The sequence below is a fragment of the Brachycentrus maculatus genome, unplaced genomic scaffold (genome assembly GCF_059751285.1).
Source record: "Brachycentrus maculatus isolate JH-2025_06_01 unplaced genomic scaffold, ASM5975128v1 h1tg000017l, whole genome shotgun sequence".
Lineage (NCBI taxonomy): Eukaryota > Metazoa > Arthropoda > Insecta > Trichoptera > Brachycentridae > Brachycentrus > Brachycentrus maculatus.
In genome coordinates, this window is record NW_028280771.1 from 152,899 (window position 1) to 278,600 (window position 125,702).

Here is a 125,702-nt window from a genome sequence, read left to right on the forward strand (position 1 = left end):
CCGATCAGAAGAAAGATGGACAAAAGCACAAGCCAATCCAAGCTAACAATCGTTATAAAATGCTAACTGACGTGCCAGACGGTAAAATTCCGTGTAATTCCATGTAGTGCACAAACGCCCTTATACTATTTCACCAGTAAAATTACATGTCATTAATATTATTTTTCATATAAAAGATTTTTCTGTTACTGAAAATAATTATTTCTCATCGACGCACCTAACTAGCCAACAATTTGATCTTTAATTTGAAAACAAAATAATAATTGGAAAGCTTTGTATACTATGAGTACACTTTTCACCAAGAGTTGCCGGTAAATCTCTCAGTAGTACTTATTGAATATAAATTTCACTTTATTTTTTATAATCTATCTTATCTTATCTGTGTTTTACCTTAACCTATTTTTTTTACCAATGTGAATTCACATTCATAGGGCATGTCGATATTTGCTCATAAAATTAAGTTTTTTTTAAATACATTGACAATTAAGAGTACACTAGAAACGATAATTCATATATATTTAATATATTAATTAATTGACACATTTTTCTTACAAAAAATTGAACACATTATCGAACAACAAAGGGATCTATCTAAGAACACAGTAATTCAACAGTAAAGTAAAGTTGACCATGATCATTTCATAGATTTAGACCTGGCTATGGTTTTCCAAAATCATATAAATGAATACAGTAAAACCTCGATACAACTGACCTCTATTTAATGAACTTTGGATATAACAAACAAAAATCCGGTCAAATGTAAAAAAACTAAAAACATCCTGTTAATTCTAATACATGCTTAGTTAATACAATTCTTAATACATGCTTATATTCAAGTGTCGCCGCATGTAAACAATTTTTAACGTCCATGGTAATCACAAACAAACTTTGTTTCCTTTTTCAAAGCAGGATTACCAAAAACAAGCGCATCGATATCAAACAGCAATGTTACTTCATGATGATTGTCCTAAGAGAATAAATAGAATTTAGATTGTGTTTCATTCTGTTTATTTATATTCAAATACAGTGTAAATATTTTTTTTTTAAAGTTTTTTGGTTTATTTTAAACCTATTTTTACATGTCTGGCTTTCAGCTTCATCGGACACCCTCTTCCCCTTATTAGTCCGTTATATGGAGGTTTTACTGTATTCCAAAAAATATTTATATCTGGTTGTTCAAGAACGACCCATGTCTTATCTCAATGCATATGATGGTGCCCAGAGACGGTTATTCAACTAATAATCAAGTGATCTCGCAATAAAAAAAAATTAACATTATTTGTGGTACGTCAACAACTATCTTGCCATTTAAGATGTCATTTATTTCTTTAAAATAATGACAAAACTGTACCGACATCTACAATGGCAAGAATTGTATTTTCTATTTGTTAAAGTATGCTAAAGACGTCTATATAAATTACAATATACTCGGGAGTATCACATAGAGGTTTCTGTAGAAGTTTCTAGTTCATTAGAGTGTCCATTTTGAATCAATCCGTTTTGGTCTTGCTGGTTATTTTGGCGATCTCGGGATCCCCACGCCAAACTGAGACAGTGCCTCATTGACTGGTCCAAAGGAGGAATCAGGTGACGGGGAATAAGAAACGTTGACAGGTTGAACAGATCGATGAATACTTTGTAGCGGTCACTGAAAGAACACAGTAAATTGGCATTATTTGTGCCGTGACTTTGCATGACCAATTTGACAGTTTATCAGTTGGAAAGACGTTATCAAATGAAATAATTACCACAAAAGAAATTCAAACATATTTCTTTATCGAACTATAGCATCAATAAACATTGCATAGGCAGGTGTCATGGCGTAGTTGGGTAGACGCTCAACTGCGAAACTAGCGTTGCGAGTTTAATTCCCGCCAATTGCAAAGTGAATTCAAGAAAGATTAATTTTCAGTTGGTTTGGGTGTTTATGATGATTTTTTTACATTTACCTTCCCTATCCTTATTATCCTACATGCAGACAACCCTCTTAAAGTAGGGGTTTTGAGGGTTAATCCTTAAAAAAAATGGTTACTTTGCTTCCATTTGCAAAGAATTTTTAAACCAGGTGGTTATCAACACATATTTTTTAGAAAGTTTTTTTTTTGGAAATTTTATAATTTTAAGAAATGGGTATTTATTTATTGTGAACAAAAGTTATGTTAAACGTAAACTTACTGTGTGTATTATTTTATAGTTAAATCTCCACTAGTGACTTAATGTACATACCTCAGAGTGGACCGTAAATATTGATATCCTGAAGAACCACCCGTTCCTAATTGTTGAGACCCAATCATCCTCTGTACCATTATAACGTGGTTATCTAGAAAAAATATTTCTGTATAATCCTCACATTCAGTTCTATTTAACTGGCTAGTAAATAGAACTGAATTTGATACATGATATATATTGAAAGTGCTTTAAGTGAGACACCTACAACAGACTTACAATATAACTGGTTTTTTTATCCGAAGGAAGATAGAGGTCTGATCATTAGAGGGCTTACTACCTGCCATTTGGCTAGGTAAAGTGATACCTTTGAACTCTTGGGAAATATTTACCATTTTTCCCACTAAAGAACATCTATTTAATTATGGCTGCTACATATTTCTTTAATAGCTGCTAGAAATACACAATGAAACACGTCATGTTAATTGTGTGTTTCCTCCTGAAAACATCAGGATTAACGTGGCATGAGTGTTTTTAGACCTTATCTACACCCACAACCCTTATACACACCTGCATATGGCACAGCATAAGATTAACTACTTCATATCTAAATCGTTGTCTAGGAATTTAAAACCATGAGAAATTACGAAAGTGTCGAGGTTCTTAGGTATCCCCTCACATTAATATACGTCTCATAAAATACAATAAACATAAAACACAAAGTGAAACATTTGTGTGTGACCCGGTCATGAGGGGTTAATGATGTGTTACCTTAATAATTTATTTGTTTCCATACTTGTATTTTTATACTTACATCTCCATTTTGTGATGAGTGAATCAATGTCCATCAAAAGCATCAATATTTGATGAGGCTGGGAAAATCTTGGTTCATCTCTGTAGAATGTTATCATTATAGCACCTTGGAGAGCCTGGTGAGTGAATCTGCAATAGAAAATGTATTTTATGGAGATTCTCTACAAGTTTTGTTGCGGTAATGAAAGTAAAGTATTTTCTTTTTACACAATTTTGAAATGACACATTACAAAAAAAAATAAAGAGAAAAAATTATTCAGTAATTTAGAATATCATACATCCCTCGCAGTACAAGGTGCAGATGGGTATACAGAAGGAGAGTTGGAGAATTATTTTTGTACTCTTTGATTTTGTATTTTTTAAGTAAAATTAAGACACTACAGTGATCGACAACATTCAGGGACCTGACAGGGCAGTAGAGGAAGATAATAAAATATATAAAAACCTTCTTTCCCCGCGGGACACTAAAGCTTCATGCGCTTCCGGCTCAAAAATAGATCTGTATACTTCCTTTCTATTCTCCACATCTAACATTATGTTCTTTGTAACTTCAGTTGATTCACCCTGTAACAACAAAAAATCAGATGATTGGATTTAAATTAAGATGAATCCTCACCTCAACTATTTTAAGTAAAGTGAAATAAAGTTTTTCAACAAGTTTTAGAGTTTTTTTTTCTATTTTTGGTTATCAGTGGGAACACGGACAATAGAGGAAAGACTTTAATCATTGTCATATTGTTAATTTTGGGTTTGTGTTTATGAATTTATTTTGTTTCAAAATGCTGTGTTTGATTACTTTTGAATTTAATAAATTTTAGAATTTCCATGTTATTGTTGTTGCAGTGTGATTGTTATCTTTTAAATGCTTAGCAAACTCTGAAGAAAAAAAAACATTATTATTATTCACATTAAATAAATAAAAACAAGAAACATCTGCTTCATCATCTTCATCCTTCAAAGCCCCAAGGACACAACTCTAATATTTAGACTTACCGTATGAAATATGTTTTTCATACAGTGTTTGAAAATGATGTGGAATGCATCGAAACATGTGTCACAATAGATTTTTAGGAAATATTAATATTAATCATGTGAAATTTAAATAAAAAATACCATTCATTCATTCAGGTTTTATATTATCCTCATAACTTACCTGCGCTAGTTCAACCTGGTCCGAAATCAACTTGTCAACAGCCGTCTTGAACTTCCCCCAAAAGTCAAATCCATCATTCTCCAATCCTGGAGTTCTCTCCAGCCACTTCTGCACCAGTGTGATCAGGGAGGGCTCCTTCTCCGACCTTTCTATGGAGCTCATGGCTTCTGGATCTCGGCCGAACACATTGGAGTAACGCTGGTTATATTTGACACGGTGTTCGTGCTTTACTCCTATCTGAAAATATCAGAACAGAGAATAAGACAGTATTGGCTGCAGTCAAGACTGTGGGCATAATCTTTTGACATCTCAATGTAGTTGAAGAAGAATATGGAAGTCTAGGTATTTATAGAGCTAATGACGTAGGCTGGTTAACACGTTGACTCCCGACTACGAGATAACTCGTAGATTGCGTTATTTGCTAGGACGTCGAAATCAAGGTATCGTACTGTATTTACTTACCGTATCGCTTACTCCTTTCAACAACGTCATTTATCAAAAAACTTGATTTTTCAGGAGAACGTTTTTAAAGTTTAAGAATATAGTAAAATGTATTGAAAATAAATATCAAGCCACTTATTGAACTTTTTACTGTGCAACGGATCTTTTTAGGTAAAACCTGAATGTTTTTTTCTCCATTTCAAAAATATTTAGTATTTTTACAATACCTTTTTTTCAAAATGCAAAAACAACACTTTCTGCCCTGTAGCGGGTAAATACTAAGTTAAAAGTATGCCGCTTTTGCTAGGATGTAGTACGTTTTCTGGTCATCCGAAAACATGCACAATTAAAAATTGACAATTTTTGATTTATGACGTTGTTGAAAGGAGTGAGCTATGATGAAGATAATGCAGCTATGATGAAGATGATCAGTGCTAATATGGATAGATAACTTCTAGGTAGAGAAAAAAAATCAATGCTGGCTTACATGAACAAAAAATTTATTAATAAATGAACAGAAAATATAATTATAAAAAATTATTCATTTCAAGAAGTAAAAGAATATTTTTAAGGTTGGCTTTTTAGACCAGAATTCTGAAAATTGCCATGGCAGTCAATATGTTAAGTGATACTGATAACACATATGTAACATTCACCATTCTACTCATGATTAACAACCACACTACTCAAATTTTGGGAGTCATACAAATATGATCAATCTTGTGACGTTCCATGATTGAGTTTACAACATCCATCTATGATTAGATTTAGAAAGCTTTCATTAAGTAGAGACCCTTTTATTAGTATGCATGATCTGAACCCGGATTATTTTACACACTGGGAGATGCCTGAAAACATGATGTTAAATTTTAACCGCCCGACACATACGAACATACGTGATACGCGCGGTTTTTCTTCACCATTCCGGGCTAACCCGTATGGCCTACGCGCACGAGAAAAAAGATCTGTTCCAAAAATATTTTATGCGTACCGGATACACTAACAAATTTTCATCAGGTTTCATACCTGACAATATTTTGTGACAACAAACGTTGTGATTTTTTGGTTGTTTATAAAAAATATGCCATAAAATAACCCGAAGGTAGGGTGGTAAAAGCAGTTTATCTTTGACCGGTTATCTTATTCGCAACCTTTTGATAACTCCTAAATAACCTCTATATTCTTCTACATAGATGTAGATATTAATATCTCAACGTAGACGTTGAGATATTGATATAAATCACTCCAAAGTGGACAAAACCCAGATTTGAGAACAAGTATTTGAACACACCCATTTGCGTGTGTTGTGAATAATTTACGCAGGCTGAAAAAAGAGAAACCAATTTCCAGAATGAAACAGAACTAACTAACTAACTAACCATCATACTGCTTCCCCGCAGGGGTAGAGAGAGAGAATAGAACTACACCACTCTGTCCTTGCAAACATTCTTTTCCTCTTCCACGTTCATGCATCTCCTCATACATACCCGCCTATTGTTTTAACTCCTATCCTGACCACTTTCACGTATTTGGCATACTTGATCTTGCCAAGTTTTCTCAGTCTTCCTCTGCTCCTTTTTCCAATTACATTCGCCTCATAAATTTGTTTTACCATAATTTCTTCACTCATTTGTTCTACATGTTCAAACCATCTCAATACACATTACTTAATTTTATCGATAATGCTTGTCTCAGTTATGCATTCCTTCCTTATTTCACAATTCGAACATCTATCATACATCGTTTTGTCACACATTCTTCTGAGAGATCGCATTTCGACTGCATTCGGTCTACTTTCATCCTTCTTTTGCCAACTCCATGTTTCACTTCCATACATTAGGGTCGGAACCAGGACTCCGTTGTGTACTGCCAGTTTAGCTTTCGCTGATAGATTTTTATTTGCTATAACTGATTTCAGTGCACCATTCACTTTGTTCCCAGCATTCACTCTTCTTTCTATGTCTTTATCAATCTTTCCATCCCTAGAAAACATACTACCCAAATAAATGAAATCATTTACCTGCTCCAAAATCTCTCCATTTACCAATATTTCACACTCAGATCTACATTCATCTCTTTTAAAAACCATAATTTTGGATTTGCAGAATGAAACAGCATGTATGAAAAATCTCATCAAGTGCTCTCTATGATAATAATAATAATAATAAACCCTTATCCGCACCTCAATGGTGCATAGGGCACTGCGTCATATAAACGCAGTGTTATCTTGATTGTTTACACATGAAGGAAAGGTGATCAGCCCTCCGCTTCAGGTACCAGTCCAGGGTAATATTGAATAAATATGACAGTGAAAAAATCACTTATATTTATTTTACCCCCCTTGGGAATCGAACCCGGGACCTCCAGAACGGTAGCCGGTAGCCGGTAGCGTGCTGACCATTACACTACGCAGGCGGACAAAATAAGATGATAAGATATCAATATAATGTTGATGTATAGCTCGTAAGCGATGTAAATCCAGCATTTGTGAATAAAGATTAGGATATGTTCAAAATGTTATAAATGCATAAAAAAAAACTTTCTCCAGTTGGCTAGGAGGTATGCAGATACCCCCTCTGCTGAGAATGACAACATTCTCAAAAACAACGACCTTCAATAATACATTTTAGCATGACACAAGCATTCGCTGATATAATTATCACGCAAGTAAAAAAATTATCACATATTATAAAAAGAAACATGCTATTGTGTATGGGTACATTGTGCCACTGTTTTATAAACAAATCTGTTGATCGGACTATCCCCAAATGTATCTGACGTAATACGTGATAATGTATTTATGTTTGAATCTAACAAATCGCTCACTCCTTTCAAGAACGTCATAAATCAAAAAACTTGATTTTCCAGGAGAACGTTTTTAATGTTTAAAAATATAACACAATGTATTAAAAATAAACATCAAGCCACTTATTGAACTTTTTACTGTGCAACAGATCTTTTTAGGTAAAACCTGAAGGTTTTTTCTCCATTTGAAAAATATTCAATATATTCAACAAAATAATTAAACAATACCTTTTCTTCAAAATGCAAAAACAACATTTTCTGCCTTGTAGCTGGTTAATATTAAATTTAAAATATGCCTCTTTTGCTGGGATAAAGTACATTTTCTGAGCATTTCGAAAACATGCACAACTGAAAATTGACGATTTTTGATTTATGACGTTCTTGAAAGGAGTGAGCGAAATGTGTTTTATTATTATCTCAATGTCCACAACTGCTATAGAAATATTTTATTCCAAGTAGTACGTTTATCTCAAAACTTAAACATTTCCATGTTTTCTAACTTGAACATATCGCTCACTCTTTTCAAGAACGTCATAAATCAAAAAACCTGATTTTTCAGGAGAACGTTTTTAAAGTTTAAAAATATAACGCAATTTATTAAAAATAAATATCAAGCGACTTATTGAACTTTTTACTGTGCAACAGATCTTTTTAGGTAAAACCTGAAGGTTTTTTCGCCATTTGAAAAATATTACGTTTATTTTTAAAAAAAATTAAACAATACCTTTTCTTTAAAATGCAAAAACAACATTTTCTGCCCTGTAGTGGGTAAATATTAAGTTAAAAATATGCCGCTTTTTCTGGGATATAGTACATTTTCTGGGCATTCTGAAATCATACACAACTGAAAATTGACGATTTTTGATTTATGACGTTCTTGAAAGGAGTGAGCGATATGTAAATAGTGCAGATTCTGGAATCATCTTTAAACGGAATCTTCTTGAAATGTATTTCTATTTAAATTTAATCAATGTGTTATATTATTATCTCAATATGAACAACTGCTGTAGCAATATTTGATTCCATTTTAAGTAGTACGTTTATCTCAAAACTTAACCATTCCTATGTTTTCTAACTTGAACATATTGAAATAGTGCAGATTCTGGAATCTTCTTTAAATGTGATCTTCTTGAAATGTATTTCTATTTAAATTTAATCAATGTGTTATAGTATTATCTCAATGTGAATAACTGCTTTAGCAATATTTTATTCCATTTTAAGTAGTACATTTATCTCAAAACTTAAACATTTCCATGTTTTCTAACTTGAACATATTTAAATAGTGCAGATTCTGAATCTTCTTTCAATGGGAACTTCTTGAAATGCATTTCTATTTAATTCAATCAATGTGTTATATTATTATCTCAATGTGAACAACTGCTATATCTCATTGATTCCATTTTAAGTAGTACGTTTATCTCAAAACTTAAACATTTATATGTTTTCTAACTTGAACATATTTAAATAGTGCAGATTATGAATTTTCTTTCAATGTGATAATGTAAATAAATTAGAATTTACTTTATTTTCCATCAAGCGGAACTGCAAACTTTGGAATCCCGATGCTGGACACAAGTACTCCCGGAAGTCCATGAAGTCTAGCGGGGTCATTGTTTCCAGAATCATCACTTGGTCCACCAACAGCTGAAAATAAAAATGTACATTTGTTCTATTTAGACATTTATTTAGATTGAAATTGAAGTAATCAGATGACGTACACAAGTCGCTGATATAACAGACAGTATTAAAAAATTTAATTGGCAGTTGGCAAATCATGTTCTAAACGATTATATATATATATATATATATATATATATATATATATATATATATATATATATATATATATATATATATATATATATATATATATATATATATATATATATAAAAAATTTAAGTATTAAAAAATTTAATTGGCAGTTGGCAAATCATGTTCTAAACGATTTATATATATATATATATATATATATATATATATATATATATATATATATATATATAATATATATATATATATATATAAATCGTTTAGAACATGATTTGCCAACTGCCAATTAAATTTTTTAATACTGTATGTATATATATATATATATATATATATATATATATATATATATATATATATATATATATATATATATATATATATATATATATATATAAAGAAACAGTGTACAAGTTATTGGGTTTTGATAAGGATAGGGGTGGGGGTAATGGTGTTTTAAGGAGGGGTAAGAGCAAAGAAGGGGATAACTGTGTTTAGGTTGGGTTGGATTTTATGGGAAAAATATTAAATGTGAGATGTGAGTGGATCAAAAAACAAAGTCTTTTTATTTCTCAAAATAATATAACTTTTTTTTTATTCTTTAGGGAGTTTATTGAAGTGTTTAAGAAGTAAGTTTTTAAAATAATAAATATTATTTTAAAAACTGCTTTCTACGGCGATTACTAAATACCAATTGTCACCTTTAGTAAGAATGTGAAGGCCAGTATGAAACTGAATCCATTTTGAAATAATTCGGAGGCCATAGCGGTATTAGTCCTTGGTTTAGTGCTCAACGCTTCAGTAGCTTTCATCACTTAAGTAACGTAATTGACCAGAAATAGATCAAATATTTTGGTGGAAAGAAATTACAGTAGAACCCGAACAAGATTTTTGAGAAAAACGTTTGTAGGAATACATTTTTAAAAATAAGCAAAGGCTGAAGAACGCGTTTATTATTACATAAACTTATTAAATAGTATACTCGTAAATAACCGAATTTTGATTTTAAATTATTGAACAGCCAATAAAGTATACAGTACTGTACCCGTGTTGCTACTGAAGTACTGTAATATGTATAATATTAGATTGAAATGTAAAAATTTGCAAATAATGTACATCTACCTTACAATAGGGGTGGGAAAAGTTTTTTGCTGTCGGGCCACATTATAAAAAAAAGACCGCGGGTCACTCACTCTAAATACATTTTTATCTTGAAGTTTTTTTAAATATTCTTTATATATAGTTGTATTGTTCGCCTCCGGTGGTACTGTCAATAAATGTATCTAATTAGATCAGTGGTCGGGGAACTTTTTTAACCATTACGCAAAATATTTTTGCGTAAGTTGATATTACCCCTTCCCTCCATTTTAAAAAGAAGACAATCAATATATTTTTTAAATAAAACTTATTTATTGAAATAATTTACACGAAAAAAGGTATGTAATAGACAAACAAAATAAAATTCTCAAATTGAATCAAACGAAAGTTCAGGTTTTCAGGTTTCCTTTTCAGTTTTTGAGAAATGATGTTGCTTCATGTTTCATACAAGTACATTTGAAATCGGAACTTTTTGATGTAAGAGCAATTTGAATAGTCTTCAGCGTTTAATCTATTTCTGAATTGTTTAAGTTTGTAAAAATACTAACAAGTTTATGAAATAGCAAACTAGAAAAATTTCCTTATTGCCGCAATTTTTTTACCCCATTTGGGGTAATTTACCCCGGTTTCCCGACCGCTGCATTAGATGTAGACAACTGCATTGGAATCTGAGAAAATGCTGTATTGTGATAGAAATTTTAATTGTAATGTATTTTATAAAACACCCCTGCCTTAAAGAAACCACGTTTCTTTTGGGATATTACTTATTAACAGATATTTCGCTCTGTGTAAGGATGGGTTTGACGACCACTGATTTAAAATCTCGTTTTAATACGTACATTATAAGTATATTGTTTATATTTTAAAATTAAGATAAAAATGAACAAAAATAGTTTTTATATTATAAAATTAAGATAAAAATTAACAAAAATATTTTCCGAGTGCCATGACGTCAAATTAACATACGAGTTAGTTCGAAAACAGCCGTGGTTTATCACGGAATTAATTGTTTTGAAAAATATGTTTATATTAGATAAGTGTGTTATGTAGATAAGTGTGTGTGCGCAATTTCACAAAATGGACCATTATAAAATATATTTCATTATATTTTAGTATAATATCGAATAAAACACACACATCATTTTTGATCGATATTTTTTTTATCTGATATTCGAAACTTTTTACCGATCTACCATAAGTTTTGCAACCTAATTCGGTTATATAAGCCAAAGAGCTTAATTTTCACATTACGAAGATTTTTTTAAATAAATTTATTAGTTACTTTAGAAACTTATCATTTCCTAATATGTACAAGGATTTATATAATATTTAGTTTATATGTCTTTAAAATGATAGTGAATATGTATAGTTCATAATAAATTAGTAAAATTAATCCCTAAACACAATACAAAAGATACAACAATACAATAGATACAACTACCGCTATGTTGAACAATATCTCATTGATCTGTTCCATGTGTCTGAAGTTTTCCGAAGCGGCATTCTTCTACACCTTTAGCAATAGTATTCTTGCATATTTTCGATTTTAAATAAATAATAATAAAACCCTTATCCGCACCCCAATGGTGCATAGGGCACTGCGTCATATAAACGCAGTGTTATCTTGATCGTTTACACATGAAGAAAAGGTGATCAGCCCTCCGCTTCAGGTACCAGTCCAGGGTAATATTGAATAAATATGACAGTGAAAAAATCACTTATATTTATTTTACCCCCCTTGGGAATCGAACCCGGGACCTCCAGAACGGTAGCCGAGCGTGCTGACCATTACACTACGGAGGCGGACAATTTCGATTTTAATGTATTTTAATGTATACACTTTAAATTTAAAGTTTGTAATGTGTAGTTTAATTGTAAATAAATTGAATTGAATGGATTCAACATCTTATATCAATCAAGATTTACATTACAACGATTAACATTTTTTCTTGAGAGTCAAATCTGTGTACAAGTTTAGGACCCATGGTCCAGGGTATTGGTAAATACATTTTACAGGAAAAAATCACAATTAATTTTGGCGTGATTAGCTTTAAGTGATCCAATTCGAATACCGAATTCGTCGATTAATTGAAGCGATTAGCTTTGAGCTATCGAATTCAATAACCAAATTTTCATCAATTGGCATGGTTAGTTTTATGTGATCGAATTCAAATGGCGAATTTGTGCACTGATTGGTGCGATTATCTTCAAGTGATCGAATTAAAAAACGAATTTTCACTAATTTACGTGATTTGTTTTAAGTGATCGAATTCAAAAACCAAATTTGTGCAACAATTTGCGTGATTAGCTTTAAGTGATCGAATTCAAATGCCGAGTTTGTTCACTTAATGACGTGATAAGCTTTAAGTGATCGAATTCAAACCATTAGTAACGACTTTTACTAATGAGGTCTTAATTATTTTTTAGTTCGATCGTCATGTCAAGTCTAAATAAATTTTTCAACACATTTTACGCTATTAAATTACAAACCAGTGATAACTTATTACAAACCAGTGAAATCTGAATTTGTCTTTCCACGTGTCATACGACGTCTAATGATAACGTGCTAGTAATGAATGGTTTAGTTATGCGGAGTGGCGCCATGGCGGATGCGGTTTGAAATAATAATTATGTAGAACAAATTTATCTGGATTTATGTTACATACGGAATTTCGCATTTCACCGCATAGTTACAAAATCTCTAGAAAAGCTCTCACCTGTGGTCAGTATTGAACTCCTATATAATAAACTACCTACTTATATATATATATATACATATATTACGACCTTTCCAAGGCATGTTTATACTGCCTTGGAAAGGACGTATATATATATATATATAAATATATATATATATATATATATATATATATATATATATATATATATATATATATATATATATATATATATATATATATATATATATATATATATATATATATATATATATATATATATATATATATATATATATATATATATATATATATATATATATATATATATATATATATATATATATATATATATATATATATATATATATATATATATATATATATATATATATACATATATATATATATACATATATATATATATACATATAAATATATATATATATATATATATATATATATATATAAATATATATATATATATATATATATATATATATATATATATATATATATATATATTTATATATATATATATATATATATATATATATATATATATATATATATATATATATATATATATATAATAAAAAACTAAATAAGTATTGCAACTACGGCTATATCCTTTTGCCAGATTATGAAATACAGTATTTTAGACATGCTGTGGAATTAACTTAGAAAATGATTTTTTTTAAGATATACCCCTTTGCCTTTACACTACCGATATTTATATATATATATAAACATAACATTTAAGACATAAAAAAGAGGATAACGCTAGCCAAGCAAACTTTTATGAAAAAGTACAGCTTCCTATCAAACAAACATTTAAAAATTGAAGTGAGAAAAGGATTCATAAAGGCTTTTGTTTGGAGTGTTTTGTTGTATGGGTGTGAAACCGGGACCATCAAGAAGTACGAAAAAGACCGGCTTGAAGCATTTGAGATGTGGGTTTGGAGGAAGATGACCAAAACATCATGGGTCGTAAGGAAGTCCAACGAAAAGGTGTTGCAGGACGTAAAAGAATGAAGAGAGCTTATAAATCATATTTTGAAGAGGAAGGCCAAGCTAATAGGGCACTCAATTAGACATAGGACCTTTCTTAGCAACATCTTCGAAGGAAGAATCTTGGGAAAACGAACAAGAGGCCGCCCAAGAACTTCATACTTCCAGGATTTGAAGCGGCTCATGGACGTCTCCTCCTATTCGCAGCTCAAGAGGATGGCGACTGACAGAGACAAGTGGCTGACACAACAAGGCGCTGCCTTTAGAAGATGATGATGATGATATATATATATATATATATATATATATATATATATATATATATATATATATATATATATATATTATATATATATATATAAATATATATATATATATATATATATATATATATATATATATATATATATATATATATATATATATATATTTATATATATATATATATATATATATATATATATATATATATATATATATATATATATATATATATATATATATATATATATATATATATATATATATATATATATATATATATATATGGTTAGCCAACACACCTTCTTCTCTAACAAAAGTAGATGTAGAGAAAATCTTTTTTTTTCTGAATATTTTAATTTTCTTCGTATAATTGGAGCTCTTCTGTTTGAATATATAAATAAATAATATAAAATATATCGGGTTGTGGTCCCGTGGTTAGTGCCGAGGACTCTTGAGTCAGAGTTTCTGGGTTCGATTCCAATCTACCACAATTTGATACCTCTTTTTAATAATGAGAATCTTAGACTCACAAAAGTAGTATGAAATTGAAGTATTTTTGTAAATTATAAAAACACAAACATTGTTTTAAAAAAAACAGCAAATTTATCTTAGTAATGTCTACAGATGATTTTGATATGGAAATCCTATACAAAATGAAATAATGTTCAAAAACATGACAATTTCATTAAAAAATACACAGCAATGGGTCAGCGTCTAAATGAATTTCGAGAAGCTGAATGTAAAATAGAATGTACGTAAAATCCTTAAAAGATGCCTTTCAACTTGCACCCTTTACTATTTAAGAAAATGTTTTTAAGAAAAAAAAAGTGTGTGACATGTTTTTTGTCATTATTATTATTGGCACACTCTGTATAACACCTACTACTCGCTAGAAACGGAAGCCCTACTATCTACTAACTACGAGTACTTTCTACTACAAGGTCCGGTAGTAATTTGACACCTTCCTGAAACATTAATTCAAAACTTTTTCATACATCGTTGACGTTGCGTGGCACGTGGAAGAACGAATTCAGATATTACTAGTTTGTAATTTAATAAATGATAAATGGAGCTTATAAATAGCGAAAAATGCGTTGAAAAACGAGTCAAAATTAGACTTGGCGATCGAACTTAAAAACCGAATCAAATAACGACTTCTTTAATTAAAGTCGAATAAGTCTGTTTTTTTTCATTTGAACATTCTAAGCTAATTTGGTTGCGAAATACGTACAAATTTCTAGCTTCAATATATTTGGCAATTCGACATCAAAATCTTAAGATGTAAAGAAATATAAACTATGTTGTATATCATATCAAAAGCTCGTCAACTTTGTGGTATGGTAATATATTCTCTCCGTATCAATCATAGTTCATTTTGTGTAATAAAAACCACTACGTTACCGAATCAAATAACGACTTCTTTAATTAAAGTCGAATAAGTCTGTTTTTTTTCATTTGAACATTCTAAGCAAATTTGGTTGCGAATTACGTACAAATTTCTAGCTTCAATATATTTGGCAATTCGACATCAAAATCTTAAGATGTAAAGAAATATAAACTATGTTGTATACCATATTGAAAGCTTGTCAACTTTGTGGTATGGTAATATATTCTCTCCGTATCAATCATAGTTCACTTTTTGTAATAAATACAACTTAAAAATTAGTATAACAATCATTGTTACTGTATTACTATCGTTAGTGGTATTATACAAAGTAAACAATGATAAGGAAAGTGAATTATAGACTGTCCGCTTCCATAATGTAGTGCTTAACATGTTTGTTTACCGCGCTTGATTTCCCGGGTTCGATTCCCAGGGAGGTCAAAATAAATTAATGTAAGTGATTTATCACCCCAATATTCCTTTTATATTATCCATTACCCTGTACTGGTACACAGAGCTAATCACCATTCCTTCATGTTTTTAACGATCAAGATAACACTGCTTCTATCCGATCCAGAACTCTATGCTCTATTGGCTGCGGATAAGGGTTAGGGAGAGCGAAAGTGAGAGAGAAATATAAACTAAGAAAAATTATGAAATTTTCGCAATGTTTAAACAATATTGTATACAACAAAAACAAATATACTTCACCAAATACAAGGGCATCGAAACATAGCATACCTATATCATAAAATAGGATCTAAAAATTGCATATAAAATTAGAAAATCGTCAAAAACCCATTATTTTTATTTCTAAAGTTATGGCTCGATGAATATCATTAACTTCAAAAAGAAAAATCATCGATTTTAAAGAATATTACATTTAATTCTTTAATTTTTAAGTGTAATTCTGGATATAGTTTTATAAATTTATCATTCGTGAGACAAGAGTTTTTCTTATGAAATTGTAAAAGGATTACGTCGTAGTTGTTCTGTTTATTGGTAAGGATAATTCCTACCCTAAGTTTGCAGTAAACCTAAAGGATTATACAAAGTCAGGCAGCAGGGCGAGAAATTAGCGAAGTTTACATTATTGTGGGTACAATGTACATTGCCTACAAACATAAAGTACTCCCCCTAACGTAAAGGGTGCAAGAAGAAATTGTCCACAACGTAATCCATTACTCAATAACTTTGTAGGATGATAAAAATGTACACAACTCGCTCACTCCTTTCAAGAACGTCTTAATCAAAAAACTTGATTTCTCGGGAGAACGTTTTTAAAGATTTAAAATATAATGCAATGTATTAAAAATAAATATTAAGCCACTTATTGAAATTTTTACTGTGCAACAGATCTTTTTAGGTAAAACCTGAAGGTTTTTTCCCCAATTGAAAATTATTAAGTATATTTAAAAAAATAATTAAACAATACCTTTTGTTCAAAATGGAAAAACAACATTTTCTGTACTGTAGCGGGTAAATATTAAGTAAAAAATATCTCTCTTTTGCTGGGATTTAGTACATTTTTTGGGCATTCTGAAAACATGCACAACTGAATATTGACGATTTTTGATTTATGACGTTCTTGAAAGGAGTGAGCGAACTGTGCAAAGAGCACTGCATCAAATGGACGCAATATTTGTTTGGTCGTTTATCACATGAAGGCAAGGTCCTGCGTTTCAGGTAATATTAAATAATTAAAATCGGAGTCACATATTTGTTTTCACGCCCTGGCGAACCCGGGAGCTCTATAGGCATAAGCCCATAGAGGTCATAAGCCAATAATAATAGAATTTATATTTTCAATTAATTTTATTGGTGTAAAATACAAAATCTTACCTTCAAAATAAGCACAATTCTATTAAGTCTCTTGAGTACTTCCATTGTATGGCTCTCGTCCAAGACTTCCACATCAAACAGGTCTCTGATGGAGTCCAATTCGAATATAATTTGTTTGAACCATAACTCGTACGCTGGAAGAAAGAAGAAGATAACTATCCAACTTGAGATGAGCAGAGAGGATATGTATGTATGCCTAGTTGTATGGATGTGTTTTGCCTAGAATTTTCACTCATGAATTACATGAAATTATAGTAACTTTAAACATAAAGAGTAAATCCACTCACGAGTAGGCATAGGCTATGAAACTTAAAAAGTTGAAGCCTGAGTAGGGTCATGATAAGCGGTGTTGCATAAGCCGTAGCTAGATTTCAGAGTCACTTGGACGTTAGGTAATAAAAAATAAAATTAAAAAATATGAATGTGAAGGAAGCTAAGAGTGTGTGTCATGACAGAGGAGTGTGACGTTCCATCATCTCTGACTACCCCAGCAGGGAGACAGCGTGATGGTAGTAGTAGTAGTGTAAGAGTGTAAAAAGTGCTATGGGTGTAGTGTTGAATGCTGATATCATGATTGCTCTCACGAAAAGACATTCGGGTAAAAGTAATTCGGGTAAAGGCGGAAACTTCTTCACTTCACTTAGAATTCTTATCTGCACCCCAATGGTCCATAGGGCACTGCATCATTTAAAAGCAGTGGTTATATTGATAGTTAACAAATGAAGGAAATGTTAGCAGCCCTTCGCTCCACTATTACTATTGATTATTGTACTATTGGTCTGGGGTAATATTGATTAAATATTAGAATGAAAAATCACTTATTTATTTGACCCCCCGGGACCTCCAGAACGGTAGCCGAGCGTGCTGACCATTACACTGCGGAGGCGGACAAAAGACAGAAACTAGTAAGCAAAAACTGACTACAAAGAATTGATTACACTGGCCAAAAAAATTAAAAAAAAAATGGTGCCGGAAATTTAACAACTGATGGTTAATGTTTTCAATGTGCTGACTCTTTTTTTCAAAAATGCCACCAGATTTTGTCTATCAGCTCTAGTTTTTGAGATACAGGTTTATTGATTTTTGTTCTGATACAAGCTAAAAATAAAGAATAAATATATATTTAACGCCTAAAATAGAAATTTCCTACTCAAATTCTAATTTAACTATCAAAATATATACCTGGAATCATACCTGAATCAACCTGACCAATAAATACTGGATTAACAGAAATTGACCATCAAGAGATGTCATGATTCAAGGAAAAAAAACGTAATTAACGAAGCTTTGGTTACGAGAGAAAAATATTACTTTCGCCTTTGCATATTATGTTGAGGCTGATGAAGAAATTTATGAATGCTTTAAATCGGAATGGAAAGTAATTTCCTGAGATTAGCACGGAAAAACTAAAAGCTGGTATATTTAATGGTCCTCAAAAAACGCGTTGAAGAACCACAATTTACCACATCAATGAACGAGGCTGAATCTCGGTGTTCATTGGTTCAAGTAGTACAATATTTTCTTGGGAATCATGAAACAAAGAATAAATTAGTGAAAATTATGCTTTCAAAATTCTCGGTTGTAACATGAGCATAAAAGTTCACACCTCCACAGCCACCTAAATCGCTTTCCAGAAAACTTGGGTGATTTTAGTGAAGAGCAGGGGTTAAAGATTTCATCAGGACTAAATGATAAACTATGGAAGATCGATATCAAGGATGATGGGATATCCATATGATGGCCGACTACCGTTGGAGCCTTCAGCAAAACTAGCCTACTAAACTCCATGCTAGGAAGTCATAAAAACGGATTTTTTAGTGATAAGTGACTAACGTATGTAAATTTTGCAATAAATACTTAAAATGTATGTTTTCCTGTTAATAAATACTTTTATCCGTGTATTTTTTTAAATCCGCCTTGTCCGCCTCCGTAGTGTAATGGTCAGCACGCTCGGCTACCGTTCTGGAGGTCCCGGGTTCGATTCCCAAGGGGGGTAAAATAAATATAAGTGATTTTTTCACTCTAATATTTATTCAATATTACCCTGGACTGGTACCTGAAGCGGAGGGCTGATCACCTTTCCTTCATGTGTGAACGATCAAGACAACACTGCGTTTATATGACGCAGTGCCCTATGCACCATTGGGGTGCGGATAAGGGTTTATTATTATTTTAAATCTAGTAATAGTTATAACATATAGCATATCTCAAAAAATAGATAAACAAATTCTGAGGGCTATTTTGGATTTTGCAGGAAATCGCGGGCAGCATAATATGTGTTAGCCTGTGTAATATACAGTAAAAGTTGGGAATTGTTATATTTTCACCTTGATGTGTGACTATGAAGAGATGCTCGTCGTGCACTGGCCTGTTTGATCTTGCAGACAGCATCCTCTGCGCGTTCAGGACCCTGTCTAGCTGCAGGTACTCTGCGTACAGCATCCCCTTCTCTTTCCCACCCTCACACCCAGTGATAATCCTTTCATCCCTAAAACAAAAGTCATTTTAGATAAATAAATATTTTTTTATTGGCTTTCTATTAGACAAATATACGACAAAACAATGTATGATAGATGTTCGAATGGTTATAAAAGTAAAGAATGCAAGCCGGGGCTTGATAAGCCGGGCCCGATAAGGCGGGGCATTATCGATAAAATTAGCAATTTCAAGTATTAACCCTTTGTCTGCCTCCGTAGTGTAATGGTCAGCACGCTCGGCTACCGTTCTTTAGGTCCCGGGTTCAATTTCCAGGGGTTTTCAAATAAATATAAGTGATTTTCCACTGTAATATTTATTCAATATTACCCTGGACTGGTACCTGAAGCGGAGGGCTGATCACCTTTCCTTCATGTGTAAAAACGATCAAGATAACACTGCGTTATATGACGCAGTGCCCTATGCACCATTTGGGTGCGGATAAGGGTTTTATTATTATTATTATTTTTAACCCTTAATGACTAAACATTCGTCTGGCGGACTACGCAATTAAAAACGTGCAACTTCATCAAAAGTATTTATTAAAAATAGGAACCAGTTACATGGCACTTAAGTTTGCTTTATTGGGAATGTCTTCGGATTTTTCTCCTACTAAATGTACGCCTATATTACTTATGTAATATGTAACGCTAGACTAGTGGTGTATGTTTATCAGCATGTATGCTAGTTCGGGTCGATGACCGGTCAACGGAAGCCTGACACCACTCGTGCTGCCTACAGTCGTGTCAAGGGTAGTTCCTGGCGTAATACTTTCCGCAAATACTACTACAACACATAGTTTACTCTAAAAACGGAATCAATAGGGTCACTGTAGACGAGAGTAGACAATGTCGGAATAGTGTGACCAAAAAGGTATAGCGATATATTTAAAAAATACATAAAAACATCAATATTTTATTAAAATTAAACACTTGAATATACCACTTTAATGAGTTTTATTTTTATTTACGACTAGTTTCGAAAACGACAGATGTTTTCATCTTCTGGTACAAATTAATTCTGGTATTGTTTTAATTTGTACCAGAAGATGAAAACAGCTGTCGTTTTCGAAACTAGTCGTAAATAAAAATAAAACTCATTAAAGCGGTATATTCAAGTGTTTAATTTTAATAAAATAATCATATCATTCCACAAAGTTAATGCAGAATCAATAAATAATATAAAACATTAATACTCCAATGAATCTTTTTGCGGTGGAATTTATTTAATGTGACACCTGAGCTAGTCGACTTTTACAAATTTCAGCGATATTAGGTATAGCTACTCTTATATTCGATAAATCTACTCTTACTTTTGGAGGTCCTTATCGACAAGTTACATTTCCAATATTGCACTAAAAAATCCTTTACATGCAAATCTGTTCTATTTACTTGTATCCTATCGAAATCTTAATTAAAATTGCGACAAATCCTGTGTTAAACCAATATGAAATCATTAAATCGCACCAAAACATAACAATTTTACAAGCTAGAATTCCTGATTACTTTAAATCATTTATAATAGAAATGTAACGTTTCGGTGAGGACTTCCACATTTCTTTTATCCAAATTGCTAAGCTTTTCGCGTTTCTTTGCTTTAATGCTGGGTAAGGCCCAGTATTCGTCAAGTCGCAACTTATTTTTTTCTAAATCCTGGTAACATTTTACGTAATTGATTTTATCCTTAAAACACCGTTTTTGCACTGAAAAAATAAGTTTTATTCGAAATAATTATATGGTTTTGGAAAAAAAAGAGTTAGTGAAAGTTTTTAAAAAGTCTTTTTACTCGTATATTCTAAAAAATAAGAAAATATCCAAAATAACATACATTTAAAAATCGGACGTGAACACCTTTCCGGTGGTCTCCAGTGCAATGAATTCTGTATTACCGAATATCCCCTTAACTCTAATGTAAACATACAATTAGTGAAATTTTGTTGCCCAGTTTAATAGTGATTTTTTTTTGCCCAGTTTAATAGTGAATTTTGTTGCCCAGTTTAATAGTGAATTTGTGAATTTTGCTGCCCAGTTTAATAGTGAATACTTTTTTTAAGAACACAAAGTTTTCTAACAAACAAAATACATTGTAATAACAATAAATAAAGGATATAAGAGGAGATAGAGATGGAAACAAAAAATCAACAAAAATAATAATCATTAACTGACATTATGGAATATACAAAATATTCGATCTGCATTAATTAAATCATATTAAAATGTGGACAGTAAACATGTTTGTTACCTCAAATGTAACTATGAATTAAAATACGCAGTACTTCGAAAATAACATTTATTTAGAGATTTTCATATCTTTCAAAGCCTTTCAGGTCCCATTTAACATATTTTTTCAACGTTTTCAACAATACACAAATATATTTTTTTATTGATTTCATTTAAACATGGAAAAAAATTAATAATTGTGAAACATAAAGATGTAGTAATTTTATTAAAATACGGTTTAAATTTTAAAATATAGCGATTAACATAAAACCCGGTAACGGGTCAAATAGCGGAAGTTTTCAAGGAACGGGGCAGATTTAGCAGAAAAAAATGAAAATTTAAGTAGGATGAAAGAGGACTTTGTACAAATTGGTTTTCAATTTTCATAATTTTTCAAGACTTTCAAAATCATTAAAAACCACGTCAAGTGAGAGGAAAAAAATTTACGTCTCTATTTTCACCTTTCAAGATTTTTCATATAAAATTGGTCGCAACTCACTTATAAATTAAATTCATAGCTATAAATATCTGATATTTTCTGGGACGTCCGGATATCACTGTGTTATTGTTTATAGGTGAATGTCCCGACATGCACATGGCACATATCGATCACTCCTTTCAAGAACGTCATAAATCAAAATACTTGATTTTTCAGGAGAACGTTTTTAAAGTTTAAAAATATAATAAAATGTTTTAAAAATAAATATCAAGCCACTTACTGAACTTTTTACTGTGCAACAGATCATTTTAGGTAAAACCCGAAGTTTTTCTCCATTTGAAAAATATTTAGTATATTTAAAAAAATAATAAAACAATACCTTTCCTTCAAAATGCAAAAACAACACTTTCTGTAGCGGGTATATATTAAGTTAAAAATATACCTTTTTTGCTGGGATATAGAACATTTTTTTGAGGTTCCGAAAATATACACAACTGAAAATATACGATTTTTGATTTATGACGTTCTTGAAAGGAGTGAGCGATATGTCAATCCTATACTGACGCCATAACAATGTCGTCTGATATCATTACACCTACTAAATTCATAGATTTTGGACTAAAAACGTGACATTTTATAGGACGTCTGGATGTCACTGTCTATTGACATGGTATATTTAATATTGTCACATTGCTAACATCTCCCGACGTGGACTCGAAAGGGGTTTCAATCATACACTGACGTCATTATGTCGTCTGATATAATTACACCTACCAAAATGAGGTTTTCGTATGTTTTTTCAAACAACTATCACTAAATGAAAAAAACCCTCATTTCGACATTTAATAACGTATGTAATTTTTTTCAAGTGTTTCTTCTTCTTTTTAATGGCTTTTCACCCTTTTTGAGTGTTCTAGCTAGTGTCGAGTTTTTTTTTAGTATTTAATATAGTTACATTGTTTAGTATTTAATATAGTTACATTGTTTTACACGATTTAATATAATTTCTATACATTTCTGTATTAAGATACAATTTTATAATTTTAGTTGCGCTGAGCCTCTCCAAAAAAGAGAGTTTTTTCTTATGAGATGTAGATACCAGAAATTTGGTCAATTCGTGGATAACTTCAAAAGATGGATCATTTTTCCGACGCTGTATATGTACGTATGCTAATAAAATGATGGGAAAAGTTGTGGAATGCTATGGACAATACTTGGAATATAACATATGTAAGGTTCTGTATTTTTTTACAAAAAATACCCAATTGATTTTTAAAATCTGCGTAATCTTATTTGTACCTAATATGAGAGAAATAAATTGCAGAATAATATTCATATCAAATAATATAATTCTTTTGCAAATGGATAATATATTCTCGTAGAATTATTATTTACTTAGTAATTATTCATTTGATGGAACTGCACATTCTCACTTGACACAGTAACTAATGAATTAAATAATTGCGATATTATTAATTATCAATTAATTCAAATAGATTTATATTATCCACTGACACTTCGTGATGGAATTGCATTTTTAATTTATTATTAGATTAAAACCAATATTTTTAGCTTTTCCACTTTTTTATTTGACCAGCGACCGGGTTTCGTCGTTACCGATCTGTCGTTACCAGTCTGATGATGTCGGTAACGACGAAACCCGGTCGCTGGTCAAATAAAAAAGTGGAAAAGCTAAAAATATTGGTTTTAATCTAATAATAAATTATCAATTAATTCGTTTGAAAATAAATGAAGATGATTTATTTATTTACATAATATATTTATATATATATATATATATATATATATATATATATATATATATATATATATATATATATATATATATATATATATATATATATATATTTATATATTTATATATATATATATATATATATATATATATATATATATATATATATATATATATATATATATATATATATATATATATATATATATATATATATATATATATATATATATATATATATATATATATATATATATATATATATATATATATACATATACATATATGTATATTATTTACCACGGTTAGCATAAAATTTATAATGCTAACGATTGAAATTGCAAAACTACGTTCATATGTTAGTTAATACTTAAAACATAATTTATGCAAATGATGACATAAAGTCATTGGATGATACATTTTGTATAAATTGAATTACGCATTTATATATCGCCAATTAATAATAAATAAACACGTTTATTAAGTATTATGGTGAATACTAATAAATTGTTATTTATTGATTTGGCGTTTAATTTGTAGAACTCCATTTTAATTTATGTATTAAATGTTAAATCAAACACTGATTTTTTGAGTCTACTAATTTTAATGTTGAAAAAAAACACTTAAAAATCAATTTTGTGACAATTGTTTCGCCTAACTATGGCATTTTCAAACGAATGTCAAGTATAAGTTTGAAAATACCATAACTTGACGAAATGTTTGTCACAAAATAGATTTTTATGTGTTTTTTTAACAATAAAATACAACTTGGTAGACTCAAAAAATAAGTGTTTGATTTCATATTTAATACACAAACTAATAAATTGGATGTCCCACTTGTGACAAATACTGTTACATACTTTAAAACTTTTTTTTTACATATTTAGATAAAACTTGAAACACATGTTTATATATTTGAATGGCTTTTTAAAGCTTCGTGAAGGGTGGTTTCTTCTGTTCGTGTCATGTCAGGTCCCCTGATGTCGACTATCACATAAGAGTCACAGAATATATTATAATATATATACAGGTATAAATATACAAACAAAATATAAAGCAAAAAAAAAATATTGTTTTTTTACAAAGTAGATGAAATAACTTTAAAATAAAAACCAAATTAAATTCGCGAGGTTATAAGAAAGTATTTTTTATATTTATTGCAGGTATTTCTATTTATTTCAAATTAGTTAAAATAAAACAAATGAACATCTGATAATGATTTTGTTTTACGAAAACATAATTACATATAATTAATTTATATGTGAAGGATAAAAGAGACGTTTTGTGTGTTTGTTTACTCAATATGTAATTTTAATGTAAATTTATTTGATGCCAATGTAATATTACAAACTATCATGATAATTTTTAATATTAGAATAATCGTGATTACATTAGAATAACCCGTATGTAACATGTATGTAACGTTATAAATGACATGTAGTTAGCGCACTGCGCAACTGTGACATTCTGGATAGATTACTAAAATAACGTAACTAAATGTCGTATCTGCGTTTGCATAAAGTTTACAAAAAACAGGAGAGCTTTTGTTATGTTTGCTGTTATTATTAAATTCGTCTATTTTTAAATAAACGCTTAAAGTTTAAACGTTATTTTTTTTAATTTGTCGATATTTGATTTAATTAATACTTTTAAAAAAAAATACCAACTAACTTAAGTACTATCACGCCGCTTACCGTAGGGGTAAGCTGAGAGAGCAATCTGTCTCTGTAAACAATATTTTCTTCTTTCACATCATCTCTTCACATGCATCTACCTATTTTACATGGGCATAATGCCTATGTATACTTTATTTAAATGTATTAATTTCAATTTAAATTTAATTAAAAAAATTAATGGAACAATTATTTCGGGAAATAACTGCGACAAGCTCAATCTGGTTTTCAAGGAGATCAGAGTTTATCAAATGTTATTAAAAACGTTTTATTAAATACGATAATTATAATTAAAGAACAATCTTAATTAAGAAACTGATGATATGTAAGTTCATATATACCGCATATGCGCAAGTTCCCGACAAAAAAAGAAAAACTAAGAAATCGAAATATGGCGATGATTCCTATCAACGGCATTTGATCGAAAATTTTAATTTAAATAACTATTGCCACTTCGAAATAGGAAGACTTTTTACCTATTACTTATACCTATTGGAAACAGTACATATGAGTTCACAACAGCCATCTATGTTGGATTGAGAAAGCTTTTATTTTTCAGATATCTTTTTAGTCGGATGAGTGCAATTATAAGCTTTGTTTAATAAATATTATCTTAGCATAGTATTTACATATTTCTTAGTATTTTATATATTAAATGCATTATTGAATAAGTTAGGAAAATATATTATTGGCTCACGATCATATTGCATTAAAATATTACAGTTTCTTATAAAGTTGCACTTAAATAATGCACATTAATTTACTTAAAAGGGCATAAATGTAACGAATTAAAAAAATACTTAGTCGAGATGTGACAACAAACTGAATTAAATACAATTGAAAATAAAAGAATACAGATCAATTTTCATTTTTAATTGCACTTTGTAAGCTATTGGCATTTCCCGAGTGAAATATGAATTAAAAATAGATACATTGTGACATCTCAACATAGATGAAGAGGAATATTGAAGTCACGGTATTTACACATAAACCGTCTTAAGATTTATGATTTTGGAACTTCTACATATATATGTAGAAGTTCCAAAATTTTTAACAATGAGGTATTCAATTATAGGTAGGAAAGTGAATGTTCTTATTTTTTTTTATTTTAACCCTTATCCGCAACCAATGTTGCATAGGGCACTGCATCGTAGTGACGCAGTGTTATCATAATCATTAATTGCATGTAGGGAAGGTGTATAAATTGATCACTTAAAACTTAAAACAACTTAAAACCAGCCTAGCACAGGTCGTAAGCTCTATAATACCCAGACATCTATATTCTTCTTCATCTATGTTGTCAAAATGTAAAAATAAGTGGAAACCCCAGATTTTTCAACAAGGATTTTGATACACTCAAAATGTAAGTAAAAATAGATAGATATCACCACAAAGTGACTGCCGAAACAATTAATGTTTTTTTTTATTGAATTTTCATACCGTGACATTTTCAGCTACGGAATCATGAAAGCCATTGTGCCAATTTATTGTGTTAAGATAATAAAACAAATAAAATAAAATCAACTTAATATCCACTTTGTCCAGTCGTTGGTATGCATTGAAGTTTTATTCACAACATTTTGAGTGTGTCCAAATACTTGTTCACAAAATCTGGATTATCTCCAATTACAGGAGTTATTTTCACATTATTTTTTGATATCTAATAAAAGATGAAGAATAATATGGAAGTCTGGGCATTTACGGGGCTGACGACCGTCATAGGCTGGTTTTAGTGATCACTTTACACACGTGTAACATTCACCAATTCTACCATTATTGACAACCACACTACTCAAATTCTTGGAAGTTCTACATAAATATGAACCAAACATTTTTCTTGAATCACTAGAATTTCACTAGAGACATCTATTGATGAGATGTCAAAAAATAATATGAAGTTTTATTAATTTATTTTTCTTTAATTATTTATTAAAAGCTTTCACTTTTGAAGCACAGCGCGCCAATGTATGTAAGCGATCCCTGCGATCAGTTCGGTTCATTGACTACGAGAGAAGTATCACCGGTTCGATACCCGACACCTCCTCGTTTCTAGCCACGGTTACAGAACCCCTGTGCACAACGCAACGTGACAATCAATAAACAAGATATTAAATACTTATGTTTATCATACATGCGTAGAGCATGACTTCTTTCAAAAGTTTTAAAAGATGACAATTTTTGCACATTCCTTACGTACATACTTTATATTAACAACATTTTGAGTGTGTCCAAATACTAGTTCACAAAATCTGGATTATCTCCATTAACAGGAGTTATCTTCATATTATTTTTTGACATCTCATCAAAGATGAAGAAGAATATGGAAGTCTGGAAAAAATGTGGTTGTCAATAATGGGTAGAATTGTTGAAAGTTACACGTGTGTAAAGTGATCACTTAAACCAGCCTATGACAGTCGTCAGCCCCGTAAATGCCCAGGCTTCCATATTCTTCTCCATCTTTTATGAGATGTAAAAAAATAATACTTTTTTTAAATTCAAAAGGATCAGTTCTTCCTGTCTATCTTAGCGCTAGAATTGGGGTTAATTTGTCGGCTGTAGCCTATAGAAATATTTCAAATTCAGCATATATTTTATCTCAAAAGATTGATGGAAAATATTTTATTTTTTATTTATTATTACATACATAAGTTACATTTATAATATTCCCGGAGAGTTATCTCCATTACTAACTTTGGTATTAAGGTTAACAAAGTTTAAAAAATATTATAATTTATATTTGAAGCAATAACGTTGTGATTCCATTTTATAATTAAAATATAACACTGTTAAAATCACTATAAATATTTTATTATACCTTAATTATAATGTCTATTGGTTTCGAAGCTAACCGGTAGACAATATAATTAAGTTATAATAAAATATTTAAAGTGATTTAAAACAATGTTATATTTTTTTAAGTACATAAATAAACAAACACTGGTCAAAATGTAAAATATAAAACAATGATGGGTATATTAAATACGCATATGAAAAAACATAAAGTAAGAAGCATGTTTAAAGGGAACAAATGAGAAAATATAACTAACCACTAACACAAATCGCCCACTCCTTTCAATAACGTCATATATAAAAGAAAAATTGATTTTTCAGAAGATCGTTTTAAAAGTTTAAAAATATAATAACATGTATTAAAAATAAATATCATGCCACTTATTGAACTTTTTACTGTGCAACGGATCTTTTTAGGTAAAACCTGAATGTTTATTTTTCCATTTGAAAAATATTTTGTGTATTTAAAAAAAATAATTAAACAATACCTTTTCTTCAAAATGCAAAAACAAGACTTTCTGCCCTGTAGCAGGTAAATATTAGGTTAAAAATATCCCGCTTTTGCTGGGATATAGTACATTTTCTGGGCATTCCGAAAACAACTTAAAATTGACGATTTATCCTATATGTTGTTGAAAGGAGTGAGCGAAACATCTTTCCATAAAGCATTTGTTCAGTTCATTCATTTTGGATCCCTGACAGACATTTGCCATAAAGGCAGTTTACATGAAGAAGAAAAAAACTATTTCGCAATACAAATTAATAATCCTGTATTTTCTCGGAATATCTTTTTTTAATATAAAATAATTTATATGGTATTAGATTTTCCGATCCGATTTTTGTGAAAATCTTTAATATATATATATATATATATATATATATATATATATATATATATATATATATATATATATATATATATATATATATATATATATATATATATATATATATATATATATATATATATATATATATATATATATATATATATATATATATATATATGTATATATATATATATATATATATATATACATATATATATATATATATACATATACATATATGGTGATTGTTTGATTTAAAATGCAAAATAATATTTTTGTTTCTTATTAAATTGACGAGACTTTTTTACGAATATAAAAATGAATTATTAAAATAAGAAATGAAATACTGAGAAAACAATATCATGCTAGCCCTATCCGATAATCAAATGTGTCAGGTTGTGGTCCCGTGGTTAGTGTCGCGGACTTTTGAGTCAGAGTTTCTCGGTTCGAACCCACTCTACCACGATTTGATACCTATTTCTAATAATGAGCCGCTTCATATATAGTATGAAATTGAAATATTTATGTAAATAATAAAAACATACATATTTTTCCTTTTTTGAAATACATATATAATAATTTTTAATCGTCATAAACGGAAAATCGTATTTCACTTTTTTTTTAATTACATACTTTAAAATTTATTTGAATTGAAATTAGAATTTCTAATACCACGACTTTTTTTATTATATGATTTTTTTAATCAAAATGGTTATTTGGAAAAACGCGTTAGGTATACGAATGTAATAAGGACTTAAATTAAGGATAAATTCTAATAAAAAATAAATAATAACTAACAGAACAAATATTTCTATGTTTTTCTCACGGGTTTTAGACACAATGTATGTACATATTTTTACTTTATTCATGACGATTCAAAGCGATAATTTTTATTCAAAACTCACCTCATTGGGCACGCCATACTATAGTCCAAATTAGAAAAATCAAATTTTAAATATCTCTCGCCTTCCCGAATTCGAGCACTTTTCACGCGAGCGTGGACGAACTACCGAACTGGTGGCCGTACGCGATAATGGTCCTTAGTAACACGAGTAATTTATACGTCTGGAGAAGCCTTATGCATGCCCGCGTACGTTCAGCAGTTGATCCTAAGTTGGACTGAATGTAAAATATACGTATTTATATCCACACTAGCTATTAGCGGGATTCGATTTTCTAATCTACATGCCAGAGCTTCTCAACATTTTTTTATATTTTTTTATTTGCAGTGCCACCTAGAGTTTCGTGACCCTCACGTATCTAATTTATTTTTTAAATAGAGAAATAGCTGTGTTTTTATTATAAACACAAATATTTCAATCTCATACTATTTCTGTGAGCCTAAGCGGCTCATTATTAGAAATAGGTATCAGATTGTGGTAGAGTGGGTTCAAACCGAGAAACTCTAACTTTAGAATCCGCGATAGTAACCACGGGACCACAACTTTTACATTAGTTCAGCCTTCTTATTGTGTCCAGTATTGAACAAAGACCTCCCTCTTGGACATCCACAGTTCTATACAGACTCTCTTCCAGTGCAGGCCGATCTCTTCCGCAATGTCATCGGACCATCTTGTCTGGGGCCTACCGACGCTTCTGCATCCTGTTTTAGGCCTCCAGTCAAGCATCATCAATTTAAGTCGGGAAAATTAATGGAAATTTATGATCCTGACACCAATCAACGATAAAAATCTTTCTTAGCTGCAGTACATCCTTCATGACAAGCGCCGGCGCCGTGGCGGAGTTGAGAAGACGCTCGACTGATAAATTAGAGCCCTAGGTTTGATTCCCGCCAATTGCAAAATAAATTCAAGAAACATTTGTTTTCAATTGGTCTGGGTGTTTGTGATGTATTTTTCACATCTACCTTTCCTATCATTAATGTCTTACCTGCAGACAAGTCTTTAAAAAACAGAGGTTTTGCGGGTTATTCCTTACAAAATATATGTATGGAATTAACAAAGGTGTGTTGAGATGGTTTGGTAAAACAAATTTATAAAGCGAATGTAATTGGAAAAAGGAGCAGAGGAAGACCGAAAAAACTAAGCACGATCAGGTATGCCAAATATGTATGTAAAGTGGTCAGGTTAGGAGTCGAAACAATTGGCGGGAATGTATGAGGAGATGCATGAACGTCGAAGAGGCGAAGAATGTTTGCAAAGACAGAGTGGGGAAGCGATTAACTAAACATGTTTTTTTTTTCGAAATCATGGAAAATAAAATTATTATTTTTCAATTTTCTCGTAATTTTTTTTTTAAACTCAAGTTTTAACTCTTTGGTCTTGTTTTGGCTGATTGAATTTTCTGAAAGTTTTGTTGATATTACTGTTTTAAAATTGTTTTTGATATCATCTAATCATAGAATACCAAACAAAAACTGATTTTCTCTTCGTAACTACGCCTTTCTATGAGTACTGCAACTACCATCACGCGGTTTCCCTTCAGGGCAGGCAGAGAGGATGGAACGCTACACTCGTCGTAATTATGACCTCTCGTTGGCGAATTTCAAATTCACAAAAATAGTTTCATTGTCATAAAACTAAATGTAAATTCAAGCTTTGTGTTTCGAGTTTGATCAAGTTATCTAGAAGTTTCAAGAATTTCGGTAGTGTGGTTGTCAATTATGGGTAGAATAGATGAATGTTACACGTGTGTGAAGTGATCACTTAAACCAGCCTATTAAAGTCGTAAGCCGTGTAAATGTCCAGACTTTCATATTCTTCTTCATCTATAATGAGATGTCAAAAAATAATATAAAAAAATTGTTAATTAATTTTGTACTAATGTAGATTTCATCACCATTGAAATGATATTTTCAGGATTATAGTAAATAATCTAATTGATGAGATGTCAAAAAATATATATTTAGTTGAATTAATGTCACACCATCATTTAATTATTGAAATATTGAGAATACCCGTCTAAGTATCTTTGTAACTATCATCGGTTTCGCTCAAATGAATAATTATAAATAAAACAAACATGATATTATTAATTTGTATTAAATTAAACATTTTCATGAAAATTGATAACGTAGAAATTATCACAAATATTTTGTACCAAATATATGTATGTACTTCGACATATGAATAGCAAAGCAATTACAATATTTTTAATCAGCACTATCTGTCAAAATTTCAACCAACATACGAATGGAATCTCACATCAGTTCATATGCAACTTTAAATCCTATTTTAGTTTTTTTTTAAATACAAAAATTAATTAAAAAAATCCATGTGAACAAACCCAGATTAGTAAACCCTGTAGTATTTGGACACACTCAAATGTTTTGAATAAAATTATTGGTAAATTATATGCTTTATAAAAAATACAAATAATTTTTCAGGCGTTTCACAAGTATGTAAATGAATCCTGTTAGGATCTTGCATACATCCAAATGAAGGTTCTCTGCTAAACAAAGCTTTCCAAATCCACTCATAGATGACTCTAGTGAACTCATACTTACGTCGTCATGATTACATCAATGATATATGTAGGAGTTCTAAAAATGCGATCTCTCAGAAGAATGTGCGACAAAACGATGTATGATAGATGTACGAATAGTGAAATAAGGAAGGAATGCAAAGCTGAGATAAGCAGTATCGATAAAATTAAGAAATGTGTGTTGAGATGGTTTGGACATGTAGAACGAATGAGTGATGAAAGAACGGTAAAACAAATTTATGAGGCGAATGTAAGTGGAAAAAAGAGCAGAGGAAGACCGAGAAAAACATGGCACGATCAGGTATGCCAAATACTTGAAAGTGGTCAGGTTAGGAGTCGTAACAATCGGCGAGTATGTATGAGGAGATGCATGAATGTGGAAGAGGCGAAGAATGTTTGCAAAGACAGAGTGGTGTGGCGTTCTATTCTCTGTGCCTACCCCTGCGGGGAAGCGACGAGATGGTTAGTTAGTTAGTTTTTCATACTATTTCTGTGAGCCTGATAGATTATTATAGAAACATTTTTTTAAATAGGTTTCAAATTGTGGTAGAGTGGGTTCGAACTGAGAAACTCTGACTTAAGAGTCCGCGACACTAACCACGGGACCACAACCCGACACTCATATTCATATTCATCTATGTTGAGATGTCAAAATGCAAAAATATATATTAATGCTAAAAATATATATTAAGATTTTAACAGATAGATGGCAGCACTGAAATTACATAGTAGGTATGTGAAAATGCGGAACAAAATCTAGCGAATAAAACAATATACTCTCAACGAAGTTTTAATGGATACTACTATATGAAACATTTATTTTTTATAATTAAAATAAACTTTGTTTTAAAATCACCATAAATATTTTATTATTATATCATCCGGTTTCGAAGCTAACCGCTTCTTAATCGAGACCGATTAATACTAAAACACTATCTACTTAACAAAATTCAAAATATTTTGACGGTTAGGCAAAGGAGCTAACCAAAGTTAGCTTCAAAACCGGTAAAGCTCCTTTGCCTAACCGTCAAAATATTTTTTAATTTTGTTAAGTAGATAATGTTTTAGCATTAATCAGTCTTGATAAAGAAGCGGTCAGGTTTGAAATCGTTAGACATTATAATTAAGTTATAATAAAATATTTATAGTAAATTTAAAACATTTTAGTTATGAATTGGAAAAATCACAAAGTTTTTTTATAGTAGATTTATCCAGTAACTGGGTATTTCGGATCTATTGTAATGTAGACAAGGAAGCAGATTTTTAACACGCCGTTTTTGGTCGCCGTGATCTTCGATCTAAATTTTCCGTAAATCATCTTCGAAGGAAACTCGTTGTTGTCCAACATGTAGTTACTTATAAGTGAGAAATTTCCCTGTAAAATATCAAGTATAATTTACGTTACTGTATTTTTTTAAATGTGTTAAAAGTGAAAATGTTCGATGGCTTTACGACCCTAACGGACCCAAACCAGATGACCAGGCAATTTGACCCAGAGGAAAATAAGCCTTCGAATTAACTTAAATTACTTATTTAAAATAAAACTTAATCAAAATTAAACATCCAATTATCTTTAAGGCAGGCCTGGCCAACCACGGGCCGTATCTATGGCCCAAAAATTTCTTAAGGGCCGGATAAAGACAGTAATATTTAAAAAAAAATTACAATGCATTGATTTTTAAGTATTATAAATAATTTGAATGGAGAGGTAATTATTAAGTACAATCAGGGTAATTATGAAGAAAAAAAAACATTACTAGAACCAGATGTAAGAAGAAAATAATTATCGAACCAACAAGAAATATATCTGTATAGTTATAAACCCTTTTTTCAATGTTAACAATCAAAATTATTAATCAGGACACATAAAACAAACAATTTTACCAATTTTATTTCAAACAAAACCAATTTATCAATGGCAACTCACTGCGAGATTTGAGTTTTTTTTCACCAGAATATATGCATTTCAACTTTTAACAGAAACTTGATTGTTTTTTAAAATATAAATTAAAACACGAATCGCTCACTCTTTTCAACAACGTCAAATATCAAAAAACTTGATTTTTCAGGAGACCGTTTTTAAAGTTTTAGAATATAATAAAATGTATTAAAAATAAATATCAAGCCACGTATTGAATTTTTTACAGTGCAACACACCTTTTTAGGTAAAACCTGAATGTTTTTTCTCCATTTGAAAAATATTTGGTTTATTTTTAAAAAAATTATATAAAATACCTTTTCTTCAAAATGCAAAAACAACACTTTCTGCCCTGTAGCGGGTAAATGTTAAGTTAAAAATATGCCGCTTTTGCTGGGATATAGTACATTTTCTGGGCATTCTGAAAACATGCATAACTGAAAATAAACGATTTTTAATTTTTGATTTATGACATTTTTGAAAGGAGTGAGCGAAATATATTCTAAATGACCCGATAGTTTTTTTTTATTTTAATACGTCATATTATACAAGATGGCGGGCCGCACGTAGGGGCTGGCCGTGGGTTGGCCACCCTTGTTTTAAGGTATCGCTTCATTTATTGTTATTATTAATTTCGTACTTACACCTTTAATAGGGCACTCAGTAGGCCTTTCCCACGATGTCAAAAGATTGGCAAAAATATTTCTGACCCATTTTACAATAATGACGCAAAATTTTTCCTCGTATATTACAAAGTTCGGTTTGTATCCGCCGTCACCCCACTTTGCCGAATTCAAATGCACCTGAAACAATATACATACGATTTTTTTCAAACTATTTAAAGGCATTGATAAAGAAATTAGAGTTCTCCATAATGCATATTAATGTATCCCCTTGACATTCCGTATTAAATATATAAATATCTATGTATGTACAGACAAATTATAAATAAAACACTTGTTATTAACCACATGAGTATCATATTGTTAAAAACTAGTTTCGGAAGCTACAGATGCTTCCTAAACTAGTCAAAAGATTTTTTTAACTGAAAAAAGAGATTTATACTTGTTTTTATTATTTACAAAAATACTTTAATTGTATACTATTTCTGTGAACCTAAGCGGTTTCATTATTATAAATAGGGATCAAATTGTGGTAGAGTAGGTTCGAACCGAGAAACTCTGATTTAAGAATCCGAATCCGCGACACTAACCACGGAACCACAACCTGACACCCCTTCGCTTCAGGTACCAATCCAGGGTAATATTGAATAAATATTAGAGTGAAAAAAAACACTTATATTTATCTGACCCCCCTGGGAATCGAACCCGGGATCTCCAGTACGGTGATCATTACACTACGGAGGCAGATTAGATACTCAAACAATGTGGTAATATTACAGATAGCAACATGTCATTCCGCAAAGTTAATGCCAAATCAATAAATAACACAATTTTAAAGGTGTCCCAATTTGATGTGAAACATCTTTCGTTCCTCTTTATATAAAAGAAGATGGAAGTCTGATCATCCCAGAGCTTACAACCTGGCATATTTGGCTGGCTTAAGTGATCATTTTGCACATTTCGCTCACTCCTTTCACAACGTCATATATCAAAAATCGTCAATTTTCAGTTGTGCATGTTTTCGGAATGCCCAGAAAATGTACTATATCCCAGCAAAGGAGGCATATTTTTAACTTAATATTTACCCGCTACAGGGAAGAAAGTGTTGTTTTTGCATTTTGAAGAAATGATATTGTTTAACTATTTTTTGAACTTACTCAATATTTTTCAAATGGAGAGAAAACATTCAGGTTTTACCTAAAAAGATCTGTTGCACACTAAAAAGTTAATAAGTGGCTTGATATTTATTTTTAATATTGTATATTGTATTATATTTTTAAACTTTAAAAACGCTCTCCTGAAAAATCAAGTTTTTTGATTTATGACGTTCTTGAAAGGAGTGAGCGACTTGTGTAAAGTTCTCGATTCTGATCATTACTGAATTATTACATATCATATATTATTTCGAGAAATAAAAATACTTTGTGTTCTGATCCACTCACATTAGTTCACTCAATAGTATTTTTCGTTCACTCACATTAGTTCACTCAATGAGTATTTTCTGATCCACTCACATTAGTACACTCAATAAGTATTTTTATTTCTCGAAATGATATATCAATATGATCCACAAAGTTAATGCTTTCAATATTCAAAACATATTACATATCATATTATTTTTTGACATCTCATCAAATATGAAGAAGAATATGGAAGTCTGGGCATTTACGGGGCTGACTTATTTTTCATTTAATATGAAAATAACTCCTGTAATTGGAGATAATCCAGTTTTGTGAACAAGTATTTGGACAGACTTAAAATGTTGTATTGCATATCAAGTTAAGATACCTATAATATTGATTTACCTTCTCATCCTTCAATAATTCAGTGCCTGATATAACAAATAATTTTTATATTTTCATCAATTTCGGCACTTGTGTGAAAATCTATCCACTTTTTAATTAAGTTTTACTATTGTCTATAAGAAATAATAAATGATTAATTAATAAAAATAAGAAACAGCTCCTACCCCCTCTTCAACCTTCAACGTCCCAAGGACACAACCATAAAATTTAGATTAAACTTCACATACGGTGTTTGAAAACGATGCGGAATGCATCGAAACACGTGTCACAATAGATTATTTAAAAAAATGTGGTATTTACTAAGTAAAACTTAAATTAAAAATTATTAATACTGTTTTGTTGTAATGTTGACTTTATTTCGTTTTCATTTAGGATTTAGTTTTTGGTAAGGGAATGTTATTAATTATGAGTATTTTAATGTTTTTAATGTTTTAAAATTTAATATACCCTGATGACGACAAGGTTATTGTCGAAACCGGTAGGTTAAAGTGTACTAATAAGAAAAAAGTGGTTAAAACAAAATTGTTTAATTTTATAAAGTTCATAAAACGTGCCACAAAGTATCTTCGAAAAACATTCAAGATTTTTTTTATGGTACTTCAAGTCTTGAACGTGGTAAAATAGGCTTCAAACCATGAACATCATACGATAGTACCACATAACCAGACTCCAAAGTATGTCAACAGTACATATTATATAATGATATTTTTATATGACGATCTACAAGGGCTTAGATTTACGATCCACAAATTGCATATTAATTACCATGACGTCATCATCCAGGTCGAAATCAGTATACATCTGTACATTGAAAGACACGTGTGTTCTGTTCAATTTTTTTGGCTGAATGTTGACAAAGGAAGGAAATTGTTCCTCATCTTCACACTTTTCGGTATTTTGGATAACAAATTCCGCTGGGCCCTGTAAAAAATGGAAATACACATACAAATAGTAGTAAACTGAAATAATAATAAAAAAGTATTGCTTGAAAAATTTAAACATGTAACCCGGATTTTTTACAAACCTGAAACCTGGTATCCAATTATTGTGAAGCTTATACTTTGATCAATTATTTTATTACGACCATTTTGAGTGCGTCCAATAACTTATTCACAAATCAGGGTTTTTCCACTATGGAGTTTTTTTACATTTTTCACGTCTCAACATAGATAAAGAAAAATACCCAGACTCACATATTCTTCGTCATCTATATGGAAATATCAAAAATATATTTTTTTAAACTCCTCAATGGAGAAACACAGATTTTTAAACAAGTTTTGGACACACTCAAAATGACTTGTGAATGACTGGTCAAATTTTATGATACATAAATAAATGGAAATCATGTTTTCAGGCGTTTCCCAGTATTTAAAATAATAATCCGACGTTAATCTTGCATACAGTCCAATAAAAGGGTCTCAGCTAAATAAAAGCTTTCTTCATCCAACATAGGTGGCTGTTGTGAACTCGTATCGCTCACTCATTTCAACAACGTTATATTTTAAAAATCGACAATTTTCAGTTGTGCATGTTTTCGGAATGTCCAGAAAATGTACTATATCCCAGCAAAAGCGGCATATTTTTAACTTAATATTTACCCGCTACAAGGCAGTAAGTGTTGTATTTGAATTTTGAAGAAAAAGTATTGTTTTTCTTTTTTTTTAAATACTAAATATTTTTCAAATGGATAATAAACATTCAGGTTTTACCTACAAAGATCTGTTGCATAGTAAAAAGTTCAATAAGTGGCTTGATATTTATCTTTAATACATTTGATTATATTTTAAAACTTTAAAAACGATCTCCTGAAAAATCAAGTATTTTGAAATATGACGTTGTTGAAAGGAGTGAGCGATATGTACTGTGTCATGAATTTGAAATTTTTCTAAAAATTTGAGTATTGTGGTTGTCAATCATGGGTAGAATGGTAAAAATTCAATCAACCAGCCTGTGATAACCCTGTAAATATTTTATTATCGTATTTTATTTCTTCTATTTTTTTTTCAATCTCAAAAGTAAAAATCAAAATTTTCGCAATCCTTACCAGAAGAAGCATACTTGAATCTATTGACGAGCTTTTATCCATGTACACTAGAAATAATATTACGATGTTGAGTTTGAACCATTTTTTTAGTATGACTGCCATCGAAACTGTTATATGTAATATGAAATACCAGTGCAGGGTGCATATATTTATATATGTTCAATGCACAATTGTTAAAAACTACCTTTGTGTCTGATCGATCAAGATAAACATACATACAGATTTGCAGAATGATATGGAGTTATTTCCATTTTTTTAAATAAACATTTGTAAAAAAATTGTCTAAATATAATCATCGGTAATATCTAGTAAGGCAATTAAATCCTATTTTTAATTTACAATTTAATGGAATCGCGTTTGAGGAAGCATTTTTTGGAAAAAGAGGCTATTTATTATATTTTGATGCGCGCAATACGAGTTCTATGCAAACATTCAATACAATTTATTATATCTATGGCACCCAATGGTGCATACGACACTGTATCGTATTGATGCAGTGGTATCTTCGTCAAGACTAAGTCCTTGAGGACTAGTCCAGGGTAATATTAATTCAATATTAGAGTGTAAAATCACCAATACTTATTTTTACCCCCCCCCCTAGGAAAGGAACCCGAGATTTCCAGCACGGTAGCTAAACACGCAAACTATTACAATTACATCACGGAGGCGGACAATACATAGATATAAATGAAAATACTTGCATTATTAATATTTTTTTATAATAATGTAAGTATTTTCAAATTATTCATTTTTTAATTAAATTTACTTTGTGGTTATTTATTTTTCATGTTTAAGTATATTATATATATATATATATATATATATATATATATATATATATATATATATATATATATATATATATATATACATATATATATAATATATATATATATATATATATATATATATATATATATATACATATATATATATATATATAAAATATTTATTTATGTAAAATAAAAGCACTTCATTATTTTATTGAAATAGGAGATTACTGCATTGGATTCTATATCATTCATAAAAAAATATGATAAAATGACACATTTTAAAACATTATTATGATGTAAACTAGGGCTGCTAAAAAATAAGGAACTGTTATTAAGTTCACCTTTAGATTATTTACTATAATCCTGAAAATATCATTTCAATGGTGATGAAATCTACATTAGTACAAAATTAATTAACATTTTTTTTATATTATTTATTGACATCTCATCATAGATGAAGAAGAATATGGAATTCTGGGCATTTACGGAGCTGACGACTGTCATAGGCTGGTTTAAGTGATCACTTTACACACGTGTAACATTCACCAATTCTACCCATTATTGACAACCACACTACTCAATTTTTGTAAGTTCTATTTATAATATAATAAATAAATAATAAAACCCTTATCCGCACCCCGATGGTGCATAGGGCACTGCGTCATATAAACGCAATGTTATCTTGATTGTTTACACATGAAGGAAAGGTGATCAGCCCTCCGCTTCAGGTACCAGTCCAGGGTAATATTGAATAAATATGACAGTGAAAAAATCACTCATATTTATTTTACCCCCCTTGGGAATCGAACCCGGGACCTCCAGAACGGTAGCCGAGCGTGCTGACCATTACACTACGGAGGCGGACAAAACATTTATAATATATGAACCAATTTTGAAACATTGTTATTGAATCACTAGAACTTCACTAGAGAGATTGGTGAGATGAAAATGTGAATTTACAACATTTGAGTGTGTCCAAATACTTGTTAAAAAAATCTCCTATAATTGGAGATAATCCAGATTTGTGAACAAGTATTTGGATACACTCTAAATGTTGAAAACAATTTAATATTTATTTATTTTACAAAAATGCGGGAAAAACAATAAAAATATGTATTCTTCTGTATTAACTTGTCCTGTTGTAGCTGCTAGTCGCGAGTGTTTTTGTCTAGAATTTCCGCTTACGGCTTACACGAAATAAAAGCATTTTTAAACAAAGAGTAAATCCACTCACATTTAGAAAAAATCCCATAAAATTTATAAAGTTAAAGGCTAAGTAGGGCCATGGCCGTAGCTAAATTTCAGAATCAATTGGACGTTAAGTAACTAAAAAAATAAATATCAATCAAATACACCTAAATTGTTAACCTGTACTTATCCCCGAGTCTCTTTAATCGGACATTTATATGGCACAGTTACCTATCGACGAAACTAATCAAGTAATTACTGAATAATGATTTGCGTATTTTGCTATTTGTTCAACAGGGGACAAACGACAAAAAATTAACATGTTACTTCCTCTTTTTTACTTCAGACGAAACCATTTTCATTGGTCTCTGAAGCATCAAGCAACAGCAAAAAAACACGATCAATATCCTGTGTTTTTAATGGTAACCCTTCGATTTATAATATGATGATTTATAATAATTAATGCACTGGACATGGTATAATTAAAACATCCGATTCTTATCCCATTGAAACTAACATGCAACGCGGTGTCATTATTCAAACGGTTTTATTGTTGAAAAATTGACTTTGTTACCAAAACTTGCGCCTAGAACAAATTACAAAACTGGCGCCCGTCATTCCTAAAAAGTATTATTGATTGGAATAAAATAACAACTATGTAGTTTTTTCAGAGGAAGACCAAGAAAAACATGGCACGATCAGGTATGCCAAATACTTGAAAGTGGTCAGGTTAGGAGTCGTAATAATCGGCGGGTATGTATGAGGAGATGCATGAACTTGGAAGAGGCGAAGAATGTTTGCAAAGACAGAGTGGTGTGGCGTTCTATTCTCTCTGCCTACCCCTTCGGGGTAGCGGCGTGATGGTTAGTTGGTTGGTTTAATTTTTCCCGCATTAATTTTATTTGGCCAGTGACCGGCTTTCGTCGTAACCGACATCATCAAATTGGTATCGTGCCAAATGACGTCGGTTACGACAAAACCCGGTCGCTGGTCAAATAAAATTCATGTGGAAAAAACTATATAGTTGATATTTTACTCTATAAAATGCAGTTCCACCAAGAAATGTCAGTACAAAACTTAAAAGTATTATTATTCACAGTTATAAAAACGATTTTTAAATAAATATTTTTAATAAACCTTTTTCCTCCAATTTTTTAAACAATTTATATAAATGGTCCCACAGTAGGTACTACTGCGTCATCACATTACCGAGTAATCACACAAGGATGTGTGACGAATATGACGGTACTGCAAAGTACAATATATACAAGGAAATTCATTTCATCTATTTGACCATATCCGCTCCCTATGTGGAGCATATGGAGTCCGCCAACTGCCTCCAGGCTCTTCTATCGGCTGCCAACTCTCTTGCAGATGACTCCAAAGTCAAGTCTGCATCACGAAATTCAGAAAAAAACTGCCTACTACATACAACTACTTAAAATTGTCAACAGAGGACGTCCTGGGCGGCGGGAACCTGATGGCTTGTTAAAGAGGCAAGCTTGATGGCGGCTCTCGGGAGACAAGCGAAGTACATGGCCTAGCCAATTGAATCTCCTTTTCTTGACGATAGTTGTGACCATGGGTCGCTGCGTCCTACGCCGTATTTCCTCGTTCCTTATGAAATCTAACCACTGCACACCAAAAATTATTCGCAGGTATCTATTTTCAAAGCTGAGTGTACGCTATACGGCTGAGTCCTAGTAAATTGCCATGTACATATACATATTGTACATACATAGTCGTATAAGAGAATAGGAACGATGCAGGCATTATATAGACGGCATTTGATCTTCACCGAGTACACATCCGATCTTCATACAGTCTTCATACTATTGAATGCGATGCCTGAAAGTCCTAAACGCACTCCCAATCATTTTCGAAGGCTGCCATTTTCTGTTCAAAGGAAAATCACCCCTTAGAATGGACATATGCAATCAAAAGAAGTAGGAAGGATTTGAACTATTTTCAGAGAATTTGAAGAGAAATATATGCTTATCTAAAAGTCTAATCGTCTAGATGTATTAGACTTTTCTGTATAGTGCATAAAATGGGTCCACACGAAAATTTCAAGGCTCACATTTCACAGCATGCATAAGGGTACTCGCCCGATACTTTTATGCATCATTTTTACCAATCTTTGTTAGTTGTATAATATGCACTTAGAAAGGCGAGAATCGTTTTTAATTTGGTGTAATTTTCTCTGTTTTACTTTTTTTTCAAGTCATTATACTGCCAATTTTCAATTTGAAAATTTCATTAATTGATTCGGCAGTCACTTTGTGGTGATCTGCCATTTTCATTTAAATCTTATTTAGATAAATACTATTTTTAAAATCTATTGTTCAATTGAAATATTATCCAATTTAAAACCTATGGAGGGGTATACTTAGTAAAAAATGAGGGTTGCTGTTTATACTCGTACGTTAAAACGTCTCTATTATCGACTTGAAAACATCCTGATATTTGTAAAACTCCTAAAAACTAAAAAATAATAAATTGATGTTAAGTTCTGAAAACCTGAAAAAAATGCGAGCCAACAATTTTTACTCGGTATCTTTAAGTCAAAATGTCTTGGCGAAACCTTGGGCAAATATGGCAACCCTAACAAAGTAACGCATTAAATATTCCGGCGTAATACTACGTATGTATGAATTTGAAAATGACAGTATGAATGTTGACCCAAACAGGAGTGGAACCCGAGGTCTTGCGTGAAATAACTAACGTGCTAACCACTACGGTCAATATAGTGTTCTATTCTGATGTCGTAAGAAGATGACGATGACGCGTACTGCGATGGCTTTATAGAATTGTCGACCACTAAGCGATATGGTAATCAACATCGTTCATTAATTTGCAGGCTAGTAATAATATATTGTACGTACAGAGCCGGCATGGAGGAAATTCTAGACAAATAAATACTCCGTGTGTCCGCGCACATTAAAAAAATCTTAATCTTCTTCTTCTTCTTGGTGTAGGCCTTGCCTGTTTTTAAGAGGGATTAGCCTCCTGCGTATGTATGTATGTATATAACCTCTTATATAAAATTATAAATATAAATACATCTTACTTAAATAAATACAAATACCTCTTATATAAATACATTTATTTTAAAGAAAAACTTATTTTTTTAATACAAAGGCGGTGTTGTTAGAAAATAAAAATAAGTGGCGGGCTATCGAATATCCCGCCTTAAATTCGATTTGTTATTTCGATCTCCCATGTCTCCTTAACTCTGTCTGTCAACTTAACTTTCTTTAAACCCAGGTAACATATGACGTAATAGATATTTTTTCTTAAAAACCGTTTTAGCATTGATAAAATATATTTTTTTCTTCGAAATAAATATATGGTTTTAAAAAGAAAAGAGTTGTTGAAAGGTAATGAGTTAATAAAAATTATAAAAATATTTTTTCAATGTTTATTCCAATAAATAAAAATAAAATCCAATATATATTCTTTAAAAAAACGGGTGTGCAAAGACATGTGACCTCTCCGGTGGTCTACGGCGGAATGAATCATGTATTGCGTTGTATCTCCTTAATTCTGGTATTGAATTTACGAAAGATAAATTCGAACCTTCGATTTCTTCGAGAGAATAAAATAGATTTCTCAATTCAATCTTCCATGTCGAGTTAATATTTCACTTTTGAAAAAACATTGTCGCAAAATTGTTTAATGTATAAGGGTTTGAAAACGTATGATGAGATGCCTGAATGTATGAAGAATGAAAAGAGTCTAAAAGAATTTGAAAATAAATGTTTTGTTTACTGTAAGAAGATGTAAATATATATACATGATGTAAATTAAATGTAAATAATTCATTCAAACCCTTATCCGCACACCAATAGTGCATAGGGCACTGCATCATACAAACGCAGTGTTATCTTGATCTTTAACACATGAAGGAAAGGTGATCAGCCCTCCGCTTCAGTTACCAGTCCAGGGTAATATGGAATAAATATTAGAGAGAAAAAAATCACTTATATTTATTTGACCCCCCCTGGGAATCGTACCTGGGACCTCCAGGACGGTAGCCGAGCGTGCTGATCATTACACTACGGAGGCGGACAGATAATAAGTAAATAATAGTTTGCATTAAATGTAGTATAAGCTAACTAAATAAATAATAAAAAATATTTAAAAAATACCCAATTTCTCCTCACTTTTAGTTCGGACCTGTATAACAGAACCAATAACGCTTCAGACCCGTCGTGTTTGGTGGGACACATTTAGTATTTGATCAACTCTCGCGCCGGACAACTTCACTTTCCTTTGCAGAAGAAACGCCGAGTGAATAAATCAAAACATTGTGAAATAAGCAACGTTAAACGAAAGTGTGCGATATTTGGAGAATCCCCTTCGAAATTGGACGATAAGCGGACATAAAATATCAAAAATATTCGAACTGAGCGGTAATAAAAGTAATACTAGCTTTTAAAAATGTAAACAGTATTCGGTCAAGGTGTAAAGTCAAATAAATAGCAAGTAATTCTAGAGTTGAATGCAAATTTACTCATAAAATATTCATTTATTTGAACTTCATGTACGGAAAATAAATAAGTACATTGCGGGCTAGTTGCTAAAAAGGAATATCTTTCAACCAACCAAAATAATCATAACATACTCGAAAAATATAAGTGATTTATATTGTATGTATAATATATTAGATAGTGTGGTTAACTCATATAGTGACGATGCGAGAGGTCTCGGGTTCAAGTCTTTACGGGGAAATCAGTATGAAATGTTTAAGATTTTAAGAATCGACGAAAAAAAAATTAGAGTTAAGTTCTGTTTGTCGAATTAACATTAAGCAGTAGATATTACTGTAAATTGACATCTCTACGTAGATGAAGAAGAATATGGATGAATGGGTATTTAAAGGGCTTATGCCCTGTCATAGGCTGGTTAAGTGATCACTTTACATACGTTCAACATTCACCATTCTACCCATGATTGACAACCACACTGCTCAAATTTTGGAAGTGATACATGATGACCAATTTCATGTCATTCCATGACAGAGTTCATAATAGTCATCTATAATTGAATTCAGAAAGTTTTTATTTAGCAGTAACATTTTTAATTTTATGCAAGATCCGAACCCGGATTATTTTACATACTGGAAAAAGCCTGAAAACATGATTTATACTTTGACCAGTTTTTTTTATTCACAGCATTTTGAGTGTGTCGAAATACTTGTTTACATATATGGGTTTCTCTTCTCACGAGTTATTTTACATTTTTGACATCTCAACAAAGATGAAGAAGAAAACCCAGACTTCCATATTCTTATTCGTATTTGAACACATTTAAAATGTTCTGAGTAAATATTACCTTGGTTATTAGAGCGTAGTGCTAATCAACCTAGCTTCATTTAATAATAAACTTGAAGAAATACATAATTATAAAATAGAATATTTATCAAAATAACTAATGCATCAATAAATATATCTACTCATTGTAATATTATTTGGTATTATATTACACAAGTCATAATATATATATTTTTTTTTACATTATAGATTTTTTGTATTACACAAAGTAAACAATGGATGGTAAGGAGAGTGTTTTATTACCATACCACAAAGTTATCAATGCTTTTAATATACAAAATATATTAAAAAAATAATTTGAATACGGACTTTCTTTTATAAAATTGATTGGTGAAACTCGAAATTTCTTTTGAGAAAGATTACTATAAAACACCCATGAACGAATTTGTGAAATTTCTTTTATACCAAAAAAATATTTTGCAATATTAACGTTTCTCTGGACTATTTATAAATGTCTTGAAAACCCGTTTTACAGTTGACTAAACGTATCGTGTGAAAGTGGTATATGTTGAATTGAAATATTTATGCATTTATGCAAAATGTCTTCATTTTTTTGTAAAACATTTCAACTATTTTTTTTGTATTTATGTATCGAATATCATAAAATATTTTTATTACTTTTAACTTGTATCAGAAACTCGAGATTAAAACTATTATACATAATACATATCGCTCACTCCTTTCAAGAACATCATAAATCAAAAAACTTGATTTTTCAGGAGAACGTTTTTAAAGTATATATATATATATATATATATATATATATATATATATATATATATATATATATATATATATATATATATATATATATATATATATATATATATATATATATATATATATATATATATATATATATATATATATATATATATATATATATATATATATATATATATATATATATGTATATATATATATATATATTTATAAATATACATATATACAATATATATTTATATATATATATATATATATATATATATATATATATATATATATATATATATATATATATATATATATATATATATATATATATATATATATATATATCTTGTATCAGAAACTCGAGATTAAAACTATTATACATAATACATATCGCTCACTCCTTTCAAGAACATCATAAATCAAAAAACTTGATTTTTCAGGAGAACGTTTTTAAAGTATATATATATATATATATATATATATATATATATATATATATATATATATATATATATATATATATATATATATATATATATATATATATATATATATATATATATATATATATATATATATATAATATATATATATATATATATATATATATATATATATATATATATATATATATATATATATATATATATGTATATATATATATATATTTATAAATATACATATATACAATATATATTTATATATATATATATATATATATATATATATATATATATATATATATATATATATATATATATATATATATATATATATATATATATATATATATATATATATATATATATATATATATATATATATATATATATATATATATATATATATATATATATGTATATATATATATATATATATATATATATATTTATAAATATACATATATACAATATATATTTATATATATATATATATATATATATATATGTATATATATATATATATATATATATATATATATATATATATAAATATATATATATATATATATATATATATATATATATATATATATATATAAATATATATATATATATATATATATATATATATATATATATATATTTATATATATATATATATATATATATATATATATATATATATATATATATATATAATATATACATGTAATATACAACAATGTATTAAAAATAAATATCAAGCCATTTATTGAACTTTTTACTGTAAAACAGATTTTTTTAGGTAAAACCTGAATGTTTTTTCTCTAAATATTTGAAAAATATTTAGTACCTATATTTCAAAAAATAATTAAACAATACTTTTTCTCAAAAATGCAAAAACAAACCGTTTCTGCCCTGTAGCGGGTAAATATTAAGTTAAAAATATGCCTCTTTTGCTGGGATATAGTACATTTTCTGGGCATTCGGAAAACATGCACAACTGAAAATTGACGATTTTTGATTTATGACGTTTCTGAAAGGACTGAACGATATATGCATGTGTTTACAATTTGAAGAAGAAGCAACCTTGTACTTTTTAAAATTTATTTAAGCGTGTTTTGTACAGGAAAAAAAAGTAAAAAAAGCAATATACGAGCAATATACCATAAAACTGGAGTGAAAAGTGAAAATAAGGAAAAGTAAACAATAAATTTATAGAACAACGAATTGAACAATTTGACAGTACGTTTCGGAAATACACCCAAGGTCTAGTGCTGACTTCAGACATTTGCGAAATGGATCAATTATCATTGGTTATCATGGTGATTGCTTCTTTGACTGTTGTGGCTGTTGATGGAGGATCTAGTCGACGCGCTGGGACAAGGAGAGGAATGCCGGACCCTGATGCTGTGGTGTTTCCAGATACAGCACACCGCGTCTTCAACACGAGACAGCACGACCATTGGAAAGGGAGAGAAGGAAATACTACGTTTGGACAGGTATTTTTTTAGTCTTACATTACTTCTTTGATCTAACATGAACTGCTTCTTTGATCAAATGACTCTCTGGATGATAGCAGAAAATCAGCAGATGTGATCTTCTTTTATAGATTGTTAAACTCATTCATTGATTCGCTGGAATTGCTGGAAAGTTTTAGAGTTCCCGGTCGGATCACCAGGACAAACTGAAACCTTAGCGCTTCCCACGAGTAAAACATACTCTAAACAAGGTTCCTATATTTATCGTTCATTAAAATTGGTCAACGAAGAATATGGAAATTTTGATATGTTCGACTCGACATTTTCAGCACGAAAGTAAATATTCATATCGTAGTGTGTCCCAATTTTCACATAATTTGTCTTGGACTTGAGCTTCCATCTTTGATCTTTCCCTTTTCCCCTTTTCCTCCCTCCCGTCCTTCTTGTAGGTATTTATATTAAATTACATATGTGAAATTTTGTAACAGGGATATTACAAATTCCTGTTTTTGTTACTCATTAATCTAAATGTATTTATGTAACGGTTCTGCAAAATTTCCAAATAAAATAAAATATAAAATAAAACATTGTTGCCCGCGAGAAAATTACTGGGAAAATCGAAAAAAGGTCTCAAGATTTACGAGAACGAATTCTAATCATCCCAATACAAGGCGATTACGCGATCATCAATTTAGTTTACCGCCCTGGGAATCGAACCTAGAACCTGCAGCACTGTAGCCAAGCGCTCTAACCATTATACTAACGAGGCAAACTGATATTTGAACATTATACTTATTTATCTTTATTCCAAACCTTGAGGCAAAGTGTGAAAGCCTCTATGGTTCATATGGCATTTGTATGATATATTTTATATAAAATAAATGAAAAAAGAAGATAAAACCATACATGCTACGTGTCACGGTTTTTCTACACCTACATATATTTAAACTATTTGAGAAATATGGATTTATTGGATAAACCGCACATTAAAAATAAACACTTTAAAGCATTGATAACCCGACCACATTGGTATATTTTGATTCATTATCCTCGTAAAACTTACCTGCTGAATCACGTGTGTTTGGGAATCCCACGACTACGTATGCACACCCAGATAGGTAGGTGTTTATACGAGGTTTAATTAACATTTAAACAAACCAACTAATCATCACCCCACTTCTCCGAAGGGGTAGGCAGAGAGAATACAGCCCCACACCACTGTATTTGTAAACATCCTTCACCTCTTCTATACTCAAGAATGTATATATATATATATGTATATACTCGTATATCAGCAACGTTTTGTGTTCATCTAGTGAAAATTCTAGGGATTCAAGTACAATGTTTCGAAATTGGATCATATATCGCTCACTCCTTTCAACAACGTCATAAATCAAAAATCGTCAATTTTCAGTTGTTTGGCATGTTTTCGGAATGCCCAGAAAATGTACTATATTCCAGCAAAAGCGGTATATTTTCAACAAAAATCGTCAATTTTCAGTTGTGCCCAGAAAATGTACTATATCCCAGCAAAAGAGCCATATTTTTAACTTAATATATACCCGCTACATGGCAGAAAGTATTGTTTTTGCATTTCGAAGAAAAGGTATTGTTTGATAATTTTTTGAATATACTTAATATTTTTCAAATGGAGAAAAAACCTTCAGTTTTTTACTTAAAAAGATCTGTTGCACAGTAAAAAGTTCAATAAATGGCTTGATATTTATGTGAAATATATTGTATTATATTTTTAGACATTAAAAACGTTCTCCTGAAAAATTAAGTTTTATTTTTTATTTATGACGTTGTTGAAAGGAGTGAGCGATATATAGAACTTCCAAGAATTCGAGTAGTGTGGTTGTCAATCATGGGTAGAATTGGAGAATGTTACACTTGTGTAAAGTGATCACTTACACCAGCCTATGACGATCGTAAGCCCCGTAAATGCCCAGACTTTCATATTCTTCTTCATCCTCAGATATCAGCAAATAATATTAAATCAGTATTAATTTCATGATAACTTCACCTAAGTAAAGAGTTTTTTCAGGATTTCTCAGAATATTGATATTAATAAAATTGAATCAAAACAACAATTAGTAATTCTTAGTACATACAAACCCAACACTCAATTTTTTAATCGAGTGTAACATTTTTTTATTGCAAGTTTCTCTACCTGAGGATTATGTTTCTTTCTTTAAAATTCTAGGAACTAAGATTCAGTTGGTTTTTGAGGCATTTAATATAATTATTAATTTTTATAAATATTTCACCAAGTACAATAATAACGCTACAATTTCACAACTAGTTATTTACATATCTATGTACGAGTATGTATCAACTACGGTTGTGACTACGCAAATGGGACCGAAAGCCACCTTTTTACCTCACTCCTTCTGACCCTTATCCTGAGTCAGTGGTGCATAGGGCACTGCATTAGGTATCACAATGTTAACTTGTTAATTATATGAAGGCAAGTTGATCAGTCCTGCGCTTCATGTACCAGTCCAGGATGATGTTAAATAAATATATTTCATCAAATTCAAACCCTTATCCGCACCCCAATGGTGCATAGGGCACTGCATTATGTAAACACAGTGTAATCTTGATCGTTAACACACGAAGGAAAGGTGATCAGCCCTCCGCTTCAGGTACCAGTCCACGGTAATATTGAATAAACATTAGAGTGAAAAAATCACTTATATTTATTTGACCACCCTGGGAATCGAACCCGGGACCTCCAGAACGGCAGCCGAGCGTGCTGACCATTACACTACGGAGGCGGACAGAAATAAATATAAGAGTGAAAAATCACTAATATAATAAATGTTTAGTATTGTGTGTTGCTGTTTCGATCAACAGACGGCGCTGCCATTGCGGTAGAAAAACAGTTTTTTTAACAGTCCCAGGTAAAAAACACATATTGTAAATAAAAACAAGCATGTATTAGAATGCAACGTTGTGCAAAAAATTCAAAGCATTCGGTCAACAGCTTGAGGAGATCTAAGATTTTGAATAAACTGACATTTACATTTTTATTTATATCGATGAAAATAGACGAAGCTTATTATGACCGTAAGGGCGTTTGTGCACTACACGGAATTTTACCGTCCGGCACGTCAGTTAGCATATAAAACCGATAATTGGCTTGGAGTGGCTTGTGCTTTTATGCATCTTTCTTCAGATTGGTGTTCTTGATCGGTGCGTGAACACGTTGCGCGTAAATTCGATCACGCTAAACTGTCGTAGTCGCTTTCATTTTTCAAAACCGGACCGCCGGACGGTAAAATTCCATGTAGTGCACAAGCGGCTTAAATCGTTTTTCTTTTTATTTCCCCGAAATTGTATATTGATTACATTGCTAACAACCACATGGATTGATTTAAAAATAAAACTTGTTAATTAAGCGAATTCGCCGAAAGGAGTATTGTCATTGTTCTTTTTTATTGCGACTCGGTACGATTGAAAATGGGTTTTTTATGCATTGCAAATACTTGCCGTGGGTCAGGGTTGTCACACAAAAATCTAATTAAATTAATTATTTTTAAGTAAATTGTCCCCGCCTTATAACATTGAAATGTGTTCATAACATGGAATTTTGTCTAGCCTCCCACCAATCTGATGGTGTCAGTAAAGACGAAACTGGTTAAATAAAATAAAAGTGAAAAAACAAAGATTTGTTTTAAATATTAAAAAAAGATCAATATTTCAGTTTTCATTATTTCCAAAAATACTTTTAAATTTCATATTATTTCTGTGAGCCCAAGCGAATCATTATTAAAAATAGGTATCAAATTGTGTTAGGGTGGGTTCGAACCCAGAAACTCTGACTCAAGAGTCCGAGACACTTACCACGGGACCACAACCCGACACTCACGATAGTTGTGTTTTTTTTTGCATTAATAAAAATTTATTTTCATTATTTCCGTTTCTAACCACTGTTTCTTCTTTTCATCAGATGCCTCTGGAACTTGCTAGAAGTTTCAACGACATTGAAGACATGGAAACTTTCATAGACCGATTCGTCATCAATAAAAATGAACTCCAACGAGACAATATAATCACAATTAATGGTAAGTGGAGTGGCAACATTTGCTATGACTAACCTTTTCTTTAAATAATATAACTCCTTGTCGCCAGCCTGTCTGATATGTACAATATGAAAATCTTTCCGAAAACATGTCGTCTGTGTTGTCCACGTATCGTCTGATATAAAATAAAACACAATAATTAATATGTATTTACAAATACAATTACATGATCTCATTGACAATAAGATTTTTTTATTTTATTTGACATATTTATTTATTGTAACTGCAGACAGTTGGCAGAATTCCTTTTTAAATTTTTGGGTAATATATCCAAAATTTAACAAGGTTATTGGATTGATATATACTTTTATTTACATATATATAATGAAAATATGTGACGCGTGTCGTCTTTTCAAACGGGTTTGATAATGTCTTAATAAGACGAAACGCGTCACATATTCGCATTATATATATATATATATATATATATATATATATATATATATATATATATATATATATATATATATATATATATATATATATATATATATATATATATATATATATATATATATATATATATATAAAAATATATATATATATATATATATATATATATATATATATATATATATATATATGTGTTAATTAAAGTAGAATTCAATCCAATAAACCTTGTTTAATTTTGGATATTTAACCTAAAAATATTACATATTTGTTTGTGAGACGAAACCAGGAAATCAATATTTCCTTTTATATAAGCATAAGTAATATCGAGGGCTTTTTTCCATGTAACACGACTGAACGGCGTTCCGACACCTTTTGTCACGGATTTTTTTTTAATTTTCAAAATATATAAGACGAAACAATTGTAATTGCATTTACGTAATTACAATATATTAATATAATTCGTCAAAATGATAAAATATGTCATTATAATGAATATATAAATGATATTTGAATAAACATATTATTTATTTAAAGTAAAAAGGTTGACATGAAGTGAGTTCCGGAACCTTTTTTGTTAAAAAAAGCATTGGTAATATCTATGTTTATTTGTCCGCCTCCGTAGTGTAATGGTTAGCGGGTTTGGTATAAACATACATTGCCAAACTGTGGCCATGAAAATCATTGTATACTCACCTATAAACTACTGATCATATCAACAGACTTACTGATTATATCAACAGTTTTTACGACATTTCAATTAACCTATATAAAATTATTCAATGAATAAAAATCATAATTTTCTCGCTTGGTGAGCACATGGTACATATATTCATGTAGCTTATTAAAAATTATTCAAATGATGATTGTGACATAAAATAATTATAAATATAAGTATTCCATTCTACACATCGCTAACTCCTTTCAACAACGTCATATATCAAAAATCGACAATTGTCAGTTGTGCATGTTTTCGGAAAGGCCCAGAAAATGTACCATATACACGTATATGGTACATTTTCTGGGCCTTTACGAGTAAAAGCAGCATATTTTTAACTTAATATTTAGCCGCTACAGGGCAGAAAGTTTTGTATTTGCATTATGAAGAAAAGGTATTGTTCAATTATTTTTTAAATATTTTTCATAGGGAGAAAAAACCTTCAAGTTTAACCTAAAAATATCTGTTGCACAGTAAAAAGTTCATAAGTGGCTTGATATTTATTTTTTATACATTTTATTGTATTCTTAAACTTTAAAAACGATCTCCTGAAAAATCTTTTTTTCATATATCGCTCACTCCTTTCAAGAATGTCATAAATCAAAAATCGTCAATTTTCAGTTGCGCATGTTTTCGGAATGCCCAGAAAATGTACTATATCCCAGCAAAAGAGGCATATTTTAAACTTAATATTTACCCGCTACAGGGCAGAAAGTGTTGTTTTTGCATTTTGAAGAAAAGGTATTGCTTAATTATTTTTTTTAAATACCCTAAATATTTTTCAAATGGAGAAAAAACCTTCAGGTTTTACCTAAAAAGATCTGTTGCACAGTAAAAAGTTCAATAAGTGGCTTGATATTTATTTTTAATATTTTTTATTATATTTTTAAACTTTAAAAGCGTTCTCCTGAAAAATCAATTTTTTTATTTATGACGTTCTTGAAAGGAGTGAGCGATATATTCATGTAGGTTTTGGATATTAAATATGATTTAAATGACCATTGTGACATAAAATAATTTTAAATATAAGTATGCCATTCTACACATATTAAATATTATTTAAGCATGTTTTAAGTCCGTTTTTTTTGTTTCAGCGCGACAAAACATAGACAACATAAAACTCGCAACAGGTATTTATGTTTTATGTATACATTTTTTTAAAAAATCTATTATTGAGTAGGCAGTGCCGTGGCGAGGTATGTCGATGCTCGCCTAAAGACTTCATCCCTCCAACCCTCTAGATAGCATCCTACAATACAACTTTTGTAATTTCTTAACCGTTTGTTTCAATGTTACTTATTATGTTATTTATTATGATAGAAACTAATCTTTTTTTTTTAAATTACGTAACGTCTAAGTGACTCTGAAATCTAGCTACGGCTTATGCAACACCGCTTTTCATGTCCCTACTCAGGCTTCGACTTTCTAAGTTTTATAGCCTATGCCTACTAGTGAGTGGATTTAATCTTTATGTTTAAAGTTACTATAATTTCATGTAATTCATGAGTGTAAATGCTAGACAAAAACACTCGCTAATCAAATCAATATATCGCTGGTTAAATGTCAAAGAGCCACAATGCAAAAAAAGATATCTAAAACGTCAACATGTTCATATTCTAAAAAGATACCCATGATTTTTTAAATGAACTGAATGAATGAATGAATGGTGTCTTTCGGCATTTGGCCCTTTGGCATTCCACCGTTTAGCATTTGGTAATACTGGCCTAATTTATTATTTTTAGAAGCGTTACGTTTCAAGGTCGATTTTGAACAGCAATTATGAATGCCGCCATTAACCTATCATCGATGCATCCTTTCAGAGACAGTAAACATGGCGAAACCCGCCGCCTGTGTACCGGAAATGACTGTAGTTCCTCTTGTGCCCGAAGGCGCCCGGGATCCGGGGGTGTTCCACGTGCCATCTTGCACAAGAGTGTTGCGGTGTGGAGGCTGCTGCAGCAACCATTTACTGTCCTGCCAGCCGACACAAACTAAAATCAAGACGTTCAGAGTGAGTACTCTTTCAGGCAATATTTTATTAATTTTTAACTTAAGTTTTAATAGGTAAATACTATTATTTCTTCAAATCTATTGTGACACGTGTTTGCATGCATTACGGATCATTTTTAAACACCATATGTGAAGCTAAGACTAAATTTTAGAGTTGAGCCCTTGGGACGTTGAAGGTTGAATGTTGGTAGGAGTTGTTTCTTATTTTTATTTATTTATTTCTTTCTTATCAGAGGGATACATTACGTGTTTTAAAATGATGCGGAATGCATGGAAACACGTATCACAATAGATTTTAAGAAATATGTAGTTGTATTTACCAAGTAAAACTTAATTTAAAATTAATAAATGTAATATCTGTTCATTTAAATTTAAGTTTTACTGTTTATTATTTTATATTTTTTATCAGTGGGATACAATAAGTGTGTGTGAAAATGATGCGGACAGCATCGAAACACGTGTCACAATAGATTTTATTAAATAGAGGTATTTACCAAGTGAAACATAAAATAAAAATGGACAGATATTATCTCAAAATGACCGCCGAAACAATCAATAAAATTAATCTAGTATGTAAGTATATTTATTCCTAATTAAGTGTTAAAAATAATTTATTTTGATGTATCGTTTTAGATATACGAGTTGACTCAAAAGAAAAACTCTCCTTTCTACAAAAGATTCGTGAACGTCAACGTCGAAGAACATACCATGTGCAAATGTGATTGCATTGTCAAAGATGGGGTAAGTCTATTTTTAAATATTAAATATTTGCACTAATTACAAAAATGAATCGTTATTTTTTGTAATATTTTTTTATTACAGTGGATAACTGTTTATGTGAATTTTGGTATAAAACTTACAGAAAAGTGCCCTTCTTCTCTCAACAGCCAAATACATTTATAATACCTATATATCGACCATTTTCCGTCAAAATACCGTTTAAGCCAGATTGTTTGAGTAAATATGCTTAAAATAAATGCGTGCATTGTATATTTTATTAACTTTTCAATAGTCTGCGTGTTTTTTAAATGTTTTCCTTCAAATGTTTTTCTACAAAATCTTGTTCAGATTTTCGGGTTTCCATTGAATATGCACAGTCGTTTAATATTTATAACCGACTTTTATAAAGTTTTGCAGGGAACATATATTTTCTTTCAGCTTTAAAAAAACTTTAAAGATTGTCAAAAAAAAATTCTGTTACTTCTTCTATTCGTATATTTTCTCTACACCCTAAATGTCGTACAATTTTTTTTATAGTAGTACAAATTTGAAATGCTTTTTTTTATTGATTTCCCAGGACTGCAGTAGTAATCAAGAGTACAGCAGGAACGAGTGTAGGTGCGTTTGTTCAAACAACGGAAGAGGACGGGAAATGGAATGCGTAATGGCTGGACGCATATGGGACTCGAATACTTGCACGTGCGAATGTCCATTCGCCACAGAGTGCTCCACAGGAGCCTACTTTGACTTCTTCACCTGCTCGTGTAAACGGAGATAGTGTCATATGAACAAACACAATAAGTCGCGTTTGATATTATTGCTGAGATTTGATTTAATAAGACTGTGTTACCCTTTGTAGGAGATGAAAATGAGGATTGGAGGATGTTCGATTAGACATTTCGATCGTTATTAGAATATTTACCGGCACGTGCGTAACTCTCCAACTATGGGGCCTATTTAATGGCCCCATAGTTGGAGAGTTACGCAGGTCAGATAGCGTTTGGCCCCACGTTTGGAGTGTAGTGATTATTTTTCAAATTGACAATATTTTATATATTGTATATTAAAAGCATTGCTAACATTGTGGTATGGTAATAAAAAAGTGGTATTACACAAAGTAAACAATGGATGGTAAGGAAAATGTTTTTTTACAATATTTTTGATTATCTGCGTGGCATACGTTTTAAATGTTGATATTCAATCTAAAATTTAGTATTGGAATTAAAAATTACATAAAAAAACTCACTCTGCAGGGTACAACCTTTCATCACTATCTTACATATTACTCGAGAGGATAAACATTAAAAAAACAAAGAAAAAAAATATTTAAATCCCTTTATTTACACGGTAGATATATCCCAGGAAAATCGCCTAAATTGAGATACGATCGAAAGATTAGTTCCAGAATAGTCATTAAAAATATTTATAAGTGTAAAATTACTGATTCCTACTTTTTTAAAAAACACGTTAAATGTATCTAACAACCCAATGTAAATAAGATTCGTGCTCTCGTCGATTTATATTTTATTATGTTTGTGTAAAAATATTTTTTTTATAAATTACTGCGATAATTCTATAATGTATGGTAAAAAAATCGACCTTACAAATTATTTATTTATTTAAATCACCGTACGCGCGCAGTTGTGCATTCATTATTTTTTTATTTAAAATTAGAATGAATTATAAATTACTTTTGGTACAATTATATTACCTGTAAAATTTGCGTAACCAAGAGGACATGTTCTGACTATGGCAAAACGCGTTAAGTAAAACCGTGTAGACTAAGGGATGGTGTATTAAAAACGGAAAGTATTAGTCTTTTTTTAGTATACATAATAAATACATACATTATAAGAATACTTAGGGAAGAGAGTGAAAGACAGAAAGAGAGAAATATGAAGGTTTATGGAGGAAGACTTTTCCAGATTTAGTACTACATTAATATGTACATATTTTATTTTTATATACATATTGTAATTATATTTACTCAAATGGCTGTTTTATATATTTAACTCAATACATTTTACATATTTATTTATTTGGCAAATGCATCGTGTTATAACGTACATGTACCTATAATCTACATTTTTGAAATTGTAACACAAAGTATCACGAATTGTTTTGTTCGAATAAAAATTTCCAGTTTTCTGTAACCAAAGTTAATATCTAAATATATTACGTTTGATCAAATAAAAACTTACATCTGGAAATAAAATGTTTTGAATTTTTTCACTGTAGCCTCTAAAATTAAACATGGCCGATTTTATTCCCAGATCACCTGGCAACACTATATTGGATAAGCAGTAAGTAGGTACTATCTATGTAATTTAGTTATCAAATTACCATTTACTTTGTTGATTCTAATTCCTATCCATATGAAAAATATTGATTAATACACGTTAGAATAATTAGATCCGAATGTTAATCTTATTAATGAACCAACAAATATAATTTTATTTTCGCTTTTAGATATGTTTAAATAGAGTGATTATTTAATTACCTTATCCCTGCAACAACTTCATGAATTTAAAAATTAAACTATAAAATTGCCAAACAAAATATTAGAACTTTTGATTCTGATGACATTCTTTGTTATTTTAGAATCAATATACCCCGAGGAGTCAAAGAAATGGAAAAATCAACACAATCAACCCCACAGACAACGAATAATGGATATTGACATAAATGAATTGCAAAAGTTGGATTCGGACCTTAACAAACTTAACAAGCACTTTAAGTATTTGTGGAATAGTCTTCGTAAACGAAATTACCAAAAAAATATTGCTAGTTTAAGAAAAATCTTCACAAACAATATTACTAAAAAATATTACTAGTTTTAGACGTACCGACAGAAGACCATACATTCCTAAATACAATATAATAAACCTTTTGAATCCATAGCAAAGAAGCCAATTATTTTAAACGCGTGTTTCAGACGCACAGCTTAGAAATATTCACTCACCTCATAATAGAACAATCCTTTTTTTTACTGCTGTATACAAATTTTGTACTAAAGTACAAAACCAATTTTGTTCACTATTGTAAACAATTTTTGTACTAAAGTTAAACTGTGTCGAAAAAAACCGGTTACACATATTTAAATATACCGCCTTTCTTCGACACAGTAAAAACACCCTCGCAAGGTGACAGCTGTTACAAAAATAAACAAATTCAATAGAATCATAAAAGTCGTTTTGTTTTATATTAACAGTAATAAATTATTGATATACAATAAATACGGGTTCTCCATAAAATCTACCCTTATTTCTCATTTATTGAAACTTTTAACACTGAATACTTATATTTTAAATTATCCGAAAACAACGAACTTTGACTTTTCACATGGTAAAACAAAAATATTTAAATAAAATCATATTTAATTAGTGATGTTTTATAACAGAATTAATACGGTAGGTATCGGAAAGGCAAAGCTCGAAAATGGTATATTGGGAGTAGGTAGGAACCTTATAAAATAAAATGATAAATTTAAAAAAAAGTGTTGAGAATGCAAAAAAAATATCTCCAGTTATGTCTAGCGCAACGGTCCCGCCACTTTTTCAAGGGCAATGACATTTACAAAATGCCAGGCCGGCAATCGCTATTCCGGTGGTGCTGACGTGAACCTAATTCTACGATTGTATAAAAAGTATATGTGTTTCTTCCATTTTAATGATGAGAAATATAACTTGAAAGCCCTCAGAACCTTTTTACAAATATTTAACCGTAAGTTCTAGACGAAGTCCCTTCAAAATGTGAAAATAAAACTTTGCTGAACTGTGAACTCACTCAACATCTGATCCGGGTCAACATTCCCAAGTAAGTTTTTTTTGCATATCATTTTTATTATTTCTTATGATTATTAATATCCTACAATTTACTTACATGGTCGAATAAGAACTAACGATTTTTTTGCACTATTTCTTATTTTGTAGCTTGTAAATTTATGTATAGTAAAAATATGTACTTGATATTGAAATCCTCTGTAGAGAAAAAAAGTTTGTAGGCGTGAAAATTCTTGCGAATTAGATTATGTTTAAATACATGAATTTTTATCAATCTTTTTATTTTATGTTTTACTACTATTGCGAAATATATTTCCTATGCCTACTATTAAACTATATACATACAATACGTAAGGTATATTAATATTAAATAATTAAGGGCCATATTTTTTTTAATGTAATTTAATATTTTCTTTAAAAACATAATATATTTTATTAATATAGTAACGGGTGTTTATTAATAATCTTCATTACAGAGTTTTTTTTTTAAAGCTTTTAATATTTCAGTTGATATAATTTATTGATTATCAAAATCTTTAATTTAATAAATTGCCCAAATGAAATGAGGTTAAACTCAAAAGATTTTTTTTTATGCAATATGTATTCCAATTTTAAAAATTTGTATTATTTTTTTAAAAATATTTTTAATGTAGAAAAATACTGCTAGCACCCTTAAGCGGTTGGGGTAAACTGTTTCAAGCTTCCACAGTAGAACATTGGAGCGCAGCTGTAATCAATAGCTACATTTGAATCAGCAGTTAAATGTGCGCAGAATCAATAGAAAGGGCACAAAATCAATTTTCGAAGTAATAAATTCACCTGGGGATTATTTACATTATAATCAACTACTTCTGATACTAAATTTAATAAAATTGAGTGACAGGAGAAAACTATTCGATCTGATTAATTTATAATAAAATTTTAATAATATTTTAGACTGTCCCTTATTATTCTTCTTCTTATTATTATTATTATAGGCCTCGCGGCTGTTTTTAAAAGGCATTAGCCTCCTGCGATGTCGATTCCCAGCTATCGGCCCATCTCTTTGGTGGTCTGCCCGGGAGTCGTCTACCATGGGGTTGGCCGTACTGTGCGATGTGGGGGAGTCTGGATGGCTCCATTCTCCTCACATGCGCATACCATTGTCTCCCTCGTTGCCTTCCCCACCTAACGACATCTTCGATCTCGCATATTTCCCTGATCCTGACATTTCTGATTCTATCTCGAAGACTCTTGCCTGTTATGCTTCTCAGAATCTTCATTTCTGACACTCTAAGCGCGTTTTTTGTGACAGCGGTGTCTGCTCTACTTTCGATTCCATACATCATGATGGGTCCCTTATTATTGCAAATAATAAATATTTACGCCCCTTTTTTTGCTAGAAACACGAGAAACCATAATATATTTTAGTGCAATACCAGCCGGACAGTGTCTGGATTCAATACTCCTATGCACCGAATGCAAAACCTCGGGAATGATTTCCCGGACTATACCGTTATCTGGAATATGTCACTTCCTAAGTATAAAGCGATAATAATTACCATATTTCAGGCTAATGCATAATTCCTTGTTTTCTATATGTTTATCCTTGTTTAAATAAGTACTTTTCAAATATCTTGTTAAAAAAATTATATACCTCTCAAATCATGGTCTATCACTTCATTCTTCCCAAGAAAGAACCATAACACATCATACTTCTATCTCCAAGCGGCCAGACTATGGAATGAATTACCTCTCCTTGTAAAAAATGCACCTTCTCTAATAATTTTCAAGAAACGTCTGAGACATTACTATTTATCATCAGAAACCTAATTGTCCATCAAACCTCCTCCCTTAGTTTTTCCCTCTACCTCCTTCCCTAAACTTCTTTTTTTTCTTTGCCTTCTTTACTATCATCAATTTGTAATTTATGTTTTTTTTTTAATGTTCACGTACTATCTACCCTCTTATTGCAAACAGCTATTTTTATGGTATCAATCGTTTTGATCAATATCACTAGTCTGTTTTGGGTTGGTTGGAAGAAATTGCTTTTTAGCAACAAGCCCGCCAATGTACTTATTTCTTTTCTGTACATGAAGTTTAAATAAATAAATAAATATTATGTACAAATAGGCTACTGGCGTTAACAACTTAAGCTCCATGGAAATCCGAACTAATTGGGACTGTGGCCTGTTCGGATTTGGAAAAGTTCGAATTTGCCAAGAAATTTGTAATACAGTACCTGTGTGTGTTACTTTTGTGTTTTTTCTTGTTCATTCGGTTCTAATGTTAATGAAGTACCATATGACTTTATTTATTGTGAGGTATGTATACATCATTTGCTGTATACTTTTTGCATTTTATTTATTACATATTACAGTACTTGAGTAGCAATACATATTACAGTACTGTATACACTCAGACCTCGCTTTGCATCGTTTCACTTTGCGTTTTTTCGAAGTTGCGTCGTTACTGAATTATGACTCATTTTCGCTATCTTTGATGTTTATATGATTTCCAATGGAAAATAACAATTCGCTTTACGTTGTTTCAATTTGCGTCGCGATATTTTGGAACATATCTACAACGCAAAGTGAGGTCTTAGTGTACTAAAGTTTTCAAATCTTTTTATTTCTCAAAATAATATATCAGTATGATCCATAAAGTTAATGCTTTCAATATTCAAAATATTATTTGATGTGATTTTTCTCTCCGGCATTATCTGGAAGTTAAACTTTTTTAAGCACGGCAGAGCAAATTGACCTAGATCAGACGAAAAAGTAAAACGCTTCCCCTTCTCCAATTTCAACGGACAGTTAAAATGAAAGAGTGAGAGAATCTAGTCGACTGAGTAAGGATACTAGTTATGAAACGGATAGTGATTTGGCCGGATATTCCTATCCTTAATATTAGTGGTCAACAATGCGAAACAATATCCAAACTTGACAAAGTTTGCAAGAATTTACCTTTAAACTCCATGCATCACCGTTTATAGTGAGAGGTTGTTTTCTGAAGCCGGCTTTGTCTATGAAAAGAAGCGCAATCGCCTTTTGCCCACAAATGCAGAGCCTTTAATATTTGAATATTAACCTGTCCAGGAGTATGGTCGTATATCGCTCACTCCTTTCAAGAACGTCATAAATCAAAAATTGTCAATTTTCAGTTGTGCATGTTTTCGGAATGCCCAGAAAATGCAATATATCCCAGCAAAAGCGGCATATTTTTAACCTTATATTTACCCGCTACAGGGCAGAAAGTGTTGATTTTGCATATTGAAGAAAAGGTATTGTTGAATTATTTTTTTTAATACTAAATATTTTTCAAATGGAGTAAACCTTCAGGTTTTACCTAAAAAGATCTCTTGCACAGTAAAAAGTTCAGTAAGTGGCTTGATATTTACAGTATCTACTCAATGAATTAGGGCCACCCATTATTTTTTTGAATACTCTGAAATCTTTTGGATTATTATATTTATTTTACATAAATACTTTAAGTTTTCTATTGACATCTAATATCATGTATATTACCTTCAATAATATGTAAAACATACCTGGATTATTTAAGCCTTTACAAAATTTCAAACCCTTTTTCTGAGAAAGGTCCCTAATTAGCACAGGTAGACAGATATTTGAAAGTTCAAAAAATAGTCCTATCTCATTTATTAGTGAAGTTTCTTGAGTTCTGGTTGTTGTTTTGTTCAGAGAGGTTATATAGTTATCGTGTCTTGTGAAAAAAACTAAATTTTTAATTTTAGTTCATAAAGTATAAAATTTTTTTGTAAACACAAGTGTTTTTATTGAAAAGGACAAAATGGGAAAAAGTAAAGACATTTCTGAGGAAAAAAAGTCTAGTGTTATAGTGCTACTGAAATTAGGAATACTATCTAATAGAGAAATTTCAAAAAAAGAAAACGTTTCTCGTCAAACAGTGGACAGAATTTCAAAATCAATAAAAAATCAGTCACCCGCGACCAGCAATCGGCGAAAGAACTGTCGTAGGATTAGAAAAACAACACCGAGGACTGATCGAAAAATCGTTCAAAGTGCCTTAGAAAACCGTAGTGCATCAGCAAAAACATTAAAAATAAAATTGGAAGAAGAGGGTATAAATATATCGGTATCAACACTAAGGCGACGTCTTTACGAAGTAAATCTGAAATGCAGGCGCCCTATAAAAGTACCAAAATTGACACCACGAATGAAAGCGGATCGATTAAAATGGGCCAGGCTACATCGAAATTACTCGGTAGATGATTGGAAAAAGGTATTTATTTAAATTGTATTTTCAACATATCATTTTAGTAAATAAACTTATATATTTGAATTAAACTTAAATTTTCATTATTTTTCAGGTCATCTTTAGTGATGAGTGCCGGTTAGAAGCCGTGACAGAGAGCCGTCGATTCGTCAGGAGAACACCAATGGAACGTTACAAAGAGGCCTGTGTGGTAAAAGTTATCAAACACCCCCCTGCAACAATGATATGGTCATGTATTATTAACAATTTACCTGGGCCGTTGTTTTTCGTGGAAGGAACAATGAACCAAAATTCCTATAAGCAGGTCCTCGAACGAATTTTATTGCCCTTCTACCATACACTCGACCCAACAGAAGGTGCATACACCTTCATGCAGGATGGGGCACCTTGCCACCGGGCTAAATCAATAATAAAATTTTTGTCTATCAAAAATCTGCCTTTGAAATTCTCTGGACCTTAATCCTATAGAAAACGTATGGAGCATGTTAAAAAATAAGGTATACTCATATCCAAATCCGACAATAGACTATCTAAAAAAAAATATTCAAAAAATTTGGTCAGAAGACGAAGAAATAAAAACATGATAAAACAGTGCATTTTAAGTATGCCAAAAAGAATTGAGGCAGTTATTTCTGCCAAAGGTGGAAATACTAAATACTCACTATATTTATATGAAAATATATGCATAATTTAAGCGTAATAAAGTGTTCATGTGTAAATAAAATTCAATGTTGTTTTATTCAAGGTTTTCTCTGAGTTATTCCTGTTTGAATTGAGAAATTGCGCGAAATTCTGCGTGGCCCTAATTCATTGAGTAGATACTGTATTTTTAATACATTTTATTATATTCTTAAACATTAAAAACGATCTCCTGAAAAATATTTTTTTTTTTTATGTGACGTTGTTGAAAGGAGTGAGCGACATATGCTATTATTGATTAAATATCATGCCTATCTACATATGTAATATGGAAAGCAGCATTAATTGCATTAATTTAAACAAAATTAGATATTTTTTCACTATCCGGTATCTGGTCGGATAGTAAAACAATCCAGATAGTTACCGGATATCCATTTTATCTCTAAAGGATACCACTTTCTTTTCTTCTTCTTGGTTTAGGCCTTGTGGCCTATTTTTATGAGGGATTCTTACGAGGTTGATTCCTAGGTGTCGATCCATCTCTTTGGTGGTCTACCCGGAAGTCGTCTACCTTGGGGTTGGCCGTACTCTCTCAATCAACATTTTTATTGATTCTACTCATCAGATGGGAGAATTAACCTCCCAAAACCAAAGACAGTTATCAGGAATACAGAAATGGATTCCCTCCAAGTTAACCAAGTTCACAATGTGTTAGTACACTGAATGATAGTCTAGGAAGCTTAACCACAATAAATTTTACTATCCTTACTCCGGGATATCCTCTTGTGGTATTTTAAACCTAAATATTCATACATATTTAGGTCAGTTTTCAGGATACCTTTGAATTAAAGGGAAATTATAGGTTGTTTTATAAATAATTTACCTGATATAAATTCAGACTAGATTTCACAGAAGAAATGTATTTAATTTCATTAATTGATTCGGCAGTCACTTTGTGGTGAAAACTATCCATTTTTAATTTAAGTTTTACTTAGTAAATACCACTATTTCTTAAAATCTTCTGTGACACGTGTTTTAATGCAGAATGCATAGAAACACGCGTCACAGTAGATTTGAAGAAATAGTGGTATTTACTTATGTAAAGTAGTACAAATTGTGTCGGTATATCAATATTTTTTTTAATTAATTTGGCATTAACAAGATTTAAATATAAAAATAAAATACTTGTACAAAAAACATTTTTAAGTTTATTAATTACTAGTTTTGAGAACTTCAGATTTTGTCAGTAACAGAAAATGCAAACTGTTTATATTTTCGCATGTTGATGAGAACATTTGTAGTAATCGAAACTAGTTGTGTCCACATTAATAGATTCAAAAGTGTTCTTCACAAGTGTTTTGGTTTTATACATAAATCATTGTTTTATATTACCGTGTAAAATTATTACTCTAAATAATGGATGACTTGTTGCACCTATGTAGGTAGATGATAGCATAAAATATTAATAATTTCAATTATTTCTCCCCACATACTGTAATTAATGGCTAGCATATCTGACTATCATACATGAGATATGTGTTCATCAACAATAACAAAATGCAAATAATGCATGGCAATGTTTTTTTTATTTTTTTTTTTACTTTATATTTTATAATACCTGAAATAAAAATGAAAGTCAAAAATTCGGTTGTTAAATTTATTTAATTTATAACATCATGGGATACAAATAAGGAATTTTGCTTCAGTAAAAACTGTTTTTTTTTTCACATTATTTTGGCACATTTTTCCTTTTTTTTTTCTTCAGTCTTTTTTAAATGCTTTCTTTTTAAAAACCTACTGGACCCAGACAATTTTCTCTTTATAAAACTTCTTCACTTCACCTTAGAATTAATCAATAATAAGAAAGAAAAAAAAGACATTGTAAAATTTCACTGGAAATAAATTGATTACATCCATCCCAATCAAACGATAAAAATTTGAAAATGTTTCACACCTCGAGGAACAACAACATACACTATCAAATGGTCCCAATATGAAATACGTACATATAACCATACACAAAAGTATAATTTTAAAATATTACAAAATATATTTTTTATCTTTTATTTAACCCAGTTACTATTTCGGCGGGTTGGTGGACTTTATCATTGAAATCTGTACCAGAAAGTAGTTCAATCTAGACCAAAATAATCCCAAATACTTTGTGATTTCCACATAGAATTTCTTAATTCACAATAAATCCCGGTATTTTTGTTTTTTTTTTTAATATACAAAACCGCAGTTTATTGATTGAAGAATGTGTAACAGTAAAGATAATTACTGTCAATATATAATTATTATTAACGATCCAAAAATCAAATTGCCAAATTAAAAAAATATATATATTTATCTGATAGAATTAGAATAAACCGGAATGGCGAAGGAGATTTCATTTGTTGCTGCAGACCAATCCACAAGATTGAGACCACAGATAAAGATTTATCTGAAATAAAATTGCATCTTTTAATCCCTCCAATTTTATTCCAGACAATTAGGGATAATACTACTACTACACTACTACCGTCGCTTCTTTTGCAGTGAAAGGCGGACTAGCTAATCTAAAATAATATTTAAGCACCTAACAGTAATGCGTAGCTCTTTTTAACTCCTGGATACATATGGCATTGAATCTGATAATTAAAAAGAAATATTTAAAAAAAATACCAGTAATATTTGTACTTCCAAAAATACATCAGTAAAATTAGGTTACATATAAAAAAGGAATTTGAACTATTTTCTTTAGGAATGTTTGAGTACAGACTGTTTTTTGGTTTTGATAAAATAAGAAAGGATCATTATTAATATGAAATAGCATCATGTTATGTTGAATTCTATCCTCTTTCAATCAGTTACTGCCATAAAATGCTAAAACAGTTCAAATCGTTAAAAAATTGTAACATAGGAACTATTTTGAACTTATTCATTTCAAATGTGATAAAATCGATAAAACGCCATTTTTTTACATTTGAGCATTCTAAATATCACAATTACTTTATTGATCAACAGTAAAAAAAAAATAATACATGTTATCATTGTTAATACATAGGATTTAAGGTATTAGTAAAGTCAGATCTAAAATGGGTCGCTTAATGCAACAAAAGCCCAACCGGCAATTAAGAGATTTCTATTTTTTAAGTAATGACCCACAAACCCTTAGAGGCTTTTCTGTGGGTAGAATAGTCAAGACAGGAAAGATAAATGTGAAAAATACATCACAAACGCCCAGTCCAATTCAAAATAAATCTTTCTTGAATTTAGTTTGCAATTGCAGGGAATCGAATCCACGACACCAGTTTCACAGTCGAGCATCTACCCAACTATGCCACGGCACCTGTCAGTATTTAATCTACGACTGCAAAAGAATATTACCCAGGGTTCTGCAGTCATACACTGAAAAAAGCTTAAGTATTGAAAATAGTAAACTAAATAGGAAAATTAGTATCCTGAGTAGTAGGTAATGAAATGTAATGGATAGATGGAAATGCAATAGATGCAATACAAAAAAATATCTATATATATTTGCTTAATTTCTTCAATAAAGAGCCTTTGTCGCATTAAATGACTCAAGAGTATTAAAACTATTCGAATTCTATCGAACTTAAAAAAAACACTTTTTGTAGCGAATATTTACAAAGCGCAGATAAAAAGAATAATGATTTACGAAGATTCTTCGACAAAAATTAAGAAAAATCCTATTTTACAACAGTAATTATCATAATTGTTTAAAAACTATCAAGGGAGTCTAAAGACCATAATGTACATTTTGTAAGGAATTTTGGAAAAAAAATACGTCCATTGTGTAGTGGTTAGCGCATTTGAATAACATGTCTGAGGTTACAAGTTTGATTTCCAACAGGGCAAAAATATTTTTTTCTACTGCAATTAAAATTACCCGGACACCCCAAGTGTAAGGCTGATCTACCTTAGTGTAATTTACGAGCAAGATAACCGTGCTTTAATTTAGCGCAGTATCCAATGCGTCATAAGACATGAATGAGAATTTAGAAAAATCAGTAAACCTTTTTTCTTTATTTTGCAGTCAGCTTTTTGAAGGAATGAAAAAATGGGCTGGATGCATACAAGGCAGGAGTTTAAACCACCTGCAGCACGCTGTACTAAATGATGCCAAGAATCACGAGGTATGAGGTAGGAGACACTTTGCACCATCACACATCACAATCTACAATATGTAAGGCATTTGTGAGGGCAATGGACCCCCTTGTGTCTTTGAGAATAAACTCCCTAAAAACCAGGAATAAGTGTTTTGGTAGAACACTAAATAATAAAGATAGTTTAAAAGTAATAATAATTATTGAACCTTCTAGAACTGGAGATTAACTTCAGAAAAATATATTGTGACATGACTTCTACTCTAAGATAGCGTGTATCTTAACTTTAATATAGTCTACTAAATACTGTATCGGCCTCGAAAGAAATTAATTAATTTATACGGAATTTAAAAAATCTACTTTGAACATAATGAAAAAAAATTAAGAATTAGGAATGTCAAGTTTTTGTGTTAAGCAAAATAGAATCAAACTTCAATCAAAAGTTTGTCAATTAAAAATATCATGTAATTTTGCTTTCTTCAAATATCAAGTATTTGCATGTACTAAAATAAAGACATTATTTAAGGGGCATAGAAGAAAAAAAATAAATTATCCACTGGAGATTTTAAATTAACAATATTATACACACTTCTTTTTTTAATTCAGTATTGAATTTTACAATCTTAAGTATTGAAAGAATTTACTTTCACAAAAATTCAATCAATTCATATATGTACATATATTAAAGTGGACACTTGGCTATTTATTTCTATGGCCCCCCATGTATGTATCAATGTTTAGGCGCATAAACGTACTAATTACTATTTTCCAAGAGAAATTCTTTAAAGTTTAATATGTATGACGAAGACAAAAATGTCACTATGTTTATTATTTGACTTATCTAAGTAATGACTATATTAAAAAGAAAAAATATATGATCCTTGTAAAAAAAAATTCAAAACATAAACAAAAAAAAAACAAAATATTATCTCTGTAATTAGTAGGTTGGTACATTGAGCATCAATGTGTAAAACGTACCAAAATTTTAACCTAACATTTTAATAAAAAAAAAAAAGGTAGTAGGTATATTGGAAGCATGGAATTGTTGTGTACGTATATAAATCGCATACGAATCTAGGCCGCTTTAAAAACACTGATAATTTCTTAGAATTTAAAAAAATAAAATTCTACATAAAATGTGACACGATTTCAACACTGGTACAATATACTTATTTACAAATAATATTTTCTATTCTGAATCGCCAACAATTTATAAAAACTATATATGTAAAGTAACTGGACATAGAATAATGTACATGTAATAGTTTCTGCACTAAATGTAACGGTCACTCGTTTGCTACGGCTTCAAACGCCGCTAGCAGATTCCTACGGCACTTATTATTGTCACTGTAAATTATGGTCCAAATTATGTATTCACCGACATACATCGGGTCCTCGGTATAGGCCACTTGCAGCTTGCACTGTCTCTCCCATTTCAACAGCTCCGCCCCGCGTTTGATCCTGCTCTTTGTAAATTCTATAACGCAGCGAGCTTCCATGTAGCTGTGCGGGAGTTGGGAGAAGAATTCGTCATTTTTTTCCTTCGCTCGCTTTCTTTGACTGTTCAAACCGCTTGTCGATGGCAAACAATCGCCTTGGCCTTCTTCCAGAACCGTGATTGATTTGTCACCTTTTCCTCCACTGGTTTTTTTCTCACTTTTGAAAAGCGATCTGGCTCCTGATCGCACCCTCGCGGCGCTCGATAAATCCGGTTCCACTTCCATGTTTTGACCCGGACTTTTGTCAAATCTAGATCTCTTGACGCAGGCGACCGGACTGTCGGGGCTGGAGGAGGAAGCTCGAGATCTCTTGACGGAGAGACTCCTCAGCGACACTCGGTTGAGGCAGGCGTTGAGGATTCCCGATGGAGTATCGCTGTTCAGCGGTGTTGCCAACACTTCGTCGTCTTCCACAGGAGGGCACCTGAAATATGAACAAATATATTGGTTTGTTTAAAAATTACTTTCCGCATCTAAATATGCACATTTGATTTGATAGATTTAAAAAAGTTCCAAGTAAAATAGTTCACAATTAAAAAATGCTTTTTTTATCACAGTATAATGACATGTTGAAAAGGGAAAAAGGAAAAAAATGGAAAATATATAGGTTATCGTAAGTAGAGCCATTTTATATTTCTAACTCGTTTCACCAAATGTTGTTTTTTCTTAAAACTATCATTCTCTCGATATGAAATTCATTAAAAAGTTTTTGGATGAAACACAATTCTAATAAACCATGAATTGATATTGGTTTGTGATACTACACTTATTCTAACTTTTATCCGCACCCAATGGTGCATTGGGCACTGCATTGTATAAAAGCAGAGTTATCTTGATTGTTAAATACACAAAGACAAGATGATCAGCCTTGCGCTTCAGTCCAGGGTGATATTGAATCAATATTAGACTGAAAAATCACTAATATTTATTTTGACTCTCTTGGGAATCGAACCCCGGACCTCCAGCTAAGGTAGCCTAGAGCGCTAACTACTACACTTTGGAGGCGGACAAAATATAGTATGTATGCAAATGTAATATACAATTATATTATCTTCAATAATATTTTTATTAATGTACTTTTAATGTATTTTTATTAACTACTTTTATAATGTAATGTAATGTTTATTATTGTTAATGTCACTATTTTTGATTATGTACTTTTTAAAATGTAAAGCTGTACAATTCCCAAACAAATAAAATAATTAACAACTGACACTACGCATAAGAACAGGGATATTTTTCCACAAATCAGTATCAATAACTTGGCTTTGGCTTTCTGCCAATCCATAGACATGATGAATCCTATTTAAGTTTAATTATGTGCCGTGTTAATAATCATTTTTATTAGAAGCCATGGCATGTTAGCTCTACAGCAAAATTGGCATCACGGGTTCGATTCCCGCCAATTACAAAGATAAATTCAAGAAAGGTTTATTTTCAATTGGTCTGGGTGTTTGTGAAGCATTTTTTACATTTACTTTCGCTATCCTTACTATCCTACTTTCAGACAAGTCTCTGAAAGTAGAGGCTTTGCGGTTATTCCTTTTTAAAAAATGTTCATTACAAAAATATATATATATTTCCATAACTCACTTTTGCAATCGACTTTCTTCTCTCTCTCCCCTGACAGCGATGGGTCCGCAGACTTCGACAGAGGTGACCCGATGGCTGGTGCAGTGCATGTCGTACTTGAGGAATCCGGAGATGGTCTTTTTCGTCTTGATGGTCCTCCCGAACCACTGGAGAGTGGCATTATCTGACAAGTACAGGCACAAGCTGCTGCGGTCGGAGTCCACGAGCTTCTTGTACCAATCGGCGAAGAGGTTCGCCTGACGCCTCGGCGACACGCGAAGGACATTGTTGTTGATTGCGTTCATTCGGGCGTCCTTGCTCTCATCCTTGGAAGACTTGGTCTTGTGGATTTGAGCCGAGCTTTTAGGAGAACGGGACGCCATATCTATCTGGAAAATAGTACTGAAATAATTATCGATTCTTTGTATTAAAAAAAAATGCAATTTAATTCTAAAAATATAACTTGATGCAATAACTTTGTGATTTTCCATTTTACAATTAAAATATAAATTTATTTTTAAATCACTCAAAATATTTTATTATAACTTAATTATAATGTCTACCGGTTTCGAAGCTAACCGCTTCTTTATCAAGACTGATTAACACTATCTACTTAACAAAATTCAAAAAAAATTATGGTTATGCAAAGTATCTTGGGTAGATCTCGAGTGGCTTTATTTTTTTATTGGCAGTCACAGTCAAAAGGGATCAGGGATGATGAGTGATTGGAAACATATTTTATAACAGATTTTTAGAAAAATCATTTACTTGTGTATTTATTACTCGTAAATTATTACTAATTGCCTTTTTAATTTCTAATATTTCTAAGTAATCTAATTTAAGTCCTCTATTACATATGTGTAATATATGTAGACCTTTATTTTTATCAAAGGAGTGATTATTTTCTATTAGGTGATTGGCAAATTCAGAATAATTATTAATAAGTCTTAAAAATGAAGTAGACAGCTTCGAAACCGGTAGACATTATTATTAAGTTATAATAAATTTTAATAGTGATTTTAAAACAAAGTTATATTCTAAAAATGACTTAGATGGTTAATTTCCCAAAATCAATATGTGATAATTTATTTATAGATTTGGCGTTTAATTTTCAGAACTTAATTATCAAAGCCCACAATGGCCCCCATAAAATGTATGTAATAATTCAAAGATTATATTTGTACACCGTTTTATATATGCAGTTTGTAAACAAATAAAAATATCTTTAATCCCTTTACCCCTCACAGTTAAAACCTGGAATACTGACATTGTTCTACTTTCATCCAAGTTTTTACTATATTTAAGTATTCATGCAATAAATGTGTACACTGGCAGACTTATTGCTTTGAAGAAGTATTTTCTAAACCAAAAACACTGGTGAGTGACCGGCAATTTGTACCTTAAATGAAGGTTTGAAAGTTATGGGGACATAGTGCTTGTACATAAGTGTCAAATGTAAATGAAAATCAAACAAAGTGAGGAATGATACAAGACTCTTAAGGTGGAGACTGACCCAAGCATTTCGTCGTAACATCGCTCGCGGCGAGCATCACCGAGCATCCGAAACTACGGATGGAGCGCTCGGCTCGGTGTACTGACTGCCTGAATGCTCGCATCGTATCGTTACGACGAAATGTTCCGGTCAGTCTCCACCATTGATGCTAGGAAGGAAGGCATTGGAGGATGAAATGGTATGTGATGGACAGTTAGGGTTTTAAGGATAGAGGGTAATGTTTCTCTAAGATTATTGGAGTAAGTGTATTTGTGTGCATTTGAAGTAGAATCTTTTGCAATGAAGGTGTGTTGGTTTACGTTAGTGTTTTTTTTAAACTTTTTTAAATAGGTGTTGCATTTATTGTTTACTTTACCTATTGTGTACAAGGTTTATACATCAATTAGTGGATTTTTTTCTTCTCGCTAAAAACATCACAAAAAGATTAAGGCGGTGCTGACAAATCATGTTTTTAACCCCTTACCGCATACTGGCTCATATATGATCCAAAATAATCTTTCGCCATAAAAAACAACAAAATAATAAAATATTTCTTGTTTCCGGCAATAATACTTAAGTTTTATCTATGATCCGCATTACTAGTAGTCAAACTTCTTGCTAGATGTATCTGATTGTACTAGATGTGCGTTCGACTGTTTTCAACTGCCGGTTTATGATTTTCTGCACAAACGTGATATTCAAAAGTGTCTTTTTTTAAAGTTTTTTGTTTGTAAAGCCCCATAAAAATTATATTACACTGGTGTAATATTATTTTCATCGGCTAAGTAATAAAATTATCACTTTCATATAAAATTATGGATAATATTGTGTAAAATGTTTTTGGTCCATATATGGTCCATCATGCAACTAGTCAAAAAAAATGCACATACGGTCAAATAAGTTATATAATGCCAATAACCAAGTTAAGTGTATTTTTATCGATTTTAATTATTTTTTAAATATGGACGCTCGTAATTTCTACAACACTACAAAATATGCAAGAGAAATACCAAAGAACGGTTTTGACAGCGAGGATGATGTGTCAGATAATGAGGATTACCCCCAAATGAGTACTCCCAAAAATGTAATTATTCTAGAAAGCGATGAGAGCAGTTCTGATGAAGAAAACAAAGTCCAAGAAGCTCCTTCAACTTCTGCTACCAAGAAGTTTGTGTGGGGAAGTCGAAATATGTGTAAATCACCAGATGATATTGCATTTTTGGAAGATCTAGAGTTTCCAAATGACTTTGACGATATAGATTCTCCTTTTCAATTTTTAATTTTTTTTTTTGAAGACGACATCTTGGAATGATAGTTTTGGAATCACGGTTGTACTCGACAAACCAAAGACCAGACATTTCAATCTTATTGTCGAAAAATGATATAGAACAATTCATTGGAATATGATGATGCCTATAGTACAGTTATCCTCTATACGTCATTATTAGAATCCTGATCTAGGTAACCCATTAATTTCCGAAACCATGATGTGCAATAGGTGGGAGGAAATCAACAAAATGTCTGCATTTTGCCGACAACTCTGTAATGGCAACTCCAGATTCTCCAGATTTTGACCCTTTTTACTTTCGTAAAGAGGGTCAAAATCTCCTAATCGGCCAAATTTTTTAGGCTGATTCTTTCTTTGTCATCTGCAAAAAATTCAAAACAAACTTATGTCTGAATAAAGACAGGAATTGCTTTACAAATTTCCACGAAGAATATTGGTTTTCGATTCCAAGCCATGTCATGTACTCCAGTATTTTTTTTACTACAACTGCATGGCGTGCCAGATTTGGACCAAAATAATTTTTTGTATTTTATATAGGTAAAAATAATTTTTTTGAAAAATAAAAAAATACGTGTCTTTTTTTTTCATAATTTACACATATATTTTTTTTACAAGTTTTAAAAAAATCATGCAGTAAGGGGTTAATTATGGGGTTTTAGGAAGTGTATGTCATGGAAGCCGAGGGTGTATAATTTTATTACGTTGAGCTTATCCATGGGATCACGATGCAGGGATCTGCAGAATACTAACTCAAAGGTAACAACTTACTAAAATCGAGAAGCTTTCTTTATCTTGTTTTGAAATTATTTCATTATTCGATACGTTCATATTGATTTAATGGATTTCTTGCAATTCTATTCACCATCCTTGCTCAGTACTCACGGAAATACATATTGTATACATTTATTTAAATCGCAATTTCAAACATATTTGAAAAAAATTGCAGAGACCGACCAAGCCACCTTGTGTGTCTTGTCGGATTTCTTTTTTAACACATTTTTTATTGTTTTTCACTATTTTAACCTAATATACACACAAAAAAGAGAAAAATTAAGAATATAAACATTTTACAATTTTCATAAAATTAACTCTTGATCATTAACCCATTCCTTTATTTTGCCTTTGTTCCATATTTTATTTTGACCTCTAACATCCGTTGGCAACAAATTAAAAATGTTCGGAACGATATATTGCAGTGTTCGACTCCCATATTTATTGTTAATTCTTTGTGGGTTTCGTATTCTTTGTAAAGTTTGTGCAATGACAATTAATGACCGCAACAGCTGCCTAAAAACTAAACCAAGCATCTAATACTGAACTGAAACTTTGTTATGTAATTACTGGGCTACAGCATAATGCTTAGTAAAGCATTTTGAGAAACTGAAATATTCCAACACCAAAAAGTCTCAAATATATATTACTTAGTATCACATACTCTTTTATTATCATATTGACCTTGAACAGAATAAAATATAAATTTTCTTTCTTAAAAATTCCCATTATGTTCAAGCATTCTATAAACCATAGACACTTACTGAGTACTTATTCATAATCTCATAAATTATCACTTAGTAAAGGAATCAACCGCCTCTGAATCGAACCGGCTATGAAGCTTAGAAAGTTGAAGCCTGAGTAAGGTCATGATAAGCGGTGTTGCATAAGCCGTAGCTAGATTTCAGAGTCACTTGGACGTTAGATAATTCAAATAAAAAATGATGCAATCAAACCAAGGGATAGCTATTCACATAGTCCCTTAGGCTCACGAGTGTCTGGGTGATATTTTTTTTTACTTGTTAAACTAACCATTATGCTACTTGCCGGAGGGATAGGCAGAGAGAATAGAACATCACACCAATACGTATGCAAACAATCTTCGACTCTTCCACATTCATGCATTTCCTCATACATACTTGCTGATTGTTCTGACCACATTTGAGTATTTAAAATACATCATGGATCATGCTCATCAATATTCCAAAAACTAAAGCAAGATGGATGTTTTTACAAACTGCCAAGACTAGCGGATGAGCCTCACACCAAGAAATATGGAAAACACGAGAAAATGCTGAACTTGCCACTTACCTAAATTGTTTATATTTCATTAAAAACACATTCTTCGGTGTCTATTAGTTGTAACATAACTATAGCTACACAGTAAACATATTTTCTCAGTTTATTCAGACTTCAAGGATAAAGTTGAGTTGGATTGGGGAAGAAGATAATACCAATGAGTATTAAATTAAAAACTTTGCATAATTTTGAACCTTTTTTAGTACTTCTGTAGAGAAAGTGATCAAAATACAAATCGCTACATAAATATATTTAGACATCAAAGGAATTTTTAAATACAGAAGCATCACTTGTTTTTTGTCATGGAAAAAATGGATTGGCAGTATGTAATGAATAAAAACACAATATTTTCCCTTATAAATTTACATTTATTGTATTAACAGTTTGTACTGAAAAATCACTTTAAACTTACCAGATTTATGTATTCTGACAAAGTATATTATTGTAAAACTCGACGAACTTCTGAAGGGTGCTTTTTTGTCATGGCAATTGAAATTTTCAGGTCAGCAATCATCTTGCGACTCTCGTTCACATATGCCGTCAATGTCATGTTAGACTGAAGTAGGTTTTTGTGCAATTCCATCAAATTAGTATTATTAATAGCGAGGGAGGCTAAAACGAAGAATAAATTATGATATTTCACTGATATAAAATACAAACTAAAACAAAAAATAATCTCCATGACTACAAAACAAAAACATACATATTCCTTGACCAGTGTCAGATGCTAATTCTTCTCTTGTAACTTTTGTCCGCTTTCCCGATAGGAAACTCATCGTGAAACGATCAAAACAATATTATTCTTGCGTTTCTTAAGGGTGCTATGATGAACTATTTTTTCATTTTTAAAATCTATCGTTTACAAATAAACCGTCACTCAAAATCACAGACGAACTTACAACTTTTACCGACTATGGCGTCACCTCGTGGCGTCTGTTGCCACGGAAGTTGAAATTTAAGTAATGGGCAGAGAAATATTTTGCTAGAAATCGGTGCCTACCTACGGGTTCTATTTAGCTGAAATGAGGTACTTTCAAATTTATTAAAATATTATATTGTTTAATATTTATTTGAAATTCAAGAATTTTACTGAATAACAGTCAAACTTATGCAAAAAATGTTCAGTCTTTCTTAAAAAATATTCTTATAAAAACAATTTATTACATTCACCAAAATAAATAATACTGCACACTAAAAAGTATTTTATTTTACGGATAGTCCTTTCATATTTATTTACAAAATCCTATTGAAATAAGACACTATATCATAGCCCAAATATAATACAATATCCAAAAATCTTCTCATGCATGTGAGTTATATCTTATTTTAATGTTGGTGTAATAAGTAATATTTTTTCCTTGAAAATCGGAATATTAGACGTTATATTGTATCACCATTTGACTCAATATAAACAGGTGATCTATCTTAATTTGTTTTTCAATTCTCATCAAAATGGAATCATCATTATTTGTTTTCAACGTTTAAAATAATTTTCGCAGTTTTCTCAACACACGAAATCTATTACAAAACCCATTCAGAAACTATACACATGTTCGTATTTTTCAAAAGAAAATATTCCCGACATGGGATTCCGAAACGTTTGATTTGTTCATGCAAAAAAGGTAACATATATTACCCACACTGAAGTGCTGTTTTTCGATTATTTTTTTGTTTGTTTTTTATTTATTTAAAAATATGAAGAATCTAAGCAAGTCTTTATAATATTTTTAAATAATTAAAAATAACAATAAAAGATTTCGAATAGATGGGTCCAAATTTACAGGAATTATTAAGAGTTTTTATACCGGACCTGGAAATGTGGCGGGAGCTTTTAGAGTATATTTATATCCAATACTTCTCCCAAATGAAAATACCCTTTTACAAATTCAAAATCCGAAAATCCAGAATTCGGATACAAAAATATTAAAATAATCACCTATGGAAGTGTGAAAAAAACATAATTCCCGCCTTGTAGTTTATCGATAACTGTTCAGGGAGTGGTAGTCGACAGCACCAATCTTCTACTTGCTCTCGCTTCACAAAAGGCGACTATTGGTCTATAATTTGTCGACCAATCATTGGAAATCCGGCCGACGAGAAATATCCAATGTAAGTTCATCCTTTGATTTAGCGAATTCATAATGCCAATGTCTTAAATGAGCGGGCAAATGAATTATATTAAATTAATTAATATTTTTTCCTTTTCTTGTTATTCCTACCGACGAGAGGCCATTTTGATATGTGATGCGCTTCTGACGTCAAAGGATTTCAATATCTATATTTGTCAATAAGAATATTTCGCGCACAATATTTATTTGGATATTGCTATTTTTACAAAGTTTTTGGCGTATTATTTTGAAAGTGACTATTTTTCCTGGCCCTCTAAAAGACTGTTGCTTTAGACAAGGAAATTAAATATATCTGAGTTTAGCCTTGCTTACAAAACGTACTTTTATATTTTATTTTAATATTATTCAAATAATAGTAAAAATATTTATCAATTTGATAACTGATAAGAAACGATCCAAGATTAAAATCATTATATTGCTGCACATCAATATTTCTTAATTGGAATTACCTCTTATTTGACAATACGCTCACTCCTTTCAAGAACGTCATAAATCAAAAATCGTCAATTTTCAGTTGTGCATGTTTTCGGAATGCCCAGAAAATGTACAATATCCCAGCAAAAGAGGCATATTTTTAACTTAATATTTACCCGCTACAGGGCAGAAAATGTTGTTTTTGCATTTTGAAGAAAATGTATTGTTTAATTATTTTTATAAATAAATTAAATATTTTTCAAATGTAGAAAAAATCTTCAGGTTTTACCTAAAAAGATCTGTTGCACAGTAAAAAGTTCAATAAGTGGCTTGATATTTATTTTTAATACATTGTGTTATATTTTTAAACTTCGTTCTCCTGAAAAATCAAGTATTTTGATTTATGACGTTCTTGAAAGGAGTGAGCGAATAGCGAGAATATTATGTATAGGTAGAAATGTATAAAATACATACATAGTGTAGTACTTGGCACATTTTGCTAATACTTATGAGGTGCTGAGGTGAGATTGAATTCACAGAGGGTTCAAAATGAATGTAGATAATGCTTTATTTCACTCTGATATTTATTAAGTATGTCATCCTAAATCTCTTATGAACGCCATATAATATATTATATAGGGATAAATTTTAAAACTTTGCTTCTTGGCTTTTATTTATAATAATTAGGAATTTTAAACCTACATAGTTGTCAATCCGTATTGTTAAACAATTAATATTTTCATGAAAAAATAGAACGAGGGGACATTTCATCATCTCAAAACTCCTATTTACATGCCATTATTAGCTCGGCGTAGTAGTATGTCTAAATTCTTAACTATTGTCCTCTTGTAAATGCTGTATGTCAAACCCTTACCCGCACCCCAATGGTGCATACGGCACTGTATCATATAAACGCAGTTTATCTTGATCATTAACACATGAAGGAAAGGTAATCAGCCCTCCACCTAGGTACCCGTCCAGGGTAATATTGAATAGATATTTGAGTGAAAAAATCACCTATATTTATTTTATCCCCCCCTGGGAATCGAACCCGGGACCTCCAGAACGGTAGCCGAGTGTGCTGAACATTACACTACGGAGGCGGACAATGCTGTATGAATCATGTTTTTTTTTTAGATGGGAGTTGCATTCATTATTTACCTTGCTTATTAAGTACAAGGTTCATAGATCACTAAGTGGATTGTTGTTTCTCTAGCTCATAAAAAATATAAATATTTTAATCTGTGTTGGGAACAGGAGGTATAATCTAGTATCGGCAAATCCAAAGCTTCTCAGTATTTGCTCATTGCTGGGAGGAAACCACGTTAAACTCTTTAGGAGAAGCCGGACTATTGACTGTCGTCAACAGACCTTTTGTTCCACTAGAAGAGGGTTAGGCATTTTGTGTCCTAGCTTGGTTTATGGTACCAATGTCCTTCACTATTTTTATCATGTCGGTCACTCCTTTCAAGAACGTCATAAATAAAAAAACTTGATTTTTCAGGAGAACGTTTTTAAAGTTTTAAAATATAAAACAATGTATTAAAAATAAATATCAAGCCACTTATTGAACTTTTTACTGTACAACAGATCTTTTTAGGTAAAACCTGAAGGTTTTTTCTCCATTTGAAAAATATTTAATATATTTAAAAAAATAATTAAACAATACCTTTTCTTCAAAATGCAAAAACAACACTTTCTGCCCTGTAGCGGGTAAATATTAAGTTAAAAACATGCCTCTTTTGCTGGGATATAGTACATTTTCTGGGCATCCCGAAAACATGCACAACTGAAAATTGTCAATTTTTGATTTATGACGATCTTGAAAGGAGTGAGCGATGTATGACACCACCTCTTCCTTATGAACTATCACAAATCCAATGTCAGACAGGTCCTCACCCAGGCTTCTGCAACGTCTCCTGTTATCTTTGGAAGCTGAAATGGGGAATCATGTTAGTTTTTGGATTTTATTCAAAATTTAAGTGTTTTTATCATTTTGTATGTAGTGACTTTGTTTTGCAATGGAGCACCAAGGGATGGGCGACGGGCAACAGCAGATAGTGCTGAGCGCCCAGCAGCTACAGATGTTGCAGATGAACCAACCCACACACATGCTGCAGGGCTCCAATGGCCAACAAATCATGGTTCATGCAGTGCCATCCGGAACACCTACGATTCAGGTAAGAAATCTTTCCTACTTATAATACAATCATCCCTCCATACTCATGTTTTTATTTTATTAAAAACAAATAGGATTGCCAGATTTCTGAAATGTTTGACCGGTACACCGAAATGCCCCCAGCGTACAGTACAGTGAAATAAATGACAAATTATTTATCCCAAATAATCCTTCGCAGTTAATTATTTTGAGACTTTTTTTATCATCGTATTTTTATTGAATTTTTACCGAAATGTGAAGTAAACCTGACGGGTTATTGAATTTTGTCTAAAAACCGGGACTCTCCCAAAATAAAAGTTGTAATTGAATCAAGAATCATTTTTAGTTAAAAATATTTTGGGTATGTCCAAATCATTGTATACAAATCCTCGAGGGATTATTCCAAAAATGAATAAGTTTGGATGATTTTAATCATGGGCGAACATTTAACAAGTGTATAAAGTGATCAGTTAAACTAGCCAATTTCAGGCTGACTTTCATATTCCCTTACAAAAAAAAATATATTTACCTCCACTAAGGATCTGTATCTTTTAGTTTGTAGGTAAATAAATTATTCAATTCAATTTATTCAATAATTAATATATACATTACAAACTAACATTTAAGGCGTATACATTAAAAAAACAAATTAAAAAGTAAGCAAGAAGACTCAATGTGTAGAAGAATCCTGCTTCGGAAAACTCCTTCGGACACATGGAACAGATAAATATCCAATGTGATATTGTTCAACATAGCGGTAGCTCTTCCTACAGACATAACCATCGGCAGGTTGGTCCTGTGTATAAGAATGTGAAACAATCTATGCCGACGCTGTCTTAGGTAACTATCGGGAACATACAGACCAATGCTCCGGATAATTTCAAGATTATCGATCATACTGCGCAACAATCAAAAAAAATAAAATTATGTTTTATTTAATATGGTTAAATGTGCACTATAGTTTCAGACTTTACTGTGTTTTGAAAAGTATGACCAGTGGCGTACACAGAGTTTTTAATCTGGGTAGGCAGTAGGGTTGGGTAAGGATAAGTTATAGTAGGCACTGGTCGTTTTTCTATATGGAACGCGAGTAATCCAGGGTAGGCACTGCTTTTCTGCCTATATAGAATGCACGCCTCTGAATGTTACAATGCATAACAACCTAAATATACCTAATTGGTAATTGTGATTATAAACTATTTGATATTATTGTTTTCTTTTTCTTTTTCCATGCTTCTCCCCAGATGGGAACACAAGCCATCCAGGTAGTTGTATTCTCACTATTTTATAAATAAATATTATCTAAACCAGGGGTTCCCAATCTTTTTCAGCCCGCGGCGCACTTACAAGCTTAGTATTATGTCGCGGCGCCCTACATTAGTAAGCTATTTGGAATAGATATGGTCACTATACATAGGGTTTTTCAATAAAGACTTTCAAACTTTTACAGTTAATAGCGACCATATTGTTGATGCTACATCTCTGACCCACACTTTGTTTTATTAAAATATAAAGATAGAAAGCACTTAATGAAAGATCCTGCATATATTATTGTCGAAAGAAATAGGTACCTACAATAATAATAGTTGGGTAGATAGGCACAAAAATTAAAACATCCACAACATGAAATTGAGTTTTATTATGTTTATAAGAATTCAGAATTCAAACGGAGAACAACAAAAAAGAAAATATTTGCGGTTTCGGATAATGATAAAGGATCGACTCACGGCGCCCCTCTTTACTTTCTACGGCGCACCAAGGCGCCGCGGCGCACACTTTGGGAACCCCTGATCTAAACAAACCAATATGCTATGAAAAATAACATTTGATAATATATTTTTCAAAATATTTCCTAATGCATGGAAGTGAAACATGGAGTTGGCAAAAGAAGGATGAAAGTAGACTGAATGCAGTCGAAATGCGATCTCTCAGAAGAATGTGCGACAAAACGATGTATGATAGATTTTTGAATAGTGAAATAAGGAAGGAATGCAAAGCTGAGATTAGCATTATCGATAAAATTAAGAAAGGTGTGTTGAGATGGTTTGGACATGTAAAACGAATGAGTGAAGAAAGAACAGTAAAACAAATTTATGAGGCGAATGTAATTGGAAAAAGGAGCAAAGGAAGACCGAGAAAAACTTGACACGATCAGGTATGCCGAATACTTGAAAGCGGTCAAGTTAAGAGTCGTAATAATCGGTGGGTATGTATGAGGAGATGCATGAACGTGGAAGAGGCGAAGAATGTTTGCAAAGACAGAGCGGTGTGGTGTTCTGTTCTCTCTGCCTACCCCTGCGGAAAGCGGGGTGATGGTTAGTAAGTTAGTTTTATTTTTTAATAAATTTCTTATGAAAGGAGATTTTTTTATTCAACTTTGAAAATGGACAGAATCTCTTTTCCATTTTTAATTTTCTCTTTATTATTTTTCAGATGGCCGCTCCTAATGGACAAACTCTGCAACAAATACAAGTTGTGCCAGTTTCTGCACTTCAAGGTATGTATCGTCTCGCTTACGCTTCATTTACAGGATAATTGCAAGAACACTCCATTAAGCTTTTGTACAAAACATTTCATTGCCCAAATGCATTCTGAGATGTCACATTCATAATTTGACAGTTACATTTGATGTTGCCTGAATAAAAAAAAACATTTTTTTATGGCTGTCAAGTTATTTTAAGTATCTACTTAACCAAATAGCAATGATTTACGTCTACAGATGCAATGAGCTAACTTGTTATTCTTTTATATTAGGTACATCTATAGTTGATTTTTTTTTTTAATTAGTGTATTACTTAGTAAATACCACTTTTTCTTAAAATCTACTGTGACACATGTTTCCATGCATTTCCACATCATTTTCAAACACGTATGTGAAGCTAATTCTAAATTTTAGAGTTAGGTCCTTGGGACGTTGAATGTTGAAGAGGGGGTAGTAACTGTTTCTTATTTTTAAGTGGTATTTAACTAAGTAATACATTAATTAAAAATGTATAGATTTTACCACAAACTGACTGCCGAATCAATTTATGAACTTTTTTTATTTAAATCATATCCGATCCCTATGTGGAGCATATGGAGTCCACAAACTGTCTCCAATCTTTTCTGTCGGCTGCCAACTCCTTTGCATCCTCCCAAGATAAATCCCCGTCCCGATGTTCTAACGAGAACTGCCGACAAATTGTCAGCAGTGGTCGTCCTGGGCAGCGCAAACCTGATGCCTTGTAAAAGAGGCAAGCTTGATAAGGGCTCTCAGGAGGCATGCGGAGTACATTGCCAAGCCAAATGAATCGCCTTTTCTTGACGACAGTTGTGACCAAGATTTGCTGCGTCCTACGCCTTATCTCTTCATTATAAATAAAATTTTAAAAAATTTAAAAATTCCTCACAAAGTCAAACCATCTTGTACACAAATCCGGGTTTCTCCACTTAGAAGTTATTTTTACTCCGTTCTGTCCGTTCATATTTATTTTACCTCTGATTTATTTATATTCATATTTATTTTATTTGTACATATGTTATTCATACAGTGAATCTACAGTTATTTTACCTGTAGTTGTTATGTTGACTAACTAAATATAAATCAGAGGTAAAATAAATATTAACATAAATATGTACAAATATGTATAAAGTAAAATAAATATGAACATAAATAAAATGAAATAAAATAAATATGAATGCAAATAAATCAGAGGTAAAATAACTGTAGATTCAGTGTACTAATTACTTCCAGATTATTCTTCATCTACATTGAGATGTCAAAATGCAAACACTTCATAAAATATTAAATTACATTTCAGGTGCCAACAACCCGCAGGTTATGAGCGGCCAGCAGGCCCAAATAGTGCAGGGCGCCGACGGGCAAACTTACTTGTACCAGCCGGTGCAGATAGACAGCCAGCACCTCGGGGGCAACGCCTATGTCAACATCAACGGCTCCCTGGTGCAGGTCAGCGGCGTGCAGGCCGCCTCGCTGCAGCAGCCAGCCCAGCAGCCCATCATCAATGGGGGAAATATCGTCATGGTAATGACTTCCTGCTGACGAGCTTACAAGTAATAGTAACCAGACATCAGGTGATCTGTAGTTGACCTGATAATAATACAGTGAAACCTCTATCTATCGTTTTCAAAGGGACCTATTAAAATTAACTGTGAATGCAGGATTAAGAGGTCAATACGCAAATAGATACGACCGAGTAAAGAAACCGTCCTCCCAATCTGCATAACCATTCGTAGGCTAAAATTCTAAAAAGAATACATGTTTCAGATGCAAATGTATTTACAATTTGAAAAAAAATACAAACCTGAATAGAATTTGAAAAAATACTTCAGTTTATTGATCAACATTTGTTTTTTAATTGTTTTATTTTCATTAGTCAATAGTATATTTTCGGCTTTGCAAATAGTATCGGTTATTGAATGTGCGTTGTAGAAAGTTTTCTTTCAAAGAGTGTGCATGCTTCTGGAAATGCAGGTACAGGCAGCGGCTCCTTTGCATCAATACTGACCTCTCCTGCTATCGGTTACACAAGCTTTCGATAGTTTCTATCCCATACGTTGCCGTTGAATGTAAGAAAATTGAAAATAATGTAAAAAAAGCAGACAAAATGTATCAAATATGCAGCTTAATTTGAACGATAAATGCGGTAAATGGTGATAAAGAAACGATCGATGCGGTTTAGTTTAGTATGAAATTAAGTCGGGATAGAAGAAATAAATGACACATTCGGGAAAACGATTATTCGAGGAACGATAGATAGAGGTTTCACTGTAATTACTTCCTGCTGACGAGCTTACTAGTAATAGTAACCAGATATCAGATCATCTGTACTTGACCTGATAATAATAATCATCATCTTGGATGATTTATATAGCGCCATTTTCGTAAAAAACTACCTCAAGGGCGCTTATACAGGTATGGATTATGATATGAAAATAATGAGAGAAAATATAAAAAATAGCGCCATTTTCGTAAAAAACTACCTCAAGGGCGCTTATACAGGTGTGGATTATGATATGAAAATAATGAGAGAAAATATAAAAAATATGTTAATGAAAAACGTCGTCAATCGGCTGAGTCTGATGGCAGGAAAGTGGAGCCGCCGTATTGTTGCGCTTTCTTCTCGGTCTTCTTGGGCTGGAGCATGGCCAAAATGTTGGACAGGACGCCTCACTGTGTAATGGTAGTGCCGGAGAGCAGCTTGTTAAGCTGATGATGAAATGGTTACTCTGAAGTCGGTAGTCGTGTAGTTTTTAACCCAGTGACTGATGAGTTTTAATAAAGATTTTATTCATAGATTTGGCGTTTAATTTGTAGAACTCCGTTTTAATTTACATATCAAATGTTAAAATCAAACACTGATTTTTTTAGTCTACTAAGTTGTATGTATTATGTATTATGTAAAAAATATATTTCGTGACAATTGTTTCGCTTAGTTATGGCATTTTCAAACGAATGTCGTTCATCATTTATGCGTTTGAAATTGCCATGACTAGGCGAAACTATTGTCTGAAAACTTATATTTGATGTGTTTTTTAATAATAAAATACAACTTAGTAGACTCAAAAAATCAGTGTTTGATATTGACATTTAATATATAAATTAAAATGGAGTTTTCGAGTTAGCATTTTTTGCCAGTATACCCACAATATTATACTTATAGATATCTGACCGATTAAATTTGAATTGTTCTCATTAGGGTTTTTCATTAGAGTTTTCTGTGTTTCTTCTGTTCAGATGGTGAGCAACCCGGGCGCGGGGGCGGGCATGACGGTGGCGGGGGGCGCCGGCACGGGCGCGGTGTCGGGCGGCGCCGTGAGCGAGCCCGCGGACGAGGAGCCCCTGCTGTACGTGAACGCGCGCCAGTACCGCCGGATCCTGCGCAGACGCCAGGCGCGCGCACGTCTTGTGGACCTCGGAAAGATACCCAAAGAGAGACCGGTAAGGCCAAAGAGACTAGAAGGAATGTGTATTTGATTACACATTTTTATCGATTGTTGCGCGGTATGATTGACAATCCTGAAATTATCCAGAGCATTTTTGTTTATTTAATTTTTTTCTTTATTTTAAATTCTTTTGCACTTCACAATATATTTTAATTACAAGTACAAAAAATATATTGTAATAATACAAAAAAATATCCCACAAATGCATGGCCTGTGTGTGGGTATACATTTTATTTTAGGTTATAATAAAAGGGCACTGGCAAGAATACAATAGATATCAGAAATAAAATTAAAAGTGCCTATATATACTACAGATATTTAATTTGAACAGAAAACAAAACAATAAAAAAGATGAGAATGAAAAAAGTTAGCAAATATGTATTATTTGAGTTATACATGTAAAAGAAGAAGGTAATTAGATCTGTTTTTAATAAATTATTTAGACAAAATTTTAAATTGCATTGGTGTGTATGTTCCCGATAGTTGCCTAAGACAGCGTCGGCATAGATTGTTCCGCATTACTATATAAAAGACCAACCTGCCGATGGTTATGCCTGTAAGAAGAGCTACCGCTATGCTAAATAATATCATGCTGGATATTGATCTGTTTAATGTGTCTGAGGGGGTATTCCGAAGCGGGATTCTTCCACATCTATAAAATAAGAGTGATCTTGTTTACTTCATAATTTTTGTGTTAATATATAACTTGCTCGACCATTGATGGTGCCAAGAACTAGCATATAAAAGAATGTGTCAATTGAAGGATAAATATAAATTCCAAAATTTGAGTAGTGTGGTTGATTGAATTATTTTCTTTACTCGGTCAGTTTTAGCAGGATTAACCTTTTTCGCAAGATGCCTGCAACTACTTGTTTTTTTTTTTCAGAAATACCTCCATGAATCAAGACACCGACACGCCATGAACAGGGTTCGTGGAGAAGGCGGAAGATTTCACTCCAATCCGGATGATAAATCAAAGTAACCTTCTTTTCAAATAAATATCTTAATTATTTTTATTTAATTATGTAAGCCGTACCCAGTGAACACAAGTTTTACATGCATTTCCTTTCCCATTCAGCAGTAATGTCCTTAACCATGAGCTCCTTAACTTCATTTGTATTCCTTCTTATCTGCTCCCGCATCCTAGAATCTGGACCCTAAGACTGATGAAGGCCTTTCAAGAATAATAATAAAAATACTTTTTTTGTTTTATTCACTTATTATACTGTCATTTTGAAGTACATGTTTCGGCTTCTGAGACAAACATTATGTTGGGCTGAAATATTTGGAAAACATATTGGAAATACTTAACGCAGTTGAAACACATTAACATCCAACTTTTTTTTATACTTTTATGAAAATAAAATAAAGTAGTTCATTTATTTTTATTTTTGCAGGGATAGAAAACCAGAAAAACTCGAAACTGAAAGTCGTACCGAGGTAAGATTTAAACAAAATGTTATTTAAATATTTATGTCTTTTTTAAAGTAGTTACACTTGATTACCACTGATGCCAGTAGTAGATAGATGTTTAACAAAAATATTGAATTCAGTATTCACAATATTATAAATTATTATTCACATTTCGGACGGGTGTTTTTTTTTGGCTGTGGACTGCTGGCGACGGCGTTTGATAGTTGCGTACATATAGTGTAGACCTTAACAAAGAAATTGGTACATAATATTTATATAAAAACATCCGTCCTTAAGTATCAATCGACCAAAAAGGTAGAAATACCTTTCCTAGTGGGTAAATATTAAGTTAAAAATATGCCGCTTTTCCTGGGATAAAGTACATTTACTGGGCATTCCGAAAACATGCACAACTGAAAATTAACGATTTTTGATTTATGACGTTCCTGAAAGGAGTGAGCGAGATGTGAATTATGTTTAATAAATGCCCTTATTACCTTTTGTTTTCTTAAAAATAATATAATTTTAAAATGTGTTCATTTTTCAGGTTGCTCAACATTCACGAAACCTGATAAGAATCCAACCCCTTCTTCAATAGTACAAAGAAGAACCGGAGGGGTGATATGTCAGCCTCCAGATGCTCTTAAAAATTCGCTAAACATATCATACATTGGTAATTAAAATTAATTGGCCTTCATTTGATCATAATCCCCGCCATACTAAGCACAAAGGGTGTAACTAGACTCCAAAGCAGTGGTTCTTAACCGTGTTAGAAGTACCGAACCCCACCGTTTCATATGAAAAATAAAATATGATTGTTTCAAATAAAATAAAAGGTGTATATTTATACATAGGTGCACAAAATAAACAAAAGCATTATAACACGATTTTCACATAAAAACAAAAACAAAATAATACACATTTTGCAATGACAATACATAATAACAATACGGCTGTCCAAATTTAAAACACAGTAAGGGACATTTTTTTTGTAGTACGTTTTTTTTTGCATTCATGGACTAAGTAGACTCTACTTAGTCCAAAAATGCAAAAAAAACGTACTACAAAAAAAATGTCCCTTACTGTGTTTTAAATTTGGACAGCCGAATAGATCTAGTACATTTGATATGACTTATTTGAAGTCCCATCCTAGTAAAAAAAAAAACTACAATGCTCAGTTAGTAGGTGTGTTGTTTTAGCGTTTGAGGTCATGTATTATTTTTATTGCTAGATTGATACATATATTCGTTTCAAATAATATTCTAGATCTATTGGATAAATTAATATATCGTACGTCGTATCGTTTTTCATAATATCGTACAATAAGTTGGATGTGTGTTTTGACCTCCGCAGAACCCGGGAGACTGACTCACGGAACCCCTGGGGTTCGATTGAACCCAGGTTAAGAACCACTGCTCTAAAGGTTGAAGGCGAGTGGCGGAAGGTCTGATTTTTAAATGAATCACGAGTTTTGTTTCATTAATCACTGTTATTTGATGAGGCAAATAAGCAATGTAAAAATATCCAAAAAAATAACAATTTTAACACCCATCAACCGCTGCGACTATACTGCTCCGTAAGCGATTTGGCCATAGGTCTTTAGCCTCTATTTTACAACTGCTGGGCCTTTTGATTGATTTTTTCGTTATTTAAAATACAGTTCTAGTTTCCTATTTTTAATTTAAAAAATTTACTTAGTAAATATGTACCACTATTTCTTAAAATCTACTGTGACTTCTCTTTTTAAGTAAAACGTGATGGTTTTTTCTCCATTTGAAAAATATTTAGTTTATTTAAAAAAATAATTAAACAATACCTTTTCTTCAAAATGCAAAAACAACACTTTCTGCCCTGGAGCGGGCACATTTTCTGGGCATTCCGGAAACATGCACAACTGAAAATTGACAAATTTTGATTTATGACGTTCTTGAAAGGAGTGAGCGACATGTTTCCATGCATTCCACATCATTTTCAAACACCGTATGTGAAGCTAATTCTAAATTTTAGAGTTGGGTCCTTGGGATGTTGAAGGTTGAAAGAGGTGGTAGGAGCTGTTTCTAATTTTTATTTATTTATTTAATTTTTTTTTCTTATCAGTGGGTACATAGACAATAGGGGAGATGCTTTAGTCATTGTCATATTGTCAATTATGGTTTAATGTTATTTATATTTTTATGAATTTCTATTTTTTCAAAATGTTGTAGTTTATGGCTTTTCGTATTAATTATTTTTAGGATTTCTACGTTATTGTGGTCAAATTTGTGATCATTATCTATTGAATGGTTAGCGAATTCAGAAAAAATTATTATTTCTCAAACATAATTCATATTCCCTGATTCTTGTTTTGAATTTACTAAGTAAAAATTTTAATTAAAAATGGATAGGTTTTACCACAAAGTGACTGCTGAATCAATTAGTAAAAAAGCTTTCTATTCACAAATTTAAAAAAAAAATTACTCGAACCTTTTTTGATTTTGTTTTTTTAATTACACAGAAATTCCTATATTTTTTATGTATTTATTTGTTTAATATTAAAGGACTAATTTTAAGAAATTCTTTCATATTGAAGGCTACTAGAATAAAATATTGCATGTATTAATTAACAATTAACGAAACATGCAATAATGTACATATGTTCAAGTACTTCATAGGCTGCAAGGAACAACCCAGATAAATGTTGTCTGTTTTATGAAAATATTCAGTGTGTATCATTTTTGATGTACATATTCAGTTTTAGTTACATGCATAATACACACGTTTATATATTCAATTAGGATTAATCAAATCAATGAATTACTATACAAAACGCAACCAAAGCTTACCCACAAAACAGATCTGGTGCTGTTTTAATATAAGCAGGAAGTTATTACATCATTATTGACTCATGCAGTTGGTTTCCCTGAAAAATTCTATCCTCAAAAATGATACTTCAGAAAAAACCGTTTACTGAATGCTTTTAAAAGTGATTGTGTTGTTATTTCATAAAATTGTATGAAACAATTAAGATTTTTTTTAAATGCTTTATTCTTCATAGAAAAAATCATAATTTTAGATAGTTCATTTACTGTACCGCAGTGATCATATAACACGGGTCAGATACACTGCAAATCGGCATTATAACCGACTTCCACTGTATTTATTTAATATTACCTTGGGCTGGTACCTGTGAGCACGATTGCCTTGCCTTCATATTATAAACAATCAAATTAACATTGCATCAATTTGGTGCAGTGCCCTATGCACCATTGGGTGCGGATAAGGGTCATTTGTAGTAATTAAAATATAACGCTGCCTGCAATGCATTAGATAATTAAGGCTCATACTAACATTACATTTTAATGAATTTATTGAACCATAATGTTTAGTTTTATACATATTAACACACTAAGGACGGGTGTTTTTTACGCCTGCGGACCACGGGCGACGGGATTTGATAATTATGTACATATAGTTAAGACCTCAACAAAGAGATTGGTACATAATATTTTCTTCTTCTCTGACTTTGAAATGAGGCCGGCGCAGAAGGTAAAAATACCCTTCCCGTCCTTAAGCATCAATCGACCAAACAGGTAGAAATACCTTTCCCGTTCTTTGTGTGTTAATGTGAAAATAGATAGTACATACATACCATGCATCAAACTGTTTTTATTCTAGTGTTTCAATGATCGTATTACAAAATGTTAAATCATTTTTCTAGGGGCCAATAATGACATGTTTAGTATTTTTATTTTTTTAAATTATTTTAAAAGGTTTAGAATTTTTTTAAATAAATAGTTTGCAGTGAACTAAACACTAATTTATCCAATAAAAAATATTCAGGTAATTGTATTGTTAATGCTTTAGTTGTAAATCATTATTATTACCGGAAACTAGTCTGCTTAGGGCCTATAACTAGCTACTTCACTCCACCTACCAGTATTTTATTTTTTTTTAAAGTGATTTCATCAATATTTTCATACAAATATTTTAGTTTAAAATCTATTATCTTTATACAGTGATCCCTCGCATATACATACTATACTTCATTCGTTCCAGGAGCAAGTGCGTTATATGAAAAGCGTTTTTTTCCCATAACAATACATTAAAAAAAAATCTTATTCTTCCTGGTTCCATCCCAAGTTATCTTCTTTGATACTGTTGTGGTCAGCTCTCCTCGTCCTTAGGTTGTAGGTCCTTCTATCATGGACAACGTCACCTATGCCATGCCTTCGAATCATGTTATCTTTCTATAGCATCCATGAATTTTTTTGATCTTCCTCTAGATGTCTTTTGAGGAAGATCCATTGCGATCGCCTGGTTTACAAAATGTTCAGGTTCTCTACGCTCTATGTGCCCATACTATCTCAATGGTCTTTCCTCTACCTTACTATTGATAACTGTTGCACATAGGCTTCCACGAATGTGTGAACTCCTTTATTTTGTCTCTAAGAGACACTCCACACGCTGACTAGCTAAGCATAAGCATTCTGTACTATAAAATATGGTACTGTAATGTAAAAAAGACACTCGCTTTTTTTTACTTTTTTTTAATCCGATTCGGATTGAGGAAAGTCTACTGAGGCTTGCAGGGTCAAATCCTCTTGTTTCATCCTTTGCTTCTTGGCTGCTGGTTTCTTGAAAAACCTTTCCAAGGTTGTCTGTTTCTCCCGCTTCTTCAACACCTGCCTGAAATGACGGGCAAGGGTGTCATTGTAGAGTTTGTTGATCCTGTTGGCCCCAGCTGAGTTTGGATAGTGAGTGTTAATAAACTCCTGAACCTCTCCCTATTCGACCAGGATGTCCTCGATGGCAGCACTTGAGATTGATTGATTTGATTGCTCCTCCTCATTTTCAGATGAAGCTTCCCTTTGAGCTTCATCATGTTGCCGGACTAGAAGTGCTTGGAGGTCTTCAGTTGTTAGCTCTTCTTCAATAAGCTGCTCCACATTCTCCTTTATGCAGCAATAAGAAATACGATAGAGTCCGTTGTATGAAGCAAGGTTCGCTGTGTGAGTCGCTTAGTAGAAGAACAGAAAGTTTGTTTTACGAGGCATCGCTGTATAAAATTTTAACCCCATTTGTTAGAATAGTCCCAAAATAATTCGCCAAAGAATATTATGCTGCTAATGCCATTTTTTGTTGATAATCTTTATAAAAGCGTGTATTTATTATTTATTAAGCCTTCTTTATTAGTTTAGTTCAGTTTTTATCTTTTTATTTATTAATAGATTTATATTATCCACTGACACTTCGTGATGGAATTGCATTTTTAATTTATTATTAGATTAAAACCAATATTTTTAGCTTTTCCACTTTTTTATTTGACCAGCGACCGGGTTTCGTCGTTACCGACATCATCAGACTGATCAGGAGGACCAGTCTGATAATGTCGGTAACGACGAAACCCGGTCGCTGGTCAAATAAAAAAGTGGAAAAGCTAAAAATATTGGTTTTAATCTAATAATAAATTTTTATTTATTGATATTGTTAATAAGTTTTAATACTACATAGTATGTAAATAAAATATTATTCACACTTATCTAATTTTTTTATCTCCTTTTTTTAAGTATGTAAATATATCATTCTTATGTATAGAGTTAATGGTAAAATAAATATCTATGATGGGATAATAAAACACTTAGTTGTGACGCCTCTTAAAATAGTTTCATCTCATAAAAAAGTTGTGCAAAAAAATAAAAAACATAATGTAAGTTTATAAAATTTTGAGAGAGTCCAAATACTTGTTCACAAATCTCGATTATCTCCAACTAGGAGTTATTTTTTACATTATTTTTTGACATCTCACATACAAATGAAAGAGTTTTTGCTTATGCCTCTTGTGAAGTCAAGCACAGTGTTTCGAGTTTGATCAATATATCTAGAATTTCCAAGAATATGAGTTGTGTGGTTGTCAATCATGGGTAGAATTGGTGAATGTTACACATGTGTAAAGCGGTCACTTAAACCAGTTTATAACGGTCGTACGCCTCGTAAATGCCCAGACTTCCATATTCTTCTTCATCTATGTTGAGACGTCAAAACATAATGTAACTTTATTTTGAAAACTGTTACCTAAATTGCCAAAAATGTGCCTGCCTTTGGAATTCTAAAAAAACTTGTCTCTTTCACCCACATTTAGATACTTTTTAGGAAAAAAATATTTGATGTAAAATGTTCAGAACAAGTATACATTTCTGTATTTATCATTATATGTAAAAGCCATTTTAGTATCGATTCACTAGTGTAAAAATGTAATATGTATTTTTGTACATAGCACGTAATAAAAATGTAAATATTTTACTATTCAATTTTGCAATAAATAGTGTTCAAATTTTTCATACGTCTTTTTTATTTATCCCTTGTTTTTTATGACATGATATTTTTTGTATGAATCTCCAAATTCCTAGGAATAGGAGTGGGATATATTTGATGAGGAAAGTGAAAGATATTGCTGGAATGAAATTTAATTGAATGCAAAGCCGACACTGCAGTAACATAAAACACAATAAGATTGTCAGAAATGAAGACTCTAAGGAATGCTCCTTAGAGACAGTAACAGATGCTCCCGTATGCAGATATATGTTGGGGAATTGAAGAGTGATCGCTATCAGATCGACCCAGCGCGCACGATGATTATTCCTGCCGATTACCGTTTGAGCAGTCATCATCGTGGCTGCCTCTCTTAATTAAACAGCGTCATCGCATTATGTCCCCCGATCAAGAGGCAGAGACACATATCGTTCACTCCTTTCAACAACGTCATATATAAAAAAAAAACTTGATATTTCAGGAGATCGTTTTTAAAGTTTAAAAATAAAATACAATGTTTAAAAATAAATATCAAGCCACTTATTGAACTTTTTACTGTGCAACAGATCTTTTTAGGTAAAACCTGAGGGTTTTTTCTCCATTTGAAAAGAAATTGTATATTTAAAAAAATAATTAAACAATACCTTTTCTTCAAAATGCAAAAACAACACTTTCTGCCCTGTAGCGGGTAAATATTGAGTTAAAAATATGCCTCTTTTGCTGGGATATAGTACATTTTCTGGGCATTCCGAAAACAAGAAAACTGAAAATTGACGATTTTTGATTTATGACGTTCTTAAAAGGAGTGAGTGATATCTGGCAAGAGTCTATGAGATAGAATAGGGAACACAAGGATAAGAGAAATATGCGAGATTGAAGATTTTGTTAGGTGGGGAAGGCAACGAAGAAGACAATGGTATGCGCATGTGAGGAGAATGGAACCATCCAGACTTCGCCACATTAAATTACACAACTACCCCAAGGTAGACGACTTCTGGGTAGACCACCAAAGAGATGGATTGACAGCTGGGATAAAAATAAAAATAGTTTATTTTAAACATGTTCACGTATCTATATAAAATAAATTAGATGTTATTTTGTTCAAATCTCCAAAAGTCATTCACTGATTGCTTTGAAATTGAAATTGAACACAATGTTGCATTTGAATACCCGCGTCTTTATAAATACAAATGTAACAACAGATATTTTTAACAGTTTTTTACTCCAATGGCAGCGCCATCTGTTAAAGATAACAAAAAGAAACAACAAACAAACACATACACACAGTGTTAAATATTGCTCATGGCGGACAGCGTGCTTAATAACAGCTGCTAGCATTTTTTAATGTTTTCGATTGCAATGTGTTTCATAGATTTTAATTACATACATTGCTTCACAAACATTTTTAGAAATGCATGCTTTTTATTTTCTTTCTTTTCCATTTAAGTAATTTATTAAATTAAGTATTTCCATTTAATAGTCTGAACTAAGCCACAACAAACAAAAAATATACATATGTATAACGGCAGATGTGGAAGAATCCGTCCCAATTGTCATCTATACCTCGATAATTCAATAGAATTATTCATTCATTACTAGTATACGGGTCTACTATGAATAATTCCGTAATCCTTACTCAATTTCGGTTATCCATTGATAAAATGGTGGAAGGTGGCAATGGTGGAAGGAAAGACATACAGTATAAGTCATTTCGCTGTCAGGGGGATAAATGGAGACTTAGAACCGCACTGATCTATGTTAATTCTAATATATCACCATTAGAAATGAGAATATTAATTGATATTAATATGAATATTAATAATAACCGTTCCTTCCTTCCATTATAATAAAAGCATTATTTTTTTGGTATTATTGTTGAGTTTATTAAATCTAGCCGATATAATCGTATTATATCAGTCTGGCAGTGCACAACGGAGTCCTGGTTCCAACTCTAATGTATGGAAGTGAAACATGGAGTTGGCAAAAGAAAGATGAAAGTAGACTGAATGCAGTCGAAATGCGATCTCTCAGAAGAATGTGCGACAAAACGATGTATGATAGATGTGCGAATAGTGAAATAAGGAAGGAATGCAAAGCTGAGATAAGCATTATCGATAAAATTAAGAAAGGTGTGTTGAGATGGTTTGGGCATGTGGAACGAATGAGTGACGAAAGAACGGTAAAACAAATTTATGAGGCGAATGTTAGTGGGAAAAGAAGCAGAGGAAGACCGAGAAAAACATGGCACGATCAGGTATACTTGAAAGTGGTCAGGTTAGGAGTCGTAACAATCGGCGGGTATGTATGAGGAGATGCATGAACGTGGAAGAGGCGAAGAATGTTTGCAAGGACAGAGTGGTGTGGCGCTCTATTCTCTCTGCCTACCCCTGCGGGGAAGCGGCGTGATGGTTAGTTAGTTAGTTAGTTATATCAGTATCAGGAATCGATCCCAGAACTTGGTGCATTGTAATAGAAGCCAAACGTGTTAACCATTAAATAAAAAAAGTCTGACGTTATGAAATAATGTTAATTAATTCGGCAGTCACTTTGTGGTAATGTGAATCCATTTTTAATTTAAGTTTTATTGGTAAAAACCACTAAATTTATCTAAAATAAGAAACAGCTCCTATTGTTCATCCTTCAACGTCCCAAGGACACAACTTTAAAATTTAGATTTAGCTTATGAAGCTATTTTGAACTTTTTAATACATTTTGAAGCATCGTATATGATACGATGCTTCAAAATGATGCGGAAAGCACGGAAAAACGTGTCATAATAGATTTTAAGAAATATTGGTATTTACCAAGTAAAACTTAAATTAAAAATGAATAATCTAAACTCTAAGAAGTTGGAAAAAGGGGACATAGAACCATCTTGCAGTAGTTTGTGAAGCCAAATTCACGCAAGTACTGTTCACACCTGCCCCGCATTTGAGCGCAGGAAGTACTCGCTACTTACACCGCCGATACTTGATTGAATGTGAATTGCCTCCAGAGTTGTGGGTAGGCGAGGGTAGGTAGCTGCCTAGTGCCTAGTGAACTATGGATCGGGGCTTATTCCGGTACTGTCACGGTGCGCGGGTGCGACGGTTATTTCCAAAGGCGGCCGGTGATGTCACATAAACCCATAACTATACGAGTATACCTAGTCTTCTTCGACGGTTACAATCTGAGTGATGACTGATGTACTTCTTTCGTGGTTAGTCTCCTCTTCTTCTTCTTTTTGTAGATCCTAGGGATCTGTTTGTGCCTCCGCATGTCGCTCTTGGGATGTTGACTCCCAGCTGTCTTTCCATCTTTTCGGAGGTCTGCCTGGGGGACTGCGTCCTGCAGGGTTACCTTGGAGGGCGATACGTGGAAGTCTGTCTTCTGACATTCTGTTTATATGTTCATTCCAGTATCGCCTTCGTTGTCGTCCCCACCTCACGATATCCTCCGTCTTACACATGTTCCGGATGTCGGTATTTCTTACTCGGTCTTGCAATGTGTTTCCGGTTATGGATCGGAGAGTCTTCATCTCGGAGGTTCGAAGTCGAGATTTTGTTCTTGAAGTATCTGCTCTTGCCTCAATCCCATAAGTGGCTATTATTATTATAAGTGTTAGTCTCCACCCGACTCTATCCTCATCTCTTCATTCAGCGTGCCCACTAAAGCGTATTTCAAAGATAACTTGGTCCACGTAGTTTAAGCGGGTCGTCCTCAACAAAAATTTCTTCAAAAAAAGAATATGGAAGTCTGGGCTTACGACTGTCATAGGCTTGATTAATAGATCAATTTATACACGTGTAATATTCTAAAGTTCTAGATATATTAATCAAACTCGTTACACAGTATCCGCGAGTTCACAGTAGCAATTTACATGCGGGATAAAGAAAGCTTTTTATTAAGTAGAGACTCTTTCAATTTGTATGTGAGGTTCGAATCCTGGATTGTACATATTCACATGGATACTTGAGAAACGCTTGAAAACATAATTTTCAACTTATTTTAGATTATAATTTGCCCATTATAATTTGTCCAAATACTTGGATTAATTGGAGATAATCCAGATTTGAAAACAAGTATTTGGACACAGTCAAAATGTTATAAAATATTTCTTAGTCTAAACATTCAATAAAAACATTTAAATAATTCATAAAATCAGGAAAATATTGCTATTTAATGCATCGCAAGTATACATTATTTCAACATCAGAAATAAAATTAAAAAACCTGACCCTTTCCAAATAAAATCTTCATTTCAAATAAACTCATCAGTTAAAAGGGTTCATCTACAAATCTGTAACACCTAAGATTTTTTTTTCTTAAAATAGCAAGTCCAACTAAGATTTATTTCGACGCACGGCTAATGAGAAAACCTAAAATTATCGACATCTTACAGAAAAATCTAAAAAAACTTCTTTTTCGACCGTAAATATCTTAAGAATATCCCTGGTAGGTACTTTGTTTTACCGAATTTCAAATTAAAATATAATCTATTATATTCATATAAAAACATACATGCATACATCCATATAAATATAAACAATATGCGATTTTTTGTTTACAATTATCAAGAATTAGAAAATAAAATACAAACTTCATATTTTGTCCGAATGGTTGCGCCGCCACTGCTAAGATGTAACCTGAAGGAAATCGCAGGTGATGAGTGGTTTATGGTGGTCGGTAGAAGGCAGAACAGTGGAACTGAGTGGCGCAGTGTGGAGCTGCGGGGCGGAGGTCCATCCTTCAAAACCTAACCGCCGGAACGGAAGCACAATCAGGATACAGAACGGAAGTGCGGGCGGCAATTCTGCGAATTAAAACAACTGGAATAATAAATATACATTACATTCGGATAGTGTGATCAAATCTCTTCATTTATTTATAACTTCTTCTACTATAGATCAGTACATTAGTGGGCTTAGAACTACCAGATCTCAATGATCCGTTCCAAAAAAAAGAGTTAATTGACCGGATCTCAATTTTTAATAAATCTCGCTCACGAATGCCGATTCGTTCAGATTTTTCAAATCAATTTATTAAATAATTAACATACACATGACAAATTTTCAATTAAGGCGTATATATTAATGAAACAAATTACGAAGTACATAAAAAGACAATAATTACAATAAAGACAACAAATTACAAGTAAATAATTTGTTAAAGTCGTAAAAGAATCCCGATTCGGAATACCCACTCAGACACATGGAACAGATCAATATTTGATTTACACGAATCGTCCAAAGACTCTTGGTTAGTTAAACTAACTAACTAACCATCACGCCGCTTCCCCGCAGGGGTAGGCAGAGAGAATAGAGCTCCACACCACTCTGTCCTTGCAAACATTCTTCGCCTCTTCCACGTTCATGCATCTCCTCATACATACCCGCCGATTGTTACGACTCCTAACCTGACCACTTTCAAGTATTTTGCGTACCTGATCGTGCCATGTTTTTCTCGGTCTTCCTCTGCTTCTTTTCCCCATAACATTCACCTCATAAATTTGTTTTACCGTTCTTTCCTCACTCATTCGTTCTACATGTCCAAACCATCTCAACACACCTTTCTTAATTTTATCGATAATGCTTATCTCAGCTTAGCATCCCTTCCTTATTTCACTATTAGCACATCTATCATACATCGTTTTGTCGCACATTCTTCTGAGAGATCGCATTTCGACTGCATTCAGTCTACTTTCATCCTTCTTTTGCCAACACCATGTTTCACTTCCATACATTAGAGTTGGAACCAGGACTCCGTTGTGCACTGTCAGTTTAGCTTCCGCTTGGTTAGTTGAAGGGCAATATTATTGGCGCTTATGCCAACATGGGCACGGATATGCTGGAATAAAACTTGACAGAAATGTCAAAATTCGCCTATCTTAGCGCATCGACGAAAACATTCGAGATGTCGTTTTTAAAACTAAATAAAATAAAACTTAAATTGTGTCCCTGTTTATATTATAGAAAAAAAATCAATCCATACTGACAATACTTTTTGTGTTATGATTTTTTTAAATTAGGAAGTGAACACACTACACCGTGTATATATGTATTTATATGTACATATATATTTAACAAATAAATTAAATAATAAATAATAAATAATAGTGATAAAACCCTTATCCGCACCCCAATGGTGCATAGGGCACTGCGTCATATTACGCAGTGTTATCTTGATTGTTTACACATGAAGGAAAGGTGATCAGCCCTCCACTCCAGGTACCAGTCCAGGGTAATATGGAATAAATATTACAGTGAAAAAATCACTTATATTTATTTGACCCCCCCCCCTGAGAATCGAACCCGGGACCTCCAGAACGGTAGCCGAGCGTGTTGACCATTACACTACGGAGGCAGACAAATAAATAAAAAATAAACATATAAAAAATAGGGACTATTTAATTTGCCGGGCTAAATATGAAAATGCATGAAGTTTACGATATAACGTTTTTTTTAATAAACCTATCAATTTTAGGTAATATTCTACATCCTTTATTATCAAATGGTAATTACGCTCGGAAATCAAAAACGTAATAATCTGTGTATATAATAATTTGAAATCAATCAATCATCCAGCTATGACCGTTGACTTGTGTAGCGAATGTACACGAGGCCAACAGCTGAAAATATCGCGTTACTAATTAAAATCACATTACATTACCGATACTGGCACAACTCAACGCGTCCTGCGCTGATTTTACACTCGTGGCTATGTTCAACTTACATTGAAACACATTCATTTAACCCCATCACTGATAAGTTGCTTTAAATCAATTTATGTTTGCGTATACTATTTCAAAATTACCCTGGACTGGTGAAATAGTCCTTATTTTTTTATATGTTTATTTTTTATTTATTTGTCTGCCACCGTAGTGTAATGGTCAGCACGCTCGGCTACCGTTCTGGAGGTCCCGGGTTCGATTCTTATATATATATATATATATATATATATATATATATATATATATATATATATATATATATATATATATATATATATATATATATATATATGTGTGTGTGTGTGTATGTTTATAATAAAATTTAGTAGGTACTCTATTTTTTTATTGTGAAATTCACTCCTTTTAAATGCGTAGTATGTTTTTTTTAAAAGAATATTTAGTGTTTTTGCCCGATACATCGTTCCCAATGTTGAAACTGGTTTTACTAAATGTTTAGCCAAAAAAATCCAATCATACTGAAAATATCTAGGTTGACAAAAACTGGCATAGTTTTCAACAATATTTGTTCATAAAAAATCATTGAATTAATTAATCGTTAAAAATGAACTAAATATTCATTTATACAACCAAAAATTAATTACACCAACGTGATGAATGCTTTAGTTGTAAATCAATATTTACAGAACCAATCGGTTTATAGTGTCTCTAGCTGAGATCTTAAATGTAATCAAACATATTTTAAATTGTTTTATTTGTTTTTTTTTTGTTGTTTGTGAAATGATGTACATACCTACAGATCTTGAATTTTTAAACCTTTTTCTCATTTTTAAACTAAGAAAGGGTAATGTTGAGTTTTAACTCGTCAACAAATAAATTATTGTTATTACCATCTTATTCTTATCACTATATGTAGTCCGCCTCCTTAGTGTAGTGGTCAGCGCGTATATCTACCGTGCTGGAGGCCCGAGTTCGATTAAAAAGTAGTCACAATAAGTATACATATCATTTGTAACTTAAAAATTTATTTAACGTTGCTCTGAACTGGTACATGAAGCTCAGGGCTTTCCTTCGTGTATTTGACGATCACTATCTATATATTCACGATCAAGATAACGCTGCTTATAAACGATGAAGTGCCCTATACACCATTGGGCACGATAAAGGGTCAGAAAAATGAGAACTTATTTTTATTTTAGTTGCGAATACCACTATTTCTTAAAATCTGTTGTAACACGTCTTTCGATGCATTTTACATCATTATCAAACACCGTAATTTGATAATATACTGAATACTTCGAAACACGTGTCACGATAGATTTCAAAAACAAGTGGTATTTACCACGTAAAATTGAAATTAAAAATGAATGGATACTACCCTGAAATGACTGACGAATATATTATTGAAATTAAAGCTTTGTTTACAGTGAATAGACAAATATAGTTCATAAAAGTAGTTAATAAATATAATAAATTTGGACCATTTTCGTAAAAGACTACATCAAAGGCTTAGTTAAGATAATTATAGCTATATTAATATTATTTATTATTTCGGACACTGGATTATTCACCGTACGGATGAGATGTTCATTTTTTTCTTTTATGGAAAAGATGGAAGTCTGAGCATCCCATGACTTCAGACCTGAAATTTGGCTGTAGAATGGTGAACGTTACATAAGTGTATAAAGTGATAGCCCTGGGATGCTTAGATTTCCATATTTTTCCATAAAAAAAATGAAGAACGAACGATACATTTCTCATATCAAGTTGAGCCACCTTTAAATAATTATAGCTAATGATATCAATATTTAAAATTAAAATAAACCGTAGTTAGTTCTACAAAATGGAGTCGCGTGACAGCTGGATTGGCTAAAGAGTAAGTGCATATGCAGTAAAACTAAACATATTAGACACCCGGTGATTGTGCATTTCCATTCTTTGCAAGTCTGCAACCAACCGCAAAAGCACAGTCTGAAACAATTATTGACATTGCAGCCGACATGCATACACAGCCCGTGATCACGGATCATGGCCAATTACACAGAATAATTCTATCCAACCACCGGAGCTTTGTTTAGTTTAGTTCAATATTGCGGGACACCCACCCACTTTAAATTAATGGTGACCTATCGATTCGAGACTCGTGACTTCATTCGCGCGAAAGGCAGGACTAGGGATTAATGGTGAAAAATTCAACAAAACACAACCCAAATTATTTATTTGTCCGAAAAAGTTACATCAGCCCAATAGTTCCTATAAAAAAATAAAAGTCATTTTTTGCACTAATATTTATTCAATATTACCCTGGACTGGTACCTCAAGTGGAGGGCTGATCACCTTTCCTTCATGTGTTAACGATCAAGATAACACTGCGTTTATGTGATGCAGTGCCCTATGCACCATCGGGTGTGGATGAGGGTTTGAAGAAGAGTAGTTCCTGTGTTATCGTCTTCTGTGATGCAAGATATTTTTTTATAAATATTTTTCAATTGTTTCTAATATGTCATTTTTAACTGCTTATTATCCTGTGTTTATTGCACATTTTGTACTCTTTCTAGATAAAAAATATAGGGCCAAAGCTCAAAAAGGGATTTATCAGAATGTTAGTGGTCTGCGATCAAAAACGAATGATTTTTAACGACTATGATATTATTCGTACCTATATATAACGGAAGGTATGTCTATGATGAAATATTGTTGATGTCTGTTTTATTAAGAAATGTATGTTATAATATTATATGGTTATACTTATGTACACGACAGTTATATTAAATTATTTTTATGTGAAAACCTGAAATTAGATTCATTTTGTATTTTTATTTTTTTGTAAATATTCTGTTGGTTTTCCAATAAATAACTAAATAAAATAAATAGTTACTTATTTCCTTATTGAATATCACAATCCATTTAACATAGTTTCATAGACTCAAGTTCAGTTTCATATAAATATTCCGTACTAATTATAATTGCTTTTTTATAAGGTTAATTATAAATATGGATCGACTAATTTGTTTGAAAATGAAATAAAATTTATTCGCAGAAATAGTCCGTTTTTTTCTATTTGAAGGTTTAAAGTAGTGATTGTACATTTTTTAATTTGAATTTAATATGGTAAATGCCACTATTTCTTAAAATTTAATTGTGACACTTGTTTCAAACTGCCAGGACACTGCTTAGGTTAATTAATTCTTAGGCAATGTTTACTCATTCGATGAGTGTGTCAAATAGTTCCAAACATTATTTTTAGATGAAAAATCTTCTTCTTCTTCTTTTTCTTCTTTTTCTTCTTCTTGGCGTAGGCCTTGTGGCCTGTTTTTAAGAGCCTTTTCCGTTTTCCAGCTATCGACCCATCAGTCTTCTGGTCTGCCCGGGAGTCGTCTACCATGGGGTTGGCCGTACAATGCGATGTGGGGGAGTCTGGAAGGTTCCATTCTCCTGACATATGCATACCATTGTCTCCTTCGTTGCCTTCCCCACCTAACGACACCTTCGATCTCGCATACTATATTTTCCTTATCCTGGCGTTACTTATTCTATAACGGAGACTCTTGCCTGATATGCTTCTTAGAGTCTTCATTTATGAAAAATCTTTTTTTTTAATCAATCGTTTCCGAATCCACCCCTGTCGACATCTGCTGCCAACTAAGCAATATATAATCAGCAAAATACAAAATATAGGTTCAGTGAAATTTTAATTTAATAACCGAATAGGGTCCAACTGATTTTAAATAATTACCCCAACTTTACCATAATGCACAAAAGCCATAACTGAAATAATAACTATCGAATTTATTACAATGCCCCAGGGGCGCAGTCGCGGTTCAGTGGAGCCGGTGGAAGGCAATCTATGCTATTATTATGACGTGATGTCAACCGGCTACACATCTATTATTTAAGCGCACGTGTCAAATACAAAATGTGTCAGCAAAGTAAGCAGTAACCGACCGGAAGAAACGGAAAGAAGGGGGACTGTGAAGAAACTGCGACTGTGGAAGTTCGTATATTGATTTGACTTCCAGAAAATTCAAAACAAGAATCAGGGAACATGAATTATGTTTGAGAAATAATAATTTTTCGTAATTCGCTAACCATTTAATAGATAATCATCACAAATTTAGCCACAATAACGTAGAAATCCTAAAATAAAATAATTAATACGAAAAGCCATAAAATGCAACATTTTGAAACAATAGAAATTCATACAAATAAAAATAACAATAAACCCATAAATAACAATATGACAATGAATAAAGCCTCCCCCCTATTGTCTATGTTCCCACTGATAAGAAATCAAAATAAAAAATAATATAAAATAAACAAATAAAAATAAGAAACACCTCTTACCCCCTCTTCAACCTTCAACGTCCCAAGGACCCAACTCTAAAATTTAGAATTAGCTTCACATACGGTGTTTGAAAATGATGCGGAATGCATGGAAACACGTGTAACAGTAGATTTTAAGAAATAGTGGTATTTACTAAGTAAAACATCAATTAAAAATCCAATATTCTATGATAAAAAATGTACCTGATTAAACAGATGGCACAAAATAAATCACCGTATCGGAAAATGTTAAAATTTTGCAAATGCAAAAACAACACTTTCTGCCCTGTAGCAGGTTAATATTAAGTTTAAAATATGCCTCTTTTGCTGGGATATAGTACATTATCTGGGCATTCCGAAAACATGCACAACTGAAAATTGACGATTTTTGATTTATGACGTTCTTGAAAGGAGCGAGCGACATGATGTACTAATAACTATATATTTTTGTAGCGTCATTTTTGTTGAACAACGACAAGTTTTAACAAGTTTGATAGAGTACATTGGCAACGGTCATCCACACTGCATGACATATTATCTAAAGATAGATTCTAAATAAATTTCCAGACTAATCAAGTTCATACATGAAAATGATATACGGTCTTTTTACCTGTTCGTTACCTACTCATAATGACAGTGACCTATTGTTTTTTTGTTTTTCTTTTTACTTTCTGGAGTTGAAATGAATGGAAAATATTTAGAGGCCCAGGGGCGTGCCTTCCTAACTTACCTGCGTGACATTTAAAAAGGCAAACAGTACTTACCCTAGCTTACTAAGTAGTTCCAGCTTACCTCTACTGCCTACCCTAGTAAGTAGTACCTAGTTTACCTTACTACCTACCTCTACTGCCTACCCTAGTAAGTAGTACCTAGCTTACCTTTCTACCTACCTCTACTGCCTACCCTAGTAAATACAATAGTACCTAGCTTACCTTACCACCTACCTCTACTGCCTACCATAGTAAGTAGAACCTAGCTTACCTTACTACCTACCTCTATTGCCTACCCTAATTATTCTTGTGGCTCTATTTGTCCGCCTCCGTAGTGTAATGGTCTGCACGCTTGGCTACCGTTCTGGAGGTCCCGGTTTCGATTCCCAGGGGGGGTCAAATTAATATAAGTGATTTTTACTGTAATATTTATTGCAATATTGACTGGTACCTGAAGCGGAGGGCTGATCACCTTTCCTTCATGTGTAAAACGATCAATATAACACTGCGTTTATATGAAACAGTGCCCTATGCACCATTGGGGTGCGGATAAGGGTTTTATTATTTATATATTATTATTTGTTGATGTCTTTGGTCTTAAAAAATAACAGGTCTTCACTTACGATGTATTAGCATGTGCATAATTTTCGAAAAAGTGATATCATCTATGGTGATTCACTCAATAATACCGACAAGGAACCTCTTTTGTGACTCGTGTTAAGGAATGAATACACTCAAATGGAAATAAATGTACTATAGTACATATATTTGTTTGACAAAGTGAACGAGAGAAACAATGAAAACATTACATAGATTTGCCCTCAAATAACACATTTTCTCAAGTATAAAAAAGATCATCAAGTATTTTGAATATTATCAATTATTGTGGCTTTCGATCTAGTAATTAATATTTTATATGAGTTGTGTTGTTTAATATCTAAATTTTCGTAAATATGGTACTACCAATTAAAATAATTTTTAAAAAGTTGTTCAATATTTTAATTTTCGAAGGAAGTTGAACTACCAATGAAAAGTTATTTTTTTTTAAATGTGTTTCTGAATCTAAAATTTCGCAGAAAAATTGAACTACCTATCAATTTTTTTTTTTAAATTGTTCCATATCTAAATTTTTGTAGAAAATGGAAATACTAATCAAAATTTATTTTAATATACATAGTTGGTCAATATCTAATTTTTCGTAGGAAATTGAACTACCGATCAAAATTCATTTTTTTAAATCTGTTCAATATCTTAATTTTCGTAGAAAATGGAAATACTCATCAAAATTCATTTCAGAATAGTTGGTCAATTTCTGATTTTTCGAAGGAAATTTAACTACCTATCATTTAAAAAATCTGTTCAATATCTAAATTTTCGTAGAGAGTGGTAATACCAATCGGAATTCATTTTAAAAAAATTGTTCAATAACTTAATTTTCTTAAAAAATGGCACAACGAATCAAAATTCATTTCGAAACCGACGAAAACATTTGATCTACAGAATTATTTAAGTAGCATTGAGTATGAAAGAAAAACCCAAAAACGTATTTTAAATGCATTTCTAGTATACACAATTAAAATATTTATTCAGTAATTAAATTGCTATTTTTATACAAAATATATTTATTTACTTCATCATACACATAACGACGAAGGCACATTTTACAAAAGTTATTTATAAAACTATGTGAAAGAAAATTACGACATGGCCGAATGATGCGATCTATTTCAGATCTATCCACCTCCATTATCCATACTAAATTTCGTTTTTTAATCACATTATGGTGAATAGAAGCAGGTTGTAATGCTTTATTGCATAATGATCAATGCTGCGACCAAAAGAGATATCGCTCCCTCCTTTCAAGGACGTAATAAATCAAAAATCGACAATTTTCAGCTGTGCATGTTTTCGCCCAGAAAATGTACTATATCCTAGCAAAAGAGGCATATTTTTAACATAATATTTATCCGCTACATGGCGGAAAGTGTTGTTTTTGCATTTTGAAGAATATGTATTATTTAATTATTTTTTTCAAATTTACTAAATATTTTTCAAATGGAGAAAAAAACCTTCAAGTTTTACCTAAAAAGATCTGTTGCACAGTTAAAAGTTCAATAAGTGGCTTGATATTTATTTTTATTACATTGTTTTTTTTTTTAACTTTAAAAACGTTCTCCTGAAAAATCAAGTTTTTTGATTTATGGCGTTCTTGAAAGGGATATGTGTTAGGTTTTGTTTGACGCTTTTCTATGTTTAGGATCTTGTAACATGACTATTTATTTCTCGGTTTCCGTTTCATATTACGCTGTCTCGTGTCTCAAGTATGTACACCTTTCTGTCAGTCTGACACTGAAGCCGTCTAGTGTCGTCAGACATGCAGAAAAATACACTACAACGTGTGACATATTATGTACCTAGTACCTACATATATGTCATATCGAGTGACGTTCGCTGAATACGATATGCTAGTCATTTATAAAGGGAATAAGACTAAATTTCTGCTTACTGGTCAGGCGAAGTTAGAGGTTAGGTTGCAATTACCAAGAATTAAAAAAATATGTATAATATTTATTATTTTTTTAACATCTCATCAAAGATGAAGAAGAATATGGAAGTCTGGGCATTTACGGGGCTGACGACCGTCATAGTGAGAAAGGCTGGTTTAAGTGATCACTTTACACACGTGTAACATTCACCAATTCTACCCATTATTGACAACCACACTACTTAAATTCTTGGAAGTTCTATATTGCATCATCAATTTTTGTCAACTTCATACCTCTATCCCGGGTTAGATTCCCAGGAGGCGGTTGGAAATAAATATTGGTGATTTAACATTTTAATATTTATTTAATATTACCCTGGACTGGTCATCATGCCTTCATGGAAGTAACGATCGAGGTGACACTGCATCAATACGATACAGTGCCCTATGCACCATTGAGTGTGGATTAGGGTTAGAAGAAGAAGAATAATGCACGTATTGGTATTTGATTCACGGTTGAGCATTTATTTTCTTCGAATTTTATAAGCTTATACATAATTTGTAAAGTAAAGAGAAAAAATATAGATGAAATATTTATGAAATTACTATGTTGCTTACCTACAGTCTTACTATGGGAAATTTTTATGAATACGGGAAGTTTTATTTGCATTTTTTTTCTCACTAATAAAATAACCTTCAATTGAATTCAATCATGAAATATATAATTGTCCGTTAAATTAAACCTTTAATCTAGATTTAATATTTGAATGACGCTTGACGGTATCCATTAATTTTTCAATATTTAATATTTTCGTCGATGGAATTTACTTGTGTGGTCAAATCATTATTCGACCGTAATTGTGATTAATTTCCTCACCGAGTAACAATATCATGGATACGGTTCTGCTAAAGATATTACTCGTGATGAAACACTATTAAAAATAATACGAAAATTGTCTTGATTTAAGACTAACGTAAATGGATTTAAAATTGTTATATTCTCCGACACGCCACATCATATTCCTGCACGGTGTCTTAAAAAACACATTTGTTATTTTTTTTATATTATTTTAAAGTATGTTGTTATTGTAAAGACCGTTTTTAAAATTTGTACTATTTAAAAAAAAATTATCAAATGGCTGCGCCCAATAGTGGATCGAATCTTGATTGAATAACTTAATCGTCAATTAATATCTCAACATAGACGAAGAAGAATATGGAAGCTTAGCAGAATAAAGCAGCAATGGCTGGTGCATTCGTAGTTACATACCTGTACTCTCACAAGTTTGGTAAGTTGGACACTCGTAGCATATACATTCCATCATCCCTTGAGGCACATTGGAAAATTAAACTAACTAACTAACCATCACGTCGCTTATCTGCAGGGGTAAGCAGAGAGAAAAGAACGCCACACTAATCTGTCTTTGCGAACATTCTTCGCCGCTTCCACAACCATGAATAATCTCCTCAATACATACCCGCCAATTATTTCGACTCCTGATCTGACCATTTTCAAGTACTTGAAATACTTGATCAAGCCAAGTGTTCCTCGATCTTACTCTGCTTCTATTACCAACCATATTTTTTGGAAATTAACGACAAAATAATCGAAAAGGTCCCGTAAATCGGACACAAATTAGCAAACTTTAATTTGGTGGCGCCAGCTATAAAATACAGTATGCAATCTGTATTCAGAAATCCTGTTAAAATTAGACCCAACAATGATAATTTACCCTCTGTATCCTACTGTTATCCGAACAGAGGGTGAAGGTGACAGGGATATTGAAAGCTTTTAAATGTAAATTCACAATAAAATCCCTATACAATTTTGTTTCACATTTTCTATAACTTAGTTCATAAAATAAAACAAACAAACAAACAAATGCTTTGCTAGAGAAGGTCTGCCAGGAAGCCTAGATGCTTCTGTATCAGATCTGGGTATGCGGTTGGACAGCTTTCAATGAAGAAGTAAACTAGTCATCAAACAATACCCACGAAGAAGACTATGTCGTTATTGTAAGATTATGTAGTTTGTGTGTCAGGAAGCCTAGATCTGATGCTTCTGTATCAGATCTGGGATTGCGGTGGGGCAGCTTTCAATACTGTTATCCGAAAGGTTTGTTCATTTACAAAAAAACTCATTTTCAGAGCAGCCATGAGTGTTTTGCCACCGTGTTCTTGCAGACATCGTACCTAAAGACACACAACAAACGTCACATCCACAAATATGTGGATTAGCTCATTGTTTGGTATGAGGACTGATCAACATGCCCCTCTTGCGAGCCCCGAATTGCCCCAAAGCGTAGCCTCTTTAGGTGAGGTGTAATATATATACCTACACAATCATATGTACAGGTAGCTCGAACAAAATATATCAAGTGTGCAAGATAAAACATGTTCAATGTTATATTCTGAAATCACATTTATATTTGACCTTATAACGATAAGTCAAAAGAGTTCAGGCCGATCCTGGCCCCATGTCGCTCACTCCTTTCAACAACGGCATATATCAAAAATCGACGATTTTGAGTTGTGCATGTTTTCGGAATGCCCAAAAAATGAACTATATCCCAGCAAAAGCGGTATATTTTTAACTTTATGTTTACCCGCTACTGGGCAGAAAGTGTTGTTTTTGCATTTTGAAGAAAAGGTGTTGTTTAATTATTTTTTTTAAATATACTAAATATATTTCAAATGGAGAAAATACCTTCAGGTTTTACCAAAAAAGATCTGTTGCATATTAAAAAGTTCAATAAGTGGCTTGATATTTATTTTTAATGCATTGCATTTTATTTTTAAACATTAAAAACGATCTCCTGAAAAATCAGTTTTTTGATTTACGAATTAGACGTTGTTGAAAGGAGAGAGCGATGTATGCAACCGTCATCCATGTGGTTAAAATCAATGTAAACGCACCCTAGAATCGTAAAGTTTAAGGAAATTTAAAGTATCAATAATAAAAAAAATTGTTTTCGTGCATATTCTCTTTACTTTCTTTCGTTCAAGACACAACAGTTATATTATTTATTGACTCAGCATTAACTTTGTGGAATGCCATGTTATTTTTTTTTAAATTAACACTTGTATAATACCACTTATTGAGTTTTATTTCATTATACACGACTATTTTTGAAAAGTACAGTTGTTTTCATCGACAGTTTTACTAATCACCCGTGTTTATTTTTTTTTAAATAATAAACATCAGTGACACCGTCGTTTTATTTTTAATATCAGTAAATGGCAATCACTAGTGCTGTTAACGAAAAGTCCATACAAAACAGAAGAAAATACCAATCTTCACCCTTGTATCCTACCCTCATTCCATTAAATAGTCAATATTGTTTTGAATTTTTGAATTGCCTTCAATCTTATGTGCTCAACATGAATATTAACGCAACGGATTGCGTTATGTTTAAAGAAATTTCCAACGATAATAAACATAAATTAGAATAACTTCTTAATTTCTGCTCTTTTCTACGCCTTCGTTCGCTCAAAAAACGTTACTTTAATAGTTGGTTTTTTGTTATTAGCTGAATTTATTTCAATTTTTTCGCTTATTGACCTATTTTTATAAAATGATGATTCGAAGGCATGGCCTAGGCGACGTTGTCAAGGACAGAAGGACCTCCTGAGGACGAGGAGAGCTGACCACAGCAGTCTACAAGGACAATAAGCTGGGATGTAGCCAAGAAGAAGATTCTTGACCTATTTTTGATGTCAAAATATCTTTAAAATGTTAACTTTAAATATCGTTTAAGATTGATCGAAGACACGATGACAGAGAAACTTTAAAAATTCGTTAGACTAAAAATTAGTCGTTAACCAATTCAAAGTAATTTATTTCATTGGTCTAAAAGAGTTCCGGGTTCGTGAAGGAAGTTTTCATATATGGTATGTAGCTATAATAGTTCGAGTACCTACGTTTAATTGTTTCGTGGTAAACCGCAATTAATTTCGGGATCTTCCTTGCAATTTTTTCATTCTACTCCAATGTAGCACTCTAATTTCCAGATAATTAATTATATTTTGATGAAATTATTTGGTTTTTTATATCATTATCTTGTTCCGCGATTATACAGTATCGAACAGATTAATTTTTTTCCAAAACTTTTTTTCGTATTTTCAGCACCTAAAAAAATGTTTTGGGGGTGTTACTCGTATTATGGACCAGGGCTGCTTCTTTCAGTGGCTGAGATGATGAATAGCGAGAATATTTATTCAATATTTTCCGGTAGAAACGGGAAAAGATACTACCAGAGATACAAAAACGAAGGTAAAAATGGTATTGGAATATTTCAGCAGGATTTAACTCGCTGCCACAAAACCAAAAAAATATGAAATTCTTCACACAAAAACAATGAACTGTATTGGACTGGTCAAGCATTTTGCCAGACATAAACCTAATTGAAAATCTATCGGCAATCTGTAAGAATCGGCTTTCCGAAATCGATTGCACTACGGTGGAAAAGCTCATTTGTGCATAATTCAGGTATGGTTACGACACGAAAATGGCATCCACGTGCCAAAACCTTATGTAATAGATGCCAAGACGAGTAAAATCTTTGATTGGGCCCAGATGAGATCATATAAAATATTAATTTGTGATGTAACTAATAAACAAAAGATTTTACAAAACTTTTTACGAAAACACAACAAAAAAGTTTTGTTTCAGTTAATCTGATCGATACTGTAAATAAAGTCATACTTAAATAATAATAAATATTTACATTTTACTTATATACATCAATCGTTATCTAATTATTTAGCATTATTTTTTTATCATTAAATTTAATTTCAAAAATACAGTGGAGCCTCTCATAACGAGTAATTCGCATAAAGAGCAAGAAAATGTGAAAAAGTTGCTCGATTAACGAGCGACATTTTGCATATCGAGTTACAGAGAAAGGGCAAGTTCATTTTTCACAACTTTCACATGTAAGCTGGGACTTCCGCGCCGGGACTCGAGGTGGATAACAACGATATTGAAGAGCCTGTGAAAGAGCACAGTCAAAAGCTGACCACCGAAGAGCTTATGGAGTTGCATCGTGTTTCACAGCAAGAAATTATGGAGGGGAGCTTGTACATGGAGGAGGAGGAAGTAGCTGAGCAACAATCTTCTAGCACAATAAGAGAAATACTGAAAGCATGGGAAACTGTTGCATCGTACATTAAGAAGCATCACCCTAATAAGGTAGTGGCTATTCGGCTACAAATTTATTCAATGATAATGCTGTGATACATTTTCGACAAATTTTAAAGCGTCGGCAAAAATAAACAGTTGTCAAAATAAACAGACAGACTTTAGACACTTTTCTATTTTTTAACTAAAAAAGGATTAATTATTGGTCATCAATTCATATTTCCAATTACGTTTTTTTCAAATCTAAATCGTTTTCTTAGTGGTTACACTCCTTGACAATTAATTAGTAATTATATTTAAATACATGTCAATAAAAATTTAGTATTCATTCGGCATGAAACGCATTGTCGTATTTTACATTGATTTCTATGGGAACAAAATGTTTCGCTTAACGAGTAAGATGCTGGAACGAATTATGCTCGTTATGAGAGGTTCCACTCTACATTGATAGATCTTATTGCCTTATTGTTGTTCTCTATACTATTTATAATAATACATATATAATGATAATAATCAAAATAATTAGGTACCAAATAAACAAAGTAAGAACTTTTGACCGCATTGATGTCGATATTGTTTAGTTTTTTTTTCTAAAACACAATGTAGATTTATACGAGTATATAATTATTGATACCTGCACGACTTCCTTCATCCATTAAAAACACATTAATTTTAATAATGTATAGATAATACATAAAATTATGTATATTTTTTGTAGCGATTGAACAAGAACATTGCAGAATTGAGTAAAAAAACGTCCCGATGGCTGGCTGTTTTGGTTTTGCGTGTATTCTGTTCTTTCTCAGTTTATCCTGCAATGTAGAGTTTATTCGCGGCAGCAAAACTCCAATAAATTTTGTAAGATTCCTTTTTTTAATAATTCAATTAGATGGTATGCGCAAGTGACATTTTATGTGTAGTGTTATTCTTAAAGTGAGAGTAGAGATACAACATTTTGAGTGTGTCCAAATACTTGTTCACAAAATCTGGATTATCTCCAATTATAGGAGTTATTTTCATATGATTTTTTAACATCTCATCAAAGATGAAGAAGAATATGGAAGTCTGGGCATTTACGGGGCTGACGACCGTCATAGGCTGGTTTAAGTGATCACTTTACACACGTGTAACATTCACCAATTCTACCCATTATTGACAACCACACTACTCAAATTCTTGGAAATTCTATATACATGAACCAATTTAGAAACCTTGTTCTTGAATCACTTGGAAGTTCTATATATATGAACCAATTTAGAAACCTTGTTCTTGAATCACTAGAACTTCACTAGAGACATCTATTGGTGAGATGTAATTCCGAGAATTCGAGTAGTGTGGTTGTCAATAATGGGTAGAATTGGTGAATGTTACACGTGTGTAAAGTGATCACTTAAACCAGCCTATGACGGTCGTCAGCCCCGTAAATGCCCAGACTTCCATATTCTTCTTCATCTTTGATGAGATGTTAAAAAATAATATGAGAGTAGAGATGTCGCAAATACCAAAAGAATAATATGGATACGATTTAAACCGAAAGCAGGACATGTGGAGTGAAGATCGGTGAATCAAGAGGTGAATCAAGAGACTGAACATGTGAGGCCTAGCAATTTATTCCTTTTTTGCATAATACAATATATTATAATTACAAGTACAACAAAAAAATAAAAAAGATCCCACAAAGGCATGGCCTGTGTACATTTTATACACTGTATAAATTTTATTTTAGATTAAAATAAAGGGCACTGGAAAGAATACAATAGATATCAGAAATATAAATGGATTAAAAGTGCCAATAGTAATAATGTAATTTGGCTAAAAAGTGCTAATAATAATTTGGCTTGACAGTTAAGCTGGAGTGTTTTGGCTATTTTATGGAGGGAGACTTATACTTAGTCATGTTGTTATATTACAAGACAAAGTCGATAATTTTAGCATGAAAAGAATGCGTTTATCCTGACTATAAACATACTTAGATTGACTTTAAATTAAGAGAGTGATTCCACTTATAGCACTTGGTCGCTGATTAGAGCAGACACAAATAAATTCACAATGGCCATAATCGTAGCCAACCTTCAGCGTGAAATTGCACATAAAAATAAGTAATATTGCTATGGAATTGAAGTGCCGAGTCCTGAATGTATATATTTGAACAATAATAATGTAGAATATGAACCCGGGACCCTAAAAAAGTGATAAAATAGGATAAAAGCCATGAAAATGTGGCTGGAAGAGGCGTAATACCAGGATGTTGCTTTTTGTGATCTCGTGTTTCGATCTTGGACTCTCCGACCGATGGATAAAAAGGTACTAAATAAAGTCGGCAAAATTCACCAATTACTATCGTTCAAATGAAGGAGAGTTGAGTAACTGGGATACACTATGAGACATGACCCGTACCAACTTCTCCAGGAAATAATGAAAATAGAGATCAGAATGGGTTTAGAAAGACAAAGGAAGTCCTGGCTCCAAATACTCGTATGTGAGGGAGTGGACCGGTATTCAACATCCTAGCGAGGGATTGTTCAATATATTCCATCATGGCAGCTCACTTATTGGAAAGACACGAGAAGAAAAAGAACTACAAGAAACGATTTGTGGAAAGAAAACCAAAAACGCAGGGTAAACAACAGAATAAACATGGTAGGACTCGATATACGACAGTTCGAAGCTAAGTGGTGCGTATCGCTTAAGTGGATAACTGCAATACCGAAACAAGATTCGAAAACCCGGATAAAGAAATCTCTATTACCTTTTCATATGTCGCTCACTCCTTTCAAGAACGTCAAAAATAAAAAAAAACTTGTTTTTTCAGGAGAACGTTTATCTAGTTTAAAAATATAATACAATGTATTAAAAATAAATGTCAAGCCACTTATTGAACTTTTTACTGTGCAACAGATCTTTTTAGGTAAAACCTGAAGGTTTTTTCTCCATTTGAAAAATATTTAGCATACTTCAAAAAATAATTAAACAAAACCTTTTCTTCAAAATGCAAAAACAACACCTTCTGCTCTGTAGCGGGTAAATATATGCCGCTTTTGCTGGAATAGAGAACATTTTCTGGACATTCAGAAAACATGCACACATGTAAATTGACGATTTTTTATTTATGACGTTCTTGAAAGGAGTGAGCGATATGTACTTTAATTCCACTTTCCAACCGTTGAATCGTTGTCACTGTAGACTTATGTTTTATTATCATCGTGATATCCACAATTTTAAACATGAATAACTTTAACTCACTAAAATGTATAGTCAAAATCTATATCCTGTACATATATCCTGTACATCGGGAATCGAACTAAAAATATGATTACGTTTCAGGGAAAATTCGAAATATTTGTACAAAAGCTTTCTAGATGTAAAGGAACGAAGCCGTATAACATTACAGATGTTTCTTTCAAAATAGTAACCGACCCAAAAACTGGAGTTGGTATGTTTTACGGAAACTCGACCAATAAAAAGGATGACCTAACACCGACGAAGGTAACAACAATAAAAAAATAATAATAATTTAAACATCGCTTTGTAAAATACTACCTCAATGGCCCAGTCGGCTTCACACAAATAAATCATATTTTCCAGGGGATATTGCGCTTTTCAAAGTTTACCAACAGCACCGGAAAATCTAAGGTTGCAGTCAGTTTTTCAAGCAACGACGTATGCCAATTTGCAGATTTAAGAACCAAAGTATTTGACAAAATCGTCAAGATTGATAACCGATGTCATATAAAAAAGGTATGTATGTATGGTAGTTTAATAACATATATCGATAGTGTAATAGTGTAATGGCAAAGAGGTAAATCTGTCAATTTTGTTCCACAAAATGTCTAAAATAGTGTAAGTATTCCATAACCTGGCAAAAGGATATAGCTGTAGTTGCAATACTTTATAGTTTTATTAAGATATGTACATATAAAAATACATAGAACAAATGAGTTATTTAATTTCACAAGTTTGTTTTGCTCTCCTGTAAAATTTGGTCTGAGACAGATATACCCATTTGCCTTTACACTACCGATATCTCTATGGGGGGAGAGATTGACAAAGTACGACCTAATGATTCTTAAAATGTATATGTATATGTGTGAATATATATATATATATATATATATATATATATATATATATATATATATATATATATATATATATATATATATATATATATATATATATATATATATATATATATATATATATATATATATATATATATATATATATATATATATATATATATATATATATATATATATATATATATATATATATATATATATATATATATATATATATATATATATATATATATATATATATATATATATATATATATATATATATATATATATATATATATATATATATATATAAATATATATATTTATATTTTGTCCGCCTCCGTAGTGTAATGGTCAGCACGCTCGGCTACCGTTCTGGAGGTCCCGGGTTCGATTCCCAAGGGGGGTAAAATAAATATAAGTGATTTTTTCACTGTCACATTTATCCAATATTACCCTGGACTGGTACCTGAAGCGGAGGGCTGATCACCTTTCCTTCACGTGTAAAAACGATCAAGTTAACACTGCGTTTATATGACACAGTGCCCTATGCACCATTCGGGTGCGGATAAGGGTTTTATTATTATTATTATATATATATATATATATATATATATATATATATATATATATATATATATATATATATATATATATATATATATATATATATATATGTATATACACAGGTGTCCCAAAATCAAACGTATTCCTTTTAAGGGCTCATGACTCACCAAAAATTAAAATATGACCTCGGTAAAAGTGCCTTAGTTTTCGAGATATTTCCACTTTTAATTATTTCCCGAACGCCTTAGATCAGTTTTTTGGGTGCCACTTCTTCAAATTTTCATATTTTAAGATTCTAATTTATGAGCTGGTCTAACACCCTTAAAATGAATACCTTGGATTATGGGACACATTATATGAATAGTTCAATTCTATTGTGTCCATTGTTATACTCCAAAATGTCCAAACCGACAATGACAAAAAATAAAGGTGGAAACTGACCGGAGCATTTCGTCGTAACGTAACACGTTACGATGCGAGCATTCAGGCAGTCAGTACAGCGAGCCGAGCGCTCCATCCATAGTTTCGGATGCTCGGTGATGCTCGCCGCGAGCGATGTTACGACGTTATATTACGACGAAATGCTCCGTTCAGTCTCCAACTTTAGATGAGCTAGTAGTTGTTCCAAAATTAGGAAGTAGAAGAGATTAATTATTAAGTCCGAAACAAATTGAACGCTTTTAACATTTTTGGTTTCAGGGTTCAAGGCAAATAGTTGGAAATTTCAGCGAAGTATCGCACTTGTTTCTGGGGGAGCGTTTTTTCTTTGGAGTTTACACGACCAAAATGTATTTCTACACATCCAGCGCAGACATATTCTGTTTCAATTCAGTTGTACACATGATTGATGCCAACATTCTGGAAGACTACATGAAATCCGTTGAAGTGGATGAAATATTTTACGTTTAATACTCTGTATGTCAAAAATTACGAATTAAAAACCTTTGCACCAAAAATTTCATCATTCGTTGGTAAATGCACATTTTCGTGCCTTTTTTTGTCTTGTTTTGTTGACATCTCAACATAGATGAAGAAGAATATCGTAGTCATACAGGAGAAAGTGACCAACTGCATTTTTGACAAAAACGTGATCATTGACTATTTGATATCTTACTAGCTTAATATTGACCTGAAAAAAATCCCAAAGGATTTAAACTTGGAAGTATAATTTATCGACTTCTTAAAAATGACTTACTGCATTGATGTTTATTTTCTTATCAAGCAAAAGTGATTTAAATGGCCTTCCTGAATATTTTGCGTTATGTTAGTTAATCACTTTCTCCTGTACGACTACGATATGGAAGTCTGGGTATTAACAAAGCTTATTACCTGCCATAAGCTGGCTAAGTGATCACTTTACACACGTGCAGCATTCACCATTCTGACAGGTCATTTATGACAGGTCATAAGCCCTGTAAATACCCAGACCTTCATTAAAAAACACACGCGTATTCGAATGCTACGTTGTGTCAAATTTCAGATCAATTGGTGAATAAATGGGAGAAAAGATTTATTTTTAATTGGTCTGGGTGTTAATGACGTATTTTTCACATTTACCTTCCCTATCCTTACTATCCTACCTACAGACAAGCCCCTAAATGTAGATGGTTTGCGGGTTATTCTTTTTTTTTAAACGTTAAGAGATTTAAGATTCTGAATAAACTAACATTTATATTTTTATTTTTATACATAGATTTACAAGTTCCCAGTATCTAGAATTAGTTCAGGTGATGAGATTGAAGACATATCATTTTTCAATATTTTTTTTGACATCTCAACACAGATGAAGAAGAATATGGAAGTCTGGGTATTTACAAGGCTTATTACCTGTCATAGGCTGGTCAAGTGATCACTTTATACAGTGCAACATTCACCAATTCTACCCATGATTGACAACCACACTACACAAATTCTTGGAACATCTAATTATATTGATTAAAATCGAAACAAGCTGTTTGAATTAACTAGAGACACTGGAGACATCTATGATGACATGAGAGAAGCTTTTTATTAAGCAGAAACTCTTTCATTTGTATGAGAGATCCGAATCCTGGATTATATTCACATACTCAATAAACGCTAGGAAATACCCTTTTCATTTTTATTTTCGACTTATAATTTGACCAGTTAGTTTATTTACAACATTTAGATTGTGACCAAATACTTGTTCACAAAACTGGATTATCTCCAAATACAGATTTTTTGAGTCTACTGAATTGCATTTTATTAAAAACACATAAAAATTAATATTGTGACAATTGTTTCGCTTAGTTATGGCATTTTCAAACGAATGACATTCGTTTGAAAATGCCATAACTAGGCGAAACAACTGTCACAATATTAATTTTTATGTGTTTTTAATAAAATGCAATTCAGTAGACTCAAAAAATCTGCGTTTGATTTAAAAATTAATTCATAAATTAAAATGGAGTTCTACAAATTAAACGCCAAATCAATAAATAAATGGATTATCTCCAATTAGGAGTTTTTTTATATCTCAACATAGATGAAGAAGAATATAGAAGCCTGGGCATTAACTGGGCTTACGACTGTCATAGACCGGTTTAAGTGATCACTTTACACACGTGTAACATTCACCAATTCTACCCATGATAATAACCACACTACTAAAAATCTAAGAACTCCTAATAATATTGATTAAAATAACTCCTAATTGGAGATAATCCAGATTTGTGAACAAGTATTTGAACACACTCAAAATGTTGTAAATATATCCTTTTGTTTTGTAGTAGTTTTGTCCGCCTCCGTAGTATAATGGTCAGCACGCTCGGCTACCGTTCTGGAGGTCCCGGGTTCGATTCCCAAGGGGTGATCAAATAATTATAAGTGATTTTTTTCACTCTAATATTTATTCAATATTACCCTGGAGCGAAGGGGTGATCACCTTTCCTTCGTGTGTTAACGATCAAGATAACACTGTGTTTATATAATGCAGTGCCCTATGCACCATTGGGGTGTGGATATGGGTTTGAATGAATTTGTAGTATAAATCTTCTCTCAAACATGTCTATACTTTTCAATCTACTTCATACAAATAAATACGACTTCATACATAATACATAATATGTATTCATCTCTTGAATGTACTCGTATAATGCAATCATGGAAATACAGTTAGGATAGCAATACGGCTATTTAGTGTAAATACCCACGTATGTATGTATGTATGTACGCAAGTTAGGGCATGCGTTACCGGTTGTAGATAAACCGTTTTGCATTTTTTTAAACATAAAACCGATTTGTCTCATTAACCTGAATCCCAAAATGAGTAATGGAAATTACTCATCGAGATTTTTTATTTTTTTATTTAATATGTTTATATTTTTTTTAAATAATTTTATAACATTTCTTCTTACAATGTTAAAATTAAAAACGCAATTCTCTCCAAAAAAGAGACTGAGCTCTTGTACTTGGAGAGGGACTTACACTTACACTTACACTTATTATGTATATATCGCTCACTCCTTTCAAGAACGTCATAAATCAAAAATCGTCAATTTTCAGTTGTGCATGTTTTCGGAATGCCCAGAAAATGTACTATATCCCAGCAAAAGCGGCATATTTTTAACATAATATTGTATTTACCCGCTACAGGGCAGAAAGTGTTGTTTTTGCATTGTGAAGAAAAGGTATTGTTTAATTGTTTTTTCAAATATACTAAATATTTTTCAAATGGAGAAAAAACCTTTAGCTTTTACCTAAAAAGATCTGTTACACAGTAAAAAGTTCAAAAAGTGGCTTCATATTTATGTTTAATATATTGTACTATAATATTTAACATTAAAAACGCTCTCCTGAAAAATCGAGTATTTTGATTTTTGACGTTCTTGAAAGGAGCGAGCGATATGTGACTTTTGTAAATAAAATGTTTTAAAATAAATAAATTATACATTATTATTATACACAAAACAATGAATAGGAAAGCTTGGAAAATAATCAAAATTAATAATATTTTTTTGTGTTCTACATCATGCCTGAATAAATTTATTAATACAAACATTATATTTTAAGTATTTCGTTTAGTTTATTATTATTAATTATTTACTAAAAGAAACAGATTTAAGTACCTTCTTCTTTTAAACTTTTTACTCATATAGTACATATTCGTTTACTGTTTTCGTTTTCATGTTTTTATTTTTTTTCTGTTAAAATCAAATATTTATAGTTTATATTAGCGCTTTAAATCTAATTTTATTTCTGATAATATCTATTATATTATTACTATTCTTGCCAGCGCTCTTTACTATGACCTAAAAAAATTCTTTCACACTTTTATAATTAACATTATACCGGTATTAATGGCTAATTCATATTTTACATTTTTGACATCTCAACATAGGTGAAGAAGAATACCCAGGCTTCCATATTCTTCTTCACCCGAGATGTCGAAAATGTAAAAGTGGAGAAACAGATTCGTGAACAAGTATTTGGACACACTCAAAATGTTGTGAGCTTCATATTTTTACCGATTTTCCGGTATTGCCGTTTTCCGGCTATTGTGCATGCCCTAATACAAATGAATGTGTGTGTATTGTGTATTGAACCATAGTTGAGGTCGATAACCAATACATAATGAGTTGAAATAAGATGCAAGATGCAATGTAGGCAGAGGCGGATTGTCTAACAGGCATTATTCTAATTTTTTACGTAGCGCCAATAGAAACTACTCCCACAATCACGGCATTTCAGTGCAGAGGTAGGCAAAGAGGGTGAAACGCCAGACGTGCTGCCATTGCATACAATCCTAGTTACCTCATTCCACACATTTACATAAATGTACTCTTCGGCTACGTCTTTCATCACAGCCAAATTACAGATTCATCATCATCTTCTAAAGGCAGCACCTTGTTGTGTCAGCCACTTGTCTCTGTCAGTCGCCATCCTCTTGAGCTGCGAATAGGCGGAGACGTCCATGAGCCGCTTCAAATCCTGGAAGTATGAAGTTCTTGGGCGGCCTCTTGTTCGTTTTCCCAAGATTCTTCCTTCGAAGATGTTGCTAAGAAAGGTGCTATGTCTAATTGAGTGCCCTAATTACAGATTATGATTTATTTAATCATTTATAAATATTTATTTATATAATTCATGGGACGCGGATTAATTTATTAAGATAAAAACAAACATATTGATTTGATTGATCGAAATGCCTAGTCTTGCTTGGCCGTCCTCGCTCTTCTCTCCTATTCTGCCAAATTTGCTTTCTTTGCCATTCTCTTTTCGTCCATTCGATCCAAACCATCTTCAAAAGGCTTACTTTATCTTCTCAAGTATAACTAACTCGGACTTACACACCTTTCAAATTTATTCATTATTGACTATGGTCATTCATACATTTTTTTGCACATTCGTCCAAGGGATCGTATTTCAGCACCATTCACGCTTTTATCATCCGTTTGCCAATAATTTCATGTTTCA

At 31.7% G+C, this 125,702-nt stretch overlaps 5 protein-coding genes and 1 long non-coding RNA gene across 12 annotated transcripts; 3 read left to right on the top strand and 3 right to left on the bottom strand.

Annotated features, from left to right (window-relative positions):
* Positions 1–350: 350 nt before the first annotated feature.
* LOC148313165 (tryptophan 2,3-dioxygenase-like) lies at positions 351–30,726 on the bottom strand. Its single transcript, XM_088266982.1, has 9 exons — positions 30,511–30,726; positions 19,751–19,911; positions 17,424–17,557; positions 8,900–9,022; positions 4,133–4,369; positions 3,425–3,543; positions 2,981–3,108; positions 2,227–2,320; positions 351–1,648 (listed from the first exon to the last, which is right to left on the bottom strand). Exons 1-9 carry the CDS (start codon positions 30,525–30,527, stop codon positions 1,438–1,440), a joined length of 1,224 nt encoding a protein of 407 aa, XP_088123108.1. The 5' UTR covers positions 30,528–30,726; the 3' UTR covers positions 351–1,437.
* A 3,438-nt stretch (positions 30,727–34,164) lies between these two features.
* LOC148313166 (uncharacterized) lies at positions 34,165–45,707 on the bottom strand. The gene is made up of 4 exons (XM_088267010.1): positions 45,567–45,707; positions 38,161–38,316; positions 35,612–35,770; positions 34,165–34,424 (listed from the first exon to the last, which is right to left on the bottom strand). The coding sequence occupies exons 1-4, from the start codon at positions 45,630–45,632 to the stop codon at positions 34,257–34,259; spliced, it is 549 nt and encodes a 182-aa protein (XP_088123136.1). The 5' UTR covers positions 45,633–45,707; the 3' UTR covers positions 34,165–34,256.
* LOC148313167 (uncharacterized) lies at positions 45,645–58,215 on the top strand. Of its 3 annotated transcripts, none has more exons than XM_088267002.1 (7): positions 45,645–45,815; positions 49,119–49,374; positions 53,309–53,423; positions 55,644–55,679; positions 56,370–56,560; positions 57,193–57,300; positions 57,857–58,215. In XM_088267002.1, exons 2-7 carry the CDS (start codon positions 49,171–49,173, stop codon positions 58,055–58,057), a joined length of 855 nt encoding a protein of 284 aa, XP_088123128.1. In that variant the 5' UTR covers positions 45,645–45,815; positions 49,119–49,170; the 3' UTR covers positions 58,058–58,215. The 3 variants fall into 3 exon arrangements, with proteins under 3 accessions (XP_088123128.1, XP_088123126.1, XP_088123118.1); XM_088267000.1 differs by having other exon boundaries at positions 45,646–45,824; positions 49,002–49,374; XM_088266992.1 differs by having other exon boundaries at positions 45,646–45,815; positions 49,002–49,374.
* Positions 58,216–60,899: 2,684 nt separating this feature from the next.
* On the top strand, positions 60,900–73,311 carry LOC148313168 (uncharacterized). Its single transcript, XR_015838121.1, has 4 exons — positions 60,900–61,095; positions 69,976–70,075; positions 71,799–71,991; positions 73,175–73,311. It is a non-coding gene; the product is annotated as an uncharacterized LOC148313168 (long non-coding RNA).
* LOC148313169 (uncharacterized) lies at positions 69,957–78,925 on the bottom strand. Of its 2 annotated transcripts, none has more exons than XM_088266222.1 (4): positions 78,670–78,921; positions 78,379–78,578; positions 73,138–73,505; positions 69,957–71,968 (listed from the first exon to the last, which is right to left on the bottom strand). In XM_088266222.1, the coding sequence occupies exons 3-4, from the start codon at positions 73,497–73,499 to the stop codon at positions 71,332–71,334; spliced, it is 999 nt and encodes a 332-aa protein (XP_088122348.1). In that variant the 5' UTR covers positions 73,500–73,505; positions 78,379–78,578; positions 78,670–78,921; the 3' UTR covers positions 69,957–71,331. The 2 variants fall into 2 exon arrangements, with proteins under 2 accessions (XP_088122348.1, XP_088122357.1); XM_088266231.1 differs by having other exon boundaries at positions 69,976–71,968; positions 77,979–78,578; positions 78,670–78,925.
* A 1,012-nt stretch (positions 78,926–79,937) lies between these two features.
* Positions 79,938–91,511, top strand: LOC148313170 (nuclear transcription factor Y subunit alpha-like). 4 transcript variants are annotated; one of them, XR_015838122.1, is made up of 10 exons: positions 79,970–80,075; positions 82,516–82,689; positions 83,912–83,935; positions 85,101–85,164; positions 86,468–86,691; positions 88,405–88,608; positions 89,500–89,591; positions 90,011–90,053; positions 90,574–90,699; positions 91,380–91,511. XR_015838122.1 is itself a non-coding variant. In XM_088266267.1 (9 exons), the coding sequence occupies exons 2-9, from the start codon at positions 82,531–82,533 to the stop codon at positions 90,622–90,624; spliced, it is 858 nt and encodes a 285-aa protein (XP_088122393.1). In that variant the 5' UTR covers positions 79,938–80,075; positions 82,516–82,530; the 3' UTR covers positions 90,625–90,938. The 4 variants fall into 4 exon arrangements, 3 of the variants coding, with proteins under 3 accessions (XP_088122393.1, XP_088122381.1, XP_088122401.1); XM_088266267.1 differs by lacking the exon at positions 91,380–91,511 and having other exon boundaries at positions 79,938–80,075; positions 83,912–83,932; positions 90,574–90,938; XM_088266255.1 differs by lacking the exon at positions 91,380–91,511 and having other exon boundaries at positions 90,574–90,938.
* Positions 91,512–125,702: the final 34,191 nt, after the last annotated feature.

Bases quoted from the DNA above. Each gene is read 5' to 3' on its own strand.
- LOC148313166 (XM_088267010.1), bottom strand. From the start codon at position 45,632: ATGTGTCCCACCAAACACGACGGGTCTGAAGCGTTATTGGTTCTGTTA. The intron at 38,317-45,566 runs GTGAGGAGAAAT...CATTTTTTACAG, and splicing joins TATACAGGTCCGAACTAAAA to GGCCCAGCGGAATTTGTTAT. The intron at 35,771-38,160 runs GTAATTAATATG...ATATTGTTTCAG, and splicing joins ACCTGGATGATGACGTCATG to GTGCATTTGAATTCGGCAAA.
- LOC148313169 (XM_088266222.1), bottom strand. From the start codon at position 73,499: ATGGCGTCCCGTTCTCCTAAAAGCTCGGCTCAAATCCACAAGACCAAG. The intron at 71,969-73,137 runs GTGAGTTATGGA...TTCATATTTCAG, and splicing joins GAAGAAAGTCGATTGCAAAA to GTGCCCTCCTGTGGAAGACG.
- LOC148313165 (XM_088266982.1), bottom strand. The intron at 4,370-8,899 runs GTAAATTCTAAT...TGATATTTTCAG, and splicing joins TCCGCTTGATGGAAAATAAA to ATAGGAGTAAAGCACGAACA. The intron at 3,109-3,424 runs GTTTTTATATAT...TTTCTATTGCAG, and splicing joins GTGTCCCGCGGGGAAAGAAG to ATTCACTCACCAGGCTCTCC.
- LOC148313167 (XM_088267002.1), top strand. From the start codon at position 49,171: ATGGATCAATTATCATTGGTTATCATGGTGATTGCTTCTTTGACTGTT. The intron at 53,424-55,643 runs GTAAGTGGAGTG...TTTTTGTTTCAG, and splicing joins CAATATAATCACAATTAATG to CGCGACAAAACATAGACAAC. The intron at 57,301-57,856 runs GTAAGTCTATTT...TTGATTTCCCAG, and splicing joins ATTGCATTGTCAAAGATGGG to GACTGCAGTAGTAATCAAGA.
- LOC148313170 (XM_088266255.1), top strand. From the start codon at position 82,531: ATGGAGCACCAAGGGATGGGCGACGGGCAACAGCAGATAGTGCTGAGC. The intron at 85,165-86,467 runs GTATGTATCGTC...ATTACATTTCAG, and splicing joins GCCAGTTTCTGCACTTCAAG to GTGCCAACAACCCGCAGGTT. The intron at 86,692-88,404 runs GTAATGACTTCC...TCTTCTGTTCAG, and splicing joins ATGGGGGAAATATCGTCATG to ATGGTGAGCAACCCGGGCGC.